Below are 144,179 nucleotides of genomic sequence, written 5' to 3' on the forward strand. Positions count from 1 at the left end.
AGAGTAGCCCATGCCTGTCTTGTTCATTACTGTATTCTTGATTCAGAAAAACCTAGGTTCAAAAAGAGACTCTTCGAACTATATTCAATATCTTGTAATAACCTTTAATGAAAAAGAATGTGAAAACATATATATGTATGTATATACATGACTGGGACGTTGTGCTGTACAGCCCCAGACATTCCCAGAATGAGAAGCACTGGTAGGATAGTAATAGTGCTTCCAGTATGACCTATACTCTATAGGAAATCCGAATGGACTGAACTCCACAGCTGCCCTGGAAAAGAATGGATAGAGAAAATGGGCATAAGAGTGACTGTAAGGAGGAGTATAATACACTGCAGATAGAATGCTCTGATGAGGGGGCCAACTGCCTTAGCTACCCATTAGTTTCCTCGCACAAAACACTAGATTTTCTGAAGAATTCCTAGTACCTAAACCATTGAAAACGTCATATATTCCTGCATATTTGTGACCTATCCATGATTTTAAATTAAAAACTGTTCTTTTTAACTTTGTCTATAACCAACTGTACAGGACAAAATTTTGCCTGGGTGGGTTCAGCTCTCTTCAAAAACTCTTCTCTGTACCTATATATTTCTGTTGTCAGTTGTTATTTTGAAGTTCATTTAAGTTTGATTAATTATATTCTAGCATAGCCTGGCACTGACTAGAAATAAGATAAGGGGATCAAATTGTTATAACTTTGAACCAATAGTTTAAATAAATAAACATTATTGTCTTTCAGTAAAATCACGGTATGGAAAACCTCACTCTGGAAAACTGTCATGACACAGGTTGAAATTTACCTTTGTACTACCTATGTGAAAAAAAAAAAGTCTAGTGTTACTGTCATTTCAATGGTAATGCTTATCTGCTTGAGAAAAGTGTTTTCCATCATCTCAGAAGTGGCCATGTGCCTAAGATAATCATAACATAGACAATTCCATTCAAAATGTAAGTGGCCCCTTGGCTTCAGAGCCTAGTTATACTTTAAACCCTAACCTCTATACTATACAAACCATTAGCTCTGCTAAATTCCAGGACTCTTCAGTTTCTGCATACTTTCTAAGATCTGTACTTCATCTTGCTTAACATGCTGATTCTTGCTTAGATCAGAGAAAAGAAAATGATAAGTATGCAATTAAAGAATAACTAGACCTTTCCTCCAGCACCTTTCCTTAAGCAGTCTTGTGAGTAAGCTGTGTGACCAAGAAAGCATCAGAAAAGAACAATGGAGCCAGCTAGTCTGCACACAGTGGAAAAGGATGAAGACTCTGACCTCTTCCCTAAATGATTAACTGTTAGTAACATCCCCCTTTACTCTTTAGAAACTGTCATGGTCAAGCAGAATCTTCAGAGTTGGTTCTTGGACATGAGTCCGACTTCTCCTCAGGTTGCCAGCCTCCTGAATAAAGCAACCTTTCCTTTTCAACCAACGCTTGCCTCTTTAGTATTAGCTTTCAAACAGCAAGCAGCCAAACCTGAGTTCGGTAACAAAAAATCATTAATTAAATCACATTAGTCCTTTGCTTTAAACTTTCCAGTGGTTTATCCCACTCAGAGTAAAAGCCAAAGCCCTTAAAAGGTCTACCAGGCCCAACAACCTCTCCCACCACCACCTTTACCTTTTTGCTATCATCTCCTAATACACTCCACATACTCCCCCTTAATCCTCCACTGTGGCTACAGTGGCCTCCTTGCTATTCTTTGACTGATGGGCTCCTGCCTCAGAGTCATTCCATCTACTCTTCCCTCTGCTGGAATGCTCCTGCCCCTGACAACCACATGACTTAGCTCTCCTCACCTTCTTCGGATATAAATCCAATGGCCCTTTCTCAGTGAAAAGCCTTCCCTGGAGATTCTATCTAAAAGACAAACCCTCATATTGACCACTCCTCTTGCTGGCTTTATTTACTCTTCTGGGCTTATCACCCACTAACAGCATATGCATTGCTTATCAATGTGTTTACTGTCTGCTTTCCTCCGTTAGAAAAGTAAGCTCCAGGAGAGAAAGGATCTTTGTTTTGTCACTGTTGTATCCCCAGCATCTAACGTAAATGAGTGTTCTGGCACAGAGTGGTTGCTCAAAAATCTCGATTTAATTACTTAAATCAGTAAGTACTGGTTAGTTGCTATGTAGGACACACAGTAGAAACAGAATCTATTATTTGAAAATGACCATTATATGATATTGTAGGGGAGTAAAATTTGTTACCCCAAAATATCTTTTTAGCATGTAGATTATTTCCAACTGAAAATAATCAAGACCCAAAAGACTAGGGAGAAACTCTGACCTTCTCGCTAATCGCCGAAAAAAATCTAGCGGGCAAGTACCTGGAATAGTGCTGTCACCAGAGCTATCTGCAAAAAATATGGGCTAGGTATTGGGGGAGGGAAATAGGGCCTAGAGATCAGATTTCACTCTGTGCCCCATTGTCTCTGCATGGCCCAGTAAACATTTATTTATGGAACATTTGCTTTTCCATCTCCAGGCAAACTGCCTTCCTCCCCTTTGAAGTCCCAAATGACTACACCCCCCCAACAAGATTCTCTTTTGTCTTTAGCTGAAGATGATATTTAAGGTGAGAGTTTCAAACATCTTGGTGAATTAATCAGTTTTCTGGATCTCTTCCATGTATACATATTAACTTTTGTTTGATTTTCTCCTATTAATCTGTCTCATGTCAATTTTAATTCTTAGACTAGCCATAAGAACCTAGAAGGTACAGAAAATGTCTTTCTCCTTAATAATATTTTTACATATTCTTTAAATTAAAGCTTCTACTAGACAATCTTGGTTACTCTACTTGAAGTTCATGTACAACATTTAAAATAATAGTGCTTTTCTTGTAACATATTTTAAAATTCAAATAATTCACAAAATCCTATATCCCTTCCCTACTTTCTGAATTACACAGATTATCAAGTTTTAAGTTATATTCCAGGTCTGTTTCTGAGGTGTCTAGAACCTTAAGCTCTTATTATCTCTCATATAAACTGTCTCCTGATCAGTTTCCCAGTAACCAGTTTCTCAGTATCTAGTCTAACAACACAACACACTTTCATCATCCTCTTACCCAATAAATACACTCAAGCTGCCCCAATCATCTTTATCACTAAGTGGTTTAAGATCTCTTAATGATTCTCCACTACCATCATTAGAAAATTTAAAGCCCTTAGTATAACCCCCAAGATTTTCCATGGCTTGTTTGGTCCACTGTACCAGAGATCTTTAGACAATCCATCAGAGATAGGCTGCAAGCTTTCTTGACATTATTATACCGCTTGTGTATTATTATGTTATTATATACCACACATGTGGTATAATTGGACTGCATTTGTGAACACAGAGAATTATTAAACTATCACCAGGTGGACATGGTATAGCAAGGCTTAAGCCATTCCATTCCTATGAGATAATTCATGTAGGTTTTAACAAGTGAATAGACAAGAGTATGTTATGTTCTCCTGTCTTATATTATTTCATATTGTCTAATACTATCTTACATTATCTTTATATTCTTTCAAGGATTTCTGTTGGTTACTTCAGACTGTTCTGGAGAGGACAGAAGCTCCTTTTAGTGATGCAATTACGAAAGAGAAAACTTTAGTTGTCTGTTGTCACTGTCAATCATTTTGGTATAAAATTGTTCAACAAAGAGAAAGCCTTGAGCCTTGTACTTGACAGGAGGCAACCCTCTTATTCTTTACTCCTCCTGAAGATGGCAGTGTGGTCTTGAATCTCTGCTTGAAATTTTGAAATACAATTGCCCTTTGGTATCCATAGGGGTTTGGTTCCAGGAGCCCCAGCAAATGCCTGAATCTGTAGATGCTCAACTCCTTTATGTAAAATGGTGTAGTACAATGAATACAGTCAGCCCTGTGTATCTCCAGGTTTCACATCTGTATAGTCAACCAACCATGGATGGAAATTTTGATCTGTGGTTTGTTGGATCTATGGATGCAAAACCTGGGAATATGGAAGGCCTACCAAGGGACAACTATATATTTACTGAAAAAGAAATCCACATATAAATGGACCTGTGCAGTTCAAACCTGCGTTGTTCAAAGGTCAACTGAAGTTTGTGATGGCTAGTTTTATGTGTTAACTTGGCTAGGCCAGAGTACTCAGATATTTGTTCAAAAACCATTCTAAATATTGGGTGACGGTATTTTTTAGATAAATCTGACATTAAAGTAAGTAGACTTTTGAGTAAAGTAGATTATCCTGCAAAATGTGGGTGGGCTTCACCCAATCAGTTCAAGGCCTTAAGAGAAAAAGACTGATGTCCCTGAAGAAGCAAGAAATTCTGCCTCCAGACTGCCTCAACTCTTGCCACATCAACATGTCCCTGTGTCACCAGCTTGTAGGCCTGCTCTGCAAAATCTAGACTTGCCAGTCCCACAATCACATGTGCCAAATTCCTTAAAATAAATCTCTGTCTCTCTCACTGTGTACCCAAGTCCTGTCTCTATACATAACATACACATCCTATTAATAGCTTCTGTTTCTCTGGAAAACCCTGACTAATATAAAGTTCAACAGTTAGAGATATTTTACTATTGAAGGGCCAAGAAACCCATTCAGGTTATATCTGACCATTTCTGCATCTTGCCTTTAGTAGAAAGTAGAGAGAATCTATAGAAATATTTCTCTGACTGGTTGCAAACATTTCACTCACTGGCTCCTCAAAGAGAGGAGTCTCCCAATTTCGTCCTAAAATGCAGAATAAAAAGTTAACATTTAATAACATAAATATCAACTTGCTGACAATTTTGAAAAAAAGTTTGAGAAATTTGCAATTCATAATAATATGAATATAAAAATCTGAAGTGGGGATTTCATGTTATGTGAGTATATTAATCTTAATAACCTATCTTGCTTTCTCAAACCATCTTCGGGGAAAAAAAAGAGAGAGCTACAGTACCACCTATAAAGTAACATAAAGTTGTGTTGCCAGTTGTCTCCTTTTAGCCACAGGAAACTTGACAGTACCTCAGTGTTCTCAAACATTCTAATAACTTCCTTACTGTAGGCACAAAGTTAGAAGAGAACCAGGAAATTACATCTCTGGCTTCTAGCCCAGTAGACCTGACTACCTCTCTGGAACAATCTTACCTAATTCCGGGGTGCTCTTTCACATTCTGAGCTTAAAAGAATCCTTATAGCCCTTTAAAAAAAAAAAAAAAAAAGAGTACATTAAATTGTATAGCTTTAGCTAAAATTGTGAACTAAAAATGTATAAATGTATGTTAATAATTACTTTTTTTTCTAATTAAAACTATGAACTAGCCCTTCTCAGTATAAAGATTTGAGAGCTTGTTATTCAATTATTTTCCTCATTTTGGAACTTATCACTTGTCAGGCCTGGAATGCCATTAATTTTAATCCTTTTATAGAAATTTGTCTGCAACATGTAAAAATTGATGGCCATGGCATAGAGCAGTCCAGAAGGAAATTATTAAAAAATAAAACAAACCAAAAATCCAAAGAAGGGGTTTTTCTCATTAGGCCATGATATTACAAAAACACACAGGTAAAAAACTTGACACCTTTTAAAAAATCTTCTTGAAATTTGTCTTTAAGAAACATATTTAAAAGAGAGGAGGAGGAACTAACTCAAGTGTATATAAATCTCAACCATTATAAAAATAATTTTACTAACCTGGAACTATTGTCTTGTGCTTTTAACTTTAAAGGTACACTGCCATTTTCCAATAAGAAAAGTCTGAAAACATTCCATCTTTCTAAGCCATGATGAATGAGCATCAATTAAAAGTAGCTAAAAGAAGAAAAGCCATTAATGTATTTTATACAGTCACTGATCAGTTACTGACATGCAATATTTCATTTTTTTAAGACATTATAAGAGATGTTGTGTACCTAAAAACAACAGCTTGTGTGATAGTACATCTATCATTACATGCATCATAAAAGCAAGAAGAACATAAATTAGTTTCTGCCTATTAAAGTCTAATTATTTGTAAAATCATTACTTGGCACTTTAACAAATTGACACAATGAAGTTAATGATCCTTAACATATTAAAATTTGCAATGTGTTTTTGCCAACCTCATTCCTAAACCTCAGTCAATGTTTAGAGGTGTGCGTGACATCATATGGAGGAATATAGCTTAAATTTCTCTGCCAAGTGATAGTAATATCACTACTATTATTCATGCATGTGTTTATACAGCTCTTAATAAAAATTAAAACAATGCTGCTAGGTCAGAGTTCAGTTTTCATTACATTGCTAAACCTTATTGATAATATAGCTTCATGGACAATCATAGTATTAACTACTGTAAACAAGGGTATTTTCTTGGCATAGAAAATGACCAAGAATGAGAGTTTATTGTGAAATATTCCAAAGCAGGTTTTTTTTAATTTTAAGTTCATTTGGGACACTATTAATTTTAAAAAGACAACAGGGCTAAATCTAATATTAAGATATACAAAGTATCTGTACACATTTAGCTTAAATACAGAAGGTATAGCATCTTGCCACATGTATTCAGTGGGTTTGGGAGTTTGAAAAACTCTTTCAAAACTCAGCAGCTGTATAGCTGATGAAAAAACATCTGATCTTAACAAATGTGATAGAATTTAAGTGTGAATAATCTGCCCTACTGTATAATAGATATAGCTGAAAACAGTTTCAAAGTTTTAGACACTGCCAAGTACATTAGAAGCTAATGAACTCTAGATTATTTTAGAACCTTAGATTTCCTTCAGTATCTGTGGTACTATTGTTTCAACTCCCACAGAAGTTTAAATAATTTGAAATCTATAGTGACAGGTCATAAAGAGAAAAGCAAAACTTACAGGAAGGCAAGGTGGTGTAGAAACAAAGTATGGAGTGCCAGACTCCCTGGGTTCAAAGCCTAGTTTCAACACGTACTAGCTGGACAATCTGTTCAAGTTACTTAACATTCCTGTATCTCAGTTTCTTTATATATAAAATGGCAATGAAAATACCAACTTCATAAGTTTATTGTGTAGATTAAACAAATTAATACAATTAAGTCACTCAATGTTTGCTTTAGTTTACTGCTTTGCCCTACAGATAATCTGTAAAGACTCTTTTACATGAATCTTTTAGAATAAGACAAAATAAAACACAAGAACAGCTGTATACTGAGAGAAAAATCTCTACTTTGTCATATGGAGGTTATTTCGGAAGCATCCAGAAGAAAATATAATTCCTTTTTCGAGTTTGGGGAATTACTAGGGAATTATGGAGTTACTGCTAATTTCCTAAATTTGGGTCCAAGATTCATTCTCCCTTCACACATATGGTGCAGGAATTCCCCAAACAGGGATGGTCAATAAGTAGTCTGGAGAACTCATCTCAATTCTCCATAGTGTCCCCTAATTCTTTCTTACTAATTTTATGTGTAAAAAAGTATTAATACATCAGCAAATTTCTATCAGTCAATTCGAGAGAGACCAACAATAGGATGTTCTTCCACTTTGCTCTAAATGTGGTATTTTCCTACTGATATTTCAATTCTTGAAAATGTAATTAGCATCGAAAACTATCCTATTAAGCGGCTGGCATTTATTCCAAAGTAAAATTTTAATACCGAAGACAAGTAGTAACATGCCTAAAGAAATGTGATGCTATCAGGAAATAGTGAACTATGCATTTTCTTTAATTACAGTTAAACACACATATTGTACAATTTTTTTCCTTAAAAAAACCTTAAAACCTAAGCTGTTGTAGTCTACACTGAGAATTTTTTTTAACATCGCCCCTCCCTTCTTGACACGCCCCCCAAAAAGACTTAAAGAAAACACACATGGAGGGGAGAGGGGAGGGGGAAGGGGAGAGGAACGGAGAGAGGGGGAGGGGATGGAGAGAGGGGGAGGGGAGAAGCGGAGAAAGCTAAGGGGGAAGTTAGGAATGAGAAAAAGCAAGGAAGTCGGGAAGGGGGGAAAAAAAAGGACCCCTGAAGCCCGCGCTTTTCTACCTGCCTGGAGACTTACTTTCTTGCCTCTGAGCAGCCCGCGGAGCGGTCGGGGCCGCTGCCCTGTGCGCCTAAGGCGGCCGAGCCAAGGAACTTCCGGCTGTAGCGTCCGGGGTAGCCACGCCTTCAAAGGCCGCGCGCTCGCCTCTCCCCCCCCCCCCCCCCCCCCCGGCGCAAGGCGCTTGCGCACATGAAGTCAGACAAGCACAGGCTATGTCACAATTGGACAGGCTGAGAGTCTATGGGCGAGGTTAGCCGCTCACCAGAACCCTGGTCTTCAGTTTCCGCCCGCTGTGGGCTGGCCCCGGTCTGGCTGTGCCTCCTCTGCGACAGCGGTGGCGGCCCAGCCGAGCACTCCTGGCCTCCATTCCTCTTTTGATTGACTCTGCCTCCCACTGATAGAGGCCAAGTCCTTGAGCCTCGCTGAGATCTCACTCAAGATCTGATTTAAGATGAGTGCTTCGGTTCCACACTTTGAGATGTCCTCACTGTATGTCGGAGGCCTACATCCCGAAGTGAACGAGGCAATGCTGTATGAGAAGTTCCGCACTGCCGGGCGGATCCTGTCCATTAGGGTCTGCCGTGATCTGGTCACTCGCCGCTCCCTGGGCTACGCATATGTGAACTTCTTGCTGCACGCGGATACTGAGAGGGCTCTGAACACTATGAACTTTGATATTATCAATGGCAAGCCGCTGCGTATTATGTGGTCCCAGCGTGACCCATCACTTCGAAAGAGCGGAGTGGGCAATATATTCATCAAAAACCTTGCCAAGTCTATTGATAATAAGTCCCTTTACGATACATTTTCTGCCTTTGGAAACATTCTTTCTTGTAAAGTGGTATCCGATGAAAATGGATCAAGAGGTTTCGGATTTGTGCATTTTGAGAAATCAGAAGCCGCTAGTAGAGCCATTGCAAAGATGAATGGGATTGTGCTGAAAGGTAGCCGAGTTTTTGTTGGGCAGTTTAAACCTCGCAAAGAAAGGGAAACTGAACTCAGAGCTAAAGCAAACATATTTGCAAATGTCTACATCAAGAATTTTGGAGATGATGTAGATGATAAATGTCTTAAAGAGATTTTTGGTGAATTTGGTTCTGTATTAAACATGAGAGTTATGACTGATGAAAGTGGAAAATCCAAAGGCTTTGGATTTGTGAGTTTTGAGAATTTTGAAGATGCCCAGAAAGCCATTGAAGGAGTGAATGGAAAAGTCCTTAATGGAAATCAACTTTATGTTGGTAGAGCACAGAACAAAGCAGAGAGACAATCTGAATTAAAACACAAATTTGAGCAAATGAAACAGGGTAAACTTACCAGGTGCAAGGGTGCTACCCTTTATGTGAAAAATCTTGAAGATGGTATTGACAGTAAATGGCTGAGAAAAGAATTCTCCCTCTTTGGCACAATCACGAATTCCAGGGTCATGATGGAGGCAAGCCGCAGCAAAGGCCTTGGCTTTGTTTGTTACACATCTCATGAGGAAGCTAATAAAGCTATCAGGGCAATGAATGGAAAAACTGTGATCACCAAACCCCTGTACGTGGCTAATGCACAAAGTAAGGAGGAACGTCAGGCTCGCCTCACCAAGAACTATATGAAGAGAATGGTGGCTCTAAAAGATAGAGGTTATCCTACATTCAACACTGACAAGATGGTAGCATCATCATCATCAGGTAACAGCATGCCAGCAGTTCCTCAGCCTCAACGTGGAAGTGCACATCTTTGCAAGCCTGTGGTCAACAAGACCAAATGTCATTCATCTCAAAACATGCGTTATTCTATCCACTCAGCAGCAGCACCTAAGCCATCAGTCAGCACCTCCAACCCATCACAAGTGCAGGGAGTCAAGTCAGCCTTTCAGGTCACTAATACAACAACCCAGACCCTGGCTGTTCACCCTCAAACTTCTGCCTTGGGACCACGTGCAAGTCAGAGATTCGAAAAAGTTGCAGGTGCTGCAGGTGTTCACAGTCCTCTAAAATTTAAAGTAGGAAGGCCAGCATCCACCCAAAAGCCTGTCCCTGTTTGTACACAAGGTTATGATATGTTGAATGTGTCTATATTGGCATCAGCTGCTACTCAGAAGAAGCTCTTGGATGAAAAGCTGGTTCCTCTGATTCAGTCCATTCACCTAACTCCAACTGGAGAAATCTCTGGCATACTCTTGGAGATGGATGATGCTGAAATGCTTTACATGCTCAAATATCCTGAGTTTCTCCGTGCCAAAATTGATGAATTCATCTGTATTCTGCAATCTAGCCAAGCTCAAGATACTGCCCTGAGAGCTAACAGCACTCCCAGTATTTGACTGGTATAAGATGAAATTCCCACTTGCAGAAAGTTCCAAACAGTGAAAAACATAGCATGGGAGAAAATGAGAATAAAAAATGTTTAAAAGAAAAATAAATTTATACTTTACCATGCAAATTACTGGTGTGTGCTTATTTACATTTTAAATACAGAATATAGAACAGGAAAATTTTAAATGAGGGTAAAGAAAAAGAATTAAAACATAGTATTTTCATAGGATGTAGTCAGAGTAAGGCAAAATTACACTGAAAATAATTTAAATCAGTTTTAACTTTCATATTTTTATCTTCATATTTTTTTCTTTACTGTAAACAGTGCAAAATGACACCAGTATATTACATTTCAGAACTATAATATTTGGATTTTAATCATCAATTACCCAGTAATTTCACAAGGAAATGTAATTTGGATTTTAAAATTCTTATTTAGCAAAAAATGAACATAAGGTAAAAATATGAACTATCCCAATAGCTACAAATACCAGATTATTTCATGAATAGCTTCACAGAATACCACAGTATAAAATGGAAAATAACAAAGGGAAATTTTAAAAATATATTTTGCATTGACCTAAAATGAGGCAGATTGTTTTAGGAAGGGAGTTGGAGAGAAAGGGAATAAGAACAGAGACTATGACATGTAAACGTTTTTAAAAAGAGTAAAATCTCCTTTTTTATTGTTAGTATCTTATATTAAATCCATGCTGTTGCTCAAAAACAAAAGTAGGTCAGAAAAAAAAATCTGTAAAGGTTTTTTTTCTTTTTAAAATGTTAAAGACGTCACTTTTGGCGATACAGAACAGTTTCAGATTTCATAATAACAAATAATAGTAAAAATTGCTGTTAAGTATGAAAGATAGTTTTGGTTTTTTTCATAATGAAGTTATTTAGCTAAAAAGATTTTTAAAGAAATAAGGTATTTGCTATCTCAAACTTATGATCTAATTTTAAAAAGGCCAGTTAATGGATGGCACTCAGTAAATGCTATTCTTAACAAATGATTTTTTAAAGTAAGGAAGTTGTGTTTTGAACTATATTTCCTTGGTATGCTTCATTCAAAAATCTGTTACTAGGATTTCATATATATTTTGTAATTAAGTTTAGGTAACTTAAACAACATAGCTTAGGCCAGAAGAAGTGACAGTTAAACTCTTATCTAAATGGGAAGAAGAACATGCTTACCTCACAAATGAAAGGAAAAAATAGTAAATTCAATTTTTAAAATATATAGTTTCTTGTATTAAGCTTGGACTATTCCAGTGTCTTAGCTGTTCTCTGGGCATGTGTGTATAATTCATATTTCTTAATTGGGTATTATGTTAAACTTCTCCAGTAGTCAATAGGGTTGCTCCTTCAGGAAGAGCTCCAGCATAAAACCCATCCGTGGCAGCAACAAATCTATCTGGACTGATTCCAGGTCTTTTTGTTTCTTCCAGCAGGTCTCTCTACTACCTGGTAAGAATGGGTGCTTTATAGAGGAGTGTGTTTATCCCCACAGATTGCCCCTCTGGTTGAGAAGCAGGGATTTGACCTCTGATCTAAAGAGGCAATAATTGTTCAAACTCAGTGCAGCAGTACAGTTAGAACAAGGAAAAGTGATGAGTGAGATGACAACCTGCCACTGGCTGGCATAAAAAAAAAAAAAGCATTGGACCCACCAGTAAAATTTGAATCATGAATCACTCCGGGGCTGGGGGAAAAAACTCAGTTTTATAGTTGTTGCTTGCCTAAATGAAGCTAATATTGGGGCTGGCCCAACGATATCCACTTTCAGCTAGACCAGTAATAACCTGGCAGATTTCATTGTAGTCATTTAGGCCCATGGATTGAAGATTAAAAAAAAAAAGTTTTTCATAAATAAATAAATAAATAAATAACAGGGTCTCCCTCTTCAAGGGTATACTGGGTAGGATGTGTAAACTTCAGAGATTTATTGAAGACTCAGTTTGGATGAGGCCATGTGCCAAAAGGCAGTGGAAAAGGCAGAGAGATCTCCTTGGATAGGGAACTGTAAAGGAGTGATGGAGCTGATGGGAAAAAGTAAGCAGAAGCAACAGTGACAGGTGATATTAGCTTCATAACAATGTCAGCCAGGAAAAAAAAAAAAAAGCCAAAGACTTTGAAATTGAGGAATGGAGAAAGGGAGAAGTGGCAGGACAGAGTAGAAATAGCAGAGTAAGAATAGGGAGCATTTCTATGATCAGCACTTGGAACTAATTTTAGAGATGTACAAATTCAAGATTAGGATAAAATGGGAGAGACTAGTGTTACAGCTGTTTTAGAATTTGTTTGGCAGGTTTTCGGGTCCACACCGGAAAAAAACCCACGCAAGTCGCTCTCAGCAACAGGGTAACTCTGGTTGGTGCGAGATGGTCTCCAGCTACCAGGCTGGTTAGGTGTTGGAAGTCTAACTCGCTCCTGGGAGTTTAAGGGGGGGGAGGACTCCACCGGGGGACTTCCGGCTTCCCGCTTCAGCCTGAGGCGGCTTCCCCTCAGCCCCTACCCGCCTGGAGATCCTCTGTAGGAGGCGGTTCGCTTCCCCTGAGCGTTTCCCTGGCACTGCGGCACTTACATCTTATGTCCCATGGCGTCCACCTCTGCCCAAGCCGCGGCCCTGAGCACCGAACAGGCCAAGGTAGTCCTGGCCTAGGTGGTCCAGGCGTTCTCCGCTCCGAAGGACGCTATACGCATGGACGAGGCTCGGGACAGCGTCTGCAACGACATGGGCAAGATGCTGCAATTTCGTGCTGCCCGTGGCCACGCAGATTCAGCTGGAGGTTATCAAAGTCTATGGCTTCAGCTGCGACGGGGAAGGTGTCCTTAAGCTTGCCCGCTTGGGCAAGTCTTATGAAGCCCAGGATCCCGAGATTACCAGCCTGTCGGGTAAGTTGAAGGCGCTGCTCCTGCCTCTCAGGACCCAGCCGCCCCAAAAGCCTGCTTCGGGTGGCAGCGTGGCCGCCTTCTGAGTTGGCCCTCCCATGACACTGCAGGGGAAGGGAAGACCTCGGTGTTCCAGAGGATAATATACGTGCCTGTAACTTTAAAAAAAAAAAAGAAAGAAAGAAAGAAAGGCGACGGGGTAGAGACTAAATTTGAGGCAGAGCTTTTGTTTCATTGTTCTGGGCAGAAGCTGCTCACGATCTGACTTCATCTGCTTTTTCCAGTTTTTATGGGAAAGCTGTCTCTGTGCCATTTATGCGCTTCAGAAAAATTTTGAGAAACCTCATTTTAGGGACTCTGGTTAAAGTACAAGTTGAGTTACTCAGAGGTGGATGTCTCTTCAGCTGGGACATGAGGATCAGAAGATCTGTATATACGTTGTAGCTTGTCTGCCCTGTTAGTGCTAAGGACCTGGTAGGTGTCCTTCTAGTGGGGCTCCAGGGCAGTATTTTTGTTCGTGTCTATTCCAGTAGACTAAATCACCTGGTTTTAAGTTAAGAAGGTGGCTTCTTTAGAAAGGCAACTTGACCCTGTTGACGATAATTCTGAGTATATCCCATTAGTCCTTTACATTATGGGGCCATATTGCTGGCAACAAAAATAGAGTTACAAATAGGGATGTAGTGCCCAGTTTCCTTGGTCTGCCTATGACAAATCCGTAAGGTTAGACTCTGTTTGCTGTTAAGGTCTATGGGGAGTAGTTTAGGCCAACGTAGTTTTATGTCTTCAGAGAGTTTAGCAAATTTTAATTTTAAAGGATTATTAGCTCTTTTGATTTTTTCCTGAAGATTGAAGATGGGACAGTATAATTTTTGGCCAACAGGCAACACTTTACAAAATTCCTTAATTACAGTCCCAGTAAAATGAGTAGCTCTTCACTACAAAGTTAAGTAGGGATTCCCTAAGTAGGAGCAAAAAAATCTAATCATTTTAAGCCACAATAACAGCAATTTCCAAGTTTGGAAAGCCTTTCACCATCTAGAGAAGAGGTAAACAAAAATAAATTCATTTTCAAAGCTTTGTGATGCAGGGTGTTATATAAAGTCTATTTGAAAGTGTTCAAAGGCTCCCTTGTGGTTCCTACCTATGTACCACTTTTACAATTTTTCCAGAGTTATGAGTTTGGTAGGTGGGACGTACACTGGAGGCTCTGCTCTGCTGCCTAATTAAATTAATTAAAATGTCCCCATTAATGTTGTTCCAGAATAGTTTTTAAGTTTTCTTCACTGTGATGGGTCATTGGGTGCACATTTTTCACCAAGTTGCATTTCAGAGGGTCCAAAGAGGTCAAGTGGTCATCTTGCTAATCTCTTTATACAGAAGTGAAGACCACATCCAGATTGCTCCAAATATCTTTTCAGATGCTGATTGTTGTGATTTTACTTAGCTCAAAACTTCATAAAATGATCTGGATGAACCAGATCATCTTTAATTTGTTCACCTAGGTGAATTTGGTTAAGAGTACCTTGGTTAACATAGTGGTCAGCTGAAACATTTCCTTTTCCCATATGGGTTTGTTCTCTAATATGAGCTTCAGTGTTAAGTATAGTCAATTTGGGGGGCAGAAGCAAGGCATTTATTAAAAGTCAAACTTGCTCGCTGTAATTAATGAGAACAGCAGCAGCAGTTAAGAAACCACATTCCTTCCATAGTATCACGAGACACACCAGAAGCACAGCTGCTGTCTCTGCGTGTTAGCCCTTTTATCCTTTGCTATCTGAGGGGCTCTAGTCAAATTAGTTTAGCTAGTTGTGCTGATTTGATTTAAGGAAAGGAATTAGATTCAGTAAACTCTTGGAAAGTGGTAAAAGCCTATCCAGCTTGAAAATCTCCTTGTTCACCCTTAAGAGTTTACCCATTTACAAAGAATTCTAAGTTTGTGTCTTATAGAGGATATCCAAGTGAAGTAGGAAACGTTCTTGTGATAATGTTAAATGTTAAACAGTTCCCTCCTCTGGAAACTGAATTAAGGTTATGATAACTATAAATGTGTTACCCTTGCTCCTTGCTGGATCTTCTGTTCTCTTTCATTACATGATATCAGATGTCAAAACACTCCACACAGAAGCCACTGGTTGTAAGTCATTCAAAGGTTTATTCCTTTTTCAGGAATTTGCAAAGGAAGGGAAGTCCCTGAGTGAGATGGCCTACTGGCAAGAGGGTCCTCTGATGTCCAGAAAAGAAAGAAAAAATGAGCCTAATCCTAAGGACTTCTATAGGACAGGCGCCTATGGCTGGAATTTTGTTGAATAATGTTAAGGGTGGTCTAATTTCAGATCAGCCATCCTGTGTAGGGAGTGAGGAATCAAAGGGATAGTTCTCCTAATGTTTCAGATTTTAGGGTTCCTAAAGGAATATAAGGAGAGGAAGCATGGGTTTTATATTGACTCATTAAAGTTCTATATTTATTTTTCCCAAATCTGTAGATGAGGTAGCCCAGAGGAAATTAGGTATTAAAGAAAGTAAATTAGAAAATTTAGGTAATTCTAAGGTGGAAGACACAAGAGCCTAGAGTAGTTAACTGGAACTACGTAATATGGTCAATTTGACTGTCAGAGTCTAGGATATCAAGAAAAAGTCTTTTGGATGTGCACCTAATAATAGTTACCAATTGAGCAAAAAAATCTCATCCTAATAAATTATTGAAGGTGAAAATAGGAGGAAGTCTCATTGAGAAGTTAATATTCCCAAGGAAATAGGCAAAGTGGGAAAGGAAGAGAAAGATGAGGAAGAGATAATGTGTTTGGTAAGTCTCAACACCAAGACCTTTTTGCTTTAATTGAAGTGTAGTCAGTTTACAACGTTGTGTCAATTTCTGGTGTACAGCATAGTGTTTCAGTCATCCATATACATATATATATTCCTTTTCATATTCTTTTTCGTTATAGGTTATCACAAGATACTGAATATAGTTCCCTGTGGTATACAGTAGAAACTTGTTATCTATTTTATATTTTTATTGCTCTGCAGAAGGGTGGTGGGAAATTGGGAGAGATGATCAGTGGGGAGTGTGACTCCAATGTCTACTAAAAACAAGATTGGATAGCCATTTACTAATATACTTATTTCTCCTTGTCAATCCAAAGACAATTCGGTCACTGGAAGAGGCCTTCCTCAGAGAGGAGTTATTTTCTTTCTGATTGAGCAGCCTATTGTGTGGCTTGTTTCCTGGCTGAAAAAAAGACAATTGTGGACACAGTAGCCTTTTTCTTTACAATATATTCAAGTATCCTTGCTTACCTGTATTTTGTCTGTCAAGCTGTTTTAAATTGCAGTGCCATAATTTTGAAGTATGTGGTTTTCTTTCTTTCTTTCTTTCTTTTTTTTTTTTTAAGGTTTCACTTCTTTAAATTTTAAAAATTTTGTTGGGGGAATGATTAGGTCTATTTATTTATTTTAATGGAGGTACTGGGGATCGGACCCAGGACCTCATACGTGCTAAGCAACCACTCTACCACTGAGCCGTACCGTCCCCTTCTTTTTGTTTATTATGGTTTGCTCAAAATGCTGGGCTAGATGGTCTGCCAGCCTACATTATGCTTCAGAATAACATCTGTTTAGGTCAGGATTGCCTCTGGTTGTGTTAATGGAAAGGCCAAACCCTGAGTATTTCCTAAAAGTGGTTTCTAATTGATGCCTAAAGTTGAAAAACAGATTAACTTGTTGACAGGGTTGGATTATTTGCCAGTAAATCTTAGGGGGAATCTTTCAGGAATTGCCTTTAAAAGACTTTCTTCTACCTCCAATTATTTCATTATTTGGAAGGGAGGGAGTGAATGTCTTACCCTAAAGGTGAAAAGAAGCTGGGAAAAAAAAGGAGAAAAAGTCAGGATGGAGGCTGGGGGCAAAATGGAGGGGAGGCCAGAAGGGAGTGGCACTTTAAGGGGCAAAAACACAAAGTTAGAAAGGAACAGGTCTTTGGGGAGGGAGAAGGCTGAAGTTGTTTTAAGAGAGGCCTCCATAGAGTGGAATCTCTTGAATTGTTCCTTTTCTAAGCTTCTTTATACCAGTTAAAGGAAGCTTCCTACTTTAAGTTAGGTATCTTATTTCCTGTTTGCTTTAAGGCTCCATGACAGGGGCCACTAAATTCAAGATTGTCTTCCCTGAAGTTCACACTACTGTCTGTAAAAGGTTACAGATAGAAGAAGGGAGAAGGGCTTTTTCCTACTGCAGGGCAACCATCTAATTCTCCACTTGGCCAGTCATCCCAGAAAGATGAAAGGGAAACAGACATAATGAGTCAAGAAAATGGGTTAACCCTTTCAAAAATTCAAAATCGCAAACTTTGTGTTGCTGGAAAAACTGGAGCACAAGAGGAGGAGGAAAGACTACTCAGCCCAACTGTGATCCCAGAGAAGGGAGGAAACCTGAGCTCCTGGGTGTTCTCTGTCCTAGTGTGGAATCTCAGCAGGGGAAGGGTTCATCCAAACCGGATCTGTGTCACAGAACAAAATCATCAGGGAAAAAAAAATAGTCAAAGTGGCTCAAAGAGAAGTTAAAGCCTCTATTCAGGTGATGCACATGAGAAAACACCTTAAGACCTGGTGAATCCCTGAACCAAAGTAGAACTGGAGTTTACAGGCTGAGGAGAAGAGAGAAGTATGTGACTGTCAATGAAAATAATCAATAAAAAAATCTGTAATGGGAATAGGGAAGAGTTTTATTTGTGCTAAACTGAGAACAATAGCCTGGGAGGCACAGATTCAAGAAGCACTTGAGTTGTGTTTCGCCAGACCTGTATAATCACTGTGATTCTCCTTGGGGTATGTCTGCCACAGTGACCATGGTCTTGCCCAAGATTTTAGATTTCTTTATCTGTAACTGCTGCAAAACTTGGAGTTGGAATGGTTGGACATGTTTGGATTTTCATGCTGCCTACTAAGTATTATTGGTGCAACCTCATTATTTTTGCAGCTGTCAGAACAGTGCTTTCAAGAGCCATTTTTTATTAGCCTTGCAGGCTGTCTGTTAGCTGTCTAATGCCACTTAAAGTTTAGAGGAAGGTGAGATCAAAAGTTAAAAAAAGGAAAAAGAAAAGGAATGGGGAATAAGATAGGAAAAAAAGAAGGCAAGGGTAGAAGCAAGGAAATGTGGGGCCTTTTAAAATTCTTTTGCAGTATATTTCAAGTAAATGTTAGTTTTCTTTCCTTCCTTTTAGTAACAGACTTAATGTACTCTTCTAGGGAAAGTTATTGCAATTTCTGCCATGCCCGATACAATACCAGGCATATGTTAGATGCTCAGTAAATTGTTGCTTACTTACATAAATGGGGTGAATTTCAGTTTCATCCATTATGAATTATTCCTGATACTAAAACAAGCCAAATAAATTCAGTTTTAGCAAACATTTCTCTTGCTCGAGACCATATCTTATTCTGAAAGTGATGTAAAGGGTGACCATCTTAATGACTGAGTTAGGACAACTGTAAATCAATAGCAAAGACTCAGGAATTAAGACATAAAATTATTCCACTGAAAATTGGATTTTCTTGTCTATGTAAAGCCCTGGACCCTTTCTAAGTAGTGCATATTCATACTTTAGGTTGTATACTCATAGCACAACCAGCATGGGAAACGGCTACTGTCAACATCATAGTATTTTCTGGTGCTCTACTATGCTTCCAATTTTAAGAAATCCTAATAGACTCTGCCACCAATTTCTATTATTTTAGTATCTTTTAAAATACCCCCATGTTTTCAAAATAAGGAAGGGCGTATATACTTTAATATTGCAAATATTCCTAACAGGATTTCTGATATGCTGGAAATAGACACTGTAATTATTTAGGTAAGAATTAAAACAGTTTATAAATGCTAAAACAAAGTGAGAAGGGATTTATTTCTATTGAAAAATAGTACTGCTAACTAAATGAAATGCGTATTATAGTATTGACCTCCAAATTGTAATCATAACAAAATATATTTTTAGAAAGACAAAGACTTGGTGAATGAATAGGGCTTGCATTCAACATATTAGAATGAAGTTTTGGATATTGCTATCATATAGAAGTAAACAAAGTCTTGACATTGGATGAAATGACCTTTGTAGAATGTTATCTTTTCTTCATATAATTTGGTAATTTGTAATTTTTCTGTCTTCCTCTATAAAAATTGTTTTGTAAATTGTTCTGTAGAATCACATTAAGATATAAAATATCCCACTGAATACTGAAAAAATACACTTTGTTATTCTTATATGTAAACATGCAGATAGTCATAAATAGCTGGATGGTTCACGTATACCCACAAAATAAAAGGACAGTTCAGTTTTTTATTTATCATCTGAATGTTTAGCATTTTGTAGAGATATTTGTGATTGAAATATATGATGGGGGAAGGGTGTGATTCAAGTGGTGGAGCACATGCTCGGCACCCAAGAGATCAGGGGTTCAATCCCCAGTACCTCCTCCAAGCGGAAATCAGTGAAGAAACCTAATTACCTCCCCTTCATAAAACAAACAATACAATATATATATAAAATGAAGTATCACCATTATTTTACATCTTAGTCTATGTCTACATATGCAGAATTTGTTGATTGAGAAGAAAAAAAATCCATTTAAATTCTTTGGGAAATCACTACTCCCTGTTATCTCTTCTCCTACTAGGGTTGCTTCCAATCAATTAGTCACCTAACAAATACTTGATGAGTCCCTACTCCAGCTGATTCATGTTTTTCTGAAACCAGCTATGAAATGAGATATCAGGATTCTCTCTTGTTTACCACTCTGATTCCTTGGTGATGCTACCATGCTGTTGATTTTGCTTAGTGTTTTGGCTACGTAAGATCACGTTAAGGTAATATAGTGTCTTCACTCTGTTATAAGAAACTCACTCCCTGCTATTGTGCTGCTCCAGAAACCTTGCCCTATTTGATTACCTCTCCTCTTCCTCAGCAACTGTATCAGTTTTATAGGTGCATGCTTCCTCTGAACATCTCTTACATGATGGGTAGTGTTACTGAAAAATAATGCACAACCTGGAAGTTGACAATTATATTTTATTCGGCAGCCTTACTGAGAACTATAGCCTGGGATGGCAGCCTCTCAGGTAGATCTGAGGGACTGTTCCTAAGAGATAAGGGAGGAGCCAGGATATATAGAGATTTTTGCTGAAAAAAAAAATGTAGTGAAACATCAGAAGATTACAGCTAATTACAAAAAACAAACAAATCAATCATTTTAGTGCTTCTCTATGTATGGGAAGATGCAAGAGCCTGGTCTTATTAAAATCATTTCTTTGATATGCATATTAACTATCTAGGGACAGTATCCTGTTTTTCTCCATCCTGAATCACCGCAGGGTGCACAGTCGTGGTGGCTGCGGTGGCTAATGACTTGATGGCAGCAACATCCTTTGTTTACTGAAATGGTAGACGATATTCTTTGTCCACAGTACTATGTAAGAGACAGAGTAAGATACTAGAAAGAGCTCTGGATTTAAGAGTTACTAACTGTGTAGCTTCAGGCAAATTATTATTATTATTATTTTTTTAAATAGAAGTACTGGGGATTGAACCCAGGACCTTGTACATGCTAGGCATGCACTCTACTACTAAGCTGTACCTAGTCCCCAGATTACACTCTTGTGTGCTACCCCATCTTAGGAGTTTGTTATATATCAGGTGAGATAATAATGTACATTAAGGTGCTTTTGTAAAGTGTAAGAAATACCTCATAAAAATAATAGCTGGGATTTACATAGTGCTTATCAAGGTCCAGATATTGTTTTAAGCACTTGGGATATATTATTAACTCATTTATTCCCCTCAAAAACCTTATGAGATGTCTGTTGCTATTAACTCACTTTTGCAAATGTGAAACTCAAAGCCCTGAGATGTCATATCATTTTCCAAAAGTCATACAGCTGATTAGTTGCAATCAGGATTAAAAACACAAGTAATCTGGGTCTGGAGTCAGCAATCACTACCTTACACTCCCTCTCATAATACACTGCATTAAAATATTATGTAATATTTATTTAATGTCCATTATTTACCTAAAATTGCTGCAAATGCTTTACAAAGATTATTTAATCTTCACAGCAACATTATGAAGTGATAATATTATCATCACCATTTTACAGGTGAGAAAATCGAAACACACAGGGATTAGACAGTTTACTTAAGGTCACACAACACCTAAGTGGTAATGTTAAAATTCAAATTAACCACTCTAGGTCTGGAGTCTATGAGAATAAGCACCATGCTGTGCTGTGAAAACAGCTGGAAAGAATGTTTTAGGCACTATACAAATATGAGGCAGCATTATTATTATTAAAATAATTCTACTAGCAATGGTTTGAAGATTAGGAATATTGAAATACTTTTCTGATCCTTAGGAGGCAACATGGTATAATGGAAAAGGGAGGGTCTTTATAATTAGAACTGGAATTTGACTTCCATCTCTACCACTGTACTAGCTTTCAAACCACGTTATTAAACTTTCTCTCTGATCCTCTGTTTTCTTATTTTTGAAATAACATCTAACAGAATAGTGAGGACACAGTAATGTGTGATTAAATGTAAAATCCTGCTGTAGTTGGCCCTCGATAATTATTAGTCTTCCCATGCCTCAAGTACCTCTCCACTACTAATAACCAGATTCTTCTTCTCTTGATCTTTCAAATTTTTCTCTAAACTAACACTTCTGTGGAGGTGTAACCCTGCATCAGGTGGAGGGACAATCACAAACTAGCAGATACATAGACAAGCTAATTTCACATGCTCCAACTGGTAAATTCAAAGCAGAGCCATTCAACTCTTTGAAAAGAAGATAACACAGTCATCGCAGCAGCTCCCCCTGAAATCCTAAGGTATATTACTCTTCCTCCTCAGCTATTCTATTTAACTTAATTTACTGCCAAACATCTATTCGTTGGGTACACATTTTGTGTAAAATCCTGTGCTATGTGATGTGTGCTAAGTATGCAAGAAAAGGGAGAAGCATGACCCTTGTTCTCAAGGAACTTCCAAGCTAACTGGGACAATAATACACAATGAAACAATAAAAGAATAAATGGTGTTGCTTGTAAATTTAATTGGAGTTCAGAGAAGTGAGCTCAACATACAGTTGGAAAACAATCTGGAGGAGGTGGAACTTGGCTGGGGTTGGAAAGAATGGGCAGAATTTGGAGAGACACAGAGGAGGGGCAAAGCGTTTTTAAGATTTGGGAAAAAAGCTTGAGCAAGGCAAACAGCTAGAATGCATATAGTGTATATAGTGTAGGATAATGGGATAATGAGGTAGACTACCTCTAAAATATTCCCCAACTTTTCCCACTTCCTGGTATTCATGTCCATGCACTTGCACTTTGAGCATGGACTGTACCTATTGACTTGCTTCTAACAAATAGAATATCGGAAAAATTGATGGGATATCACTTCTGAGATTAGATTGCATAAACACTGCAGCCTATTTTGCTTGCAATCTCTGGCTCTTCTCATTTGTTTATTCTATTGAAGCAAACTGCCATGTTGTAAGCTGCCTTATGGAGAGACCCATATAACAACCAAATGAGGGAGGCCTCTGGCTAACATCCAGTAAGAAACTGAGGCCTGTAGTTCAGTAGCCCAGAAGGAATCAAATCCTGGCCTCAACCACATGAGTTGGCTTGGAAATTGATCCTCTCTCAGCCTAACTTTCAGATAAGACTACAGCCCCAGCCAACATCTTAATTCAAACCTGAGGCAGCAGCATTCAGCTAAATTGCATCCAGGGTGTTCTGACCCACAAAAACCATGAGATAATAAATATTTGCCATCTTAAACCACCAAGTTTTAGGATAATTGTTACAGAAAGTGGATAACTAATATGAATATGATGGAGAAACACACCTAACTGAAGCAAAGACTGTGTGCTTTTCAATACCCAGTGTTGGGGCTCAGGGTAGATCTTCCCCAAATATGCCACAATGGCATATTGACTATTTTGAATTAAAGTTACTTAAGAAATGGCAAATCCAAGAGGGACATCCTGATCCTCCTTTCTGTCTCCATGAAAGCAGGTAATGTCTCTTATGTGAAAAGTGTACTCCCTGCATCTGGAGATAGAAGGAACCGTTGTTAGAGCAGGCAGATAGCTAGATATGAGCAGAGAAAGGGGGACACAGGCCATATGGCAGGAATTGGGCAAAAAGGGAGAGGCACAGGCCAATAAAGGAAATCATACATCATGTAAACAGCAGGGGTCCTTGGGCAGAGAAAAGCAGAACCTGTGGGCTGATAAGCGGTCAGACATTTTGGGGTGACAAGTGTCCTGGAGGCCAACAAAGAAAGATGAGAAATGGTGGGAAACTCTAATGTCTGAATGTAACCTTTTGCTCATTATGCCCTCATTTTAATAAAATTAGCCTTTCAGATTAGAAGTGCCCATCATGCACTGACGCCATGATGCTTCCAATGCAGACTAAATAAGGACAAAAGTCCCTCCCCACCTTAGGAAGGTGGAGCTAGGATGGAAATCAGAGTATACAACTCCCCAGTGAATAAATACTCCTACTCATTTTTACACCCCATATAACCAGCTTGCCGAAGAAACTCATGGCAGCTGCTCACCTGAGCCTGCCCACTCTCCCCTTGATAGTGTACTGTCTATCTCTTAATAAATCCCCACTTTATTTTCTTAACCTCTGTATCTTGTCTCTGAAATCGTTCTGCAAGGAGACAATAACCTAATTGTTGACAACACTGTTATCCTCAGAGATAGGGAATTCAGGCTAAGAAGCCTATGTAAACAAACCTTGTTACCTCTTTAATTTACCACTGCAAGCCCAAACTCTGTTTAGATTCTCCCTTAATTGAGCACCCCAAACCTAAATTTCTTTGTCCTGTCAATTCCTTACAATTGTATTGTTTTGTTGTCTGAAAAGTATAAAAGCTACTTGCTTTGGCTGCCTTTTAAGTCTTATTTCTATGAGACCTCCATGTGCACGAATTAAAATTTCTTTTTCTCTTGTTAGTTTCTACTGTATTAATTTTATTAGTCCAGCCACAAGAAGTCAAGAGGGGTAGAGGGGGGAATTTCTACCTCTCCAGCACCAGATACAAAAATAAACTCTTAGACAACTTCAAATATATCTATACCCAACATTAAATTATGCCTGATTTCAAGACGAGCATTATTACTACAGTTAGCTGCCTGTGAAGGCAGCAGGTGACAAAATCAGAGTCAGTGATTGTGGACTTAGGTATGAGTCAGAAGTGGGCCAAATCAGGCAGCATCCAAAGGAGTAAGGAAGATTGACAAGACTTATTCTTGTGAAAATAAATCAGAATAAATTTGCAGAATGGAAATTAAAAATAAACTACTCTTGGTGGAATAGTGCATTTTTGACTAAAGGATGAAATCCAGCTATGAACTCAGCATATACAGTTGAACCCTTGAACCATGCCGAAGGTTTAGGGGTGCTGACCCTCCGCACATTCAAAAATCTTCATATTAACTTAGAATCCACCCTCTGTGTAAGCATTTCCTCTGTGTGCATGATCTGCGTTCACACTTTCAACCAACCTCAGATCACGTAGTACTGTAGTATTTACTATTGAAAAAAGTTTATGTATAAGTGGACCTGCACAGTTCAAACCTCTGTTCAAGGTTCAACTGTACTATTCAATCAACTTAACTCTATAGAGATAGCTATATCTTAGTACTGTATATTTTCATTGTGATGGCTCTAATAATCTACTAAAGAGCAAGGCATGCTTGTAGTCAATGTATTAATGACTCGTTAAAAATAATACTGGATTACCAGAGAATGAATGGAATTAGTTATAAGGTTAAACAGGCTTAAATTCATGTTTCTTTGATTCTGTCATCTCTTCCAGCATTTCTTACTTTGTGGCAAAATATAACAGCCTAATAAGGAGAAAAGTGAGCTATTTCATGAAGGAAAAAAGATACAGGCATGCATGCATCTTTGGCATCCTTATTGTTAAATTATCCATGGCGATTCAGGGCCAGAGGTATTTTCAAAAATCTTATTTACATATTAGAAAGATCAGTATATGTATCTAGTTTCCTCTTTTTTTATAGAGATACAATGAACTATTTTAAAGTGTACAATTCAGTGGGTTTTAGTACATTCACAGAATTGTGCACCCCTCACCACTGTCTAATTCCAGAACACTGTTATCACCCTGAAATGAAACCCATTACTCTCTAGCTTTCCCTTTCTCATCACCTTTCAAGTTTGCATTTTGGTCTTCTCAAAATTGTGACTTTTAAACTTTTGTGCTCAGCATTTAGGAAAAGATTTTTCATCAAGAACAAAATGCTTAAAGCAAGAACTTTGCTGGCATCTTCCAATATTTCAAGCAAGTGCTATTGCCTAGCGTTAAGAGACCCTGAGAACTCTTAGCAACGCCGGGACATCTGTCTAGTACAAATTAGCAAAAAAGATGAATGAGAGCATCTGTTACTTTCAAAGTGGCCAACATTTACAACTGGGAGGAAATATGAAGCATTTGAGGTTTGAAACAAGGCACATTGCCTCCCTCACTAGTAATGATAATGTGTAACTGCCTCACAAATATTAAGAAGCAAAACACAACATAAACAAATCTACAATATTTTCTGTCTCATTCTTATTATTCATTCCATTATTATTACAGATTTTGTATGTATTTCCCAATGTTCAAGGCCAAACACAAAGTAATCTGTTCGTTTTTCTGCTCTGCCTTAATCCTTATTACTTATTACCCAAGAAGTGTAATTCCTTTGAATAGATATTGGGTAATAGTTATAATCTCTTCTCAGCAATGAGTGCTTTCTATTGTCATTAGTCAAAATTAAATGTATGTATTCTGTGGTAGGCATTTTATGGCTAATGACCAAACCATATCAATAGAGGCAAAGCTATCCACTCATGTCCAAGACATATTTGATAAATTGGCAATCTCATGTTTATGATATGGATGTCAACCATTTGTGTTTATACACCTTGTAGGTGGGGGAGGTGGACAAGAAATAAGCAAGAAAATAAAAACACAGACTGTGAAGAGTGGTGAAATCAAACAGGATGCTGAAATGGAATGACAAAGCTTACTCTAGTGTAGTTATGGGAAGATCTTCCAAAGATGTGCAGTAGTGTTGAGCTTTAAAGGTTGAGAAGAACAGAAAAAAAATCCAAGAGGAAACATGACTAAGATTCCAGAAGGGTTGATGTTATATAGCCAAGCTCTCACACTTTATGTGTATATTCAAATTTAGTTCCTTCATCTGTAAAATGGGAATAATAATATGAAATACGTTCTTGCAGGCAAAATGTCCAAAGAAATTCTGGGCATTTCAAATAATGGTACTGTGGATCAAAGGAAATTATTTTACTCATAATTTATTAAGCACCTATAGGAATATAAGAATTAGTACAACAATATTAACTAAACTACAGGCTTTATTAAGATGTCATCGCGTTTATACACTAATGCTCCAGGAGCCCACATTGCATTTAGTTTTCACATCTCCTTAGTCTCCTCTTATCTATGACAATTTTTCAGTTTTCCCTTTTTTTTTTCTTTCACGACCTTGACACTTTTGAAGAATACTAGTCACATATTTTATAGAAAATTCCTTAATTTTGATTTGTCTGACATTTTCTCATGATTAGATTGAGGTTATTTTTTGTGAAGAATACCACAGAAATGAGTAGTCTTCTCAGTGCACACGTCAGAAATAAGCCAGGCACAGAAGGACATACTGCAAAAGTGCACTTCTCTGAGGTATCTAAGATAGCTGTGGACAAGGAATGTCTCCTCCCATTTTAGAAAATAAAGGATGTTGCACCTATCAAGCCATCAGCCACTGCAGCCACCTCTGACAGTGAGCTCTGAGGGGAATTTCGGATGGAGAAAAACAGAATACTGGCCCTAGATAGTTAAGTTTCCTATCAAAAGGATGATTTCAATAGTCCAGACTCTTGCATAGTCCCATACATAGAAAAATGCTACATTCATTAACTCCAGATGTCTGTTTCTTTAATTAGCAGTAATCTTTTCATGTTTACTACCTTTCTCCACCCCCTCCCCCCAAAAACCTTATATATCCAGACTCCTCCCTTACCTCTTTGAAACAGTCCCTCAGACCTATCTCAGAGGCTGCCATCCTTGGCTATAAATTTTAGTAAGGCCGCTGAATAAAACAATTCTCAACTTACAGATTGTGCTTTTTTTTTTTTTTTTCCAGTTTTGGTGACCAACAACTTTACCCAGAGCAAATTTCTCTCCTTTGCCTGAACTCTACGAGGAACCGGAGCCTTGGTACCAGCAGAGGCTTCTCGTGCCTGTCCACCTCCTCAGAGAATCCAGACCTTTGGGTGAGTCCTGGTTTTTGGATCTCCCAATTGCTGGTTGATAATCCTGAGTTTTATTTGGCAGTGTATAACAGGTACCTGGCTCCCCAGATGAAAGATAGTAGAGGAACCCAGTTGAAAGACACTGGAGTTGCTAAGTTGCGAGACATTGAGTGGTCTGTACTGGCTGATTACTTGAGAAGCTAGAGTCAATAAAAATTCAGCTATTAAGAAGAAAAAAAAGGGAATTTTATTCAAGTCAAAATGAGGATTATAACCTGGGAAGCAGATTCTCAGAAAGCTGAGAACTGTTTCACCTGTTAGAATTCAAAGGCACAAGTCGTATACATTTTTGAGACAAAGGATCATATGTCAAAATGACATACTTTTTTTACAAGGTCACCAAGGATATATAATCCAGGTGTTGCAGGTGACTAGGTTCTTTTCTTGTTGAAGAAAGACTTCAGAGATGGGATGCTGAGGTTAAGAAAGTAAAATGGGGATTTATTAAGGGATAGACAGTACACTCTCAAGGGAAGAGCTGGCAGGCTCAAGTGAGTGGCTGCCCTGAGTTTCTGTGGCAAGTTTGTTACATTGGGTGTAAAAATGAATGGGCAGAATATTCATTGGGAAGGGAAGGGTTTGGGGTCATATTCCCTGATTATCACCCCAGCTACCCCTTCCCAAAGGGAGGAGAGATTTTTATCCTTATTTAGTCTGGATCGGAAGTGTCATGGCATCAGTGCATGATGGGTACTTCTAATCTGCAAGGCTAATTTTTATTGAAATGAGGACATAATGAGCAAAAGATTACATTTGGACACTAGAGATTCCTGCCTTCTCCCACCTTTCTTTGCCTGCCTCCAGGATTTGTCACCCCAAAATGTATGACCACTTACCAGCTCTGAGGTTCCTGCTTTTCTTTCTCTGCCCAGAGACCCCTGTTGCTTACATGATATGTGGTTTCCTGCATTTGGCCTGTGCCCCTCCTTTCTGCCCAATTCCTGCCATTTGGCCTGCATCCCCCTTTATCTGCTCATACCTGGGCTATCTGCTTGCTCTGACAAAGGTAAGCATGTACAAAGCGAGCAGCAAGTTACCATGACCCTCTACAGAGCTAGAAAAAAAAAGCACTATTTCTTTATGAAGTTACATTGCTAGCATCAGAAGAAAGGAAAAAATGATCTTTACAGTTGAGCGGGCACTCCCATCTTTGAGGCTATATGTAGTGCAGATGCACACTGCACATTAGGGAGGGAGGGGGCCCAAACAGAATTTTGTTTAATTTTTTTCTTGTCTTGAATTAAAATATAAATTTTATTTCGTCACTGGCTTATTATCTTTTCTAAATGAGCGGCTTCAGAAAGCCATTCTCCAACCAACACCCTAGCCAGGTTTACGTACATATAAAACTTACACTTACAAATACTTCCTTGATTGGGGAAACTAAACTGTCGACTGAAATAAATGTACAGCCTGAAAGTTGAGAGTTATGTTTTATTCGGTGAACGATTCTGAGGACTCAGCCTGGGATGACAGTCTCTCAGATTGTGAAGGAAAAGCTGGGCTGGTCTAACAAAATAACTCACAAGTCTAGGAATGTGAAGGAGAGGCTGGGCTGGTCTAACAAGATAACTCACAAATCTAAGTATTGGAATACTGATCTGAGTTCTGCTAGACTAACTTGTAAATCTAGGTTAATTAGTGTTGGTTTGCTGTTTATGTGTTTTTGCTAGACAGCTGGATTTTCAAATATACTTATCTGGCTTTGGAATGTTGGTTTGCTGCCTCCCCGCCTCCACTTTTGTGATGATACTGATACTAAAGCTGTTCCATGCCTATAGGCCGAATACCCCAAGCTTGTACTTTACCCTATAAAACCTCCTGCACATCTTGAAGGTGCTCAGAGCTTCGGAGCAGAAGCCCCTCTGAGCCCACCTGAGTACTCCAACCCTCCGAGTGGTGCTTGTTTCTTGACTGGCCTGTCGTTTCCGTAACAAGATTGCTCTGAGGGACTGCTCCAAAGAGGTACGGGAGGATCTAGGATATATAGGAGTTTTACCACAAAGACCAGGTAGTTGGAAAAATAAAAGCTTGCTTGTTTACTCAAGAAAACCAGACATCTCAAGTTAAAGAATTTAGTGCTTTCCTATGTATGGGAGGAAGCAAACATTTGGGCTCATTGAATTCATTCCTTTGACAAGCACCTAGCCATCTAGGGCCATTATCCTGTCCTTTCTTATTCTGAGTCCCCTCAGGGTGCACCATTGTGAGTGGCTGCACAGGCTGGGCTGCAGGCTTGTCTTCACTGGAGGGTGGTGGCAGCCACTGATGACTTGATGGCTTCAGAATTCTTTGTTTAGTGATATGGTTTGCAGTATTTTTCGTTCACAGTACTAAAAAAGATGTCAACCTAAATTGGCTAAACTGGGGGCTCTTTTGACATTCCAAAGCCAATTTGTGTGAGAGTGTGTGTGTGTGTGTGTGTGTGTGTGCGCTCGCAGATAGAAAAAGCCAGTTAAAAGGTTGGTAAAACATCTTTTCAGAATTCTGACCTTGAGAGAACAAAAGCTCTTTTAGGGGTAACTTGCCTTTCTCTCTGTGTCTTTGAGATGCAAGTATTCTACCTGATCGTAGGCTTTTTTTTTTTTTTCCTGTGTTTTGAGAGCTTAGTCTCTGCCATTCAGAAGGTACACGTATGGTGTACATTTGGCAACCATTTGACTAGACTGGAATTCTGAGCAGTTTTGTTTTTGTTTTTGTTCTTGTTTTCGTATTTTGGTCTGGCTGTACCAATTCTCATGGAAATTTGACATAGGGAATCCCAGTCCATAAAGGATCCTTGTCTTAACTTTCACAGTGTCCACCTGTACAACAAAGGCCTTTACTTTTTTGGATTATATTTAAGAGCCAACTTTCTAGATCTTGTGAAGGCTGCATCCTCTATACTCTCTTGAGTTTATTGGTTTGATTCATTATTGAGATATAGCTCATCAATGGCCAGACAATGGATCCTTTAAATTGGAAAAACTTATAAATTGGTTATTTTTTAGAGCTCTCATTATAAACAGCTGTTTTATTATTACCTATGAAATAACAAAATTTGAAAGTAGAAAAAAATATATAATGGTTAATCTGAGAACTCCTTTAGTTTAAAACAAACAAAAAGTGGTTTGGGAAGCTTATTTGTGGTCTCTGCTTCCCCTTAATGGGTCTTACAGATGCTAATAAAAACATTAGGATAATTAATGCTAATTAGGTTGATTAACAGGGAAATAAGAAAACTGAAGGTAACTTCTAGAGGCTTCTTCATAAATAAAAGTGAAAAATTTAAAGGAACTCATCCCAAAGGGATAAAAATCTTTGAAACCCAGCAGGACCCTGTGGGGCCCTCCTGGGTGCAAATCCTTTCTGTATCCCCATTTCTTTTTTGCAGGACATAGGTTTCATTCAACCTCTTTGACCTTCCCTGAGTTCCAAAGGGCAGATTCAGTTTATAGCTGCACTATTGTTTCTTGATTATTCCTTTATTTCTGCATTCCCTCCCTTACCTGATTAGCAACTTTTTGAATCTTCCCTTTGGAACTCAGGGAAGATCCGGAAGGCTGAATGAAGCCTATTTCCTACAAACAAGAAACAGGGAGAAAGGATTTGTATATAGGAGGGCCCCACAGGGTCCTGCTTGGTTTCAGTACAACACTACCTAAGGTTGGATGGGCCAAAGTGACCCCCTATTGGTCCCCAACATTAAAGGACACCAAACTCCACTCTACCCCAGTTTGAAAAATGCATGTATTTAAAAAAGAGGGAAGAAGATTACAGTGAGATACCTGACAAACAACTGTCTGGGGCAACAGTTAGGCCAATTAATCAAATTAAAAGATAGACAGAAGGGCTTGAGTCCCTTGGCTCTACCCCTCACTGGGGACCCCAGAGCCTTTTATACAAAAATAGATAAAATAAATGGGCAGGAGATAGAAAAGAAAGCTTCTAGGATTCCTTGTAAGACCAAGGCTTGTTGATGGGGTCCTAATGGAAACTAAAGTTAAATGTATAATGTATAAAAGTTGATAGAATTGAGATAAAAGTTTATTTAAAATTTTTAGTATATTTAAATGGGCTTTATATAAGATGGTTACATCTCTTTTGTTTAATTATATTGTGGAATAGACATTATGACTCACTGGGAGTGCTTCCCCTGGCTGGTATTATAAGATAGGGCAAATAAATCTGCCCTTCAGGAAATATTAATTAAACATACTAAAGGAAACCAATAGGATTACCTGAGCCCACACATTATAAAGTAAAAGTAAAAACTGGGAGCTAACATTCAGGGGCTAACAAAGCATTTATATATGTATATAGCTTAGAGTTTAACCTGTGCACCCAGAAAGAGGGCCTTTTTTGAATGCCTTGTGGAAACTTTTGAAGGCATGATAAACTGAACCCTAATGTTCTAGAACATAGAACTCTTGCTGAATTTTCAGTTTAGTTGGGAATATTCTCACTGATACGAAAGAGTAAATTTAAAGAATACAGTTGGGCAAATCCATCTTTCAGTATCGTTTAGGCAGCAGAGCAATTCTTTGGGGGAATTAAAAGAAACTGTGTTTGTCTTGCAAATCTCTACAAATCAGAAATGTAAATACAGCCCACAGTGACCTCAGCCTGAGCCTAATTAGCTCAATCAGAATCTGAAACCAAAGAAAAAAGGGCCTTTTTAAACTCAAAACACTGGAAAAACTCCTTCACCCAAAATCTAATTCACAGCTTCCTTAAGGCTTTATCAAGGACAAATAAAATCTTAAAAGTCTTTTCCAAAAATAATACTTAGTCATCTGGGTAAACAAATATACTTATTCCAACTGTTATTTATAAACTAATAAGTTTACATTGCAATACCTGATTCATAGCTAAGTTTTTAAAGTAAAGCTATGCAATCCCTCGTTTATATGTCTCTGTGTACATTTTACATGATATATCTCTACCTCTGCATAATATTGTTATGGGGCACAACAGGGCAGCCGGTTGGTGAGCCAGTGATACGTGGGTTGGTAAAAGAATTTACTAGAGATTGAATACAGGAACAGAAATGAGTTTATTAGGGTACACTATCATAGACAACAGCAGGCCACAGGGGAGAGGTGTCTGTGTGAGTGCCAAGGCCAAGAACAAGGGAAAAGTTTAGTAGTTTGGCTGCTATAGGCAAGAGCAAGTCACAGAGGTGAGGGGTGCCTGCATGAGCACTGAGGACCAGTTGTTCGAATCTTTTTATAAGGTTGGGTCACAAGGTGCCTGATGGGTTTGTGCACAAGTTTCTGATTGGCTGTAGGTGAGGTAATGTCAGAGCAGGCAGATAGCTAGATATGAGCAGAGAAAGGGGACACAGACCAAATGGCAGGAATTGGGCAGAAAGGAGGGGCACAGGCCAAATGCAGGAAACCACACATCATGTAAGCACCAGGGGTCCCTGGGTAGAGAAAGAATAGCAGGAAACTTTGGGCTGATAAGGGATCACACCTTTTGGAGTGATGAGTGGCCTGAAGAGGAACAAAGAAAGGTGAGAAAACGCAGGAATTTCCAGTGTCCGAATGTAACCTTTTGCTCCTTATGCCCTCATTTCAATAAAATTAACCTTGCAGATGAGAAGTACCCATCATGCACTGACGCCATGACACTTTCAATACAGACTAAACAGGGACAAAAATCCCTCCTCCCTTTGGGAAGGTGGAGTTGGGATGATAATCAGGGAATATGACCCCAAACCCTTCCCTCCCCGATGAATATTCTGCGCATTCATTTTTACACCCTATGTAACTAACTTGCCAAAGAAACTCAGGGCAGCTGCTCACCTGAGCCTGCCTAATCTCCCCTTGAGAGTATACTATTCATCCTTTAATAAATCCTGACTTTACTTTTTTTAGCCACTACATCTTGTCTCTGAATTCTTTCTGGGACGGGGCAAGAACCTGAAACACTGGTTACGTCTACCAGCAACAGTAAGAGGTTTAGGGTTAGAGTTAGGGTTGTGAAAGCAATGGGGTTTGACCCTGATAAGGTAGACATTATCTGGGGCTGTTAGTTTTTTAGGGGAAACATGCCCATTAAAGAATGTACTTTATATGAGAGCCCAGAAATGCAGGTCGTTGGACTTTGAAGGACATCAGTTTGCCCAACAATTATCAAAATTGAATTTATAAAAGAGCTCTATTTAATTGACTTAAAAGTGTCAACTGAAATAAATGTGCAGCCTTAAAGTTGAGAGTTATGTTCTATTTGCTGGGATGACAGCCTCTCAGATCGCTCTGAGGGACTGCTCCAAAGAGGTAGAGGAGGAACTAGGATATAGAGGAGCTTTACCACAAAGACCAGGTAGTTGGAAAAATAAAAGCTTGCTTGTTTGCTGAAGAAAACCAGACATCTCAAGTTAAAGAATTTAGTGCTTTCCTATGTATGGGAGGAAGCAAACATTTGGGCTCATTGAATTCATTCCTTTGACAAGCACCTAGCTATCTAGGACCAGTATCCTGTCCTTTCTTATTCTGAGTCCCCTCAGGGTGCACCATGTGAGTGGCTGCAGAGGCTTGGCTGCAGGCTTGGCTTCACTAGGGGGTGGTGGCAGCCACTGATGACTTGATGGCTTCAGCATTCTTTGTTTAGTGATATGGTTTGCAGTATTTTTTGTTCACAAAAGTAAGGGCCTACAAATTAAATATTTCTAAATATGAAGGAAAAAGGTCACAATGAATTTCAGTTCACATGACCTAAGAAATTTTCGACATCAAATTAATATCTGGTACAAAGATAGCTTAAGTTTGTCGGTTTAATCAATAAATATATGTATTACTTTTATTGTACTTAGGTTTACTGAAGGTCAATAGGTTCATGTAATTCCTGTTGCAGTTTATCAGCAAAAAAATAAATAAGCTTGGTATAATGATACTGTCATTAATTATAAAACAAAGGTAAATGAGATAAAAGTTTTCAGGTGAACTCTAGAAATAATTATGTTTTAGGTATTTTTATCTTAGTTTCTCCAGATTTTTGGTAATGTGAGTTTTGCTGAGTAAAGTTAAATGATGGAAATTCATGGAATATCCATGTCATTTCAAATAATATAAAATATTGGAACATTAATTGCTAAGCAGTTCTAAATTTACCTAGTTTTGTCTCCTTACAAGAGGGAAACTAAAGAGTTTGAGTTTATTAGACACATCTTGCACCACATTCAGAAAAGAAATTGTGCTATGAGAATGTGTATATTTCATGAAGTTATGGAATATTCCTAAATTTGACAATCAGGAAATGCTAATATGACAGACCGTTCACAATTACTTGCTTGTTGGTTTTCACTAGAGATTAAGGTTTTTAGGAGTTAAAATTGCACTATGTGTAATTAAAGTTGTTGGGATAAAAAGGGAAATATGGCAGTATGCAAAAAAAGTAGGATGTGTATTTTCAACAAAAGACAGTATGTGGAATGGAAAAGCATTTTGTTAAAGGGAAAGAAAGTGATTTTTTTTTTGTCCTAAGGCTGGTTATTTCTAAATGAAAAGTAAAGAGACAAATTATTATAGATACAGAAAGTTGTGTGAAGTTTGTGCAGAGGGAGCCCTGAGGAAAGAGTTTTGTGTATGGTCAGACTGAGATTGGATTGAATTTAATTAGGTAAATGAATTTTGTTACTAAGAGTAGACTGGTGCAGGACTAGAGTTTAGTTCTCTCTCTCTCTCTCTCTCTCTGTCTCTTAAGAGAACAAAGTTTTCTTGGATTGTTGACACTCTAGCAAACTAATTGAACCCAAGGAGGAGGTCATGGGAACGTTTGACCTGTAGCCAGTTGGTCAGTAGCAAACCTGGACTTTTGACTGGCCTCTGAAGTGAGTAGGGGGGTGGTCTTGTAAGACTGAGTCCTTTACCCACAGATCTATGTGTGGAATCTGATGCTATCCCCAGGGAGATTATCAGAGTTGAACTGAATTGTAGGATATCCAGCTGGTGTCTAAGAATTGCTTGGTGTTGTGTGGGAAGTCCTTGGTATACACATGCGTGCGCGCTTGCAGGCGCGCGCACACACACACACACACACACAGAGTAGAATTGGGTCCAGGAACCCAAAATACTATCTTATCTCTCTCTCTCTCTCTCTATTTTTCTCTTTTCCTATCTACCTATCTATCCAACTGTAGGCAGATAGCATAGTGGGTCACTGAAGAAAGAGAACCAGGCCTAGCTTTCTTGACATAAGATAAGCCATTTTAAGCCTAGGCCAGGAACAAGCGGTTATTGCCAGACCAGGGAAATAACCATATCAGAGACAATAAATCAGTAACTAAGACTCCAAGTTCTGTTTCAAAGTTAAAGAATAGTCTGACACATTTTTGAGCTGTTTTACAGGGTCCAGACCCTCAGCCACCATACTAACGAGCCATAGAATTGATGATGCTGACCTCTGCTGGCCCTAGTGACTTCTATCGACTAAGACTTGAGCTCTAACCTAGGGTGACTCTTGCCCCAAGACTGTGCTGAATTCTTTTCTATGCAAGTCCCCTCATGAATATGCATAAAATTAAACGCTTCTCCAATTTTGCTTCTCAGGGAGACATTGCTTTGGGAAGTATCCCTGGTGTTCTCCTTACTTGTTGCAAGTAATAAAATTCTTCCTTCTCTTTCTTCTTTGGCTTGGTTGTGTCTTTTGGCTCCACATGCACCAAGAGGCAAACCCAGGTGTTGGTTTATTGATTCTTGCTCTTATCTTAATTATTTCCTCCTTTGTGCTTAGGGTTGAATTTGCTCTTCTTGTTTTAGTTTAGATTATTACTGATTTGAGACTTCCTTTTTTCTAATATAGCCATTTAACACTATAAAGCTCCCTCTAAACATCCCACAATTTTGATATGCTGTATTTCATTTTTATTCAGAACTTTTATTTTTTAAACTTTTCCTTTTGGCTTTCTCTCTGACCTACAGCTTATGTAAAATATGCTTTTATACACTTCCAAAAACCTGGAGATTTTACAAATATCCTTGTTACTGAATTCTAGTTAAATTCCACTATGATCTGAGAATCTATTTTTATGATTTTATTCTTTTAAATTTGTAGACATTTCTTTTATTACCCCAAATATTACTTATTTTGCTGAATGCTCTAGGTTCACTTTGTTGACCTAAGTTGAAATAAGTAGTCTGCCAGATATTTTTTAAGCAAAGGTGGGTTTCTCAGAGAATTGCAATTTAGGGTGTACAACCATGGCAAGCAACACACAAGTTCCTGCACAGCAAGGAAAAGAGAACAGTTTTTTACAGAGGAAAAGGGAGTTGGGAGGACCACAGTAAACAGAATCCATAGTTTTACTTGGGCTAAGTCTTTGCCAGGAAAGAAGAGGAGTCTTCTTCCTGTGGAGTTCTGCTGTCATCCCAGGGCATGAGAGCTCCCCGATCTGGTCTCCTGACTCTATTTAATTGAAGTTACTTTTTATAAATCAATTTTTTAACATTTCCCCCTCTTGATCAAAATCTTTCTCTGAACATACACTGATCAAGAATCAGGTTTTCTAGTTTCAGTGACTTTCTCTCGCTCAGTATCAGGAAGGACTTTTCCTGGGTGTAACGTCTCATAAAGAAAGGAAAGTACACAGACTGTAACCTATTAAGGTCACATTCAAGTAACAAGGTGGGGTAGGAGGGAGACCTCTTGGGCACTTTTTATCTAAAGTCCATATGTTATCAAGATGATAGACATTGGAGATCATCTTAAGCATTATGTCATCATCAAAGATTTAACAACAGACTCCCAACAGGTGTCATCTACTTCAATTCCTAGAAATGTTTAATTTCAGCTCACCAGATGAAGTGCAGATCCAGTCAGGGCTTGGCACTTTCTTTAGGTGTGTTATATAAATCCAAGAGTTTATTCCTTCAAGTTTGGTGGCACAAGAGTAGGTTAGCAGTACCTGATAGGGAATTTTCCAGTGAAGTTGAAGAGAGTTCTTCTGGAGGTATTTTTTCCAATAGATGAAATTTCCAGGTTGCAAGGTGTGATGCTTAAAGTCATCATCTCCTGAGAGCACACTGTGAAAAGATTGCTCTACCAAAGCACAGTTATTTTTAGTAGAAGCAGTTAGACCTTTGCTATATTGGAGTACCTCTCCTTTTCTCAGGTGTAGGTCAAAGGAAGCAAAAGCCAAGTGCATTGGGTGTCCTGTGATTATCTCAAGGGGTGAGTTCTGAAAGGAGTCGATCTGAGATTGAGAAGGACGGTGGCAATGCTTTTGGCCACGGTGTTAGGAGGGCCTTTACAAATTTTGCCATTTGAGTCTTAATGCCATTAATGCATTCAACTAAACCTGAAGATTGAGGATAGTAAGCACAGTGAAAGTATTATAAAACTGGCCAAATAGCTTAGACTTGTCAAAGTACCTGGCTGGCTAAATGGGTTCCTCAATCACTACAAAGTTCAAGAAGTGTTTCCTGGGTAGAGATAATCTTTTCCAAAAGGACTTTATGCACAGAAGAGGCAGTAGCCTGTCTGTAATGGAAGGCTTCAGTCCAATGTGAAAACGTATGGACCATGACCAAAACATATTTATATCCATAAGACGGAGGCAGTTGTATGAAATCAATTTGCTAGACCTTGAATGGTCCATTAGGCAGTTTAAAATGTCTGGGAGAAGTACAAACAAATTTTCCTTGGTTGTACTTTAGGCAAGTGGGACAAGTGAAGTAGGTAGTTTTTTTGCGGCCTTGTTAATGTTTCACCACCAGTGTTGATTCATAAGGCTATCTTTTCATCAATAGACCAATGGTCTAATGCATGTCCAGGGGTATGGAGTACAAATTTTGGAGTTTCTGGTAGGACTAGGTTATTTGGTCTAAGCTAGACCTTTCTCTTTTTATCAAACCTACAATTGTTGAATTTCCAATCTTGTTTATTCCCTTTTCTGAGGCCAATTGTGAGGCTTCTCTAGCTAGTTTTTCTAAATTATCTTTTGGGGAAATATTCCTTTGGACCATGACAGAGATTTGGCTGCTGTTGGTTTCTTTAAAGGCAGCAGCATTCTTTGTGGAAATGTCAGCAAATTGACTTCCTTGAACTTCCAAGGAGTCAGGTTTAGAATGCCCTAGGATTTTAATAATAGCAAAAGTGACAGGTTAAAGTATTGTATCCAATAATTCCTGAACATTAAATTTTATTTCCTCTGGAAATGAGGAAGCCATGTTGATTCCACAACATTCTGAAATCTTGAGCTACTCCAAAAACATATCTATTATCTGTATAAACACTGGTAGTTTTGCCCTTGGCTAAAGTACAAGCCCAAGTAAGAGAGTATAATTCAGGCTGTTGGACTAAAGTAGCCATAGGTAAAGATGCTGCCTCAATCAAAAGGACTTGTAATAGCATTCCCAGAACAGTATTTGCCATTGTCACCTTTTAAATAAGAACCATCAGTTAACCATTAAGAGGTCATCATTACCTAAAGGAATTTGCTGCATATCATCACTAGGAGTCAGGAGGTGGTCCATCAGTGTTAAGCAGTGAGTAGTGACTTCCATCAGTGACAAGAAAGGATAAGAGTAGCAGGGTTAAAGTAATTATGATGTAAAAGAGTTATATGAGGAGCAGTTAACAAAAGGACTTCATAGGAGTTTAGGCATCTGCTGAGAAATGTTGAGCATAATGTGAATTCATGAGCATTTCTACTCTGTGAGGTACAAAAATGGTTAAAGAGGATCCCACAGTGATTTTCTCAGTGGCCTTAACCAAATGGGCAGTGCTCATAATGGCTGTAAGGCAGAGAGGGTATCCCCATGCCACAGGGTCCAGTCACTGGCTATCACACCCTCTGAGTGGATAGCAGTCCTCGTGTTTTGGGCTGAGTAACCCAAGGGCATTCCTTTCCCTTTCATATTCAAAAAGGAAGAGGGAAATCTTGTCATTGGGATTCCTAACAGCAGTGCGTTCCTCAAACTCTCCTTTAAGGCCTTGAAGGCTATGTCATCTGGTTCTCCCCATAAAAATGGGTCAGGCTGGTTATTGTTGAGTAAAACATAGGGATGTTTGGCCATAAGAGAGGAATTTGGAATCCAACTTCAACAATAACCAACTAGTCCAAGAAAACCTTGCATTTGGCACTTAGTGTTTGGTTTGGGGGAACTTAGAACACCATGAAGTCTATCTGGTGTAGCCCTTGTTCTAATATCAGATGCCCTAAATACCAAACCTGGGTTTGGACAACTGCAATTAATTTTTCTTTAGTGACCTTTTTGTGCCTTTAAGGCTAAACAATCTGCAAGTGGATGCTGTCTTTCTGTGAGGAGAATTGGGAAGAAGAGCAGAAAAGCAAATCATTCACATATCGCAACAGAGTAGAGCCTCTAGAGAACATCATATTATCCAGGTCAGCCTACCAGATTTGTGAGAAATAAGGAGGATTCTTAGTAAAACCATGAGGCATTACTGTCCAGGTGAATTATTATTATTCTCAAGTGAAGGCAAAAATGTACTGACTAACTTCATGAACTGAAACAATAAAGAATGTACTGCATAGATTCATTATAGTAAAGAATTTCTTTCCAATTGGAATGGATGTTAGTAACATATGAGGGTTAGGAACCACAGGGTGTTAAGGGGTAACAGTGTTATTTATTGCTCAGGGGTCCTGGACAAATCTCCTCCCTTGGTCCTTAGATATTTTCACCAGTAAAATGGGAATATGACAGAGGCTAGCGCAAGGGATTATAGGATCTTGAGCCTTGTAATCTTCTATTATTCGCTTTATGCCTTGAAAGTCTTCTTTACATAAAGGCTATTGATTAAGTCTGGAAAGAGGTTTTGGGGGATCTGTTTGAATCTCGATAGGGGTGTGCTGTGAATTTTGCCAACATCAGTTGGAGATTTTGCCCATAAGGAAGGTGGTAGCTGATTCAACAGGGACAAATAATCATTGTTTCCAGAATCAGCTCTAATACTGTCAGAAAAAGAACAAATGAAATATGTCAAAGGATTATTTAATTCACCTAGTTGGTTACTTTGACTACAGTCAAATTCTAGAACGGTTTCTCCACTTTGACAGAAAGAAATTCTAGCGAGATACTTCTTTAAGAAATCTCAGCTTAATAAATGGGTAGGAGTGGCAAAACTAACAAGAAAAGTGTGTGTATCTCTCAAAGGGCCTAAACAAAGGGGAGTAGGTTTAGAGACAGGAGTTTCATTAGAGATCCCCACAAGTGAAGTGTTTTAGTACTTCGAGGCAGGGCCTATTTTATAGCAGTGGGGTTGAGCACCAAGAGTGTGGCTCCAATGTCAATTAGGACTGAAAGAGATTCCTTCCCAGTCTGGAGAAATGTTTCTTCAAGCTGATTAAGTGGGAGGATTGGGAAGAGCCCCATCATTAAGAATTGGGAGGGCATAGGAAAGGCTGGTTAGAAGGCTGAAGGTACCTGAAGCTCTTCAGTTTGTAAAAATCTCTGTTCCATTACCCTGCCTCTTTGCAATAATAACAGAAACTAGGAAGGTTTTGGTTTTAAGACCCTTCATTTGCTGGAGTTGAAGATCAAGAATTTGTTGTCTTCCTTGAAGATGATTCATCCAGAGTGTGGGAAAGCTGGTTTGCTAGATTAACTGAATATGGAGTGAACATAGTTTCCCATTCCATCCTGGTGCTTTTTACAAGAAGAGAAAGGTCTCAGTTCAGCCTATTAATAAACACAGAGTTAAAAGCTAGTTAGGTGGAATCAACATTTGAAGGAAGACCAGAATTTTCTTTAAAAACAATCTGAAGTCAGTTGTAATAAGCATGAACATATTCATCAGATTTTTATGTTGCAAGCCTGAGTTTTGTTCCAATCATCAGGCTTTGGAAAACACTAGGAATTGCTCAGTGAAGTCACCTAGCCATTGCTCGAGCCCGATCATATAAATTAGTGGGCTGGTCTCACAGTTGTAATTCTAGAGACCATTCAGGATTTTCCCAGTTAGCAGTTTTGATCCAGTGCTGGGCCTGGCCTTCACTGACAAGCATATGAGCTAGCGGATGTATTTAAGTTGGAGAAATCAGGCTGATAAATTTGAATGACTATATTAAATTCCTCAGCAAGTATGTGAGGATCTTGGGTTACTTTGGGAACATCTTTGATTATGGCTCAATTTTTAAGAAAATTAAATTTGAGGATTTCAGAAATTCTTCATAAGGTCTATTGGTTTTCTAAATTGCCTTTGGTCAGGTTGGTTCTTGTAGTTAGAAATGCACATAAGAAAGGATGAGGGTTTTTAAACATAATATTGGCCAGAGTCCCTGGTAGTGGGGCACCCTCAAAATACTTAGATAACTGGGATTCCATTTCTCAGAGGTTTTTTCTCTAGAGTATAGAACATTTTTCAAACAGCTTAAACAGCTTATAGTACAAACAGCTCAATTCTGATAGCTAACAAGCCAATATCGGCCAGTACTAAAAAGACAGCTTGGTCCTGAGAAGGAGCCAGGCTGAAGGAATGTTTTCTGCTCGGGGAGCTGGCCTTTTTTTTTTTCCCCCGCCTTTTCCTTTTGTCACAGGCTACCTCTTTTAATAAACAGCTTTTCTTGCCTAAGAGTCTTATGAAAGCGATATTCATTTCTAAGGTATTGATGTCCAAGAATCTGGAAAGGGCCCAATAACAACTGCACGATGTACATCTACTGCATTTTGCTTAACCATCATGCAAACACTACTTGTATGTGTGAACTTACAGACTTGTTTGAGAATTTCTTTGCATATAAATCCAGTTTTTCCAAACTTTGAAAAGAACCTATATAGAAACATAACTTAAAATAAACAAGATAAAAGGATTAGAAAGAGCAAAGCTTTTGACTGTCATTATTCTTCTTTATCCAAACTCTTCCTTTGCCATTACTACAATTATTGGCCCGATTGCCTGAAACTAATAGCAATATCTGTGTATGCATTTGTATATGAAAGAACTTTGTCACCAAACAGCTGGGGAAATCCTAGAGAAACGTTTTTTAAAATGTGGGTTCTGATCCATGTCACGTGAAGAGATTTTACCCTGTTTGCAAGCTAACAGTTGCAACAGTTTTGTAGATGTTGGAAGGATGGCACAAAGCTTCCAGGTCAGAGAGAAAGAGTTTTATTACTTAGGACACAATAGGCAGCATGAGCTTCAAGTTTTTTTTGTTTGTTTTGTTTGTTTATTTTTTAATGGTGGTACTGGGTATTGAACCCAGGACTCGAGCATGCGCTCTACCACTGAGCTATACCCACACCCACCATGAGCTACATGTTTTTTTATCAGTTCATGTCACCAAATCCCACAGGAGAGATGCAGAGCAGTTGCAGGTGAATGCTACACACACAATGGGTTTGTGTCACAGCTGAGAAACGAAGAATTTAGGAAACTCCTTGATCTTACAAAGGGGCTGCTCAAAAACTTGTCCAATGTTTGCCCCAGAGGATGACATTATCTTTATTATACTGGTCAAGAAATAAACCAGCCCTCTGCCCAGGAGAGAGATTCTACATCTTACAAGACTTCTTTCCATACAATCATACTTGAAAAGTTAGTTTAGAACAAAGGCCATTAGTACCTGCTATGGTCTGAATGTTTCCCTCCACCCCCAATTCATACACTGAAGTACTACCCCTCAAGGTGTTGATATTAGGAGGTGGAGCCTTTGGGAGGTAATTATATCATGAAATTGGAGAGTCCTCATGAATGGGATTAATGCCCTTATAAAAGAGGCCTGAGAAGTCTCCCTTGTCCCTTCATATGAAGTTACAGTGAGAAGATCATGTAAAAGGAAGCAGGATCTCACCAGACACCAAGTCTGCTGGCACCTCAATCTTCAACTTCCCAGCCTCCAGAACTGTGAGAAATAAATTTCTGTTTATAAGCCACCCAGTTTATGGTATTTTGTTATAGCAACCAAGACTAAGACAATGCCTATGCTTATGGAAGCATGAGATAACATGGAGAATTGTTTCTAGATGATCTATTGGTGTGTCATGATATCTCTTTAATAGGTCACAGTCAGCACAGTAAAACAGTAGAATGGAATACATGAGTGCATAGCAGGTAGCATGTTTACATATTGTTTAATGATACTTGTACCTCTCATTAATACATATATACATGTATATGTAATTGGTCATGATGAACAATGTATTTCTTTATTTTAATTTTTTTTTTTTTTTTTTTTTTAGTGGAGGTGCTGGGGATTGAACCCAGGACTTCATGCGTGCTAAGCATGCACTCTACCACTGAGCTGTACCCATCCCCCAAAAATGTATTTCTCACTGTGGGCTACAGTCACAGAAATTTGAATGCCACTGCCCTAGAACAGTTTACATTGCAGAAAGTTTTATTGAGCTAAAAATTCATGAAAAAATTAGGGATCTGAATTGTATCTTACCATGCCATTTTACTGAGATGTTGAGAAAATCTTTATGAATATCCTATAGTGCCATGAATGCTATGAGTTGGAAAATTATTTATTTTATTTGCTTGTTGATAGAATTTATAGTGGGTCTATTAGAATTGCTCATCTTCAGTTTCTACTTTTGGGAAGAAAACCTCATTTACCAACTAGATAAAAGTAATTCAGCTATTGAAAGATTCAACTATTACTTAATCCAACTTAAAATAGCACTGATGCTCATGGCCCCTATTTTGTTCATCTTGAGGGCAAAACTGATAGCTCAAGTAATTGAACTTAGAAATCCTTAAGAAAGCTCAAAGAGCACAGTTGGAGAGATATAGCTATTGTATTTTTATTTGTTTTGTTCTCATGGTGAATAATTCCATTTTGCTTTGTTACAAGGAGTCTTTCATTTCTTAATGATGTTAGTTGTTATTCTTTTATCCAAGCAATATGCCTTAGCAGACCAATGCTTTCTTCAGTTGTTAATTGAAAACAAAACCAGAGCTGTTGACTTGACTTCCGGCAGTCACTTATTAGTGTTCTATGATTATAAGGAAATTAATGCTAATTCCTTTTTTAAGGGCAGCACATTTTCCCCTTCATTTTTGCTGTTAGGAAAATCTCTAAGAGATGAGACAGGCTTAGCTTTCCTAGTGTTATCAGGACCATTGTATAAATGCATTTAATAACTTCACTTTGAACCAATATACCAGTGACTCAAAACTATATGCCCAGCTCCAGAAGATCTAAACAAACAACTCTCCAATGAAGACATACAAATGGCCAATAGGCACATGAAAAAATGCTCAGTATCACTAATTATAGAGAAATGAAATCAAAACAACAATTAGGTGTCACCTTACACCACTTAGAATGGCCATCATTAAAATGTCTACAAACTATAAATCCTGGAGAGGATGTGGAGAAAAGGGAACCCTCCTACACTGTTGATGGGAATGTAGTTTTGTGCAGCCATTATGGAAAATAGTATTAAGAGTCCTTAGAAAACTAAAAATAGATTTACTATATGATCCAGCAATCTCACTTCTGGGCATATACCTAGAGGGAACTCTAATTCCAAAAGATACATGTACCCCAGTGTATACAGCACTATTTTCAATAGTCAAGACATGGAAGTAACCTAAATATCCACTGACAGATGACTAGATAAAGAAGTTGTGGTGTATATGGATATGTAGTGGGATACTATTCAGCCATAAAAAAGAATAAAATAATGCCATTTGCAGCAACATGGATGGACCTGGAGAGCATCATTCTAAGTGAAGTAAGCCAAAAAGAGAAAGAAAAATACCATATGATATCAGACTTACATAGTAAACAAACTTATGGTTATCAGGGAGGAAAGTGGGTGGGAAGGGATAAATTGGGAGTTGGAGATTTGCAGATAACTAACTACTGTATATAAAATAGATAAACAAGTTTCTTCTGTATAGCACGGGGAACTATTTTCAATATCATGTAGTAACCTATAATGAAAAAGAATATGGAAAGGAATATATGTATGTGCATGTATGACTGAAACATTATGCTATACACCAGAAACTGACACAACATTGTAAACTGACTATATGCTTCAATTGAAAAAAAAATAAACTATAAGCCCAGCTCAAGCTTACTTCTTAGGCCCCATACTCAATAATTGATTGATAGAGGAATCATCTAAATGTCTCACATAGAGATCAACTCATTTAATATATCCAACTCAACTGAACTCCTTATCTACCCTCCACAAATCTACTACCCTTTTGTGTCACTTCTTTAGGAAAAGGCAACATTCTCCTGGTTGACTAGTTCAGAAACTTGGGATTCATTCGAGATCAGCGCATCTCAAACTTTTGGTCTCAGGATCCTTTTACACTCATAAAGATTATTGATGACCTTGTGGGCAGCGAGGAATAATTTTTCCTCTACCCTTATAGGTTCTTGGCTGATACCCACTCTGTAAAAAAAAAAAAAAAAAAAGATTAACTGGAGAAAACTTTTTAATAAATATTTTTTGGAAAAGTGATTTATTTATTTAGGTGGTTTGTTTGTTTTTTGGTTTGTGTTTTGTTTTTGTGGGGAGGAGGTAATTCAGTTTATTTATTTCTTTGGTTGTAGAGGAGGTACTGAGGATTGAACCCAGAACCTTGTGCATGTTAAGCATGTGCTCTACCACTTGAGCTATACCCTCTCTCTGAAAAACAAATTTAAAATCATACTCATGGGGTTCCTACAGAGCTATGAGATCCAAAGGCAACCAGGCAACTGAGGCTTATATACCATCCTGAGATAAGAAGGGGATTGTGGTCTGGGAATTCAAAGGGAAAGAAGGCAATTTATAGGAAAGTGAGAAGAGCAAATGTTTGGTAAACAACTGTTTGCCCTGCCATGCATATAACTTCCTCAAGGTATAAAATTATATCTCTTGTAATACCTCTTTTCCTGGTACAGGCCCTCTTTTAAAATTTCTTTTAGGCAGTTAAGGAGGGGGTAAAAAACTTCTCTTAAGTCTGCTGGGTCTTGATTGCCTTTAGGAGCACGTGCTAAATAAAGTGGCATCTTTGGAATGGCACATTCTGCTACAATTCAACCCCAAACAGCCCCAAACAGATTTTATTTATATGGGTCATATGTATTGATATTTACATGTTAAAAATTAAAACAGAAATTTCCAAACTTATTCCAAAATTAACAATAAACACTCTACATATTAAAAGAATCTATTTTTAAAGACTTCATCATAATTTTATTCTTTTTTTAAAAATTTAAGTGTAATTGATTTACAGTGTATTAGTTTCAGGTGTACAACATAGCGATTTAATATTTTTATAGATTATATCCCATTTAAACCTATTACAAAATAATGGCTATATTTCCCTGTGCTGCACAATATATCCTTGTTGCTTATTTATTTTATACCTAGTAGTTTGAATCTCTTAATCTCCTACCCCTATCGAGGCCCTTTCCCCTTCCCTTACCACACTGGTGACCACTAGTTTGTTCTCTGTATCTGTGCATCTGTTTTTTTGTTATATACATTCATCTGTTTTATTTTTTAGATTTCACATATAAGTGATAACATAGAGTATTTGTGTTTCTCTGTTTGACTTACTTCACTAAGCATAATACCCTTTACATTTGAGAGAAGTGGCTTTGTTTTACATTTTTACAGATTTCTTACAGTGAAGACTATGGAATTTTCATATCTGCTTCTGCATGCAAGCTGTCAGAAAATATTGTTTGGGTTGAAGTATGGTAAGAAAATGTGCCCTCACACAGACATGTAGTTAGAAAGAGGAGGACCATGCAGATTGTCTGAGAACTCAAAGACACGAGGGTCCTGGGACCTCACTTTGAGAAATGTGGCTTTATGTAACTCTCTCATGCTACCCTCCACCCTGCCATGCAACCAATATCCTAACCTTGTCAATTCTATATTTAAAAAAATATTTCCTGTCTGTCCTGTCTTCTGCATCCTTATGAACACTACTTTCATTCAGACCCTAATCATCTTTCATTTATCCACAAACACCTTCCAATCTGGCCTCTGTATTTCACGTGTTCTCAGAATGATTTTCTAACAGACAAATCTGAACTTATCACTCCACAGTTCAAATTATTGTTCTTTAGGAACAATAGGACCAAGTCTAATCATCTTTAGCATGGCTAATAAAACCACCCACATTCAGGTCTCTATCTGTCTCTCCAGTAATTTGTGTAGTCATACTGAATGTGAAGAACAAGCTGTTTCTTATTTACAATATATTTTGTGATGCTTTTGTACCTTTGTGTTATGTTCCTTGTCTGTCTTTCTTTCTATCTCCCTCTCTCTCTCTATTTATTTTGGGGGGAAGTAATTAGATCTATTTATTTATGTTTTTAGAAGGAGTACTGGGGATTGAACCTAGGACCTCATGCATGCTAAGCATGCGCTCTACCACTTGAGCTATAACCTCCCCTGTTCCTTCTTTCTATAATGCCCTTTCTGTCCCTTCTTTCTATAATGCCCTTTCTGTCCCTTATCCACTTATGAAATCCTACTCATCTGTCGAAGTTCAACGTAGGTATAATTACCTAACAACACACTCCCTTCCCATCTCCATGCCAGAACTGGGAGGCTTTTTTGTATCTCCAGCTGAATAGGACTAGAGAAGACATGTATTAACACTTCACAAAATGCTCATCAAATAAGGCACATTTGGGGGGAGGGTATAGCTTAAGTGGTAGAGTGCCTGCTTAGCACACACGAGGTCCTGGGTTCAATCCTCAGTACCTCTTCTATAAACAAACAAACAAACAAACAAACAAACAAACTTAATTACTTCTCCTCACAAAAAAAAAAATAGGCAAACTCAATGAATGTTTCATTTTCTTACTGTCGTGTGGAAACCCCTACTTCTTTTTGGTCCCTTACTATAAATACTATATGCTTTATTTGCACAGTTATCCAAGGTAAATTTTAGGGGGAGGAGGGAAAAGTTAAGAGTAATATAATATTTCATAAATGCTTTCTTGATACAGTTTTGAAATAATGTGTAAAATCTCTCAGTTCCCCTATGCAGGCAATTTGCTAAGCTCCCACACTCTGGGGCTAGGTACCAGACCACCAAGGATGGCCCTTATGCCCAGGAACCTGGGAAATGATTCAGTTTACACAATCCACAGGGAGCTTGGGAAACCTAGCTAACTCCACCCCCACTTGCAGTGTATATGCTGTCATTGTTCTGTGTCCCCTTGTCCCTGAGCGCAACTCCCTGTATAGCAGCCTTGTCTAGTTTGTAACTGTAGGTAACAAAGAGCCTTTTGTCTAAGATTAGTTTGTTCTATCCCACCATCAAAAGAATCTTTAAATTTTATAAAACAGTAGTCTATAGTCTAAATTTTTAGAATAATCTTGTTGAAGAACTTCCAAACATAATTGAGTTACATGTTCACAGATTTAGTAAAGAAATGCTGCTTCCTATAGTTAAGTGTGATGGATAAAGGGAACTCAGAATAATAGCTTCAGTGGAAAGCAACATTCTTTTCAAGAGCTCACTCAGAAGTCTTCTAAATAATTTAAACATTTATTGCATTCATCATTTGATGAATCCAAGGGCACACTTAATTCCTACCTTTTATGCAGTCTGTAATGAGGCTGAATACCTCAAATTCTCTTATTTGCAAAGCTCTTAAGTATTTAAGCTATGTCTATAATGAGAGATAGGTTTGAATATTGCCAGTAAAGTTAACCAAAACATTTAAATTTAAAAAATAAATTCACTTGGGTAAGAGGTATGCTGGTAACAAAGTCAAAATATTTGGCAATCTGCATTAGTACAGATTCTCACCCTCTTTTGTTAACAAATAATAACTCAAGTAGTGCAATGAAATACACTATCTGTCAAAGAGTGCTCATATTCCACCTGCTTAAAAAGCATTTTTGATGACTGTTAATACAGATTACTGGGCCCTTCTAGAGGTAGGATTCAGGAGTTTGCATTTTTAATTAATTTAATTTGCATTTCAAATTGATTTCTGTGTACTTTAAAGTTTGTGTGTATTATTTTAGGGGGAGACATGATGTTATATGAAGGTGTGGTTCAGTATGTGAACTGTCTGTTACTGGTTTACGATGAGACAAATACAGAAATCAAGAATATGCATTTAGAATCATTTACAGCAATTTTCTGAGCCATCCCAGCATATGATTGGTGGGTTTATTATCTTGCATGCCTTTGTTGTTTTCTTTATTTCATTTTCCTAATATTCATTTTTATTATTTTATAAAAGGTATCAATCTGTGATGGTTAGAAATAAAAATTTAACCCCTCTCAAATAAAGTTTGTGTATATTTCTAAAAAAAAAGGTGAGAAAGGATACTTCTCAACTTTGTGTGAAATCCTTGTGAACACCCCTTGTCATGAATTCCCAAGTCAATTTAACTTACAGATTCTCTTAGTCCCTGCCTTCTCCCCTAGCCATCCTAGGAATATTGCACATCTATAGATTTGCCCAGTGAAATCATCTTGCTGGCAGCCCAGCATAAGCTTATCTGAAAAGAATAAATATAATGAAGAGAAATAATAAATACAACTCCACTATTGAATGTGTATTCAGTGATAGAGGTGAAGTATTTTTCATACATCATCTTATTTTTAAAACCAGGAAGTGTTATAGACAATATTCTGGTTTAGTATTTGAAGAAACTAAGGTTCATAGGGGTTAAATAACTCATTTAGGGTCACACAACTAGTTGTTGGTGGAACCTGGATTAGAACACAAGTTTTTGCTTCAAACTCTCATGCTTTTTCCACACTACCTCTGATCATAAAAAAGTTAAATTAATAATTAGGAAACAAGATAAAAGAAAAAATTGTCCCCAAGTCACCAAATCCTCAATTTCTTTCATGATACAGTAGCCACTGGCAATTCATGGCTATTCCAATGTAATTAATTTAATATTTTAATTTAAAATTAATTAAAATTGAATAAAAAATTCAGTTGCCTGGTCACACTCACTAAATTTCCAGTGATCAATAGCTTCCTTGGCTCGTGGCTGCTGTATTGAATGGTACAGATGTAGAACACACCTATTTGACAGCACTGCCTGAATGTATAGGTAAAAGGAAATTTCATATTTGAGGTGTTAGTACCTTTGGTGCAGAAACAAAAAAAAATTCTCTGTATTTACAGACTTATTCTGATAAATATTTTTTTGTCCTGTTTGCAGTATCATACTTGATCATCAAACTGCTGCTAGAATGTTCACACCTATTACTGCAAATGCAAAACCCAGGGAAAAAACTCTCCTGGGAATTTACTTCAGGTCAGGGTCAGCCTGCCTGGTACAAAGGATAAATATTTTTTAAAAATCTTAAGCCATTAATGTTTTCATGTTTTTACTTAGAATTATAATCCCCCTCCACCCTTGAAAGAGTAGATTGTAAAGCTTTTTTTTAAAGGTTCTGATGGCAGTAATCTGCTTGTTGCACTGATCAGACATTCTTGAATGTACAAGTTCTAAAGGGAAAATTGGATCTTTTTCAGCACACACAAATATTTTCATAAAATTAATTTTTCCCTTTACAACCAGATAAGATCCAAGCAGTTAAAACTGTCGGGGTGCAGTTCTCCATGGTGTTTCTACACATCTTGTGACAGCATTTGTCCTGGAATGTCCTTTCAAGGACGTCTGTATAGCAAACAGTCTTGAAAGATAGAGGGCCCTCCAGGGCAAAGGATGGATTGTTTCCTGAGCAGATTAAATAAAGATTACATTTCCCTCTGGGGCAAAAGTTGGTTAGGTTTGGTAAATTTCCTCTTTAAAAGATTAGGGAGTTCCTAAGCTTGGGGTCGCTCAGCTGTGACACACACATCCTGCTCTGCTCTACATCTCCCCCTTGGGTCTTGGGGGACCAGAGGAACTGATGTCAGTGAAGCTCAGGCTGCCCGCTGGGCCATGACTAATGAAGTCTTGTCCCTAATGCAGGAGTCTGTGTCATTCTGCTGGCCTCCATGGGCTCACGTGTAGGCTTACAAGCTGGGTAAAATCTTAGCACTTAACACAGTTCTTGAGAAAACAAGCAAATGAGTGCTACTAGCTATGTCCTGAGAAGCAGCCTACCATCCAGAGTGTAGGAGAGAGGCAGAGTGACAACAAGGATGGGGACTGAAGGAGTGGGAAGTGGAGAAGGCTGGGAACAAAACGTATCATTTTATTTTGTAACAACAACTAATCCATTTAATTTAGCATGTTATACCTGGACCTCAAAATAGAAGATGTTACCGGACCAAACTTGGGTCCACTCACCTGTGCTTTAAAGCCAATCTACTGACACGGGGTTGTGGTGAAGAAGAGTGCAGCATCAGACAAGAAGTCTGGGGCAGCTAATGGTCAAAAAACCCCAGCTCCCCATAGGCTTTAAGAAAAAGGCAAGGTGGGGGGGGGGGGTCCCAGGGTATATGATCAGCTCGTGCATAATCTCTGATTGGTTGATGGTGAGGCAGCAGGATGCTGTCACAGGGGTTAGCATCATCAATCCTCAGGCTCCAGCTGGTCTAGGGGCTACATGCTCATGGTCATTGTGTAGTTAACTTCTTCCTTTTGATGGGTGTTTTAGCATCTGTAAAACAACTCAGGAAATGTGCATTGGATACTGTCATCTCTGTATTTCGGGGAGGAACTAGAGATTCTGTGACTGCCATTGAGCTGATATACTGTTTAAATTGTTATCAGTTCTCCTGGCTCAACTGCTACTTTTGTCACTACCTGTTCACATCCTTTCAATCATTAATTCTTGAGCCAGGTTTTTGTGGCTTAGGGGAAGCCTTGGGAGACTACAGCTTTTCTACAAACAAAAGGCAGGCAGAGGACACAGTGGGGAGGGGTCTGTCATGGGGAGGACCCATAGGGTCCTGCTCAGTTACAAAGATATAGGTTAATATTTATTTACATATTTATATATTTATTTATCTTAGTGGAAGTACTGGGGGATTTAATCAGGACCTCCTGCATGTTAACCACTGAGCTATACCCACTCCTAAAAACTTCCAGCATTTTCTGTTAGAGGGATACTAGATTGTTGAAGAGTTTTCTTGTTTGTTTTTTCCTCTCTTAGTGGAGGCACTGGGGATTGAACCCAAGACCTTGTACATGCCAAGCACAGGGGCTCTACCATAGAGCTATACTCCCCACCCCAAAATAGGTTAATATTAACCTTGGTCAAAAACAGAACAAAACCCTGAAGTTGCTTTAGAATAAAATGGATGCCTAACTAGTTTTGTAATCTTCACTGGGTTTTTCCTCTCCACTGTCAACTCTAAAGGATTCCACATTAAAAATTACCCCACTAGTTGGTGGAACTGCTCCCCTTATCCTAAAGCCACTACCCCCTTGTTCTTGCTTTCCCAATGCTCAATCAATAGAGCTTTTAGTCAATATTAGATTGAAACCGGTTTCACACTCACCCAAACCCCCAACCTTACCCTCATGCACTATACCACCTTCACCACCACGCCCGGACTCCCTTGACACCCTTCTACACACATCCTGATATGGAAGGTGTACCACATGTGCCCAGGAGGGAGTGATGGTTGGTTCATTGAAAGCAGACAAAAAAATAACTAACCATGCACAACTAAGATTGTAAATCAACTACACTTCAATAAAAAATGGCAAAAAATAACCAATTCAACTGACAACTTTATTAAAGCAATGGGATTATCATGTCATTTTAGATTACATGGCATATTTCTGAGTCCATTCGCGAGCAATTTGGTCATACTTCTTCCTGTCCTTCATGTAGATCTTAGCAATTTCTGGAACCAAAGGGTCATCAGGGTTGGGGTCACATAGCATGGAGCAAATGGATAACAATACTTTGGAAATGGTCAGTGCTGGCGACCACTCAGATCTAAGGATGTCTAGGCAGATGCTTCCGTTTTTGTTAATATTCGGGTGGTAAATTCGAGTGATGAAGGCAATCTTGGGTGGTTTGAAGGGGTAATCGGATGGAAGTTGGATCGTTAGGAAGAAGACACCCCCTTGGTAGGGGCTGTCGTTGGGCCCCATAATGGTCGCCTGCCAACGGAACATATCGTCACCCACTGGCCCTGCTGAGCACTGGTCGGGGGGGTCGCGGGACATGTCGAGGAGCTCCCTGTGGATGCGCTTTAGGGCCATCATCTGCGACACGTGGCCTGTCCTTGGTGTTGGGCCTGGGGACAGATAGAAGGCGACAGTGGTGATTACGTGGTGGGAGGAGCAGCGGCGACAGACACCGCGTAGGCAGATGGGTGGGTTGAGGGCCTGCTGAAGGGTCAAGGGGGGCGTCGTTGGAGAGGGACGGTGGCGGGGAGGAGGACTGAGGAGGGAGGGAGTTGGGCGCTGGATCAGACCTGATGGGATACTGGACACCAGAGGCTCTTGGCCACCGCCACCACCTCTTCCTCCGCGCTGTCCTGAGCCGGAGACTCCGCCTTCTGGAGGCCCCGCAGCCTCCAGGCCGCGCTGCCCGGAGACACTGCCACCTAGAGATACCGCTGCTCCAGTCCCTGACCGTCTGCCTCTGCTGCTGACCCCAACTGCCTACGCTAGGCCCCCGGGCGACAGGCACGTACGCTTTCAGTGAGGTCACAGAGGCCACGCTGATGACGTGGCGCAGCGTCGCCCAGGCCGGGGCCCGTGGGGGTGGGGGTGGGGTTGTGGCGGAGTGGGGAGAGGGCGGGAGAGGGCAGAGAGAGCGGGAGGGGGCCGAGGGGGCGGGAGAGGGCAGAGGGGGCGGGAGGGGGCCGGAGGGGGCCGAGGGGGCGGGAGAGGGCAGAGGGGGCCTGAGGGGGCAGGAGAGGTGAAGGGGGGAGGGGCCGGGGTTGGAGATTGGAGGAGGCTGGAGGTGTGGAGGGGGGTTAGCAGGAAGAGGAAGAAAGGGTGGGGAGGGGCTGGGGGCTGCCTGATTCACCGAGTGCTCCTGCTCTGGGCTGGCAAGTTAGGAAACATGCACCACCTGCGTCTGAGAGTTATATGAATAAAAAATAGCAGTTCAATGAATTCTCCAGTCTTCCCTCACCCCGATTCACCTCCCCTTAACATTTGGCCCCATTGGACTTACACTGATTTATTCTCTTTGCCTCTCTTTTTAGAGAGTGTGTGTGTGTGTGTGTATGCCTACACACACATACACATACACATGCACACACACATACGTATACACACACATACTTGCAAGTGAGCTACAAACATCCTAGTCCTTTACTTCCAGATACTTCTGTGTATATTTCCTAAGGGAGATATTATATAATTAATTTCAGTCAATTTAACATCATTACAATACTTTTATAACTTTATTTTATTTTTTAATTAAAGAATAGTTGATTTACAACATCGTATCAGTTGCAGGTGTACAACAGAGCTACTCAAGATTTTTTATAGATTCTGCTCCATTAACTTTCTTTTTAACCTTTTTTATTGATTTATAATCATTTTACAATGTTGTGTCAAATTCCAGTGTTCAGCACAATTTTTCAGTCATTCATGGACATATACACACTCATTGTCACATTTTTTTCTCTGTGATTTATCATAACATTTTGTGTATATTTCCCTGTGCTATACAGTGTAATCTTGTTTATCTATTCTACAATTTTGAAATCCCAGTCTATCCCTTCCCACCCTCTACCCCCCCCCCCCCCCCCGGTAACCACAAGTCTGTATTCTCTGTCCATGAGTCTATTTCTGTCCTGTATTTATGCTTTGTTTTTGTTTGTTTGTTTGTTTTTGTTTTTTAGATTCCACATATGAGCGATCTCATATGGTATTTTTCTTTCTCTTTCTGGCTTACTTCACTTAGAATGACATTCTCTAGCAGCATCCATGTTGCTGCAAATGGCATTATGTTGTCGGTTTTTATGGCTGAGTAGTATTCCATTGTATAAATATACCACCTCTTCTTTATCCAGTCACCTGTTGATGGACATTTAGGCTGTTTCCATGTTTTGGCTATTGTAAATAGTGCTGCTATGAACATTGGGGTGCAGGTGTCATCCTGAAGTAGATTTCCTTCTGGGTACAAGCCCAGGAGTGGGATTCCTGGGTCATATGGTAAGTCTATTCTTAGTCTTTTGAGGAATCTCCACACTGTTTTCCATAGTGGCTGCACCAAACTGCATTCCCACCAGCAGTGTAGGAGGGTTCCCCTTTCTCCACAGCCTCTCCAGCATTTGTCATTTTTGGATTTTTGAATGACAGCCATTCTGACTGGTGTGAGGTGATACCTCATTGTAGTTTTGGTTTGCATTTCTCTGATAATTAGTGATATTGAACATTTTTTCATGTGCCTATTGATCATTTGTATGTCTTCCTTGGAGAGTTGCTTGTTTAGGTCTTCTGCCCATTTTTGGATTGGGTTGTTTATGTTTTTCTTATTAAGTTGTATGAGCTGCTTATACATTTTGGAGATCAAGCCTTTGTCGGTTTCACTTGCAAAAATTTTCTCCCATTCCCTAGCTTGTCTTCTTGTTTTACTTCTGGTTTCCTTTGCTCTGCAGAAGCTTGTAAGTTTCATTAGGTCCCATTTGTTTGTTCTTGCTTTTATTTCTTCTAGGAGAAAATTTTTGAAATGTATGTCAGATAATGTTTTGCCTATGTTTTCCTCTAGGAGGTTTATTGTATCTTGTCTTATGTTTAAGTCTTTAATCCATTTTGAGTTGATTTTTGTATATGGTGTGAGGGTGTGTTCTAGCTTCATTGTTTTACATGCTGCTGTCCAGTTTTCCCAACACCATTTGCTGAAGAGACTGTCTTTATTCCATTGTATATTCTTGCCTCCTTTGTCGAAGATGAGTTGACCAAAAGTTTGTGGGTTCATTTCTGGGCTCTCTATTCTGTTCCATTGGTCTATATGTCTGTTTTGGTACCAATACCATGCTGTCTTGATGACTGTAGCTCTATAGTATTGTCTGAAGTCTGGGAGAGTTATTCCTCCAGCCTCTTTCTTTCTCTTCAGTAATGCTTTAGCAATTCTAGGTCTTTGATGGTTCCATATAAATTTTATTATGATTTGTTCTAGTTCTGTGAAATATGTCCTGGGTAATTGGATAGGGATTGCATTAAATCTGTAGATTGCCTTGGGCAGTGTGACCATTTTAACAATATTGATTCTTCCAATCCAAGAGCATGGAATATCTTTCCATTTTTTAAAGTCTTCTTTAATTTCCTTCATCAATGGTTTATAGTTTTCTGTGTATAATTCTTTCGCCTCCTTGGTTAGATTTATTCCCAGATATTTTATTACTTTGGGTGCTATTTTAAAGGGGATTGTTTCTTTACTTTCTTTTTCTGTTGACTTATCGTTAGTGTAAAGAAATGCAACTGATTTTTGAACATTAATTTTGTAACCTGCTACCTTGCTGAATTCTTCAATCAGCTCTAGTAGCTTTTGTGTGGACCTTTTAAGGTTTTCTATATATAGTAACATGTCATCAGCATATAATGACACTTTTACCTCTTCTTTTCCAATTTGGATCCCTTTTATTTCTTTCTCTTGACTGATTGCTGTGGCTAGGACTTCCAGGACTATGTTGAATAGGAGTGGTGATAGTGGGCATCCTTGTCTTGTCGCAGATATTAGTGGGAAGCTTTTGAGTTTTTCACCGTTGAGAACTATGCTGGCTGTAGGTTTGTCATATATAGCTTTTATTATGTTGAGATATGTTCCCTCTATACCCACTTTGGTGAGAGTTTTTTATCATAAATGGGTGTTGAATTTTATCAAATGCTTTTTCTGCATCGATTGAGATGATCATGTGGTTTTTGTCCTTTCTCTTATTGATGTGATGTATTACATTGATTGATTTGCTTATGTTGAACCAGCCTTGTGTCCCTGGGATGAACCCCACTTAGTCATGATGTATAATCTTTTTTATGTGTTGTTGGATTCTATTTGCTAAAGTTTTGGTGAGGATTTTGGCGTCTATGTTCATCAGTGATATTGGCCTATAATTCTCTTTTTTTGTAGTGTCTTTGCCTGGTTTTGGTATCAGGGTGATGGTGGCTTCATAGAATGAGTTTGGGAGTATTCCCTCCTTTTCAATCGTCTGGAAGAGTTTGAGAAGGACTGGTATGAGTTCTTCTTTGTATGTTTGGTAGAATTCCCCGGTGAAGCCATCCGGTCCTGGACTTTATTTGTAGGGAGGTTTTTAATTGCTATTTCTATTTCCTTTCTAGTGATTGGATTGTTCAAGTGTTCAGTTTCTTCTTGATTCAGTTTTGGTGGACAGTATGTTTCCAGAAACTTGTCCATCTCCTCTAGGTTATCCAGTTTGGTTCCATATAGTTTTTCATAATATTCTCGTATGATATTCTGTATTTCTATTTTGTTTGTTGTAATTTCTCCATTTTCCTTTCTTATTTTGCTAATTTGTGCTCTCTCTTTTTTCTTCTTTGTGAGTTTGGCCAGAGGTTTGTCGATTTTATTTACTTTTTCAAAAAACCAGCTTTTGGTTTGGTTGATTTTTTCTATGGTCTTGTTAATCTCTATTGTATTTAATTCCTCTCTGATCTTTATTATTTCCTTCCTTCTGCTGCTTTTTGGGGCTTTTTGTTGTTCTTTTTCTAATTGACTCAGGTGGTGGGTTAACTTGTTTATTTGAGATTGTTCTTCTTTTTTGAGGAAGGCCTGCATCGCTGTAAACTTCCCTCTTAGCACTGCCTTTGCTGTGTCCCATAGGTTTTGAGTGGTTGTGCTTTCATTATCATTTGTCTGAAGGTATTTTTTAATTTCAGCTTTGATTTCCTCATTGATCCATTGTTTTTTCAATAACATATTGTTTAATCTCCATGCTTTCCTTTTTTTCTCCTTTGTTTCTCTGTTGTTGATTTCCAGTTTCATGGCATTGTGGTCAGTAAAGAAGCTTGAGATAATTTCTATCTTCTTAAATTTGTTGAGGTTTCTTTTGTGCCCAAGTACATAATAGATCCTGGAAAATGTTCCATGTGCACTTGAAAAGAATGTATATCCTATTTTTTGGGGGTGTAATGCTCTGAAAATATCCACCAAATCTAGTTTTTCTATTGTAGTATTTAATTTCTCTGTTGCCTTGTTTATTTTCTGTCTGGAAGATCTGTCTAGTGATGTTAATGCAGTGTTAAAATCTCCAAGTATGATTGTATTCCCATCAATATCCCCCTTTATCTCTGTTAGTAATTCTTGTATGTACTTAGGTGCTCCTATATTGGGTGCATATATATTAATGAGTGTAAAATCTTCATCTTGTATCACTCCTTTAATCAGTATAAAATGTCCTTCTTTATCTTTCTTTATGGCCTTTGTTTTAAAGTCTATTTTGTCTGAAATTAGTACTGCAACATCTGCTTTTTTGGCTTTTCCATTTGCATGGAATATCCTTTTCCATCCTTTCATTCTCAATCTATATGTGTTCTTCTCCCTAATGTGGGTCTCTTGTATGCAACATATTGAAGGTTCTTGCTTTATTATCCAGTCTGCCACTCTAGGTCTTTTGACTGGAGCATTTAGTCCATTAACATTTACAGTAATTAACGATAGATGTGTGTTTATTGCCATTTTGAACTTATCTTTGCAGTTGAATTGGTATATCCTCTTTGTTCCTTTCTTCTTCCTTTTGTGGTTTGGTAATTTTCCTTTGTATTATCATGGATTTTATTTAATTTTTGTGACTCCCTTGTAAATTTTTGACTTGTGGTTACCCTTTTTTGTAAATCTATTAACCCATTACTATAACTGTTTTTATTAAACTGATAGTAACATGATCTCAAAACCATCCTACTGTTAAAAAAATTTAAAAAAGAAAGAAAAAAAATATTCTATATTTCCCTGCCTCCCTCTTCCACTCTCAGTGATTTGTATGTTTTCTTTATTTGTAATTCATGAGTTATCACCTTTCCAGTTGTGAGTTTCTCATTTCTGTAGCATCCTGCTACTTTTCTATTTAGAATAGCCCTTTCAATATTTCTTTTAGCATGGGTTTAGTGTTGCTAAACTCCTGCAGCTTTTTTTTGTCTGTGAAACTCTTTATTTCTCCTTCTATCCTAAAGGATAGCCTTGCTGGATAAAGTATCCTAGGCTACATCTTTTTTTCATTCAGGGCTTTGAATATATCTTGCCACTCCCTTCTGGCCTATAGTGTTTGTGTAGAGAAATCAGCTGAGAGCCTTATGGGGGTTCCCTTGTAATTCACTCTTTGCTTTTCTCTTGCTGCCTTTAGAATCATTTCTTTATCCTTGACTCTGGCCATCTTGATTATGATATGTCTTGGTGTGGGTCTACTTGGATTCTTCCTGTTTAGGACCCTCTGAGCTTCCTGTACTTGAATATTTGATTCCTTCTTTAAGTTTGGGAAGTTTTCAGTCATGATTTCTTCAAAAACCTTTTTAATCCCCTTTAATCTTTCTTCCCCTTCTGGGACCCCTATTATGCGAAGATTGGGACGCTTTATATTATCCCATAGGTCCCTTATGCTATTATCATTATTTTTTATTTGCTTATCTTGTAGTTCTTCTGAATGGGTGTTTTCTATTGCCCTGTCTTCTAGATCACTAATTCGTTCCTCTGCATTAACTAGTCAGCTTTGCACAGCTATTAGATCATTCCTCATCTCTGTCAATGAGTTTACCCATTCTACTTGGCTCTTCTTTATAGCTTCAATTTCATTTTTGACATATTTTATATCTCTAAACACTATCTCTTTTAATTCCTTCAGCAATTTGATCACTCCTTTTTTGAAATCTTGATCTAATAGGCTATCGATGTCTATTTCATTGATCTTTCTTTCAGGGGATTCCTCTTGTTCTTTTAATTGGGAAAGGTTCCTCTGCTTCTTCATCTTGCTCATACCTCTCTGGCACTGTGGTTTATGGAGTATCAGTTGTCTATTTTGGATTTTAAGGATTTTATCTATCTAATGCCTATTTAGGAATAGAACTTAGGAAATAAAAAGAAAAAAATAGAGAGAGAGAAGGATTTTTAAAAGAAGGGAGAAAGAGGGTTTGAAAACAGTGTATAATGAATAATAGAAGAGCGAGTTGAAGCAGAGTGTTAATCGGGTTGAGACGTCCTTTTAAAACCTTTAAAAAAAAGGGGGGGTGGGGAGATGAATAGATGTATTTGAAGCCTGTGTCTAATCAATAACAGGACATTAAAACCCAAGAGAAATAGAAATGAATTAAGAAGTAAAAATTAAGAGAGTAATTGAAAATAGAACAGGTAAAAACAGATATAAAAAAAAAAAAAAACGGGGGTTTGTCGGTGTTCTCCTGGAGTCTGTGTGCCTTTAATGTGAAGTCTTTCTGTCTTCGTCCTGTTTTGGAAGCTCAGCTTGTTTTCAGAGGCCCTCCGTTGGCGCCCTCTTCTGTGCTGCTCCTAGCACCTGTGGGCAAGCAGATCGCGCCTCCTCCTAACACGGGGTCAGGTGCAGCTCTCCTCTGCTGCGGGCGGGTGGGTCACTGCCCCTCCGGATGCCGCAGTCAGATGTTGCAGACTGGCCAGGCAGGAGGGCGGGTCGTGCCCCCTCTCAGCACCTCTGTCAGGGGCTGTGTTCCTGCCCGAAAGGCGGGGGGCCGCTCTTCCTCTACCTGCGCCGCCGGTAGCTCCGCTGCTCTGCACGGCTGCGCCCTGGTTGGCGCTCCGCCCTGGTCAGCTCGCCGCCCTGGTTGGCGCTCCATAGGCGGGCTCAGGGAAGACTGAGGGACAGCCTTGTCCCTGCTCTGAGCCAAAACCCAGCTCCTTGTTTGTCTTTGTGGAGCAATTTCTCTGGGGGACCAGAATGGAAGGATCCTATCTGCCCAGGGCTGTAGGCCCGTCTCAGTCTGGCCCTTGAGGCTGCTAAGCCCTTCGGGGTGGATGCAGGTTTCGCCCCCGCCCCCGCCCCCGCCTGGGTGCTCAGCGCCGGAGAATATGGCGGCTGTGCCTGGGCCCCGCCTCTCTTCCCCTGAAAAGTTTCCGCCGGTTTTCAGAGATGGGGGTATGCACCCTTCCCCCGAGAGCACATCCACCTTGCTGTTTTATGGAGGGCCCAGGTTGTTCTGTCCTGTACACCCACAGCCACGGCGCCCAGCCCCTTGCGTTCCCCCGGGGCTGCCTCCGTGCAGCCGCCCCCATCCTCCGCCCGGCTTGTGCAGCCTGGCCCTGCCCGCCGCTGCCGGCCCGCGTCTCAGGCTGGGTGTCGGGGGGACGCTCTGTGCCCGTTTAACTTAGTTCTGTCAGACAAGGGCTGCTCTGTACAGATCCGAGCCTCGGAGGCTCCCCCTCCGTCCCGCTGGCCTCTCAGTTGGAGAGGGGAGACCCAGCGAGCGAGCGCCAGTCCTCCTTTGCCACTCCCTCCCCGCAGGACCCGTCCCGCACTGCTTTGCCTTTTGTTCTTTCTTTATCCCTTTTCTCCTACCAGATTTTTGGCGTCTGTATCTTTTGAAGAGGGCGATGTTCTGTCGGAGTTCCGCAGGTGCTCTGGTTGGCTGAGTGGGTGTGTAGATGTGGGTCTTGGTGTATTTGTGGGAGAGGGTGACTTACGAGCATCCTTCTACTCCGCCATCTTGCCTCTTCTCTCCATTAAGTTTTTAAGGTAAATTTATTTTTTATGAAGAAATAAAGCTTTCAGAAATTCAACAAGGGGCTAAAATCACTTTAATTTTTGAAAAACGGAAAAGGAGGAAGGAAGGAAAAGAAACTGATAATCTATCTGGTATATATTAAGCAGTAAATTTAGCATTGATATAATACTTTAATATCTGTATTCCAGTTATGTCAGTTGACATATAGTGTCCTTAAAACTTACTTTTAAACCTCTCCAGTACAGGATCCAACCTAGGATCAGGTATATTGGCTTTAGTTGTTGTGTCTATTTAGTCTCCTTGAGTCTGGAACATTGCTGCAGTATTTGTATTCTAATAAATAACATGGACACATCTGAAGAATGGGGGAGTTGGGGTGGGACACCATTCCCCATTCACACCTCCGTCTTAAAACTGTAACTTCAGTAATAAACCCAGCTCATATGTGGGAGAGGAAGAGGAAAAGGGGAAAAGAAAGATTGCTCAGGCTTATATTTTGAATGCTATAGTAAAATTACAAATACTTTATGATATGTTATGTTAGGACATGTTCTCTATTGCTTTTTGTAAAATGAATGGACTTATTTTGCTCACAGGAAGTTTGTATTCTCTAAGCCTCTCTGAAAAGGTGAGAAGCTAACAGACCTTTTATTGGCAATGATTACATTTCCCAAGAAGCTAAGTAAGAAATAGAAGGTCATGTTCTATAGATTAATTGACTCTGATTTTAGATTAAGATATATTTATTTTTATATTTATATGTAAATGTATATGTAGATACATCTTAATCTGAAATCAGAATAATACTTCTAGATTTATAGCTAGACTCAAATTCCAGCAGACCCCTAAAGGTGAGGTACAGAGTGTGACCCATGAAGAGGTGCACTAGACTCCAAAAGAACTACTTAAGTCCTCTAATTTTTACAGATAGAAATTTAGGAAACATGTGGGAATGGATACTAAGGTTGTGGGATAATTTAAGACAAAGACATAAAGTTGGATCAGGCGAAATTTATTGGCAGGAGCTCACTAAGCAGAGATTCTGCACTTAATGTTGCAGCCCAGGGAGTTAGAAAGGGCTGTTAACAGTTTGTATGGTTGGTTGGCTGAAACATGAACCAAAAGTGTGCCCACTGTCGGTGAGTTACTACTAATGCTGGACTTGCCATGGTTTAATGTAGAGGAAGGGATTAAAATGTTTAGGGAAACGGGAATGTTAGAGTGTACTTGACATTTAAGACCAACTCATCCACCCTGGGAGGGTCCAGAAGACATATCTTTCACCAACACTATGAGAAATAAATTTATGAGGAGAGCCTCAGCATCCTTAGAGAGCTCTATGATTGCTTTTCTGTGTAGGCTGGACCTTGTAGAGGGAACTGTGGTCACTGAATTGGAAAACCTAGGTGCGATGAGAGTAGTTGGATCCCAGGATTCCAAGGACCAAGTGGTGGCACTCAACCACCAAAAGCAAGGCAGCACTCAACCACCAAAGGTAATGGACAGTAGAGTCAAAGCAGCAATCAAAATTGTTTGACTCACACAGACCTATGGTGTTGGCTAATTGATCATTGTGGTGTCCCTAGAAGTGAAATAGATAGGAAACCTACTAAATTCTCACTTGATGTGTATAAGCAAAAAGTTCTAGATCAAGTGAACAAAAGTCTAACCTGAATCATCACATCATCACTTGCCAGACTTAAGCCAGTTTGTATATTCAGAATCACTTGAATGAAGGGAAGTACAGTTCTCCATGAGAAAAGACCACAGCCTAAAATTTATACTGTTAATCTTCCCACCAGGCTTCCCCAAAGGGACTTGCAGCCTTTTACCTGGGTAAATATGCATTGGAGAAAAGGAAATAATCAGAGCTTTTAAGGACTCCTGGACACTAGCTCTGTGTTGACACTAATTCCGGGATAGCAAAAATATCACTGTGGTCTACCAATCAGAGTAGGGGCTTATGAAGGTCGTGTGATCAATACAGTTTTAGTTCGGGTCTGCCTCACAGTTGACCCAGTGGGTGAAGGGACCAATCCCATGGTTATTTATCTTTATCCAAAGTGCGTTATTGGAATTGGTGTGCTCAGCAGCTAGCAGAATCCCTACATTGGTGTCCTGACCTGTGAAGTGAGGGCTGTTAGGGTGGGAAAGGCCAAATAGAAGCCATTAGAACTGCCTCTACTTAGGGAAATAGTAAAGCAAAAGCAATACCAATTCTTTGAGGGTTTGCAGAGATTAGTGCCACCATCAAGGTCTTGAAAGATGTGGGGCAAGAGGGGTGGTGATTCCCACCACATCCTCATTCAATTCTCATATTTGGCCTTTGCAGAAAACAGATGGACCTCGGAGAATGATAGTGGATTATCATAAGGACAACCAGGTGGGGATTCCAATTTCAGCTGCTGTACCAGATGTGGTTTCATTGCTTGAGCAAACTAAAATATCCACTGGTACCTGCTATGCAGCTATTGACCTGGTAAATGATTTTCTCTATAGCTGTCAATAAGGACCACTCAAATCAACTTTCTTCCAGATGGCAAGGTTAACAATACACCTTCATTATCCTACCTCAGGAGTTTATCAACTCCCCAGCTCCATGTCATAATTTATTTCACAGGGATCTTGATTGTCATTCCCTTCCCCAAAATATCACAGTGGTTTATTAGATTGATGATATTATGTATATTGAAACTATCAATCCAGAAATACAACTACCCTAGACTTATTGCTAAGACATTTACATGTCAGAGGGAGGGAAATAAATCCAACTAAAATTCTGGAACTTTCTACCTCAGTGAAATTTCTAGAGATCCAGTGGTGTGCAGCATGTTGAGATAATCCCTTCTAATGTGATAGATAAATTGTATCTGACCCCCTGCTTCAAAGTAAAAGGAGATACAGTATCTAGTGGGCCTCTTTGGAGTTTGGAAGCAACATATTCCTCATTCAAGTGTGTTACTCCAGTACATTTACTAAGTGACCTAAACACCCAAAGAGTATGTCTGAGATATAGGAGATCCTTTAGGGTACCTGTTAGTATTACCATGCCCTGTGATTAAGGTCAATGGAAAACTACAACAACCCAATCCAGAAAGGACTACTAATTGCCCCAATCCTTCAGGATGAAGGTTTGTGTCACTCCATCAGGTAAAGAACCAGGACCAGTTAAAGTCCTTGGAGAAGGCCAAGGGAATACAGAGTGGATAGTAGATGAAGGTAGTTATACTTATCATGTGACCAGTTACATAATCTAAGAGACTAATTATCAGGAGCATTTCTCCTTATTTTGTCATGCATGTGTATGTGGGGGGGGGGGCATATATCCAACTCTACAAAATACTTTCACAGCAACACCTAGATTAGTGTCTAATTATATAACTCAGTACTATAGCCAAGCCAAGTTAACACATAAAACTATCACAACTTCAAGTGCAATGTTTTCCACTTTTAACTAGTTAAATTTGTAGAGAGATAGATATTTTACTCTTTACAAAGTCAAAAATTTATTTTCCAGCTTTACAAACACTAAACATAAATCATAACGGAAACTTTTATGGAAGTGACCCATATACATTTCACACATTGTCATTGAGGCTAATCTCCTGATGTGTGTGTGTGTGTGTGTGACAGAGACTGAGAGAAAATGATTAATGATGGTAATAGTTAAAATGTAATGAAAGCAAAGGTATATGTATTTCTTCCATTTGTACCAGTACAGTTCATTTTTAGAATTTTATTTCTGTTTCATTCTCACTTAGGTGAGAAGAAAGATTAATTTTATAAAGAAAGCAACAAGCAAGCAAACAAAAACCTAGCTGAGTTGAGATATTATTGGGTCTTACCTAATAAGCTCTGATACTAAAGAAGCTAAAATAACTTAAGGTTTTCTTTATTAACTTTAAGATGAATAATTATACATTGTGAGAGGTTCTCATATTGAAAGAAAATGCTATGTAGGCCAATTTTACCATACTCATGCTTCCAGTGGAAATAAAATTAGGAATACTTACTTGAAGGCAGAATTGATCCATGTGAAATATACTCATTAGTCATCGCACATTTCTGTTTTGGAATTTACAAGGAAGTCATATCCATATTCAATTGATTGACTCTGAGCTTTTAAAATGCCTGTAAGCTCATTTCATGCAATCACAAAATTTAATTGTCCCAAGCTTTGCATTTCAATCATGCACCAAAGGTGTTGTATATATCAGTATATACTATTAGGCTTAAGTAGGTTAAGATATATAGGCCCAAAACTGAAGAAAAAAGGTCTTATATAAGCATGCCTTTACTATTTAATTTTTTTGTTTTTTCAAGTTCTTCTTAATCATTTTCATTAAGTATAATGCCTTGTAATCTGTGAAATGGCTAATGGTTCACATTCTCCAGCTTGATAGACTTTTCTTATGGTATTGAGATTGAAAATAGATGTATGTATCTAGCAGAATCTAAGAATGTAGCATGTCATGGAATTAACAAAGAGAATAAGGATATAACTACTAATGAATCTCTAGCTTAATCATTCAAGCTTGCACTCAGGTAGTGTCAACAATGTATGTTTAGCTGATTCTCTACTGGGTACTATGTTAGTTAAATATTGGATGAAAGAAAGTTTCAGAGAACTTTTCCTTGAAATCTAGTTTACAGTGTGGGTATCACATGTGTTAGTTCCTCATTTCCTTCAGATGTTTGCTGAAACTTGTGGAGGTCAGGCACTGTGCTCCATACTAGGGTTACAAAGAATAGTAAGTGCTGGGTGATCACCAAAGAGGGACAGTTAAGCCTTTTTCTATAAATATTTCTCAAGTGAATAAATAAGTGAGTAGGTGAATAGATGAATGAAAAGAATAAATCCTTAATCATTGATCTTAAGGGATATCAAAATACTTTTTGTAGAACTACGACTTGCCACAAAATAGTTTCTTTTCTGACAGTTCTTTAACTGCCTCTCCATACCACTCCTGTAAGTTCCTGGAGAGCTTTCCTCTGTAGGGTTTAACAGTTTTCCCTCTTCCACTTAAATGTTAGAGTTAGCCCTATTCTTTTTCTATTAGATAATAGTGTCAGATATTGTACTCCATAGCAGATATTTGTTGCCTTATCTTGTTCCCTGTTCTATTCAAATAAAGATACCAAGTCAAAATTAATCCAGTCATTTTGGGGATGGCATTTGCATTATCTGTTCTGTCAGGTCATGTTTCGATAGCTTAGTGTCTTGTCTTAGGTTTCCTAATCATTTAGCTTAGTGGAGCTAATGTTAGTTTTCCTTTGAGTTTCAGATGAAGCAAGAGATGATATCATCAGAAGTTTGTTGCCTTTCTTGTTGTCTGTCATTTCTGAAGTTTGATACCAATGTGCTCTTAGCATACATTTCAAGGTAACAATGATAATGAGAAAATCAAACCCTCTCTGTGTCACATAGTTCAATAGTGTTTACCTATCTGTCTTTCTTCACTTGGAGGATAGCAAAGATAGATATGGTGGAATAAATATCATGGGTTGTAGTTTTATTATGAATAATAGAGACATTGTAGGAATCCAGTTATAAAATTCTGATGTATGAGTGAAAAAAATTGGAAAATTGAGGAACATTCTGGAATATAGTACATATATTTTCACAGCTCCCTCACTTCACCTTGGTCCTTCTGAAGAAGTAAGTCTAGGATTTCTGGGTTCTGGTCCACATGAAAGGAGCTTAGAAGTTACCACTCTGTACTAACAAGTAGAGAGCTGAACAGACTGAAGAATCAAGAACTCTTCTTGGATTTGTAAGAGAGTGGAGGATGCAGGACAAACTGCTGGTCCAAGATTATACAGACAGGCAAATAAAGGGAGTCATTTTGTACTGGAGCAGAGACTCACCAGCAGAAACTGCCTTGAGAACCAGGGTCAGGGTAGAAAACCCTAAAGTGTAATTGATGAGTTGCTAGAAGCTCAGCATGGACAATCCTGAGGATGAAAAACTCCACGGGGATCCAATCATAAGTGGGCTCCCATGGTATTGTGAGATTTAACTCCAGGAGCTTGACTAGTTTTCCATAGTAAATATTAGAAAAAAACTCTCCCTGATTCTTCAGGGAGTGGGGAAAATGAACCATTTTCAAAAATGTCAGAGCACTCTGTTCTTAACAAAACCTCCCCTCAAGGGGAAACTAGTTAACCAGAGCTAGCCTGCTTGGGTATTATCAGAACCTAACTGATCTAGAGGAAAGGAAATACCCAACCCCAGTCACTCTAGCCATCTTGTCCCACCTAACAGGGGAGGAAAAAAAAACTGAGAAAAGCTTGTATATTTCACAGTCCAGAGGCATAGGTCCCAACTCATAGGATTATAGAATACCTCCCTCCACACCTTACCACCATATTGCTAAAGACTTATTTATATCAGTTTCTTTTACCTGGTACATCATGTCTGGCTATCAAAAAAAAAATTACACAGCATACCAAAAGGCAAAAAACACAATTTTTAGAGACATAAGAAGCATCAGAACCAAAGATGACAGAGATATTAGAATGATCAGAACAGAATTTTAAAGCAATGATGATTATCATGCTAAGCATTCTAATGGTTAAAATACACTGCATGCAAAATGAGATGGACAGTGTCAACAGAGAAATGGAAATCTCAAGAACCAAAAAAGACATGCAAGAGATATTAAAAAAAACACTGTAATTGAAATGAAGACTGCCTTTGATGAGCTCATTAGAAGATGGAACAAAACTGAGGAAATACTCTGAGCTACAAGATACATCAATACAATTCCAAAAGCAATGATTATAAAAATTGAAACCAGCATGACAGAATATCCAAGGACTGTGGAACAAATACAAAATATGTTACATATGTAAATATGTAATATGTGTAATGGGAATGCTAAAAGGAGAAGAAAGAGAGAAAGGGACAGAAGAAACATTTGAAACAGTATCTGAGAATTCCCCCAAGCTAATGTCAGACACCAAGCCACAGATCCAGGAAACTCAGAAAACATCAAGCAGGATTAATGTGAAAAAACCTACTTCTAGGTGTAACATTTAAAAACTACAGGATATCAAAGATAAAGAAAAAAATACTGGAAGAAGTCAGAGAAAAAAAAACACTTACCTATCAAGGAACAAAGATAAGAATTACATCTGACTTCTCAGTAACGATGTAAACAAGAATAAAGTGAAATGAAATATTTAAACTGTTGAGAGAAAAAAAAATCACCAACCTAGAATTTTGTACCCTACCAAATTATCCATCAAAAGTGAAATAAAAATACTTTCTCAAGCAAAAATTGAGGGAATACATTGCCATTAGATTTGTCTTGCAAGAAATCTTAAAAATTCTTTAGGGAAAAGAAAAATAACATAGGTCAGAAACTCAGATCTACATAATATAAGGGAGAACATCAGAAAAGGAAATAATGACAGTAAAATAAAAACTTTTATTTTTTTCAATTATTAATTAATCTGACCAAAATTAACAGATAACACTTTGTTCAAAAAATAACAATGCATTTGATTATGTATGGCTTTGTATATGCTTATGTATAAATGAATTATATATACACATACACACATACCTTGGAGATATTATGGGTTTGGTTCCAGACCACTTCAATAAAGTGAATATCACAATGAAGAGAGTCACATGAATTCTGTAAATACTGTAAACATACAATAGTCTATTAGTATTATGTCTAAAAAGACAGTGTACATACCTTAATTAAAAATACTTTATTGCTAATAAATACTCATCAACATCTGAGCCTTTGGTGAGTCATAATTTGTTTTTGCTGGTGAATGGTTTTGCCTCAGTGTTGATGGCTGCTGATTGATCAGGGTGGTGGTTGCTGAAGGTTGAGGTGGCTGTGTCAATTTCTTAAGATAATAAAGTTTGCTGCTTTGATTGACTCTTCCTTTCATGAATGATTTCTCTGTAGCAAACAATGCTCTTTGATAGCATTTTACTCATATTTTACCACAGTAGAACTTCTTTCAAATTTGAAGTAAATCACCTTAAAACCTGCTGTTTTATCAACTAAGTTTATGTAATATTCTAAATTTGTTGTTGTCATTTCCAAAATTTTGACAGCATTTTCACCAGGAGTCAAAGGAGAGATATTCTATGTTGATGGTTGGGAAGACTCAATATTGTCAAGATGTCAGTTCTTTCCAACATGATCTATAGTTTCAACGCAATATCAATCAAAATTTCAGCAAGTTATTTTGTGGATGTCGTTACAGTTCTTCAAAAGTTTTTGTGGAGATGAAAACCTAAAAATCAAAAAACAAAACAAAATTTAAAAAAATAGAATAGTCAACACAATATTGAAGGAGAAGAACAAAGTTGGAGGACTAACACTACTCACCTTCAAGACTAAATTATAACTACAGGAATAAAGACAGTGTGGTACTGGGGAAAGAACAGACAAAGATTTCAAGGCAACAGAATATGGAGTGCAATAATAGACCCAAATAAATATAGTCAATTTTCTTTGGCAAAGGAGCCAAGGCAGTACAACGCAGCAAAGATAGTCTTTTCAACCCAAAGTGCTGGAATATTAGACCTCCATATGCAAAACAGTGAATCTAGACACAGATCTTATATCCTTCACAAAAATTAACTCAAAATGGATTACAGACTTAAATGTAAAACACAAAAATATAAAACTCCTAGAAGATAACATAGGAGAAAATCGAGATGTCCTTGGATATAGTGATGCCTTTTTAGATACAATACCAAAGAGATGATCCATGGAAGAAATAATTGATAAGCTGGACTTCATTAAAATTAAAGACTTTCATTCTGAAAAAGGCAATGTCAAAATAATGAGAAGACAGGCTGCGGACTAGGATAACTATTTGCAAAAGACACATCTGATAAAGGACTGTTATACAAAAATATAGAAAGAACTCTTAAAACTCAACAATAAAAAATAAACAACTCGATAATAAAATGAACCAAAGACCTTAACAGTCACTTCACAAAAGAAGCTATACAGATTGAAAGTAAGCATATGAAAAGATGTTCCACACCATATGTCAGTAGGGAACTGCAAATTAGAACAATGAGATACAGCTACATATCTATTAGAATGGCCAAAATCCAGAATAGTGCAGTGCTGAATGTTGGTGAGGACTTGTCGCAACAGGAACTTTCATTCATTGCTGGTGGGAATGCAAAATGTTATGGCTACTTTGAAAAATATTTTGGCTCTTTCTTACACAACTAAGTATACTCTTACCATGGGATCCACAGTCACACTCCTTGGTATTTACCCAAAGGAGTTGAAAACCTATGTCCACATAAAAACCTACACACAGTAGTTTATAGCAGCTTTATTCATAGTTGCCAAAACTTGGAAGTAACCAAGATGTTCTTCAGTAGGTGAACAGATAAACTATGGTAAATCCAGACAATGTAATATTATTCAGAACTTAAAAAAATGAATCATCAAGTCATGAAAATATATGGACGAACATTAAATGCTTACTACTAAGTGAAAGAAGCCAATGTGACAAGGCTATATACTCCATGACTCCAACTCTATGACATTATGGAAAAGGCAAAACTAAGGTGACACTGAAAACATCAGTGGTTTCTAGAGGTTGATGGGGAAGAAAAGAATTAGTCCATCACAAAGAATTTTTAGGGCAGTGAAAAATACTCTATATGATAACATAATGATGGATAAGGTGTCATTATACATTTGTCCAAACCCATAAAATGTACACCACCAAGGGTGAACCATGATTTAAATTATGGACTTTGGGTGATTATGATGTATCAATGTAGGTTTGTTTATCAATTTTTAGAAATGCATAACTCTGGAGGGTTGTTAATATTGAGGGGAGCTATGCATGTGTGGGGGCAAGGAGGTATATGGTAAATCTCTGTAACATCGCCTCGATTTTGCTGTGAACATAAAACTACTCTAAAAATGTAAAATCTTAATTTTAAAATAAGCTCATTACTTAATTCTCCTAGAATTCAGTGCTGTCAAGGATGTTAATTTAAAAAAATAACTGTAGGTTTAATAATCAGGTAATTAAAATGGAAATTACAAAATAGTATCCAGATTATGTACTATATATAATTTATTCAATTCCTATTATTCTGAGTAATGTGAGCCATGAAACAAATTTTCCTTCTGCTGTTGTATCAGATAATTGTTTATTTGTTTATTTGTTTCTTTGCTTACTATGGAGATCTGACCACATTTCTTGGAGGTAGATTTCATTAGAGATAAGCCAGATTAGGCTATTGTTGCTTGAAAATAGTATTAAGCATATGATACTAGTTTAATGTATTCTTACTGAAAAAATTGAAACTACCAGCATTCACACGGCCAGCACAGAAGAAATATTGTTACATTAGTCAGAACTTTGCGACTGTAAAATAGAGTTATACCAGTCATTTAGGTAAATGCAGACTATTATGCTCAAATAGCTTTTTGATAGAGAAAGGAATTGATTATTTAAAGACCCAGCCTTTCATTGTAAGGTCATTGAGTTCAATCTCTCCAGCATAAATTTTGACTAAAGAACGTTGCATGTTTGTCCTGTATCAGATTTGTTTAAAAATAATTACTAGTCAGTGCTTCCATTGACTAGTCATTCAGCAATAACTAAGAACTAATGGACAGTGTCCTTTATATCCCAGCTACTCCTTTCTACACTTACTATGGTTTAAACATCCCATACTCCTTTCTACGCTTACCCCTTGCTACAACAAAGAAAACACAGATTTTGGAATCAGATGTAACACAGTAAGCTGGGTTATCTGTGTTATGTCCGAGGCACAGTTCCTGTATCTGGAAACTGGGGACAAAAGAAACAACCCCAGAGGACTGTAATAAGGTTTAAATGAGATAGTGTGTTTCAAGTACCTGATACATAGTAGGTATATTCAACAAATATTCATTGAATGCTTAATATGTATCAGGCATTGTTTCAGGCTTTAAGGTCTCACAATGAATAAGAGATAACGCCACTGTCCTCATTGAATTTCTATTATTATGGGGAGATAGACCCCAAGTTAAGTAAGTTTCCAAACAACCTAATTATTGCACTTTGGAATAAGTGCTGTGAAGGAAACAAACAAGAACCTGAGGTGGAGAAAAATAGAAGGAAACCTATTTTAGATAGGCTGATCAGAACAGACCTCTCTGAGGAGGTGACATTTAAGTTGAGAACTAAAGAGAAGTTGGATTTGGGAAGTGAGGGGGAAAATCATTTTTGACAGAGGGCAGAGTGTATGCAAAACATATAAAATAGGTGTTTGGTGTATTAAGAACTAAGAGATCTGTGACTGGTGTGTAGAGATCAACAGAGTATCCAGGATTAAAATGTTACCAGAGAATATAGATTCTTGTCTCGGCAGAAAAGAATTCAAGAGCGAGGCATAGGAAACTGAAAGTAGATTTATTCAGGGAGATACACACTCCACAGACAGAGCGTGGGCCATCTCAGAAGGCGAGAGAGGCGGCCCAGCGTATGGGGTTGTTAGTTTTTATGGGCTGGATAATTTCATATGCTAATGAGTGGGAAGATTATTTTCCAATTATTTTGCAGAAGGGGTGGGAATTTCCAGGAATTGGGCACCCTACTTTTTGGCCTTTATGGTCAGCCTGGGAACAGTCTTGGCACCTGTGGGTGTGTCATTTAGCAGCTAATATATTACAATGAGCCTATGATGAGGCTCAAGGTCTACTGGAAGTCAAATCTTCTGCTATCTTGGTTCTAACCAGTTTATGTCCTGTCCTCAGTCACTGTGTTATCCCTTCTGTGGTTGTGCCCTGCCCCATCCCCTCCTGTCTCAGAAATGTACCTGGCACTTGTTTTAATCAGGCATGATAAGGATGGCAGATCAGGAGACTTGACTGCCATTAAGAAGATAGTTATGCTATGCATAGTTCCCAAGGTGGGGTGGTGGGGAAGCACGCCATACCTCACCAGGTTGTTCAGGAAGCATAAGAAGATGAAGAGAAGGTATGGCCGGAGCTTTTATTGTTTTTATTGTGGAAAGGAGTAGGCGAGGCAAGGTAGGTATACTGAATTAGCTTATGATTGGATAGTTTAAGTACTTTCTGTGGGCTCTGGGCTATATATGTTTTCTTTAATTGTCCAGTACCTGACCCTTGGGTGACTTAGGTCAAGGTGAACATTCACCTATAGTGTGAGTGTTTGCTATAGGAAGTGATTGGTGATATTGGCTCTGAATTGATATGTGCAGCAAAGGCATACTCACAGGCAAGTTGTTTTCTATCCCCAAGAATTAGCTAACTCTGGGAAGGTCAGTATCTATTTGTTAAAAATTGAGATTCCAGGACCATGCTACAGGCCTAGTAAATCAGGCCCTGGAATTTTATTTTTAACTAACTCCTGGATGATTCTTATCCATTTAAGCATGGCAAAGGACTAAGGACCAGCACCTGGGAATTACTATACTGGACTTACATTGCAATGCTATTTCCATCACTCACCTAACACTTTCGTGAGATGTGTAATCTAATGGTCAGTCTTGTTACCATCACCTTGTATATTCCAATGAAAATTCGTGCAAGTGTCATGGGAGACATGAAATACTATAACCTACAATAATTAATTCATTATTATATGGTGGGTTTAATTTACCCCTCTCTCATACATCCACCCAAATTCTATAGGTGCCAGTAAGACAGGAGCATAGGGGGCAGGGCACAACCTCTGAAGGAATGACATAGCCGTTGAGGACAGGACAAATTGTTTAGAAGCAAGATGGCAGAAGGTTTGACTTCCAGTGGACCTTGAGCCTCATGGAGCACCCACAGGTGCTAAGACAGTTCTCTAGCTGACTATAAAAGGTCAGAAAGTGAGCAGGGCCCAATTCTTGGAAATCTCCACCCCTTCCCCAACATAGTTGGAATAATTCTCCTACTTCTTAGCATATGAAACTAACAGCAGGCTCATAAAACTAACAACCCTGCACCTTGCTTTCTGAGAAGGCCTGCCCTCTGTCTATAGAGTGTGTGTATCTAGTTTTACTTTAAACTAAACACCCCCACACCTCATGGGCTCTCTGTCTCATTCTCTCTCTCTCCTTTTGAGATGGCCTGCATTCTGTCTCTGGAATATGTATCTCCTAGGGCCTCTCTTGCCTTCTGAGATGGCACTCTGTCTATGGAGGGTGTATCTCCCTGAACAAACTTACTTTCACTTTACTATGGCTTGCTTTTGAATTCTTTCCTGCCAAGACAAGAACCTATGAACCTATTCTCTGGCAACACCAGTGCCAGGACAACTCCAATTCATATAAAAAAGAATGATTCACAATTAATTATTGAGTAGGTCAAATACTCAAAATACAATGAGAACTTTCTTTTCTCATAACAGTGGTTAAAATTAGAATTTCCAAATAGTAGACTACCTTGTTATCTATAGTGTTGAACTTTTATAGGCTTCATTATCACTTTTTTTAAGGACTGATTGTGGAGTTCTTTTTTCTTTTGGTGTAGGTGAGTACTTCATGAATATTTATGACGACCAGATTTAATTACATTATTTATGAATGAGTTGGGAAAATGGCTAGAGATGTACTAAAATAAATCTTTTCTTGTTTTGTTTTAATTTCATGTGGGAGCTAATTCCCAAATGCCCCGTGTTCAGTAATAACTTACTGGCAGAAAAAGGAATTTCTACATTTATATCTGTCTGGATGTTTCAGCTTCACCTGATAGAAACACTGAATTATCTGTGCAAGAAAATCAGCTGTGTAGTTTCTCTCTATTTACTCTTTAGTCTAAAATAAATGTTCACTATGGGTCAAGTTCCAATTAAGAAAGGACTATAGTTGTTAATGATACATTGTAAAAACTTTGTCAGAATCTTTGGTAAATAGTGTGAAATTTCAGAAACTAAATTGATCATAGAAAGCCTGACATTTCTATTCTCTCTAATCATGCTGCATATATTTTGGGGTGAAAATGCTGTAAAATAACTTAGAATGGAAATGGACTTTTAAAACTCTAGAAATACCTGTTTTTTTGTGTGTGTGTGTTCCTGTATCGTCCATCTCAAGGTTGCTTTCTTTGCTTATAATAACACACTTATAATAACACCCTTCACAAGCTATTGATTCATGCAACATCTTATTGATTCACAAATCATTCTGAACATTTCTGCAATATACCTCTACTGCTGAGCAATCCAGGATAAAAGTCATTTTTCATTTCTAAGGGGTATAAAGATTTTTTTAAATTAATATATAGATGTGCACAATGAATTTACGAGCGAAGAAGAGGGTTATTTTCTAAATGAAACAAATGACCATAATTTAAAGGTCAGATGGAATCAAAGAGTTTTCTCCTCTCCTCCCTGATTGGGGTTAGAAATATATTTTCTATGACCTTCAAAAAGACACAACAAATGAATCTCTAGTATATCTATTCAGTGTTTTGAGTAAGGAGCTAGCTAGTGAGGAGCTTTGCTTCAAAAGAAGGTAAGAAGATACTAACCCTATCAGTCTTCCCTTTTATGAGCAAGTAAACCCCACCATCTTACCCATGTAAATAACTCACCTTTTAGCCACCACTGTAATAACCTGATAAATCCATCTTCTTTTGGAGGGTGACACTACTGTTTACACAGAATGGGGAGATTAAGACCAGAAGGCAGAGTGAAAAAAGCCAGAATGTTGGACACATGCTCCAACTCCTTCCATATCCAGGTAGAAGTTGGGAATTGGTCTTGTTTTCTGCTCATTCCACACTGAACCAGGGGAAGAGACTCTTGAGAGTGAGTGTATGTGAGTAAAAATCATTGCTTTTTTCTTAGCAGACGCCATCCAGGTGTCCTTTCCCGTCAGGATTTAGATTTAGGTAAGACAGAAGCCACCCCCTTAGGTAGCTCCCTTACACCAAAGTCAGAAGGTTGGAGATATGGTCCAGTCTTCTCTTTTCCTCCTCAGGGAGAAGGCAGGAGCTGGGAGTTTTCTCCCAATTGCACCATGCTGTGCTACGGAGGGGGACTGTGGGAAGTGAGTGCCATGAATTTTCCTTTTGGCTGCAATGTGTCTGATTTTACTCACCTGATATGCAGGAGCCTCTTAACTTGTTTCCGTATTTCTACCAAAGGAAATTGATTCATGTATTGTCACTGAGTTGGTGTCTTTGTCAGATAAAGGGGATTCTGGGGCTTTCCATTCCACTGTCTTGCTGATGTCACCATTCTCAGCAATCTGTCTTTTAACCAGATGATTCTGGTGCACGTGGAAGCTTGAGAAACACTGATCTCAGTTTTCTTCTAGCTTAAGTACTCCCTGTCTTCCAATTCTAGATATGCCACCTGTAAGCTGTATGACTTTGTGCAAGTTCTTTAACCTCTCTGAGCCTCACTTGCCCCATATACAGAGTGGGCGTGATAGTTGTACTTTATTCACAAGGTGGTTATAACATTAAAGGGGTTAACAGATGTGTTAGTTATTCTTATTTTTATTATTATCAATGTATTCATGCTAAGTCTCAACTCTTTATGCTTCAAGGCAATGTGGCAGTCCTTGGGGAAAGCAGGAGTTTACTTCATACCCTTGGACATTATTAAAAATCAGTTAGACAAGGAAATAAGATATACTTCTGTATAAAATAATAGGAAACAAGAATCATAAAATATAAAAAGTGAATTTTGAATAAAAAGACTAATAAAGGCATAGAATAAAAGAAGTGTAAGAGATCTTAGAGTTCTTAATCAAAGAAGAAATAATAGAGGGAGTTAGAGATTATTAAGTCTATATCAAATAATTGCTTCATATTTCTAGGTTGGCATGCAGTTGGTCATTTTTGATCACTGAACTTGTAATACTGTATTTTGGAGAAACTTTTGCAGTATATTATTGACAACAGTAAAACTATTTTAAGACTAGCTCTTTAGTGGTAAGTTTAATGTCTCCTTACTTGCACATTCAGTGAACAGTCCTTTTTTTTTTAATCCCTGCCCTCACTCGCTTCGAATACCAGTAAGAGCTGGGCTTGAGAGAATGAGAAGGTGACAGAATGCAAAGTTGATATTATCTTCAAAAGACATAAGTGCTTTGGTTTGTGATTGGGAAATACAAAGCGATAATTTATTAATTGAGAAGATCTGATTTTCCTTGTGCAGGAAATTTTAGAGTAGGGTAGAAGTAGAAAACCAATGGTACTACTTGAGTGGCAATGCTAGGGCATGGATAAATCTAGAAGACGTATTTCAGTCCAGAAAACTGGCACCTGACAAAATTTTACAGGAATCTGAAGCCTGACTTTAATGTTTCACTGCAAAAATATGACTTAAACTTAAAATTAATTTTTGGCTGATTTATAGTTTGAAGAGACATCTCGAAATAGTAAATAAGAGCAAAATATTTTTAAAGAGCTTAAGCTAATTTTTCTGTTTAGTCAAATATAATGCTGATGTACCACCAACTCATCTAATTAAAACAAGTCTTGATTGATGATTCATCATAGTCAGATATGTCAATACATATGATTCTTTCTTAATATGACTGGGGCTATGACCTAAGTCTGTAATTCTTCCAACACTAAAATGATATTAATATATTCTGTGATTATAGAGGAATACGTTAATATCATTTTTTGTCTCAATATAAACTGTAAATGCTTTAAGGTAATAGGTCCATATTTATTTATGGTCTATAGAATCCATCCTTTATAAAAATAAATTCTTAAATTTGCATAGTGTTTCATCCTCACAACAATTTTGTAATGCTGGTAGGAGAGGTATTATTATTATCATTTTTTATGTGCAGAATATTCAAGCAAGTGATAGAGCCAGAACAAAAATACTGCAAGTCTTCATTCTTGTCACCTACTTACTAAGACTGTTAGGAAATTCAAATAAAATATTGCATGTAAAGTGCTTATCACTGTGCCTGAGACATAGTAAGCACTTAATAAATGCTATTACTGCCACCACCACTACTGCTACTGCTACTACTACTAATGCTGCACAAAACAAGCTCAAAACTAGAAAGAATAGAGTAAATGGTAAAACTGAGGAATTTTTTTGATTGAAGAATAGTCAGTGTACAATGTTGTGTCAATTTCTGGTGTATAGCATAATATTTCAGACATACATCTAGTCCTTTTCATATTCTTTTTCATTATAGGTTACTACAAGATATTGAATATAGTTCCCTGTGCTATACGGTAGAAACTTGTTGTTTATCTATTTTATATATATTAGTTAGTATCTGCAAATCTTGAATGCCCAATTTATCCCTCCCCACCTGCTTTAAAACTGTTTGGTATCAACTTGTAATTTGATTGCTGATAAAAGGCTTTTCTGAAATACATGCAGTATATTATTTATTTTCTGATGATATCAGAAATTCTTTCAAAAAATTTTAGGGGAGTGGGGGAGGGTCTCTTCCATGGGAGCCATCAATCCTCAGCACCCTTGTCTATGATGGAGACTTTCACAGTAATGAGAAAAGGGACATATGTGAAGATACCAAGGGCAGACAAAGATAGCACCAAAAAGGGCTCTGGAGGATTTAGAACTAGAACTAGTGAGTAATTTAGTGTCTATCTCATACTCTGACCATGTTGAATACCTTGAATTTTAAACAGGATTAAATTAAAAGGTAACCAATTCACTCAACTGTATTTTGATAAAAATGGACATTTTAAGGATTTAAAGATGAACTATATGTGAAGTAGCATGGTTGTTAGAAAGTTTAATGAATATGTAGATTCAAACTAAAGGCAAGATATACTGGATTCATAATGTTGGGGGGTGGGTATAGCTCAGTGGTAAAGCACATGGTTAGCATGCACAAGGTCCTGGGTTCAATCCCCAGTACCTCCATTAAAAAAAAAAAAAGCAGTGTTTATATACATAAAAAAGTGGTGATTGTGTTTCTTGTCTTCTGATAATCCCAAGCAAACCATTTAAATTTTTTGGCAGCAGTGTGATGACCTATAATTTGTTATGTAAATTTGCTGTCACAAATATGTATGCTCTTTAATGTATCCTTTTCAGCATCAAAATCTAACAATCATGTTATTATTAATACTGGCATACACATAATCAGTAATAAGGAAAATGGTGAAATTTCCAGTGTTGGGAAGTAGAAAACTAGTAGTTATTGCCCTTGACCTTAGTTTCTGACTCTCTCTTGTTTTTTATTCTAAGCTTTCTGTTCACTAACTGGATGCAATAATATAATATGATAATGCTGTCTGTAAACAGTCATTATTCCTTGTAAGCTCCACAGAGGAACTTAATTTGGATGGATCCAATAGGGAAGACCTTCAGGAGGCCAAGTGTTTCTGGGTCTGAGCTGGTGTTTCAGGTCTGTGCTACAACTTGGATCTAAGGGTTCATTGTGGACTTTCTTTTATTATGAGCCTAATACTCTGGTAAGCAGGAAGCCACTTAAATGACTGACAGAAGTAAACAAGACTGAGGGTGCTGAGATGCAGAAAGAGTGAGTACAGCATCTCACATCTCCAGAGTAATACTATTTAGGGAGCTCTTTCTTGCTTTCCTTGAGCAAATAGAAAAAGACTGGAGGTTGCTCTTCAGTGGGACAATAATCTTATGGAATTTAATAATTGATCAAAAACATTTTCTATATAGTAGAGAGAGCAGGGTAAGAAGCATTTGTTGGCAATGCCATCTAGTAATATAACAAGAGTGCTACTGAACATAGTTCTAAAAACATGCAATGCAAGTTGGTTTTTTTCCTCATACAAGGATAGGTTATACTAGTTTAAATATCATCTTACATAGACTCTATTGTAAGCAAAAAAAAAACATAGTTAAATATCTAGGCAGGGGTTAAGTTCTAGCCATGTCTCCAGAACTGGTTTTTCATCAGAATTAGTTGGGGAGATTTGCAATAATACTCATTCTGAGTCCCTTCCCCTACCCAACACCAGCAATTCTGATTCACGAAGCCTAAGCTAGGGGCTCAACATTTTTTTCTCTCTATTTTTAAGCTCCTCAATGATTCTGAAACAATGCTAGAGTTTCAAACCACAGGTGAGTCTCTGGTCACAGTATTAGTTCTTGCCTGGGGTGTGGAAAAGGAACTGAAGGATTCCTCTTTTCTTCATTCTGTATGTTAATTACCTGCTTGGGTGTGGGTCTAGGGCATTCAATTTGTTGAGTTAGAATTTTTAGTAGAAGAAATAAAGACTTTTCAGCTCTCTCTATAACTAGTTTTCTGCAACTTCTCCCACCTCCTTATCCTACAATTAATGTGGTAAAATTAGCCTTGGATTCTTCTCTCTCCCAGCTAAACCTAGTAGGCCCAAGTTAAGACTCAGGTGAAAGCCAGGGTAAGAGGGACAGAACTTCCTTAACTGCAGAATGAGACTCTCTGTAAATCCACTCCTGTATAAAAGCAATAAAAACACTGGAAATTTTATAAAAATAAATCCATTCAAAACTCTAGAAATTAACCAAAATCTTGCAAAAAAGAAATCTAAGGAGAGTTTATCCAATAAATACTGCAGAACATTACTATAAGGATAGCGGGGTTTGTGACATTTTAACTTGGCCTACTCCAATTGTTCACTTCCCAGCTCTGTGTTATACTTGAGCATGAGAAACCTCACAACCACTGTACTTGTGAAAATCATCAACGCACCTTTGGAGCTCATAAAAAGTCCTATCCTCAGATAGTCATCATTATTTGACCTGGGTTGCAGCCCCTGGGAGAAGACCCATTCACTGGGCATGTTGTTTGTCTTGACTCAGAACTCACTCAGTGGAAAGCTCTATCTCTAGTGTATTTGTCAAACACATGTAGCAGCAACTGTGTAATATCTCAGCTGTCTGAGTCTACAAATAACAGTTGAGGTCAACAAGATCTTGGCCAAAACCTTAAGAGGAAAAGATGGGAAATGAGATGTTCATAGGAATCTCTGGAAGACTCCAGCACATCCTGAAAGTCTAGAAGATCATGCACAGTTGTAGGGCTATGCTAAGCTCCAGAAAAATATCAACAGTTATCTGTGCTAACTTACAGTGTACAAGCAGCAAATGAAGGCTAAGGCAGAGTTTTAAGCTTCCAAAGTGTTGAATGCATGTGAACAAGCACACATAGAGACCCTGGGCAGAGGGTGGGAGACATGTTGATTCCAGGCATTTAAGGAAATCTCTGTCTAATAATAAGCTGTGCCTTTGAGAATAAGATGCATTATACTTTTGTTGAGTGGAGTGTTCCTTATAGATCCCTGCTATTATGGACTGAATTATGTCGCTCTAAAATTCATATGTTGAAACCCTAACCCTCAATGTGACTGTATTTGGAGATAGGGCCTTTAAGGAGTTAATTAAGGTTAAATGAGGTCATAAAAGTGTGGCCCTAATCTGATAGGACTAGTGTCCAGATAAGAAAAGGAAGAGACAGCAGAGATCTCTCTCTTTTTACACGCTCACAGAGAAAGGGTCATGCAAAGATACATTGAGAAGGCAGCCATTTGTAAGCTTGGGAGAGGGGCCTCACCGGATACCGATCCTGCTGGCACTTGGATCTTGGACTTCTAGCCTCCAAAACTGCAAGGGAATGAATTTCTGTTATTGAAGCCATGTAACCTCTGATGTTTTGTTATGGCAGCTCCAGCTGACTCATGCACTTCCTAAAACCTTAAAATTCTTAAAAGAAAACATAAGGGTAAAGCATTCATGATTCTCGGACTTGGCAGTGGAATCTTAGATGTGACACTGCATTAGTTTCATAGGGTTACAATAACATTGTACCACAGACTGGGTGGCTTAAGCAACAGAAATTGATTTTCTTATAATTCTGGACACTAAAAGTCCCAGACAGAGGTGTCAGTAGGGTTAGTTTCTTTTTCCTTGGCTTGTTGATAGCTATCTTCTCCTCGTGTTTTCACATGGTTTTCCTGTTGTCTGCATCCTAATCTCTTCTTATGAGGACATCACTCATATTGGATTAGAGCCTGTCCTAATGATGTTATTTTAATTTAATTACTTCTTTAAAGACCCTGTCTCCAAATTCAGTCACATTCTGAGGTACTAGGGTTGGAACGTCAACATGTGAATTTTAGACAGACACAATTCAGCCTGTAGCAGACTTCAAAAGTGAGCAACAAAAGAAAAAAATAGATAAATTGGAGTCCATCAAAAGTAAGAACTTTTGTTTGTCAAAGGACATTATCCAAAAAGTAAGAAGGCAGCCTACATAATGAGAAAATATTTGCAAATCATATATCTGATAATGGCTTAATATCCAGAATATATAAAGTACTTTACATTTCAACAAGAAAAAGATGAAGAACCAAATTTAAAAATGGGCACAAGATCTGAATAGACAGTTCTTTAAAGAAGATACTAATACAAATGGCCAATAAGCACATAAAAAGATCCTCAATATCATTAGTCATTAGAAAAATGCAAATCAAAACTATGAGATGCCATTTCACACCCAACAGGATAGCTGTAATTTTTTTTTTTACAAAACACATAAAATAATAAGTGCTGGCAAGAATATGGGGAAAGTACAACCCTCATATATTGTTGATGGGAATATAAAACGGTTCAGCTGCTGTGGAAAACACTTTGGTGGTTCTCAAGATGTAAAATATGGAGTTACCTTATATTCAGCCATTCCACTCCTAGGTACATACCTCCCAAAATTAAAACATATACCACAAAAAACTTATACATGAAAATTCATAACAGCATTATTTGTAATAGCCAAAGAGTGGAAACAAACCAAATGTCTGTACACTAACAACCGGATAAGTAAATTGCAATAGTCATACAATGGAGTATCATTCAGCCATAAAAATTAGTGAGGTCCTGTTACAATTGAAAACATGGATGTACCTTGAAAACATGCCAAGTGAAAGAAGACAGAAACGAAAGGTCATATACTGTAGGATTTTGTTTATATGAAAGCTCCAAAATAAGCAAATCTTAATGAAAAATTTTTAAAATTTTAATGCAATTTTTAACAATTACTTTCCATTAACAAGTATTGTAAAAGATTGGCTATATTTACTGTGTTTTATAACACATCCTTGAGCCTATCTGACACCCAGTAGTTTGTACCTCCCACTGCTCCTTCACCCATGTATTACCACCCCTCCCCCAGCCTCAAATAAGCAAATCTTTAAAGGCAGAGAGAAGGTTGATAGTTCCCTAGGACTGAAGTTGGGGTGAAGGAAAGATTGAGACTGACTGCTAACAGAGACGGGGGTTTCTATTTGCTGTGATGAACATGTTCTAAATTATGGGAATGGTTGCAGAACTCTGTGACTATACTAAAACTATTGATGCACGTTTTAAAATGGTGACTTTCATGGTATGTGAATTATATCTCAATAAAAGTTTTAGAATACAAGTTCATGTTTTAAAAGATTCCTTATGTTGGCTACCTGATTCATAGAACAAAACTACTCTGGTAGGAAAAGCCAAGTGAAATCCCTTGGAACTTACCTGCCTACCAAAAAAAAAAAAAAAAAAAAAGATTCAAAACAACACTATATTGCTGAGTTGTAGAGATTAGTATCACCATGGGAGACTTGCAGAATGCAAGGGATGGTGATTCCCATTGTACTAAATTATTTCACACTTGTGGAAGTTATATTAGCCTATTGTTACTGGACTCTTAAAGAAACTAAATGCCTGACCATAGATGTCATATGACCTCAAGAATCGAGCTTTCTCTAATAAACTGGATGTCATTTGATGCACTAAGCCATAAGGCTGGGTGTCTTTAGTAGCACTCCATTATTATCAAAATAAAGCATAAGAAAGGCACTTTCATAATAAACTTCATGAGCAGGTGGCTCAAACTCCCAGTATACCTACACATATTTTCCTCCACAGTGACAGCCTCATGGGGAGTTCCTTGTGGACAGTTAACAAAGGATGACAACACGAGCTTGATTTAAAGATGATTCTGCAGGATACATCAACAACAGGTGGGAGTTGATTACTACAGTATCATCCAAATAGTATATACAATATGGTACCATCCTCTAAAGACAAGAAATTTGCATGGTAAATTGTTTACTTTTATGAGAAAGAGACATGGAGAGAATGAAAAAGCTATGCTACTTCATCAGCATCATTCAGTAGCTTGGCTGGTTGGCAGGAAGGCTTGGAGGATGCAAGATTGAAGAACTGGCGAGAAGGAGTTTTCAGAAAAAGGTGTGATGTATGTGGATGGACCTCTTGGATTGAGCCAGAGGGTAAGACTATTTGTGTTCTATTTGAATACTTCCCAAAGGGAAGCCACTGCAGGGGAGGCTCTCGTTGCTAAAGTGAACATTTTGTCTTGTTCTTTGGAGGTCTTTGACTGTCTTTCTCCATCTATCCTTGTGTTTAGTCAGTGGGCTTATGCAGAATGTAAACATAGCACCAAGGATTGAGGCTTTACTTGTTCTAAAAACCAGGGTCTAATCCTTATTAAGGCTGATGTAGATTCTGCCACTGATGAGTACTTTGTCAGCAGCAGAGGTCAATGTTGAGCCCTACTGTGAACCATGACCCAAGGTAATCATCCATCCATTTAGTGGTGAGTTTATTACTTTGCGGCTCTTCCATTATAGAGAGGGCAGCAGTTTTTTGTTTTTCTCAGTTGAGCAGACATGTTGGATAAAAATTTGCCTGTCCTGACCATCAGGCTTCTGCCAGCATTACCATCTGTAGATTACTTTTTAAAAATTTGTTTTAATTTTAAAATTTTTTATTGAAGTATAGTTAGTTACAGTGTGTCAATTTCTGGTGACAGCATAATGTCCCAGTCATACATTTACATACATGTATTTATTTTCATATTCTTTTCATTAAAGGTTATTATGAGATATTGAATATAGTTCCCTGTGCTATACAGAAGAAATCTGTTTTTTGTCTGTTTTTATATATAGTACTTAATATTTGCAAATCTCAAACACCTCCTTATAGATTACTTAATCACCATCAAAGGATTCCATGAAACTTTGCTTCTCACATAGGAATTAATTTCCAGCAAAATAATGAGGCAATTCACAGGTTTTCTTAGGACTGAATGTTCTTACCATGTATCCCATAATCCAGAAGCAGCATCTTGCGTCTCTCCAGCTCCAGACTTTAGATTGAATCAACATGTTTCCCTGTGTCTGTTTCTGTGCCCATCATTCTTTGTTTTTCCATCTCTGTTTGCTTACATCTTACCTCTTACCTCCTTACTCTTACCTTTATCCTCTGTTTTCTTTCTGCACTTTCTCTACACCTATCCCTTCCCTCATGTTCTTCTTGAGATGCATGTTCCACTTTCTTCTCACTAAAATTTGCAATGGTAGGAATCTGAAGGAAAGGATTGGAATGTGGACCCAGAGGAATGAAAAGGGCCAAGAAGCTGGCAGGGCTGAGTCATATCTTAAGTTTGAGGGGCAAAAGTAGTTTCTTTTTGGACAAAATAAAAACAAACAGACAATGATACCAACACCTAGATACCTGGAGGATAGGAGATACCTATCCTCTACCTAATAAGTACCTCACTCTAACCGAGCTTATGAAGGCTACTGCTGCTAATTAGCACTGAAATTCAAATAACTTTTACTTCAACATTGTTATAACTGCATAGGAATGACAATTACACAAACAGTACTTAAACCAGAATGGGAGAATTTCAGATTTGGAAAGCATCATATTGACCACTTGCATTTTAATAAAAAGGAAGCTAAGTTCACAGAGGTTAAATTGACTTGCCCACGTGTACATAGTTTGCTGGTGGCTGAGGTAGGAGTGGAATCCAGTTCTTCTGGCCATCAGTGCACCTCCCTTTTTGCTGTACTACACTGCTTTGGGCTTAAACATTGATTATCTTAAACCATTTCCAATTTCTGTCTTCTTTACTACCTTCAGATGCCCACACTGCTGGTAACGATCTCCCTGACAATTGCTATTGGAATAGAAAAACTATATGCAAACTAGTAGGAAGTATGAGTGAGGTAACATGGACAACTCAAGTTATTTGTCTTAGTTAAGTACGGTAGTTGTAAGACCAAAATTTAACCAAAGTTTATTAAGTTCAGTCTTTTATTTACAATTTTAAATTATCAGGGACTCACAGTCTTCAAATCAAATGGCAAATTTGCACCCACAATTCACCACAGATTGCAGAAAGCCTGCACATCACAGAGCAGTTCTGACTGAGCATCTACACAAGATCCAGAAGCCAATTTACACTTTTTTCCCCTGCCAAAATTGGACTTCGGGCTCAAGTTATAGATCTGCACATGATCTTACATGCAATAAAACACTGAATCACAAAGGCTGGATTGGATATCAGAGAAACGTGGAGTGATTTATTCTTGCTACTTATTCTTTCAGCTTTTCTTTTGCTTTCTGTTCAGAAGCTTTAGTATGGATAAATGACTTTTGTAGATAGGATCACAAAATTAATTTCACAATGGGTATATAACTCTTGATGCTGAAAACCACCATGCTCTAGCCTCCTTCCAGGAAAGGAATGGTAGCAGTCCTTAGTAGAAGCAACTTATTCTCACAAAAAGCATTGGATAGCAGCAGCTGGGTCCTAGTGTCATCTCTGCTTCTAGAGTTGTCAAGGAAAGGCATCTTCTCTCTCTGACCTGTAGTATCATCATGTACAAAATAAGAAGTTTGACTCTATAGGGGATGCAAACAAATTGACTACAGGGCCAAGCAGATAACCTACTACCAGGTGAGGACGGTGGCAGGCAGAGTGCCAGCCTGACCTAAATGGGCAGTTGCTCTTGAATCCCAGCTCATGACTGCCTTGGAGGATATAGGCTTATTGTTGCTAGATACTTGGATTTTTTTTTTAAAGATGGAAATCCTGAGTTAAAAATCAAATTGCCTGATTATTAGTGTTAGGCTATGAGTTCAAATAAATTAACATTATGCAAGTTAAACACATACATGGCTTATATTTGTCTGCAGTTTGTGCTCACACCAGATGTTATATTATCAGTTAGACCTTCAGATTCTAACATTCTAAAAATCTGGTTATCCAAAGCCACATAAATTCTTTTTTCTGTGTGTCTGTGAACACACACGCTTGTGCCATAGTTCTTTAAAATGAAATAACATTTAGCAATGAGTCTGAATTAGAAGTAGTTTTGCATCAGTAATGCATCATTGTAGATCACTCACCAAGCACAAAGTCATACAGGGAGGAATGAATAGATGGAGCACAAGGGATTTGTAGGGCAATGAAATTCTTCTGTATGATGCTATAGTGGTGGCTACATGTCATTATGCTTTTGTCAAAACCCATACAACGTACATCAAGTGTGAACTCTAATGTAAACTATGGACTTTGGTTGATAATACTGCGCCCATGTTGGTTCATCGATTGTACCAAATATGCCACACTGATGAGGGATGTTGAGGGTAGTGGAGTATATATGTGTGAGTGGGGAGGGCTCTGTGCAAACTCTATCTTCTGCTCAATTCTGTTGTGAACCTGAAACTGCTCTAAAAAATAAAGTCTATTAAAAATTAAAAAAAATTACTATGGACTTCCTGCATAAAGACAATACAAGACAGTATATGTATTATTAAACAATAAACTTTGGGAATCAATTTCCTGATAAGCATGTACAGAACTATAAAATACTCTGTGAATTGATACTAGCTTCTTGCTTCTTGGTACATAGCTATTAACTCTAGAAATCTGCAGCAAACCGAATGCCCGACCAAGTAAAAGCCACATTCAATATGGTAGTACATTTTGTGCTGTTTTTATGCACTTTTATCCCACTCCCTCTCCAATGCAGTCTGGCACAGTCTGGAGGAAGCCACTCAATCCACAGTTCCTCCTTCAGATGGAAAGAAGAAAAGTAGAAATTGTTTATAGTCCCCTGGCTTGTCTGGGGCCTGCTTGAGGGGCTCATCTCTGTCTCACCTGAGTCAGAGTGCTGATGGGAATGGTAGCATAGTTTGATTATCATATTGAAGGAAGCTGAAAGCAGAAGCCTGTGCCACAGCACATGAAATTTACAGAGGGACCACAGACACAGGTGCCTGGAGGCAAGAGATTACAGATAGAGGGATATAATTAAACATCTAAGGACCTGAGAAGAAGCAGAAGTGATGCAGAAGTGATGCTCTTAGGGATATTAATACATTTACAAGCATCCATGTATAAGACGAAATCTGGGAAAAATACAAACACATGCCCAAGGAAGCGTCATGTCCAGAAAAGTCCTGAAAGGATGTTAAGCCTTAAAGCTAGACTGATTAGCGTAGGTCTTCTTCTGCACTATGCCAGTCTGCAAATACTGGGGGGTGATTGTTTTTCAAATGTTTGACTTTCAACAGAAGACAATGAGATATAAAGAAATAGGGAAACATGGCCCATTGAAAGGGACAAAGTAATAGTCAGAAACAGAGCATAAAGAAACAGAGGCTTCTGAATTACTTGGGAGAATTGGCAAAACAAATGTTTTATTATTAAAAAATTTTTTTAATGGAGATACTGGGATTGAACCCAGGACCTCAAATAGGCTAAGCATGTGCTCTACCACTGAGCAATTTTCCTCCCCACAAAATGACTGTTTTAAATATGCTGAATTACCTAAAGGAGGACATAGGTAGAGAACTAAAGGAAATCAGGAAAATGATATATGAACAAAATGAGAATATGAAAAGAGATGGAAATTATAAAAAAGAACCAAGCAATCATGCTACAGCTAAAAAACACACTAACAGTATTGAAAAATTCATGAGAGGAGTTAAACAGCAGACTTAAACAGGCAGGAAGAAGAAACAGCAAAGTTGAATATAGGTCATTTGAAATGATAAAATCAGAGGGAAAAAAAGAAAAAAGAAGAATAAAGAAAAGTGAACAGAGCCTGAGGGACCTATGAGACAACTTCAAGTTGACCAATATATGCATTTTTGGAAGTCCCAGAGGGAAATAGGAAAAGAAAGGGGGAGAGAGCTCATTTGAAAAAATAATGGCATAATTTTTTTCCAAAATTGAGGAAAGACGTAGATATACAAAGAGGCTCAACAAACACAAAGTAGGTTAAATCCCAAAGACCCTCACTGAGACACAATCAATCCAGTGACAGAAAGAGAATCTTGAAAGCAGCAAGAGAAAATCAACTTGTCACATACAGGAAATAATCAATAAAATTATCACTGGTTTACTCAGCAGTAACATTGCAGATCAGAAGGCAGTGGGATGACATATTTAAAGAGCTGAAAGAAAAAAAAAACTGTCAACTGAAGATTTTATATCTGGCAAACTGTCCTTCAAAAACGAGGCAGAAATTAGACACTGCCAGATAAACAAAAGCTGAGGTAGTCATTATCCCTAGACCTTTCCTATAAGGAATGCTAAAGAAAGTCCTTCAAGTTGAAATGAAAGGGTACTAGACAGTGACTGAAAGTTGTGAGAAAATATTAAGTCCTTCAGTAAAGTTACATACATGAAAAATATAAAAAGTAATATTATAATTTGGTTTATAACTGCACTTTTTATTCTTTTATGGATTTTAAAAGACAAAATAACAAAAATAATTAGAAATCTATGTTAATGGGTACACAATAGATAAAGACATTTTGCGACATCAGTAGCATAAAGTAGGATGGGCAGAGCTGTATAGAGTAGGGTTTTATATGCAACTGATGTTAAGTTGTTGTCACTTTAAAATAGATTGTTATAACCTCAAGATGCTATATGTAATCCCCACGGTAACCACAAAGAAAATAGCCATAGGATATGCATAAAAGTAAATGAGAAGAGAATCAAAACATTTCATGATGAAAAATCAACTAAACAAAAACAAAAGCAGGAAGGGAGGAACTAAGGGACAGAAATATATAAGACATAAAGAGAACAAATAACAAAATGGCAATACTGATCCTTATCTATCAGTAATTACTTTAAATACAAATGGATTAAACTCTCCAATCAAAAGGCATGCCTTGGCAGAATGGATAAGAAACACAGGTGCAATGATATACTGTTTACAAGAGACTCACTTTAGATTTATGGACATGCATAAACTGAAGGTGAAAGAATGGGAGAAGATTTTCCATGCAAATAGTAACAAAAGGAGAGTGGGGTGGTTATACTAGTATCAGATGAAATAGAATTTAAGCTTAAAGCTGTCACAAGAAAAAAAAACTGTCACAAGAGATAAAGGACATTATATATAATGATGAGTCAACTGATCAAGAATGTTTAACAGTTAAAATATGTAAAAAATAAGAGCTCCTAAATATATGAAGTAAACATTGACAGAATTGAAGGGAAAAATACACAATAGTAAAATCATATTAGGATCCTATATTATCCCACTTTCAATAATTTATAAATCACCTAGGCATGTGATCAGTAAGTAAAGAGAGGACTTGAACAACATTATAGAACCACTGGATCTATATACATAACAAAACACTCCACCCCACAGGAGTAAAATATGCATTTTTCTCTGATGTACATGGAACATTTTCTAGGATAGACCAAGAATTAACCACAAAACAAGTCTTAAAAATATTAAGAGATTGATATTACTCCAAGTGCCTTTTCTGATCTCAATGGAATAAAAGTAGAAATCAATAGTTGAAGGAAAACAAAATCCACAGGTATGTTGAAATTAAACAGCACACTCTAAAAACCCAAATGAGTCATAGAAGAAACCATAAGGAACATTTAAAAAATATCTCAAGACAAATGAAAGTTAAAACATAATATATCAATAATTATAGGACTCACTGAAAGCAGTGCCAAGAAAGAAATGTATAGCTGTAAATGCTTACATTAAAAAAGAAGACCTTAACACCATAAATTTACACTTAAAGAACTAGAAAAAGAACAAACTAAACCCAAAGCTGGTAAATGGAAGTAAATATTACAGGTTAGAATAGAGATTAAAAAAATAGAAAATAGAAAAATAATAGAGAAAATCAATAAAACCAATAGTTGGTTCTTTGAAAAAGATTGACCAAAATAGGCAAATCTTTACCTAGACTGACTAAGGGAAAAAAAAAAAGAGAGAAGACTCAAATAACTAAAATTAGAAAGAAAATAAAAAGGATTAAAAGTGTCAGTTGTCTGCCACAAATTGGGTAACCTATGTAGAATGGACAAATTCCTAGAAATGTACACCTGTCAGCACTGAATCATGAAGAAATAGAAAATCTAAATAGATCTATAACTGTCAAAGAGATTGAATCAGTAATCAGAAACTTTCCAACAAAGGAAAGACCAGAACCAGAATTTTACCAAAAACTTAAAGAAGAATTAACATCAATTCTCTTCAAGTTCTTTCAGAAAATTGAAGAAGAGGGGACATTTCCAAGCTTATTTTATAAGGCAAGTGTTAGTCTGATGCCAAAATTAGACAAAAATATTACCAGAAAAGATAACAGGAAAAAAGAAACCCCCCCAAAACATCCTGAATAAGTGAGATTTATTTATGGACTGCAAGAATGGTTTCATCATGTAAAAGTCAATCAGAGTAATATATCATATTAACAAAATGAAGGAAAAAAACCAAAATAATCATCTCTTTTGATGAAGAAAAAAGCATTTGACAGACTTCAACTTCCTTTCATGAATAAAACACTCAATAAATAGGAATAGAAAGAAACTACTTCAACATAACCAGTGTCATATATGAAAATTCCAGAGCTAACAGTGTACTCAATTTTGAAAGAATGATTTTTTTTTCCCTCTAAGATTGGGAAAAAGACAAGGGTGCCCAATTATGTTGTGTCTATTCAACGTAATATTGAAAGTCTTAGCTGGAGCAATTTGACAAGGAAAAGAAAGAAATGACCTCTAAATTGGAAAGGAAAAAGCAGCATCATCTCTGTTTACAGTTGACATAATCTTATATGTAAAAAACCTTCAAGTTTCCACAAGAACCTGTTAGAATTAGTAAACAAATTCAGTAAACTGGCAGGATGCAAAATCAGCATAGAAAAGTTATTTGCTTTTTGATACAACTTCACATTCATGAGGATGGCTACTATCAAAAAACTGAGAATAACAAATATTGGCTAAGATGTGGAGACATTGGGACACTTGTGCACTATTGCTGTAAATGTAAAATGGTGTAGTTGCTATGCTATGTAAAACAGGATGGGGACTCCTCAAAAAATGAAAAATAAAATTACCATATGATCCTGCAATTCCGCTTCTGGGTATATACTATAAAAAAGAAATGAAAGCCAGGTCTCAAAGAGATGTTTGTACACTTATGTTCATAGCAGTGTTAGTGGATGTAGGGACTCCTAAATTAGGAAGCCCTCCAAAATGTGAGTTCTTGCTGCCAGCTGTGACAGAATTTGCACAGCAGAGGCAGAGGGACAAAGTGAACAGCCACTTTATTGCTCAGAAGGGAAAATGGAAGGAAACTGCTCAAGCAGAGAGAAGGGAAGAAAAGCACTTGAGCAAGGAAGAGGTGCTCCAGTGGGGAGCTGTCAACCAAGATGGGCAGTAGAGATGGCTCCAGCTCAAGTCAGTCCACGCGGACTTTTGGGAGAGGCTTCTGCCATCATGTCCTCCTTCTGGGTGTGATGGCGCTAATCAGTCCTTGTATGAGTTTTTCAGTCCTTGTATGGGCTTTTCTGGTTGTTGTCTTGGCAACTGTCAACTGTCATGGCACTGGTGGTTGTGTCACTTAGCATGCTAATACATTACAGTGAGCATATAATGAGGATCAAGGTCTGCTGGAAGTTAAATCCTTCACCATCTTACTGGGTGGCTTCTAACCAGTTCTTGTTTCTTCTCTGCAGCTGCCTCCTGAGACTTAGATAAGAGTAATTGATTTCTGTTTGAAAGAGGGGCAAGGGTATGATCCTGGGGGCAACAGCCTTGGTAACAAAAAGGAAAGTTGCTTTTAATCAGAATGCCTGCAATCTAGTGGACCTAGCACCCCCCACAAAAATCATCTCCAAAGATTCTGTTCAGCTATGAAAATTTCATAGTGAACTGAAGGAATAATTTCAATCATTGAGATAGGTGGTCAGAGTTGTTGCCATCTCCCAATACTTTCAGACTTGTCCTAATCAACTGCTTGAGCCTGCTCTTCTATGACTCAGGGAGGCCTGGGAGACTTTGGCTTTTCTATAAACAAGAGGGCACAGGGTCCTGCTCCCTTTCAGCAGCAGCATTCACAATTTTATATTTCACATTCACATTTTATACATTTTACAGAATGTGGAAGCAACCCAAGTATCCACCAACAGATGAATAGATAAAAGAAGGAAATCCTACAATATAAAGATGTTGCTGGTAGATGTAGCCAGTGTCCAGGTTCTTGTCTTGTCCCAGGAAGAATTCAGAGACAAGAAGTGGAGGTTAAGAAAGTAAAGTGAGGATTTATTTAGGGATACATGGTACACTGTCAAGGGGAGAGTGGGCAGACTCAGGTGAGCAGCTGTCCTGAGTTTCTTTGGCAAGCTGGTTACATAAGGTGTAAAAATGAATGGGCTGAATAGTCACTGGGGAGGGAAGGGTTTGGGGTCATATTCCCTGATTTTCATCCCAACTCCCCCTTCCCAAAGGGAGGAGGGATTTTTGTCCCTGTTTAGTCTGGATTGGAAGTGCCATGGCGTTGGTGCGTGATGGGTACTTCTAATCTGCAAGGCTAATTTTATTGTAATGAGGGCATAATGAGCAAAAGGTTATATTCTGACACTGGAGATTCCTGCCTTCTCCCACCTTTCTTTGTCAGCCTCCAGGCCACTCACCACCCCAAAATGTGTGAGTACATATCAGCCCAGAGGTTCCTGCTTTTCTCTCTCTGCCCAGGGGCCCCTGGTGTTTACATGATGTGTGGTTTCCTGCATTTGGCCTGTGCCCCTCCCTCCTGCCCAATTCCTGCCATTTGGCCTGCGTCCACCTTTCTCTGCTCATATCTAGCTAGCTGCCTGCTCTAACATAACATGTTTTAACCTTGAGACCATTATGCTAAGTGAAATAAACCAGTCACAAAAATATATATATGATTCCACATATATGGGATGTACTTGGTTGAAGTACCTTAGAAGAGTCAAATTCATAGAGACAGAAAGTAGAATGGTGGTTACTAGGGACTGGGGGAGGAGGAAATGGAGAGTTTTTCTTTAATGGTAGAGTTTTAGTTTTGCAAAACAAAAGGACTTCTGGTGATGGTTGCATAACAATGTGAATGTATAGTATTCCTGAACTATCTACTTAAAAATGGTTAAGATGGTAAATTCTATTTATATTTTAGCACAACTGGAAAAAGAAGACAGGGATATTTCACTGGTGCCTGTTTGATGTGTTCATTTAGTCTTTTGCCAATACTATATTTTACTTAAAGCCGTCTCTGAGTGAAGCTCTTTAGGAGGTTCATTGAAGATATTGACAATGCAGATTTTCTTTGTGCCAGGAAAAAAAAAGAACTGGGATTTGATTTAATATACAAGCTGTCAAAGCTGCACAGCTTGGTGTCAGGGCTTTCTATTGAAAGGCATGCTCTTGGAATGCTATGAAGACTACACAGATAGCCTTTCAGAGCTGTTGGCTCTAAGACCTTCTCAAACAGGTGTTTGATATGTAAGTAAAACACAAAGTAAAGATCATATAAAAATCTGGGGGACATTTCTGAAGAGCTTCTGAAATGTGCTTTTCCTAATCAATAACATTAGAAGAGCTATTATTATATTAGAGAAAGTTAAGATAGAAGTGGAACAAAATGGAAATTTGGCTCTTTGTTGAATTGCTTTTAAAGTGGTGAAGGCATTTATTCCTCATGTTCTTTACTTATTTTCCAAAGTAAAAGAAAAAAATCTTCTCTCAAACAGTTTTTGTCTTTTTAAAATTTCAGGGAGTAAATTTCACTGCAGTCACTCACTACTTCAAAGCCTCTAACAGAGAAGGGGCATGTGGGAAGATACCTTGTCTACTCGGTGGCAAGGGTTGGGGGCAGAATGACACCACCCCCAGAGACAATGCCATCTGCTATCAAAACAACAATGAGAATGTATTAATCTGTTATCATTATCAAAGGACCAAACAAGTTGTACCTGAATAATGCCAACATGAATTAAAATAAGGCTTGAAATGAAAATTAAAGTCCAATTAGAACTCATAATTCAATAATTGAAAAAAAGTAACCATGTGGTACAAAGAGTTAATTACTTATTCAATTGATAACTAATAGCATTTTGCTGATAAGGCATATCTATATTTCTTTTGTTTTTGGATCATTTAATTTCACTTCTCAAATATTTTCTGGACCAGTTTCTTCAATAAGTGGTGCTGGGAAAACTGGACAGCTGCATGTAAAAGAATGATATTAGAACATTCCCTAACATCATATACAAAAATAAACTCAGAATGGATTAAATACCTAATTTAAGACTGGAACCCATAAAACTCCTAGAAGAAAACATAGGCAGGATATCCTTTGGCATAAGTTGTAGCAATATTTGGTGGCTCTGTCTCCTAAAACAAAGGAAATAAAAGCCAAAATAAATAGATGAGACCCAATTAAACTTAAGAGCTTTTGCACAGCAAAGGAAACCACTGACAAAACAAAAAGACAACCAACTAAATGGGAGAAAATAATTGCAAATGATATGACAATTAAGGGGTTAACATCCAAAATATAGAAACAGCTCATACAACTCAACATTAAAAAACAAACAACCAGATTAGAAAATGAGCAAAATATTGAATAGATATTTTTCCAAAGAAGACATACAGATGGGCAACAGGTACATGAAAAGATGCTCAACATCATAAATCATCAGAGAAATATAAATCAAAACTACAATGAGATACAACCTCACACCTGTTAGAATGGCTATCATCAAAAAGACTGCAAATAACAAATGTTGGAGAGGATGTGGATAAAAGGGAACCCTTGTACACTGCTAGTGGGAATGTGAATCAGTGTAGCCACTATGGAAAACAGTTTGGAGATTCCTTAAGAAACTAAAAATATGAGCCAGCTATTTCACCTCTGGGTATTTATCTGAAAAAAAATGAAAATACTAATTTGAAAAGATACATGCACCCCAGTGTTCATAGCAGCACTATCTACAATAGCCAAGATACGGAAGCAAGCTAAGTGTCCATCAACAAATGACTATAAAGAAGACGTGATACTACACGCACAAACACACACACACACACACACACACACACACATACTACAACTCAGCAGTAAAAAAGAATGAAATTTTGACATTTTTGACAACATAAATGGACTTGGAGGGTAGTATGCAAAGTGGAATAAGTCAGAGAAAGACATACTGTATGATATCACTTATATACAGGATCTAAAAAATAAAACTAAATAGCGAATATGACAAAAAAGAAACAGACTCAGAGATACAGAGAACAAACTAGTGGTTACCAGTGGGGAAAGGGAAGGGGAGGAGAAAATTAAGAGGTACAAACTACTAAGCTACAAAGATATACAGTACAACACAGGGAATATAGCCAATATTTTCTAACAACTGTAAGTGGAATCTAACCTTTAAAAATTGTTAATCACTATACTATAATATTTTACATCAACTGTGTCTCAATAAAAAAAGAATTAGCTATTTCACTGTTTTTACATATTTGCACATTTTATGCTATATTTAATTGAAGGATTATAACTTTTTAAATAATGGGTTTTTTGGTTTGGTTTTACCTCACCTATCCCAGAAACACATTGCTTTCTCTTTTTATATGTCAGGTTCGTTAAGCACTGATTAATTAAGAATCCTAAAGTAGTCCTTTGCTATTCACTAAGAAAACCTTTGGTCAAATATGTCTTTTTTTTTTTTTTCACTAGTGACTTAGCAAAATCTTTTAAGCAGTACGTTTAAAGAAAAATCTCACTCAGAAGCAACACTCATTTACTAGTCCCGGGAGAATATTAGGGTCTGAATTAGACTTACTCCCCTGAGTACCCTGCTCAGTAGATGATGGATTCTGCTTTACAATCATTTTCAATTTCTGTATTATTTCACAGCCAAGAATGTTCTCTGAATGTCTTCCTAATATAAAATGCTTAACATGCTGTTGCCGCAATAGATATGTATTTAAAAGTCCAAGGTAAAGCTTTGATTTTACATGAAGTGTTATAAGCTGAATTCTTCCCCTTTTCATTTGGGGAGAGAATCTTTCTCAGAAAGAGTGTCTAAAAGCAACATTTTAAATTTATAAAACAGAGCCAGATCTTTGCTCTTTATAGCTTGCCTTTTTATTTAGAGATCTCACAAGAAAGGAAAATGGAACGTTTAAAATGCTCTTCTGACATTTGTTACAGATCTCCAACCCATTAGCTTGCATATTAGAGAACACTCTTCTGGAGTATCTATTATTTTGATCATATTTCTACATCTTTAGGAAGCTTGTGTCAATTCAGCATCTATAACTCCTATTTAGCTACATGAAATCAAACATTCCTACTTTCCCGGTCGTCATTCTGCTAGTGATTACAATTTATATGGATATTAGCTAAAAGTTGAGGAAATATTGTAGGAATATTTTTTTTAACATATAACATTTGTTTTGTTTTCACCTTTCCTTCTGATTTTCCCCATCCTTTTGAATATATACTAAAATGTTATCTCTATAGAGTAGCTGAGCAGGCTTAAATCTTTGTTTTTCCAGTGCCAATTCACACAGTGTACCACTGCTAGATGGTGCTTCTCTAAATAGCATATTCACCGTCAGTGAGTGGATGTGATACCTTTGGTCAGTAACCTTCGTTGGTCCTCATTATGTGCGGCAGATTCTAAACTCATGACTTTAATGTACAAATCCATGAGTAGTCTTGTTCAAACTTAGATAAACAACCTTAATCACTAATATAATTTTCTCCTCTGCACATACCATCCTCATTTCCAGGTTAATGCCTTCTGTTTAGAGGAGAGGGGAAGCAGGAAAACTTAAATAAAAACCACAAATCAGAAAATGTTAAGGCAAAGAGTAAGCAATTTCTGTAAGATACTAACTAATAACTGACTCTTTTTGAGTTTTTACCATGTTCCAGTTACTGCTCTGAGCAAGTGCTATGTGTTATCTCATTTTATAATAGGTGCCATTGTTAGTCCCACTTTAAATTGAGAAAATCAAAGCCCAGAGATATAAAATAATTTCCCAAGCTTATGCAACTCAGCAAGTGCTAACCTGGGTTAATGTGATAATGAAAAAATTACTGTATAATGCCATAAAATAACTCTAAAAGGATCAACACATTAACATTTATGAGTACCACTCCTTATCATATATAATACCTACCCCTTTCTCTAAAGCTAACAAAATCTTGTAAACAACAAAGGCAAATTTACAAGGTCTCTTTGAATTACATTATTGAATTTATATACATAGGATACGCCACTGGTGGCTGTGATCTGAGAAAATGTTGAGTATTTTCACTAGATGGAGTTAGGTAGAAAAAGGATGGGCTTAGAGGAAATCAGAAAATCCTGGGTCCAAATCCTGACTAGATAATTTATGAACTGTTTTATTTTGGGAAATAACATAGTCTTTTTAAGCCTCACTCTCCTAAGTTTGTCAAATAACAGTAAAACGTTTATTGCATAACTTTTGTGAGAATTAAATGATGAACATATGGAAAGTGCTATGCACAACGAATGTGACATAATAGACATAATTTATAACAAAATAGCTTACACTAACAATACCCTGGTGTATGCTATGAATATGGAAAGTCAGTCAAATAACAATAGAAGTTTTAAATGATTTTGCTTTCATCACTGACCAGCATGGTACTATTATATCCTGCTTCTGATATGACACATCTTCTCATGGCCTTAATTATAGCTTTTTACCGTATGCATACAACATTCATAGTTCCTAACAAAAGCTTTCTCATTTAAAAACAAAAAGAAGAGACACATATAGTTGCAATCAGAACGTTTCATGATTAGTTTGTCAGTTATTTATGGAGACAGGCAAGGTGAACGATGTTTCACTCAGCTCTAAAATTTTATGAAGTCTAAATCTTGAATTACACTTCCATTCATAAGTCAGCCAAGTTGACTCCTGTAATTGATGTTGAAATAACACCTTGGGCAATGAGAAGCTTGGTAAGTCTTATTAGCTGATTTCCTTTAACAGTCAATGTCAGGATAGCTTTAACTGTGGGCATCATTCCTTTAGCCTAGTCATTTGCTTGAGGGTGCTGGGAAATAATAGTGACAGCTTGGGAAAGTTTTTGTCAACAAATCACGTAAGTGCAATTGAAATAAATGTAGATCTGTCAATAAGATAGCACCACTAGAATGGCATCACCAGTATAGTGTATAGGTCATTCACAGCTTCAGTCTCCCCAGAGAAAAGACACCACTGTGAAAATCCCAGCACCTAGGGGTGAGGCTGAAGCACCCTCCTGGATCACAGAGACTGTGAAAGACTGTGTTAGAAGGAAAGAAGAGAGGCTACGTTCTGGCTGTATTGCCCTTCTTCCAGGCCTGCACAGCACCACTCTGAGAGGGCCTCTTGGACCTATGGTTCCTCCAGAGGGTAAAAAGAGGGTCAAAAGTGAACATCCAGCTGATTCAGTATTGCAGAATGCTTCCCAGGAATCCAACTTAGGTCTTGCCTTATGACGACTGAGGACTCTACAGGGCTTGTCCACTGAGAATCAGGTAGAGACGGAGAAGGCGGTGGGCTTACAGACAATGGTGCTAAGCACTCGGCAGACCACATTCCTTCTTTCAGCAGTGCCAGATTTATCCTGTCCAGTGGCTCTGCTCATCAACAGAGCTGAACTGGTAACCCAGTCTTGCTAGAGAGCTCGGTCGGCAGTTCTGCCCAATATGGGTGACTGGCCAATGAGCTGTAACATCGGTGGAGCCCATGTTACAGCCCTAACCATGCAGGAAAGCAAATTCAAAGCCCCACACAACTATTGAGTACAGCCTTCAGTCCTGCCTGACCAGGAAGCCTGGCTAGAAGTCTCAGGCAGCCGTGGAGCCCATACTACAACCATGCTTGGGCAAGAAACCAAGCTAGCATCCCCACACAACAGTTAAATATAGCCTGTGGCCCTGAAAACCGGGGAGCCTGAATAGTGAACCTGGGCTGCCTTGGCACCCAAACTACATTAGAACCCAACTGCAGAGCTCAACCCATAGCCCCACCCCAGAACTCAGCTTATAGCCTTATCTTCTTGCTGAAAAGAGCCTATGGCCTCATGCAGGCAGGGAGTCCATCCAGTGATCCTGCCCAATCATGGAGCATGACCTCTAGGCCCACCCAACTGCAGGATAGAGCTAGAGGCCCCTCCCAAGCAGAGAGAGCCTGGCTAGTGACCTTGACTAACAGCAGAGCACAGCCAGCAGCTTGCCTGATCACAAAGCCCAGCCTACAGCCCTGTTTCACATTGTGACATAGCCTGCAGCCTACCTGATTGCAGAGCACAACCTGATAACTGTGTAACTGTGAAGCCCTATGTGTAGCCCCACCTCAACCAGGATTTCCGCCAGCAGCACCATCCAGTCAGGGAGCACAACCCGAGGCCCCACCTGATGAGGAGTGATTCTAGAGCCCAGCAGGTAGCCCAGCCCAATTGTGGAGTCCAACCTGTGGCACCACCTATCTAGGGAACGTAGCCAGCAAGCTCGCCTGACCAAAGGTGATTGCAGGGCTCAACTACTGGCCTCACCTGACTTTGACACACAGCCAGCAACCCTGCACAATCAGAGAGCCTACTGAGCAGCCCCACTTGAATTCAGAGCCCAGCTAACAAGCCCACCCAACTATGAAGCCCAGCCAAGAGCACACCCTCTGACCTCAGAGTATGGACAGTGTCCCCTTACAACTAGAGACCTTGATAACAAACTCCCTCTGCCCATTGATGCTATCAGCTGACCCATCCAGTATCCCAAGCTGAGCAGACTGATAAAGGACTTTACTCATCAAAGTGAACCTGTAAGTCTGGAAGAGGAAATCATTTACTCAAATATGCAGATACCAATGCAAGGAAGCAAGGATCATTAAGAATCAGATAAACATGATACCAACAAAGAAACTAGTAAAGCTCAAATAAAGGAACTGAAGAATAAAAACTATATGGCCATCTCAATAGATGCAGAGAAAATTTTTGACATAATTCAACATCCAATTATGCTTAAAACTCTCCAGAAAGTGGGTATAGAGGAAACATACCCTAACATAATAAAGGCCTATATGGCAAGCACACAGCTAACAACATACTCAACAATGAAAAATCTCAAAGTATTTCCCCTATGATCAAGAACAAGACAAGGATTCACTCTCACTCCTTCTGTTTAACATAGTATTAGAAGTCCTAGCCACAGCAGTCAGACAAGAAAAAGAAAGAAAAGGAATCCAAATTGGAAAGGAAGAAGTGAAACTCCTTGATAAAAAGTCATTGTTTGCAGATGACATGATCAACATGACATGCAGGTATCCTGCACCATGACTTCAGACTATACTACAAAGCTGCAGTAATCAAAACAATCAAAACAGTATGTTACTACTACCAAAACAGACATATTGCTCCATGGAACAGAATAGAGATCCCAAACATAAACCCACATACCTATTGTGAATAATCTATGACAAAGGGGGCAAGAATATACAATGGAGAAAAGATAGTCTCTTTAATAAGTGATGCTAGGAAAACTGGACCACTACATGTAAAAGAATGAAATTAGAACATTTTCTCACACCATATACAAAAGTAAATTCAAAATGGATTAAAGACCTAATTGTAAGACGGGAACCCATAAAACTCCTAGAATAAAACATAGAACACTCTATATAAATCATAGCAATAGATTTTTGGATCTGTCTCCTAAGGCAAAGGAAACAAAACAGATATACACATGGTACTCAAACTTTAAAGCTTTTGCACAACAAAGGAAACTACCAACAAAACAAAAAGACAACCTACAGAATGGGAGAAAATATCTGCAAATGATATGACTATTAAGGAGTTAATATCCAAAATATATAAATAGCTCATACAGCTCAATATAAAAAAAAATTAAAATTGGAAAAAGACCTGAATAGACATTTTTTTCCAAAGAAGACATCCAGATGGCCTCCAGGCACATGAAAAGATGCTCAACATCACTAATCATCAGAGAAATGCAAATCAAAACCACAATAAGATATCACCTCGCACCTGTCAGAATGGCTATAATTAAAAGGACCACAAATAACAAATATTGTTGAGGGAAATATTGGAGAAGAGGGAACCCTTGTGTACTGCTGGTGGGAATGTAAATTGGTACAGCCGCTATGGAAAACAGTTTGGAGATTCCTTAAAAGACTGGAAATAGAACTACCATATGATCCAGCATTTCCACTCCTGGGTATATAACTTAAAGGAAACATTAAAACACTAATTTGAGAATATAATGAATGCTAATGTCTATAGCAACATTATTTACAATAGCCAAAATATCAACAGATGAATGGATAAAGAGGATGTGTTATATGTACACAATGGAATATTACTCAGAAGTAAAAAAAGAATGAAATTCTGCCATTTGCAGCAGTGTGGATTGACAGAGGGTAGAATGCTGAGTAAAGAAAGTCAGACACAGAAAGACAAATACTCTATGCTATCACTTAAGTGTGGAGTCTGAAAAGTAAAACAAATTAATGTATGTAACAAAACAGTAACAGACCACAGATACAGGGAATAAACTAGTGTATACCGGTGGGGAGAGGGAAAAGGGAGGGGTTAAGAAGTACAAACTTTATTGTATAAAATAAATAAACTACCAGGATATACTATACAGCACAGGGAATATATCTAATAATTTATAATATTAAATGGAATATTACCTATAAAATTTTTGAATCACTTTGTTGTACACTTGAAACTTATATAATATTGTAAATCAACTATACCTGAATAAAAAAAATACCTCATTGATAATGGTGAATATATTATCAAGTTAGAGTCTATTATTTGATAATGGTAGTGCATAATTCAACTACAACTGTAGTTTTAAAGTTAAAAAACAAATCTTGTAAAAATAACCATATTATAATAATCTGTTATTGGACATACAATATTAAAAAATCTATAAACAGTAACATTAATAAAATAAAATACGAGTTGGAGGAGAGGTAAAAGTGTGAAGTTTTGAAATGCTGTTGAAGTTGCCATCAGCCTAAAATAGGGTGTTATAATTTTAAGATGTTTTATGTAATCCTCATGGTAACCACAATGGAAAAACACGTATGAATTATACATGATGAAGTCAAAACTTACTGATCCCAAAGGACAGCAAATCGTTAAAAGACAGCAGGATAAGAGACAAGAAACAATGGATAAGAAAAAAAATTCCTATGGGGCCTAGCAGCACACTCCCCTCTGCTCGTCAGAGCTCTGTGATCGAGGGGTGCCCCTTATGTGGGCTAAACGGGCCCTTTTATTGTGGCACAGCTGATACTATGGACACGCTTGTCCCTGGCCTGGTTGGCTGCCAGACCTGCCCTATATGGTCATTGCTGGTTGCTGATTGGCAAGGCTGGGCCTGGTTTAACTGGCTGTGAGGCCTGTAGGTCTGGGGCTGGTGCCAGCCTACTGGTGGGTGAGACTGGTTCCTGAGTAGCTGACTGCTAATTGCAGGGACCCCAGTGTTAGTGTTGGCCACCTAGTGGGCAAAGTGGGGGCCTTGAAAGTCTCAAGGCTGGTGCTGGCCTGCGGGTGGGCAGGCCTGGGTCCCAGCACAGATGACTATAGACTTGGGGGTCTTGGAGCAGCTGGCTTTGGGGCCTGGGATATCCCGGGGCTGGTACTGGCCTGCTGCTGCATGGTGCCAGGTGCTGGGGCACCTGGCTGTGTGGTTTGGGGATTCCTGGTGATGGTCCCAGGTGCTGATGAGTGGGATCAGGTCCTGGCACAGCTGGCTCCAGGGTCTTGGTGGTCCTAGGCTGGTTGGGTGGGGCTGTATCCTGCATCAGTTGGCTCTGTGTCTCAGTGGTTCCTGGGGCTGGTCCTGATTTGCTTATGAAGGGAGGGGTGCCTGGTCCTGGAGCAGCTGGCTGTGGGGCCTGGGGTAGCCAGGGGCTAGTGCCTGAACACTGGTGGGCAGGGCTGACGTCCCACATGACTGGCTGCTTAGACTGGGTGATCCTGATACTGTGCCTACCAGTTGTTTATTAGTTTATTTTTAAAGGAGGTGCTGGGGATTGAACCCAGGACCTTGTGCATGCTAAGCACGCACTGTGCCACTGAGCTATACCCTCCGCTGTGCCTACCAGTTGTAAGCAGAGTTGGGTCCAGGTGCTGATAGTCTAGAGGACTCCAAAATGGCACTTGCCAGCACTATTGTCCTCATAGTAGAACAAGCTCCCCAAAATGGCTTCCTCTAGTGTCTGTTTCCCCCTGAGGAGTCCCAGTGGCCTCCTGCCTTTATAAGAATCTTCTCCAAGATCAGCAAGTGGGTCTGACCCAGGTTCCTCAAATTACTACCTTTGAGATGGTCTTGGTGCATGTGAGATTTTACATGTGCCCTTAAAATATATATATATTTAACTTAATTTATTTATTATTTTATTATTTAATTATTTTACTGTGGGGGGTGGTTAGGTTTATGTATTTTTGGAGGAGGTACTGGGGACTGAACCAGGACCTCATGCATGCTAAGCATACGCTCTACCACTTGAGCTATACCCTCCCCCGATTTTACATGTGCCCTTTAAGAGTGGGTCTGTTTTCTACGATCCTCCAGCTGTCCCATACACAAGTCTCATTGCCTTTGAAGCCAGATGTTCTGGGGACTCATCTTCCTGGTACAGGATCCCCCAGTTGGGGAGCCAAATGTGGGGTTCAGACCCCTCACTCCTTGCTCCTTGGGGAGAACCCCTACAATTGTGATTATCTTGCCATTTGTGGGTCACCTGCCTGGGGCTGTAGGTCTTGACTATACTCTGTTTCTGCCCCTCTTACCTGTCTCATTTTGGTTCTTTCCTTATATCTTTTGTTGTGGAAAATCTTTTCTGCTAGCCTTCAGGTCATTCTCAGGGATAATTGCTCTGTGAATATTTATAATTTTGGTGTGCCCATGGGAGAAGGTGAGCTCAGGTCTTCCTACTCTGCCATCTTGGCCACTCTCTTGGTGTTTCTTTTTGGAATAACAAAAATGTTTAAACTTATACTGGGGTGATGGAAGTTCAAGTCTGAATATACTAAAACCCAGTTAATTGAATACTAAATGGGTGAATTGAATGGTGTATGAATTATGTGTCAGTAAAGCTATTGAAATATATACCATTTACAACATAAATTCTAAGTTACATAAGAATAAAACTAACAAAAACTGGCAATCCTGGTGTTGTAATCACTGACTTAGAACTTTGCTTATGGGAAAAAGAGTTGAAATGCCACTTTGAGCACTTTGAGGAGTTTTGTAAAGGGGCAAAGCACAGTATGTAAGTTCTCCTAGAACAACCTTGCAAAATCAATACAGGACACATGTTCTTGGTTACTTAAAGAAAGTGTCTTTTGCATGTATTTTAAGAGTCTTGAAATCCTTTTATATTGCTACAGATGTTGGACTTCATTCTGAGCTACTACATCAGAGGGATGTAAGCTGAGTCCATGGAGAAGCTTCATGAACTTTGTGACCCTCCTGAAATAATATGGAAAAAATTGGATATATATGCACATAATGTATTTTTTTTCCAGAGAGATTCTTTACCTCGCTTCTGATTCTTGACAGAGTATACAATTTGGATATTTAAGCAGCACTCCTCTAATTAATTCTCTCAGTTGGTTTTAAGCCTGTGGCACTCAAACCTAATGACTCACCAAAGTCATATGGGAAGTTGAAAAAAATTATACAATCCCAGTGTCTACCACCTATAGTTATTGATAGAGGTAGATCTGAAGTGGACTCTAGGAATCTGTATATTTGGGGATAAATTCACTGTGGAATCACTGCAACATACATCTATTGAGCCTCTAGTTATGTGCCAGGGACTATTCTAAGGGCTATAAAACTCATTTTCTTACTTGATGAAGTTCAAATTCAAATAGGAATAAAGGCGTTACATGTAATAGTATAATAATAGAGTTATACACAGAGTTTTACAGAATCAGAGAGAAGAGAGAAAAGAAAGAATTATCTTTCTTTTTATTGAGATAACATTGGTTTATAACATTATATATGTTTCATGTTGTACAGCATGATATTTTGACTTCTGTATACACTACAACATGCTCTCTACTGTAAGTTTAGTTTCCATCCATCACCAAACATACAGTTGATCCCTTTTATCCATTTTACTTTACCCCCATTCCCATCCTTTCTGGTAACTGCTACTCTGTTCTCTGGATCTACGTGTTTGGTTTGGTTGGCTCACTTTTTAAAAATTCCACAAATGAGTGAAATCATATGGTATTTGTCTTTCTCTGACTTACATATTACTGACTTGATAGATAGATAGATAGGTAGGTAGATAGAGAGAAAGAAAGAAAGAAAGGGAAAGAAAGAAAGAAAAATAGATAGATAGATAGATGACTTAGCATAATACCTTCAAGGTCCATCCATATATGTCTTGACCGGGGATGAGAGTGGGGAAATTAGGGGACTGGGGTTGGGGAGGAGAATTGGGGGTTATAGGAACTGATCCATCAATCCTATGTTTACTCTTTTGGCCAAAACTTGAACTGATTGCCCCATTTAATTTTATGGAGACTGGAAAATGTAGTCTATCTGTGTGCCCAGGAGGAATAGGGTAGAGATTCCTGAATAGCTACCTAGTATCTATTATGGCATACCATCCAGTATACAGTTGGCTATTCATATCTCTATTCCACTGAACAATTTCAGAGCTTATTATGTGTCAGGCACTGTTCTGGGTATTATTGGTACAGTTGGGAGCAAGACAGATATAAATCTCTGCCTGTATGTATCTGAAGTTTGCAAAAGTAATCTGGGCTAATTATTTCTATTTAGGAGAGGTCAATAAACCACAGAACTTACTGTTTTAAGCATGTAAAGGATTAAAACCTGTTAAAGAATAAATTTTAAAAGGACATAATTATGACTCCAATACAAATATAAAATGAGCAGGTGTTGAAGATTTTATTTAATTCAGTAATTAATGAGAGAACCAGTAGTCAGGTACCAGGCAGTTTTCCTAGAAAGCTTTGTAGTCAACCTTAGTTCCTTAAAAGTAGATTGTTATGCCTCATAAAATGAACATCATTCTCAAATATGATATTCTAGGCAAGGGCTTAGTTGCATGCTTTATTTCTCCAATATATCCTAGAGAAAAAGAGAAGGGACTTCTTATATACTGCGAATATAGAACAGAGGCTGGGTCAAATCTAGCCTGTGGCCTGGTTTTGTAAGGCCCCTGAGCTAAGAATGGTTTTTACGTATTTAAATGGTTGATAAAAAAGAAAGAAAAGAAAAATATGTGACAGAGAGGGTATATAGCCTAAAAAGCCAGAAGTATTTTTTTTTTAATATTAGCCCTTTAGGAAGAAAGTTTGTGAACCCTGATACAGAATAGTGAAATAACATTAACTATATTCCAAATAAATAATCATAGTAAGGTTTTTCTCATCGGTTCATTCAGTCCTATGTAATAATCAAAACTGCTAGGGGGCAGTAGAACTCAGTGGTGGAGCATATGCTTAGCATGCACAAGGTCCTAGGTTCAAACCCCAGTGACTCCATTAAAAAAAAGTAATAATAAAATAAATTTAAAAAAATAAAGCACAGCTCTCCACTACTACACAGTAGAGTACTGTCAGTACACATGTGAGTAAGTTACCTGAGGTTAGCAGAGAAGCACCAAATAGGTTTAGAGGGAAAGGTACCCAGTGCTCCAACAAAGCGAAGAATAATGCCTGTTCTCATCAGCCAGACTGGAAAGTCTCACAGGGCATTAAATAGCGTTATCAGAAGTGTCTTAATAAAAGGGATCCGAATTGGAAAAGAAGAGGTAAAAGTGTCATTATGTGCTGATGACATGTTACTATATATAGAAAACCCTAAAAGGTCCACACAAAAGCTACCAGAGCTGATTGAAGAATTCAGCAAGGTAGCAGGTTATAAAATTAATGTTCAAAAATCAGTTGCATTTCTTTACACTAATGATAAATCAACAGAAAAAGAAAGTAAAGAAACAATCCCCTTTAAAATAGCACCCAAAGTATAAAATATCTGGGAATCACATAAAGAAGACTTTAAAAAATGGAAAGATATTCCATGCTCTTGGATTGGAAGAATCAATATTGTTAAAATGGTCACACTGCCCAAGGCAATCTACAGATTTAATGCAATCCCTATCCAATTACCCAGGACATATTTCACAGAACTAGAACAAATCATAATAAAATTTATATGGAACCATCAAAGACCTAGAATTGCCAAAGCATTACTGAAGAGAAAGAAAGAGGCTGGAGGAATGAATAACTCTCCCAGACTTCAGACAATACTATAGAGCTACAGTCATCAAGACAGCATGGTATTGGTACCAAAACAGACATATGGACCAATGGAACAGAATAGAGAGCCCAGAAATGAACCCACAAACTTTTGGTCAACTCATCTTTGACAAAGGAGGCAAGAATATACAATGGAATAAAGACAGTCTCTTCAGCAAATGGTGTTGGGAAAACTGGACAGCAGCATGTAAAACAATGAAGCTAGAACACTCCCTTACACCATATACAAAAATCAACTCAAAATGGATTAAAGACTTAAACATAAGACAAGATACAGTAAACCTCCTAGAGGAAAACATAGGCAAAACATTATCTGACATACATTTCAAAAATTTTCTCCTAGAAGCAATAAAAGCAAGAATAAACAAATGGGACCTAATGAAACTTACAAGCTTCTGCACAGCAAAGGAAACCAGAGATAAAACAAGAAGAAAACCTACGGAATGGGAGAAAATTTTTGCAAGTGAAACCGACAAAGGCTTGATCTCCAAAATATATAAGCAGCTCATACGACTCAATAAGAAAAAAATAAACAACCCAATCCAAAAATGGGCAGAAGACCTAAACAAGCAATTCTCCAAGGAAGACATACAAATGATCAAAAAGCACATGAAAAAATGCTCAATATCACTAATTATCAGAGAAATGCAAATCAAAACTACAATGAGGTATCACCTCACACCAGTCAGAATGGCCGTCATTCAAAAACCCCAAAATGACAAATGCTGGAGAGGCTGTGGAGAAAGGGGAACCCTCCTACACTGCTGGTGGGAATGCAGTTTGGTGCAGCCACTATGGAAAAGAGTGTGGAGATTCCTCAAAAGACTAGGAATAGACTTACCATATGACCCAGGAATCCCACTCCTGGGCTTGTATCCAGAAGGAAATCTACTTCAGGATGACACCTGCACCCCAATGTTCATAGCAGCACTATTTACAATAGCCAAAACATGGAAACAGCCTAAATGTCCATCAACAGGTGACTGGATAAAGAAGAGGTGGTATATTTATACAATGGAATACTACTCAGCCATAAAAACCAACAACATAATGCCATTGGCAGCAACATGGATGCTCCTGGAGAATGTCATTCTAAGTGAAGTAAGCCAGAAAGAGAAAGAAAAATACCATATGAGATCGCTCATATGTGGAATCTAAAAAACAAAAACAAACAAAAACAAAGCATAAATACAGGACAGAAATAGACTCATGGACAGAGAATACAGACTTGTGGTTACCGGGGGGGTGGGTAGAGGGTGGGAAGGGATAGACTGGGATTTCAAAATTGTAGAATAGATAAACAAGATTACACTGTATAGCACAGGGAAATATACACAAAATGTTATGATAACTCACAGAGAAAAAAAAGTGACAATGAGTGTGTATATGTCCATGAATGACTGAAAAATTGTGCTGAACACTGGAATTTGACACAACATTGTAAAATGATTATAAATCAATAAAAAATGTTAAAAACAAAAGAGAAGTGTCTTGTCTCAGTAGTGTGGAATAATTAGCCTTAGATTAACACTATGGTGTTTCAGCCTAATAAATCTTAAAAACAGAGTCTAAATCTCCCACGAGGTACAGTCTGGTAGCAATGCAACATACCTGGTTCGGTCAGGTGAATCTGTTAGGTTCCTCTGTGGAACCTCCAAAACAATAAAAGGATAAATTATTAAAGATCATAATCATGACCCTCATAGAAATATAAAATGGATGCATGTGGAAGATTTTACTTTAATCATTAATTAATAATGAAATCAGTAAAGAATACATATATGCACACACATGTAATTAGCCACAGGGCAGTAAACAACTGTATGAACCAGGATAAAATTTGCATTTTCAAGGAAAAGAAATACTTGTATTATTGTGGTTGTTCTATAACTTAAGATTTATAACATAGCTCAAAGAAAAGAAAAAGCACAGAATCCCCATAAAATAAGATAAGCCAGAGGGGTGTACTAGGAAAAAAAAGACACAAATGAACTTATTTACAAAACAGAGAGGGACTCACAGACATGGAAAACAAACTATGGTTACAAGGGGGAAAGCAGGTGGGGAGGGATAAATTGGGAGTTCAGGATTTGTAGATACCAACTGCTATATATAAACAGATAAACAACAAGGTCCTACTGTATACAAAAGGAACTATATTCAATACCTTGTAATGACCTATAATGAAAAATAATATGAAAAGGAATATGTATAACTGAATCACTGTGCTATACACCAGAAATTAACACAACATTGTAAATCAACTATACTTCAATAAAAAATTAATTAATTTAAAAAAATGAATTCAAAATAAAAATATCAAATATGCTTTTCTATAGGGCATTCTTACAGCGTGAAGACTTGGAAAGAGTTTTTGTGTGATTCCCAATAGAAAAGTAATGATCTTTGAAGTCCACTTTTATGAAAGAATGCAAAGTATATGGAATTCAGGTATTTAATATTTGAAAATGTCCAAAACATTGGGGATTATTTACTGAATTTTCTTAATTGTAAAAAATAATAAAATTTAGTAAAAAAAAAAACACAGTTATTTTTATAAGCAAAAATTGATTCATGTTTGGTACTTTGGAGGATATACACTTAATAAATACTTATTGGATTAATTCAACATATTTGTTTAATATTTGCTATTTAACAAGTATTTACTTTGTGATGGAGTGAACAAGATAATCTCAACTGAATGAAAACAATTGGTTAGTAAATAGTTTTGTGAACTGCACACACACATATACTAGTTTATAAATATCAGTAGTCTAAGTTCTAGAGTATATTGGTTATGCTAATAAAAATTTTTGGTAGTTTTTACATTTTAAAGTTTTACTTTGGATGGAATCACTTTTGGAGATAATTAGACATACAAAATTGTGTCTCATGTTCTATTTAAAACGTGGCTATGGAATGGTTCAGATTCCTGGTAGAATTCTGAATTTAAAGATACCTATGCCAAGGTGTCAAGCAGTGAAGATCCAGACTCTTGCACCCCGCAGATGATGGAGCTGCATCCATTTGTATATCACTGGTGGCTTCATGATTGTCATTCACTCGTTGGATGAACATCTTGAAAATTTGTCAGTTGCACTCTGTAGCCATTGATGCAAAGGCACTTTCCATCTTTAATCACATTCAGCTTCATTTGGGTTGCAACAGGAGGAGATAATTTTCTTTCTTTTTGTTGAAGCTTTACGACATAAGCATTGTTTTTATTCTATGGAATCTTAGTGCTCATTACAAAGAATATTCTAGAAAGCTCTCAAAACAAATTATTTTCTCTCTGCTTCAAAGAGTGGACTCTCTTTGTGTTGTGCTTGTTACTCATAAAAGTACATGTCATCCAACATAAGACTTGTGAGTTTAAGTTTTATTCAGGGAAACTACTGAGGACTGTAGTCTGGGAAAGTCACTCCATAGCTCTGAGGAAGCTGTTCCGAAGAGGTAGGGAGAGAGGCCAGCTTACATGTGATTTTTGGCTAAGGAACATGTACATTCAATTATACATCTTGGTAAAAGATTACTGCTAGTCCCAAGAAACAGGTATCTCAAGTTAATGATTATAGTGCTTTTCTATGTATGGAAAGATGCTCGAATCTGGGTTTTTTGAAATTCTTCCTGAAATATACATCTGCCTATCTAAGGGGCCTGCTTGTCCAAAGCACAGAACATCCTGTTATTGTCTTAATTTCCTCTCAGAGTGCACTATCAGTCAGTGGCTACAGCAGCTTACTACTTAATCCTTGCAGAGTTGGATGGTGAGCAAAAATGCTCTGTCCTTCTTTGTTTATATATTTATAGGCCCATCTATTTCCCCTTCAATATTCATTTAGCATTCTTGGGAGATCTGGAGTAGCCCTGCTTGAGAAAGGGAGAGAATGGAAGTTAGTGGAAAAATTGGAGCTCTTCCCAAGGTGTAAGGAGTAGATAAAAGCAGAGAGTGTTTCTTGCTTATCATTTTAAAATTGAGAGGTTAGCTTTCTAGCAAATTAAGGAGATGATATATGTTTGAATTATTTTGCTGATTCATTACCTTTGAAAGTATTCTTTATCCCATTTGTCTACATGTTTTCTTATCTAATGCAAAATGACTAGTTTATTTTCATTGGTGGAAAACTGTTTTTTCTTTCTTTTTTCTTTTTTTCTTTTAGAAATTCATAGTAACTAATGTATTCATTGCTGTGAGGTTGGTCTCATTAAGGATTATCTATCTATCTATCTATCTATCTATCTATCTATCTATCCATCTACCAACCTACCTATCTACCTACGTACCTACCTATATACCTATCCATTCTTATCTTCAAATGGTGAAGTAAAATAGCAGAGCAGTTGGGTATATGCCAGTATAGGCAAGATTTTCCCTTAAATTCAGGTAGAATTTACCCTGAGCCAACAGTCTTTTTCCTAGACTACACATCTAAGTTCTTGGACCAAGATGAAGGAAACATTTTTTTCTATTTTCTGTACTATCAAATTACTGTTCCCATTATTAGAGATTGATTAACAGTTTACTTCAATTTCTCCATTTAATTAAATGAGAAACAGCAGGCACACTGTGACCCACAATATTATAAGGAAACTAAGCAGCTGCCACTATAATGCTCTTTTGTATGCTGAAATGGAACTTCCCTACCCCCTTAAACATTTCCAGAAACAAGGACTCTCTTAAATTACCAGATAATAGCAGACGTCATCTAATAAAGGCATGGGTTATCTGGATGAGCCAAACAGATGAGAAGAAAATAGCCTTGAAACTCTTCCATTGATTATATGCTTTAAATTCTTTTAAAAATGACACTGTATTTCTAAGATGTTTTCCTTGTAGTTCATAACCTTGAAATTTATGATAATGTCTTGGAATAGGCTGATTTGAAGCTCACTTTGTTGGCATGGAGAGAAACAAGCATCTTGGTTCTTCCCTGCTGCTTGAGTAATTGAAGGTCTGAACCCGGCAGGGTCAGTTAGCCTCAACTGAGGCAATTATGACGCATGACTTATCTCAAAGTACTTATTTTCCCTGAAATGTCAAAATATCTCAAGCGCATGCAAGTTTTCCAACCTTAAGGTGAAACCTGTCTATCATCACAACTTTTCTTTTCCCTCGAGTGAAAAGTATATGTGCAAGTACCAATGATTAGTTTACTAGCTTGCAGCAGGATGATAAAGTGGGAAAGATATACTGTCATCCATTCCAAAGCTTGAATTCAGTTTTACAAGATTACCTCCTGTTTAGCTCTGGATAATTATTGATAAATATTTTTTAAAAAGAAAGTCTCAATTTAAAAGTACTTATTTATATAAGAAAACTATATAAATTTTTGATCATGACTCTTTTATTACTTTCCCAAGTTGTCCTTTTTGATTTTACTGATCTTATTACTTGATAAAGCTCTAAGGACTCAGAAAATTACCCTGTTGAGCTCTGTACAGGTATTATTTATTTACTAGAATGTGTTTCTCAAACTGCAAGTCATAAGAAGCATCCTTTACTTTTCACACTGAAACCCATGACATTTAATACACAGATTGGGACTGTTAGAGAATGTTGACATATCCATCTAGTAGGAAATGAGAATTACATATTAGAGCCTAAGCCCATCTTTATGGAGTTGAGTTTCTGAAGTGGCTGAAGAACTCGGTTATAATAGGTCTTACTTATCAGGCATTATGGTAATATACACTCTGGGATAAGGGTTAAATGCAAAATGCTAGTGCTATAAATAAAAATCTCTTTAATTTCACTATTTGTAAAAAAGTAAAATCCCCTTTCACTATTGAAAAGCTTTCTACTAGTTATGGTGGAGTTTTTAGCAGAAGCAACTAATTGGATTTGAACATTTTTTGCCATAAGTTTTCTTTTTCATATTTAAAAAATTCCCATAACAGTAAATTTACCATTTTAAAGTGAGAATTCAGTGGTTTTTGGTGTATTCACCAATTTGTGTAGCCCTTTACCATAACCCTCTCCCCTAATTCTTGGTCACCACTAAACTATTTTGTCTCTATGGATTTACCTATTCTGCACATTTCATGTATATAGAATGAGATAATAAGTGATCTTTTGTGTTTGCTTTTTTCACTTAGCATGATGTTTTCACGGTTCATTCCTGTTGTAGCGTGAATCAGTTCTTCCTTCCTTTTACTTAACATTGTATGGATACATTGTATTTCATTTACCTATTTGGCAAGTGATAGACATTTGGGTTGTTTCCACAGTTTGGCTATTATGAATAATGCTGCCATGAACACTGAGTACAAGTTTTTATGTGAACATATGTTTTTGGTTACCTTGGATATATATATTCAGGAGTGAAACTACTGTGTCATGGTAACTCTATGTGTAACTTCTTGAGGAAGTACCAACTTATTTTCCACAGCAGCTGAAACATTTTATATTCTCATCAGCAATATATGAGGGTTCTACTTTCTCCACATTTTTGCCAACATGTTGAATTTCTTTTTGATTCTAGCTATTCTAGTGGATGTGAGGTGCTACCTCATTGTGATTTGATTTGCTTTTCCCAAATGACTAAAGTTGATAATCTTTTCAAGTATTTGTTGGCCATCTGTATGTATTCTTTAGAGAAATATCAATTCCAATAGTTTGCCTGTTTTCTAATTGGATTATTTGTCTTTTTATTGTTGATATGTAACCGTTCTTCTGAATACTAGACCCTTATCAGATGTATGATTTTCAAACCTTTTCCCCCTTTCTTGTGGATTGTCTTTTCATTTCCTGATAGTGTTCTTTGAAGCAAAAAAGTATTTAATATTGAGGAATCCAATTAATGTTTTTCTTTGGTTGCTTATGTTTTTGATATTATCTAAGAAGGCTTTGACTAATCCATGGTCATGAAGATTTACAACTATGTTTTCTTCAGAGTTTTATAATGACTCTTACGTTCAGATCTCTGAGCGTTTGAGTTCATTTTTGTATATGGTGTGTGGAAGTGGTCCAGCGTCACTCTTTTGCATGTGGAAATTCACTTGTCCCAGAATCACTTGTTGAAAGACTAATGTTTCTCCACTGGGGAGCCTTAGCACTCCTCCAAAAATCAGTGAACCATAAATGTGAAGGTTCATTTCTGGACTCTGAATTTAGTTTTGTTGGTCTATATGTCTCTGTCCTTATAACTGTACCACACAGTCTTCATTACTGTAGCCTTGTTGTAGCTATTGAAATGGGAATTTAGTCCTCCAATTATATTTTTCTTTGTCAATATTGTTTTGGCTATTTTGGGTCTCTTGAAATTCTTTGTGAAATTTAGGATAAGCTTGTTAAATTTAGGTATCAGCAAAAGTTTATGTGGAATTATGATAGAGACATTGAATCTGTAGATCAATTTGAAAGTATTGCCACCTTAATGATGTTAACTCTTCCAACCTATGAACATAGGATGTTTTTCCATATGTTTATTTTAAATTTATTTTAATGATATTTTGTAGTTTGCAGTGTACAAGTCTTGCACTTCTTTGACTAAATGTGTTACTAAGTATTTTATTTTTTGATGCTCTTGTAAATGGATTTTTTTTAAATTTAGTTTTATTATTCATTGCTAGTATATAGATATGCAATGGATTTTTTGTTGAAGTGTAGTTGATTTTCAATGTTGTGTTAGTTTCTGGTGTACAGCATATTGATGCAGTTATATATATACATATATATATGTATATATATATATATATTCTTTTACATTATATGTTATTACAAGATATTGAATGCAGTTCCCTGTGCTTACATTAGGACCTTGTTGTTTATCTATTTTATATAGTAGTTTGTATCTGCTAATCCCAAACTCCTAATTTATCCCTCCTCTTTTCCCCTTTGGTAAACATAAGTTTGTTTTCTATGTGTGTGAGTCTCTTTCTGTCTTGTAAATATGTTTATTTGTATCTTTTTTTTTTGGTTTTACATACAGAATTTGTCTTTCTCTATCTGACTTATTTCACTTAGCATAACGTCCTCCAAATCTATCCATGTTGGTGCAAATAGCATAATTTTATTCTTTTTTATGGCTGAGTAGTATTCCATTTTGTATATATACCACAACTTCTTTATCCAGTCTTTTGTCAGTGGATATTTAGTTTTCTTCCATGTCTTGGATATTGTAAATAGTGCTGCTGTGAACACTGGGGTGCATGTCTTTTCCAATTAGAGTTTTCATCTTTTCTGGATATATGCCCAGGAGTGGGATTTCTGGATCATATGGTAGTTCTATTTTTAGTTTTTTAAGGAACCTCTATACTGTTTTCCATAGTACCTGCACCAATTTACATTCCCATTGACAGTGTACAAGGCATTTAGCACTATAAACTTCATTGTTAAAACTGCTTTTACTACATTTCATAAGTTTTGATATGTTTTGTTTCTGTTTGTGTTTCAAGATATTTTTAAATTTCCCTTTTGATTTCTTATTTGACCCATTAGTTCAGGGTGTGTCATTTAATTTCCACATATTTTGTGAAATTTTCAGTTTTCCTCTTATTTTTGATTTCTAGTTTTGTACCATTGGAATTGGAAAAGATACTTGATATAATTTCAATGTTCTTACATTTTTTAAAGCTTGTTTTGTGACTTACTGTATGCTCTACCCTGGGAATGTTTCATTTTCACTTAAGAAGAATGTGTATTCTGCTGCTCTTTGGTGGAACATTCTGTATAGGTCTGTCACAATCATTTGGTCTAAAGTATGGTTCATGTCCAGTGTTTCCTGATTGATTTTCTTTTTGGATTACCTTTCCCTTGTTGAACATGTGGTACTGATTGAATTCTACTACTTTATTCAGGGATTTATTCACTCTCTGTTATATCCTCCTGGTAAATTAACTCCATCATTTTATAATGACTTTGTCTCTTGTTACAGTTTTTGATGTAAAATCTGTTTTGCCCAATATAAGCACAGCTATCCATGCTCTCTTTCTTTTTTCTGTTTGCATGGAGTATTTTTTTTCTATCTCTTCACTGAGCCTATGTGTGTCCTTGAAGGTGAATTAAATCTTCTATTGGCAGCATATAGTTGGGTCTTGTTTTCAATCTGTTCAGCCACTCCATGCCTTGTGATCGTAGAATTAATCCGTTTACATTAAAAGTAATTAGTGATAAGTAAAAACTTACTAATGCTATCTTATTAATTGTGTTTTGGCTGTTTTGCAGTTGCCTGTTCCTTTCTTTGTCTTTTGCTGTCTTTCTTTATGGATTGATGATTTTCTGTAGTGGCATTCTTTGATTTCCTTTTCTTTATCTTTTGTGAATCTACTGTAGGTTTTTGCTTCGTGGTTACCATAAGGTTTATGTAAACCATCTCATAGATATAACAATCTATTTTATGCTTTATACAGTTTAACTTCAATTACATAACTTCAATTACATACAAAACCTCTACCTTTTACTTCTCTCCCAACAATTTGTTTTTAATGTCATAATTTGCCTTTTTATATTGTGTATCCCTTAACAAACTATTGTAATTATACTTACTTTTTAACTTATGTCCTTTGAATTGTCATACTTGAGCTATGTGATTAACAACCACCATATTACAGTGTTAGTATATTCTGAATTTAACTATATACTTACCTTACCAGTATGTTTGATATTTTGACATGTTTTCTTGCTCCTAATTAATATCCTTTCATTTCAGCTTGAGAACTTTCTTCTTGAAAAGCAAGTCTAGTGGTGGTGAACTCCCTCAGCTTTTGTCTGTTTGTGAAAATCTTTACCTTTCCTTAATTCCTGAAAGGTAGCTTTGCTGGCTAAACTATTCTTGGTTGGAAGTTTTTCTCTTTTTCTGTCAGCACTTTAAATATATCATCCCATTCTCTCCTGGCCCACAAGGTTTCTGCTGGGTAAGCTGCTGATAGCCTTATGGGAGTTCTCTTATATGTGAGGACAATTTTTTTTTCTTGCTCCTTTTAAAATTCTCTCTTTGCCTTTGATTTTAGACAGTTTTATTATCATGTGTCCTTGAGAAAATTGTTTTTGGGTTAAAATTTTGGGGTGACTTTTAGCTTCATGGTCTTGGGTATCTTAATCTCTCTATAGATTTGGGTAGTTCTCATACATTATTTTTTAAATAAGCTTTCTCTTCCTTTTCCCCTCTTCTCCTTCTGGAACTCTAATAATGTGTAGATACTTATTTTAATGGCTTTCCATACTTCACGTAGGCTTTCTTCACTCTTTTTCATTCTTTTTTCTCTTTTCTACTCTGACTGTATGATTTCATATGTCCTGTCTTCTATTTCACTAATTTTTCCTGCTTGCCCAAGACTGCTGTTGAAACTTTCTGTTGAATTTTCAGAGCAGTCATTGTAGTGTTCAGCTCTACAATTTCTGCTTGATTTTTTTTTTAATGGTTTCTATTTCTTTGTTGAACTTCTCATTTTGTTTGTGTATTATTTTCCTAATTTCATTTTGTTGTCTGTCTGTGCTTTCTTGTAGTTCATTGAATTTCTTTAAAAGGATTATTCTGGATTCTTTGACAGATAGTTCAGAGATCTTCATTTATTTAGGACCAGTTATTGGAATTTTATTAGTTTTTTTTTGCTGATGTCATGTTTCCTTGATTAGTCATTATCTTTGTGGCCCTGCATTAGTGTCCACACATTTGAGGATGTAGGTACCTCTTCCAGTATTTTCAGCAGGCAAAGCTTTTCACCAGTCAGTCCATCTAGAGGTTCTGGGTGGGCAATCTAGTCATGTCTGCAGGCAGATTTGCTGTTGGAATCCTTGGGCAGCCTGGTGCTAAGGAGGGTTGAAAGCCTGGAACAGCAATACTCAACTTGGCACCGAACCCTACTGAAACTCTGGGGTTACAAGTGCCTCCATGGAGCCTGAAATTGTGGGTGTTGAAAGAGAGCCTGAGGCCTCAGGAGTCCCCAGGACTCTGAGGGCCAGCCAGTATTGGGATGTATTGGGAATCAGGGTTTGATGGATCCCTCTGGGAGCCTTTCAGGGACACAGGAGCCAGCTGGTGCTGGAGTGAACTGGTAATAGGGTTCATGAGAACCCACTGGGAGCCTGTGCTATGATGGGCCTGAAGTATGGGGCCACCCTAGCTGCCTGGGGCTGTAGAACCTGGCAGGAACTAGAATGAATTTGGGCTTGGGATCATGGGAGCCCTCCAAGAGCCTGGAGCTGAGGAAAGTTTCTGGAGCCATGGAGGCCACCTGTAGCTGTTGTGCCACCCTGGGTTGTAGGAGTTGACTGACACCTGGGTGACCTGAGAGCCTGAGTTTGCAGGGGACTTCTGTGAGCCTGGATCTGATAAAGCTGCCTGGAGCCATGGGAGCTGGCTGAGGACACCATAGCTGGTGGGCATCTGGATGAACCAGATACTTGGGTTCCCAGGAGCTCTCCAGGACCCTGGAGCCACAGGAGCTGCCCAAGGACATGGAAGATGGCAGGCACTGAGGTGAGATGGAGGCTTGGGAACATGGGAACCCTCTGGAAGCCTGATGCTGTGGAAGCCATTTGGGTCAACAGGAGCAGCCTGGGGCTGATGTAGCTGGCAGGTACCAGGATAAGCCAGGAGCATGGATTCACAGGGCCTCTTTTGAAGCCTGGCACTGTGGAAGCTGTCTGGGGCTGCTGTAGCCAGTGGGCACTTGGATGAGCCAGGTGCTAAGGTTTGTGGGAGCCCACCAAGAGGCTGATGTCATAGGAATCACCTGGGACTGCTGGAGCTGCCAGGTGCCTGCTTGTAATGGGGGGCTTGTGTTCCTAGGAGACTTCAAGGAGCCCTGCTATAGAAGAATCTTGGAGCTATGGAGATTCCTGGGACCACTGGGGTAGGCATGTGCAGGAGTGACCTGGTGTTTTGATTCATGGGAGCCTACCAGAGGTCTGACATCATGGGAGTTGCCTAGGGCCAGCAGGCACATGGGTGAAATAAAAGCCTGGTTTCCTGAGAGTCCAGGTATGGAAGCTTCATGGGGCCAAGCTGTCTGGGTTGCTGAAGCTGGCAGATGCTGGTTGAACCTGGGTTAGCAGGAACCTGCAGGAGCCACCTAAGGCTATAGGACTTGGCCTTGTGCTGGAGTGGGCTAACTCTGGGGTCCACACCAAAGTTGGGCACTCTACTCTCTTTCTCCCATGGGGAAAGTGTCTCTCCCCATGCTGGATTGCCCAGGCTTGGGAGAGAGGTAATGGGAGTCTGGGTTCCTGGGAGCCTGCTGGGAGCCTGGTGTCATGGGAGATACCTGGAGCTGCTGGAGTTGGCAGGCACAGGGTTGTTATAGGGCCCTGGTTACAGAAGACTGCGGGGAACTCTGCTGTGGAAGTTCTCTGGAGCTGTGGGATGTGCCTGGGGCTGCTGGAGTAGGCATGCACTGGAATGCACCAATTTCTTGATTTACAGGACCCCACTGGAAACTTGGTGCCAAGGATGCCACCTGGGGTCACAGATCTGCCTGGGGTGACTGCAGTAGGCAAGTGCCAGGCTGAGGAGTCAGGAGGAAGGCCTAGAGTAGGGAGGTACTAGATTAGCTGGTTTCTTGATTCATGGGAACTTACTGGGGGCCTGGTGTCATGGAAGCCTGCAGGGAACACTGCTATGGAAACTGCCTGGGCCCATGAGAGATGCCTGGGTTGCTGGAGTAAGCTCAGGGTGAGCTGGGGTCAGGGTTTGCAGATCCCCACAGCGAATTTGGTGCCAGGGATGCCATTTGGAACTGCTGGAGCTGCCTGGAGTCACTGGAGCCAGCAGGTACTAGGGTGAGGAATGAAGAAGCAGTCTGTGTTTGTATAATCCCGCAGTAAGCCACCTAGAGTTGTATGAGTCACCCTGGTGCTGGGGCAGGCTGGTTCTAGTGTCCATGGTAAAGCAGAGTAAATGCTCACTGTACTCTCCTCCCACAGGATGTGTCGCTTTCCACACTGGGCTGCCTGGGTTTGGAGGAGTAATGACAGTAGTTTGAATCTATCTTTTCTACTCTCCCCAATGAGTCCTTTCTTATTTCTGTGCTTCACATAGGTGCTGTAATCTTTACCTGAAATTCTTGGCTCATGTGAAGGCATTTTCACGCACAGATAGTTCAAATTGATGTTTCTGAGGGGGATGAGTGGTAGAAGTTCCTATGCCACCATTTTTCTCTTTTCCTTCATTTTTGAGGAATAGTTTTGCTGGATGTAGAATACTTCATTGACAGCTTTTTTTTTTTTTTTTTTTTTAATTTCAGCACTGTTAATATGCCATCCCAGTGCCTTCTGGGCTCCATAGTTTCTGATGAAAAATCAGTCTTTCAGTCTTACAGAATATCCTGTGTACATGAGTCCCTTGCTGCTTTCAGGATTTTCTCTTTGTCTTTCAGCCGTTTTTTTTTTTTCCTTGTGATGAGAACTTTTTTTCTTTTTTTTTTTATCATTTTTTATTGATTTATAATCATTTTACAATGTCTTTCAGCATTTTGATTATGGTGTATCTGAGTTTGAATTTCTTTGAATTTATTCTACTGGAGTTCATTGAGCATCTGGATGTATATACTAATGTTTTCCTTCCAAATTAGGAAGTTCCTGGTTATTACTTCAAATATTTTTTCTTCCCTTTTCTCTCTTTCCTCTTTGTGAATTCTCATTATGTGCACTTCGGTATGCTTTATGGTAAACCACAGGAGTCCTAGGCTCTGTTTATTTTTCTGTAATTTTATTTCTTTTCCTCAGATAAGACATCTAAACTGACTTATCTTTGAGTTCACTGATTCGTTCTTCCTCTTGCTCACATATGCTGTTTAGCCTTTAAGTAAATTTTTGATTTCGATAATTGTCTGTTTGAACTCCAGAATTTCTATTTGGTTCCTTTTAAAAAATCTCTCTCTTTATTACTATTCTCTGTATGTTGACATATTGTTCTTTCACTTACTTTTATTTCTTCAGACATGGTTTCTTTTAGTTTTTTGAACATTTTTAAAATAGCTGATTAAAATATTTGTTTAGTAAATATTTGTTTAGTAAGTCCAATGTTTATGCTTCCTCAGGGACAGTTTCTATTGGTTGCTTTTTTCTTGTGTATGTGCTATACTTTTTAATTTGTTTGCATGTCTAGTATTGTTTTTGTTGAAAACTAGACATTTTAAATAATGTAATATGCAGCTCTGAAAATCACCCAGGATTGATTTTGTTAATTTTGTTGTTGTTGTTTGCTTTTGTTTATTGAATTTTCTCAACTAAGTCTATAAAGTCTAAATTCTTTGTTGTGTGTGATCACTTACGTCTCTCTTCAATTATTTTATTGGTCACTTAATGATTTCACAGAGATTTTCTTAAATACCTATAACTAATACATCTCCCAGTCTTTGCTAAGAGACCTGTGTTCACATTGGACCACACTTTGAATACTCAGCTAGGTATTTTACCTCTCTGCTTTAGCATTTACTTCCTGCTAGCTCAAAGTTTCAAGGTTAGCCACCAATGAGGCTTAGTGCCTGCTCAGGTCTTTGCTGAACACTCTGCACACCAGTAAGCAAGTACATGACTATTTAGATTTCTAGGGATATGTTTGAGCTTTTCAGAACCCTGTGCGTGTCTCTCATTTCTCAGCTTTTCATTTTAAGGAGTTTGGTTAGCCAATTATTTGCCTCAACTTTTAATCAGCATCTTAGTTACTCACAATGTTCAACAATTGCTTCTGATTGTTTTTGACGTGCTCCCAGAGAAAAGACTGTTCACACTGAGTTAGTTCTGAATCAGGTCAAATAAAGACAACCTTATATCTGAGGTCTTCCAGGGTCTTCCAGCCATTTCAAATAATAATCTCTCGAGATGGAGCTCTGCAGGAGTTGCAATCTCATTCTCTCCACTTCAATACCAGGCTGATGGTTTTCACTGTAACTGTGGGCTGTTGATATTCAAGGATATCTTGTAGCTAGCAAGGGAGTGATGGGGTTAGGGCAAGTTGACCTGCCACAAAGCCCATTGTTCTTATCAAGATTCAGCTGTTTTTCCTGAACATATGCTTCCCAGATTGCTGTAAGCCTTTACTTAATTACTAGAGTAGTGAGTAAATTTATTCCGACAATTTTTTCTAGTATTCACATTGTCTTTATAGAGGAGTGGATTTTCAGAGGTCATCACTCTGCCATTTTTCTGATGTTTTTTGTTACCTAAAATTTGTACTTTCAGTTTTTCTATTTTAAATCAAAACATTAAGACCTCACAATTGTGATGCAAAAAATGGTAATTCTTAAAAGTGCCTTTTATTAAAAACTTTGCTATAAAAATCAGCCTTTTCTTTGAGAATGTAACTTTCTTCAAGGAGCAACAAAGATACAGGGCTAAAAATATCCTGGTCAAATGGAAATGTATGCATATTTTTATAGATATCAGGAGAGCCCTATTACTTTTAGGTTCTTTTGAGTTTATACTTATATACTGCCAGGATGTAAAGTTAAACTGAACAAAATTAGATTTTTCATCAATAAAAAATTATTTTGTTATGATTTGATTACTTCTTGCCTGTATTAATTTACATTACACAAAAGACCCTTATTTATTAGATTCAAGGATAAAGAAGAAATATGATGCCTACATAAAATTTTATATAAAAAGAATGTATCATTTATTTTTCATCAACATTTAAATAACTGACTTCACATACAAAAAAAGGAAAGATGATTTGGTGGACATGACAGTTACAAAGTAGTATCTCTCTTGTAAGTGGAACTAAAAGGAACTGAAATGCAATGTACAATATTAAAAGTGTGAATAATGATGGTTTTATAAATTTTGGAAAGAGACAGATATCAAGATACTGCTAGTTTTCTGGCATTAGTGACTTCTACTATTTCAAATTCTCAGAATATTTATCATAGCAATTAGCTACTATGTGCCAGATATGCAGACTCTGTGTTTGGATGACTCATCTCCTGTTCTAATTGTTCTAGTTAATTTCCTACTTATTATCCAGCTTTCTTTGCTGATTATTCTCAGTGTGACCCATTTCTTCTCATCACACATGCCCAAGGTCCTAAAGCCCAGTTAGTATAATTTAACTTTGAGCTTATTTCCACATAGAATTTAACATAATGATCTTATTTAATATCCAGAGCAGGCAACACCATGTATTTATCATTTGTCCTTATAACACTGGAGTGAGAAGGAGTTTGTATGAAGCTTTCTTGTCTCACAGGGATTCTGTGTGTGGTAGGGATATATTGAAAAGACAGAAGTAGGTGAAGAATCTATGGTAACTGCTTTATCCAAATAGGTTCTCAGCTCTCAGTAGATAGGTTTATTCTCATCCTTCTTTAGAAGGTCCTGCACCTACTCTAATCTGCTTTCAGGTGGTAGATGACTTGGAATACCACACAAATTTTACCATGGCAAAGAGAAGTTAAATTGTATTCTTTAGGGACACATCTTCTATGGAGAAAGTTTTTGCACTTTTGATGGAAGTATTACTTAATCCATTCTTCAACCCAGGGAAAAATATTAAAAATACAATGAATACAGAAAATTTCTCTAATTTGGACCAGCATGAAAGTACAATCTAAATTATTTAAGCAATAGACTTGTTAATTTCAACTGCATATCATTCCTAGAACTGGGCTATCAGTGTTGCAAATTTTAGGTTCTCAAGATATTTACCTTAATGAAATGTTTATTATAATTATTGTATCAGGTATTTGTAGGTACATTAGTACTTCTAAATTGATAGACATTTAAAATAGTTAATGCTTGTCTTAAATGCATTCAGGAAACTACACCTGAATCTTACTAATCACATAGAATGTACTAGTTATCATGTTATTACTGGAAATGGAGTTAAATAAAAATAGTCCTTACTCCCTAAGCACTCTTAATCTACTGTGAAAGACTTAAAAAAAAAAACAAAACAGAAAGCAAGGGGAGCTACTAAAGCTCAGAAGAGAAGCATCTAACCAGGCATAGAGGATAGTTAACCAAGAGAAGTACTTACTCTGGATACTAAATAAGATTATTATATGAATTCTTATAAAGAGATAAGCCCAGAGTTAAGTTTTGTTCTAGGCAGAGGGAACAATATACAAAAGCCCAGGGACCTAAGAGAACATGGCACATTCAGGAAGTACAAATAGTTCAGTATGGTTGGAACATAGATGTATTAGAATAGGCAGACAGCTAGATATGAGCAGAGAAAGAGGCACAGGGGCCAAATAGCAGGAAACCATACATCTTGTAAATAACAGGGGTCCCTGGGCAGACAAAGAAAAGCAGGAACCTCCAGACTGAGAGAAAATTACACATTTTGGGGTGACAAGGATCCTAGAGGCAGACAAAGAAAAGTGAGGAAAAGCAGGAATCTCTTGAGTCCATATGTAACGTTTTGCTCATGATGCCCTCATTACAATAAAATTAGTCTTGCAAGTAAGAAATACCCATCATACACTGATTCCACGATACTTCCAATCAAGACTCAATAAGGACAAAAATCCTTCCTCCCCTCAGGAAGGTGGAGCTAGGATAAAAATCAGGAAATAGGACCCCAAACCCTTCCCTCCCCAATGAATATTCCACCCATTCATTTTTACACCCCCTTTATCCAGCTTGCCAAAGATGCTCAGGGCAGTTGCTCACCTGAGTCTGTCCTCTCTCCCCTTGAGAGTGTCCTATTGCTTAATAAACCTTGCTTTACTTTCTTGATTTCTGTGTCTCATCTCTGAATTCTTTCTGCAATGAGACAAGACCCTACTTTCTGGTAACAGATGCAGGGCGGGGTGATGGCAAAATATGGACACAGAGAGTATGTGGGGCAGTGGTAGAGAATGAGTCTGGACAGGTAGGTAGGATGTAGGATATAATGAAGGACTTTGTATACCATATTAAGGAGTAATAATATACCAAAATTGATGCAGAGGTATTGAAGATTCTTAAGCTAGGGAGTATCATAATCAGACCTCAGTTTTCAAATGAGTGTAATACTGTTATTCCAGAGTAATTTGTTATAGTAGCCCAAGCTAAGACAGAAATTGGTACTAAGAAGTGAGGTGCAGTAACAAATATCTAAAAATTTGAAAATGGCTTTGGAGCTATGAACAAATAGTGGCTGGAAGAATTTTGAGGTACATGCTAGAAAAAGCTGATATTGCTGTAAAGTGACAGCTAAAGGTAGTTGTGGTGAGGACTTAGAAAGAAAAGAGGAGAGCTGGAGAGAAAGATCCATTTTCTTAGAAAATACATAAATTGTCAGGAAAAGAATGCTGATTAAAAAGTATGGATAGTAAAGGCCATTCTGATGAAGTCTCAGCTAGAAATCAGGAACCTGGGGGAAGGTGGAGGAAATGTGGTCCTTGTTATAAAGTAGCAAAGAACTTGGTTGAATTGTATTTGTGTTCTAATGTCTTGTGGAAGATAGAACTTGTGAGTGATGAAATTGTTAGAGCAGGCAGATAGCTAGATATGAACAGAGAAAGGGGGACGCAGGCCAAATGGCAGGAATTGGGCAGGAAGGAGGGGCATGGGGCCAAATGCAAGAAACCATATGTCATGTAAGCACCAGGGGTCCCTGGGCAGAGAAAGAAAAGCAGGAACCTCTAGGCTGATAAGTGGTCACATATTTTGGGGTGACAAGCATCCTGGAGGCCGACAAAGAAAGGTGGGAGAAGGCAGGAATCTCCAGTGTCCGAATGTAATCTTTTACTTTTTATGCCCTCATTTCAATAAAATTAGCCTTGCAGATTAGAAGTACCCATCATGCACTGACATCATTACACTTCTGATCCAGACTGAATAAGGACAAAAATACCTCCTCCCTTCAGGAAGCTGGAGTTGAGATCAAAATCAGAGAATACAACCCCAATGAATATTCCACCGATTCATTTTTACACTCTGTGTAACCAACATGCCAAAGGAACTCAGGGCAGCTGTTCACCTGAGCCTGCCCGCTCTCCCCTTGAGAGTGTACTATCCATCCCTTAATGAATCCTCACCTTACTTTCTTATCCTACATGTCTTGTCTCTGAATTCTTTCTGGGATGGGACAAGAACCTGGACACCAGTTACATTTACTGGCAACAAAATTGGATATTTAACTGAAGATATTTCTAAGCAAAGTGTTGAAGGAGTGGCTTCTGTCCTCTTGGCTGCATAGTAAAATGCAAGAAGAAAGAAATGAATTGAAAAGAGAATTATTAAGCAAAAAGGAAGCCGAACTCAAAGATTTGGAAAATCTGAGCCTGTCCGTATTACAAAAAATAAAAAAAAAAATGTTTGGAAGAGACCCCTAATGGTGTCTGATCAACTGATAAAAATTTTAGTGTGAGTGTGAACCATAGAACTAATTAGCCATCCCAGTAGGAAGCTGATAATTTGAGCTAAAGGGGACAGAGAAAGCAGGATGAAATGAAGGAAGGCTGTCAGCCTTATTTGATTTTACAGGATGAGACCATAGCACCATTTAGTTGTTTAAGTGAGCTATTATTTGAGACAAGGGAAGAATAAACCTGAAGGCAATTCAGAGATCATCTAAGCTGCTGCCTCTGTTTTCAAAAGGAGGAAGGGAATGTTGGTATCACTTTGTTTCAACAGGCCAAACAACCTCTGCCCAAAGCTTTGGGAGCAGGGTCACCCAGAGCCACGGGGATGGGGTTGCTCAAAACCTTGGAGGCATGAGCCCAGCCTAGCAGAGCTGTAAGGGCAGGACTGTCACCTCAGTGAGTCCAGAAGATGACATATCCACCCTGGTGGGTCTGGAAGTCAGAGCATAGGGCCAATGAGGATTATTTTTGAGTCTTAAGATCTCATGAAGTTTGCCTTGTTAGGTTTTGGACTTACTTGGGACCTGTCACCTCCTTTTTCTTTCCAATTTATCCCACTTGGAATGGGAAAATCTAGCCTATGCCTGTCCCACCATATATTTTGGAAGCACATAACTTGTTTGGTTTCACAGGTTCACAGCTAAAGAGGAATTTTGCCTCAGTATTAATTGGACCTCAAGTCTCTGCCATATCTGATTTAGATGCTCTTTAGGTGAGACTTTGGACTTTAGAGTTGAGAGTTGATGCTGAAATGAGTCAGTATTTGGGGGGGGGCAGTTGGGATAAAATGGATATATTTTGTATGTGAAAAGGACATACATTTTTAGAGTTTAGAGGGGGAATGCTATGGACCGAATGCTTGTATACCTCCAGTTCATATGTTGAAGCCCTAGTCCCCTATTTAATGGTATTAAGAGGTGCAGCCTTTGGGAGGTAATTAGTCCTGAAGGTAGAGCCTTCATGAATGGGATTAGTACATTTATAAGAAGAGACATGAGAGAAATGATCTCTCTCTCCACCATGTGAGAATCCAGCAAGCAAGTGGCTGTTAGGAAGCCAGCAACTGGGACCTTAATCTTGGACTTTCCAGACATAAGAACTGCAAGAAATAAACATTTATTGATTAAGCCACCAAGTTGTTATAGCAGCCCAAGCTGACTAAGACAAATACTGAACCCACCAATGCGCAGTTCATTTTGCTCATCTTTCTAAAATTCTCTGCTTCAGGTCTTTCATGGTTCCACATTGTCTTCAGGACAAAACACAATTCCTAACCTAGGTTATGGGTTGTAGGGTAATCAAGAAAGGCTTCTTAGAGAGATACTGCCTGAGGTGGGTCATGTAGAAAGCAAAGGCATTATTTGTGCTAAGAAGGATGTTTTGACATTAGAAGAAGCAGCACAGGCAAAGGTCCAGAGATATAAGCAAGCAAAGCACAGATAAATGTATGATAGGAGTATAGATTGGTGAAGAAGATGGCAAGAAGTGAACATGAGGTGCATGTGGGAGAGTTCTGGGGACTGGAGAAAAAGGTACACATTTCAGAGATTTTTAGAAGATAATATTGACAGAATTTGGTGTCTGACTTGATGGCTAGGACTTGCAGGGATGAAGAGGGAGAGGCTGAGATGATTTTGATGCTGTTTTTGGCCACTGGATGGATGGTGGTGGCATTCACATGCATGCCACAAGAGGGCAAATAAGCAGATTTTAGGGAGAAAATACTGAATTCAATTCGGAGTATATTGAGTTTGAGGTGCTCAAGTAGAGATGTCCTAGAGTGTCCTAGATGGCCTAGCATTCAAGGAACTATCCCAGGGCAAAATTGCTTATACTATTAAAGCACTTCAAACCACATCTTGATACTACAAAAATAAGTTTACAGAAATTTTAGGCTAGTGCTTACCTAGTCTATTAAATGTTTTAGCAGTAGCAGCTCATTTGGTAATTTTTTACTGTATTCTGTACAATATACATTAACTAGGAACTACTATTTAAACTGTGATTTCAGAGGTTCAGATTTTATCAACTAACATTTGGTATTTATATTTATACTAACTTATGCATACACCATTTGATTATAGAGGAGAATAAAGTGACAAAGAGAAAGTGAAAATGTTTGTTTTTATTAATTCAATTTGTTAGAAATGAATTTTTAATAACCACAGTGGAGCAGTAATAGAGTCTGGAAGCTGGAATTTATTAGGATAATTTCCAAATAGACTAGAAGTTTGAAGATGCATGTACTCTGTTTCACTTGCATTTTATTTATCATTTCCTTTAATGAGAAAAGAACTAAAATAAAAATTTATAGAGTTGTTATCCTAGTGAGATGGTACTATCATGATTGGGATCATATCAGTAATGATGTCTTTCTTCATATTTATATCTACTTCTAACCAAATAATTCTGTTAACATTGAAATTGCTAGAAATAGCTCATTCTAAAACTGTAGTCAGGCTCATAAATATAACACATTAGGGAGTCTTCCATTACAGAGACTTTTGCAAATAATACAGGTGGCTAAATAGCAAGGGTTAGTTAACTAGCCATTGCAAGAGGGGGAAGAGTGGACACAAGAGCATCCCAGTGACGCTCACAGCGAAAAAAAAAATGTGACAATGAATATATGTATGTTCATATATGACTGAAAAATGGTGCTCTACACTGGAACTTGACACAACATTGTAAAATGACTATAACTCAAAAAATGTTAAAAAAATTTTTTTAATTGAAGTATAGTCAGTTACAGTGTGTCGATTTCTGGTGTACAGCATCATGTTTCAGTCATACATATACATACATATATTTATTTTCATATTTTTCATTACAGTAACTATGTTTCTTTATTTTATTTTAAAAAATAAAATTGGGATGATTCCTTCCTGCCTCTTCAAAAAAAAAAAAGAGCATCCCAGTGACGAGTAAGTTTTTGAGCTTGATGGATACCAATGGATATCCTTAAGACTTTCTCCCTAACTTGCTTTTCATCATAATAAATACACTAGGGGAAAAAAATTGCTGCAATTGTGTGTCCCTTATTTCCTCTAAATCATGTCTTATAAAATGCATCAAAAATATATCCATCTTTTTATTGAATGGATGGTTGCTCTTTGAAATAAAATATGCTTTATTAGAGGCAGACTGGAAAGGGAAGCATTTCCTCAGAAATTTAAACTTATGAAGGCATGGATTTGTGATAACTATGCAGTCTGTGCTCCTGAAACAACAGCTTCCATCTATAATTGTCAGTATCAAAGGCAATAGAGTAAGAGATAATCTGAGAAAAGAGTGTCTTGAGAAAATCAAAAGAAAGTCTGCTGGTACCCACTTAGCAGATTTTTGTAGCTAAGGGAAACTCATGGGAGGCACTTTGACATGAAAGAAATCCCATTCTGTGGTTTCTTGTGTTTAGTTAATGAATATGCTCACTGGTATGGAACCCAATGAGCTTGTTAGCAGGCTAAAGTTGCTTCTTTATGCCCGGGGCCACAAATAATTCAAATTAAAATGAGTGGGAAGGACATGTGTATCAGACTTTCTCTCCTTTTAACTTTCACTTTGTTTAGTTTATTAATTCACTCTTAAAGTCCCTTATTTATTGATTGCTTACTATTGACTTCTGTGCTAAGTAGAGGCAGCCAGCAGGTACTGAGACCATCAGTTACATAAATGAACTGGACAGCTCTTGCCCTGGGAGGAGTTCAATCTAATATTGGAGAAGCTCATTTAAATAAATAAATGCACAGTGTAAAGAGTTCTAACAGATGTCTAAACTTAAATAAAAAGAAATATAGAAGACAGAGCAATTAGCTTCTTGGGAAAGCAGAAGAAGAGGGGCATAGAAAGAAAAAATTATCTCCAAATCAATGTAATGTGTTTGCAGCCTCTCTCGCATTACTTGCTGGCAGTCATACCAGAATTTTCAAAGATTAGCATTTCTGGTGCCCTTAGGGACTGGCAGCTGAAAACTGTGCTCCTGGCTTCATTCCCTTTACTTCACCCCTATGAAGGAAGTACGCATAGTGGATTTGACAGGATGTTTTTGCCAGGAGGAAAAGATATTTAATTATTATATTGGATGAGAAAAGTATATTTTCTTCCTGTAATTCTGAGATTATGAAAGATCCACCTCATTTTTAAGCATAGTATGTCTTTAGGCCTTATTTTCTGCCAGAGGTATGTATTCCACCTTTTGTGAACAGAAAAGTTGATGGTAAATGTATTCAATATAGAAATTTGCAGTTGGGTTATTTTTTTTCAGGATCAGAAATTTTCAGTTACGTGAATGCAGCCACGCAGGAAGCCACAGGCAGACAGGAATGATTCTTGTTCAGGTCCTATTGTGGTGTGTTTACCTGGTCTGCCGACTCTGGACTCTGGATGTTGTTTGAGTTTCTTTGCTTTCAATTTTTAACTTAACAACTTATAAAGAGGTTCTCTGAAATCACCAATTCGTTGAAAGGAACCAAATGCTTTGCACAAAACTGTTTAAAAGATGAATACCTCCATGATGGAATCTGCAATTTCAAAAATTACTGAAAAGTTAGAAGCTTTTTTTTCCTTTTTAAATTGCAGCAACATGGATGCTCCTAGAGAATGTCATTCTAAGTGAAGTAAGCCAGAAAGAGAAAGAAAAATACCATATGAGATCGCTCATATGTGGAATCTAAAGACTCATGGACAGAGAATACAGACTTGTGGTTACCAGGGGGGGAGAGGGTGGGAAGGGATAGACTGGGATTTCAAAATTGTAGAATAGATAAACAAGATTACACTGTATAGCACAGGGAAATATACACAAAATGTTATGATAACTCACAGAGAAAAAAAAGTGACAATGAGTGTGTATATGTCCATGAATGACTGAAAAATTGTGCTGAACACTGGAATTTGACACAACATTGTAAAATGATTATAAATCAATAAAAAATGTTAAAAAAAGATTCTTCCACATTAAATTGATACCAAAATTCATTTAGTGGCAGACATGATCTGAATCGATTTATGACTTTCTTATCTTCATTTATACACCTAGTGTAAATATTTATGTATTTTGTGACAGAACTATTAATCTATTTGATTATGAGTTGCTATTACAGATGGTCATGGGAGTGTTAATATATGCAATATACAGTCCATTACATTTTAAAAATATGAAGTCTCTTGAATTCTGAATACATCTAGACCTAAGGAATTAAAAAAATATAATAGCATTTGTATAGCAAGCGTGATTCCTAATTTTTAACTCAAAAATATACTTCTGTATAGAATCATTAAAAAATACTTCTCTTATGCATCTGGTAGACTTCTACTCAACCTTCAAAATTCACCTTAGATGTGACCTCTTCTGTGAAGCCTTTCCTTCCTTTTGTAATTAATAATTACTTCCTTAATATTTGATATATATCTAAAATACTTTTCATGTTGTATAGACATTATTTCTTTCAAGATGTCTCTACAGTTAGACTATGGGCTCTTCAAGGGCATGGCTTCTTTTTCTGTCACTGTCTAGTGTTTAATACAGTATTTGTCATTCACTGGACTATTGGTAAATTTTGAACAACCTTGTGGCAGATGCCATACAATTAAAAAATAAGTTTAAAATTTGGTATTTCCCTAGAGAATTCTCAATAGCAGCCAATCATCTTATTCATTCATTTATTACTCTGGGGTATGTGCTATATGTATAGAAAGCTGATATTTTCTATGAAAGAAAAAAAAGAAGAAGCCTACATTTATTTTTTATTCTTCAGGATCTGGCCATGTCATTGACTATCAATAAATCCATATGCAAATTTAATAATAGACCATTCTGTTTAAGGGCTAAAAAAATTCACAGACATTAATTGCTAAAGGAGATCAGAAAAGGTATAGAATTATAGGGTGGAGCTTACGTAACCCACATAGGTCAAATATATGCAAAGACCTCAATGAAAGAGGAAATCTACTGGAAATGAGCAAGGCTAAGGCAGCTAACTGGAAATGGGGTTAAGCCTCAAAAAAGAAGAATGGTGGCATCAGTCATAGTACCCAAAGTGTCATAGTAAACTCATAGTCCCTCTTTGTGAACACTCAAGAAATTCAATATGGTGGGTTCGCCATGGCCAAAGGAGTCTCTAGCCCATACTATTTTCACAAGATATGTCCAATTGACCCAAATTTATCAAAATCACTAGTTGAACATATTTAAAATGCAAATGCCTAGGCCCAATGTCAGACCTTTGAACTAGAATCCTAGAGAAATTAGAATTTGCTTATAGTGTTATTTCTTTGCTTGTGTGTTAGTTTTCTATTGTTATATGACAAGTGACCACAAATTTATCACCTTAAAACAACACTTACTTATTATCTCATGGTTTCCATGGGTCAGAATTCTGGACATGACATGGTTGGAAAATGTTAGATGAGGCTGCTATCTCATCTGTGGCTCTGGGTCCTCTTTTAAATTCACTCAAGTTGTGGACAAAATTCAGTTTCTTATGGTTGTAGGACTGAGATTCTCATTCTTTTGCTTGCTGTTGACCAGGGACCACTGTCAGCTGTCAGAGGCTGCTCCAAGTCCTTGCTGTGGGAATCCTTCCATCTTCAGGTTAGCGACAGCACATTAAATCCATCTTGTGCTTTGAATGTATGGTTTCCTCTTCTACAATCAGCTTCTTTTTTTTTTAATAAAGAAGAGAAAAACAATTTATTCATAAAAACAGAAGTAAGCCTGACCAGGGTCTTCTAGCTTTTCTTTTTCCTACTTATCTACTTGCATGTCATAAAAAAAAATACATATACAGATTTCTAACAGAATGTTAATGGGGTATAATTAATAGTTGATATTAACAGAGTTAATTAACAGCATTGTATTATAGACTTTAATTTATGATATACAAATATTGGTTAAAAAAACAAAACACCTATGTCAACAAAGTGAAGAAACCAGAACAAGTTGTGTCAACATATTAAAATCAACAGAAAGATACAGCATTTTTGTTTATTGACTTACTCCATTTCATAGAACTACCAAAATATCAGTGATTTCAAAATATACAAATGCAATTGAAAAATATCCATTATTTTATCCAGTAAAGATCAGAGTAAGAAAGTAAGTGAGGTTAGGATATTCATTTTCTCAGCTCTCTGCTTGCTGATTTGCAATGGGCTGACTGGGTCCCTCAATAAAAGTCATAGTTCCATTCACAGAACCCTCACACCCTCTATACCATTGTTATGTTTTGGAAACTGATCTTTTATAAATTTCTGCTTTTAAAGAGTTCATATGATGAAGAAGGACAGGCCCACCAGATGTTCTCTGCATTTTAAGGTCAACTGATTTGCAACTTTACATCTTCAAAGTCCTTTCACTGTACCATCGACAGGTGACTGGATAAAGAATGTGGTATATATAGACAATAGAATATTGCTCAGCCATAAGAAAAGAATTAAATAATGCCATTTGCAGCAACATGGATGGACCTAGTTATCATATTGAGTGAAGTAAGTTAGACAGAGAAAGACAAATATCATATGACATCACTTGTATGTGGAATCTGAAAAAAAAGATACAAATTCTATTTAAAAAACAAAAACAGACTCACAGACATAGAAAACAAACTATGGCTGCAAAGGGGAAAGGGTGGGGAGGGATAAATCAGGGTTTGGGGTTTAACAGACACATATTACTACGTATAAAACAGATCAACAACAAGGACCTACTGTGTAGCACAGGGAATGATGTTCAATTTCTTGTAATAACTTAGAATGGAAAAGAATCTGAAAGAAAATATATGTGTGTATATGTGTGTATGTGTATAACTGAATCATTCTGCTGTACACCTGAAACTAACACTATAAATCAACTACAGTTGAATAAAAATTAAAAAAAATCCCTTCACTGTAGTACCTATATTAGTGTTTATTTGAACAACCAAGGGCTAAGAAACTTGTGGAGAGCATCTTAGAATTCTGCTTCCCACAGTTTGTTTATAAAGTAATACGTGCATATGACAAAAACATTCAAAAAGTATTAAAGGGTATATATTGTGAAAAGTAAATCTCCCTCCCATTCCTGACCCTGAGTTTCCCAACTCTCTTCTCCACAGTCATCTGTTATATCAGTTCCAAATTATTCCAGACCTAGTCTTGTAAAAAATCAAGTGTTTTTCTTTTTTCTACACTCATCAAAGTGTACTATACATATTATTATGCATTTAGATATTTTTCCACTTGACAGTGTACCTTGAAGCTCTTTAAATATCAGTACATCTAGACCCACTTTATTCTTTATATTGGCCATGTATGCACCCTGTGCGAAATGTTCTTCTGCTCAGGCTCCCCCGACCCACCCGTGGCTCATTCTGTCACTTCATTCAGCTCACTGTTTAATTTCAACTCTTCTGAGAGCCTTTTTCTGATAACTCAGTATCAAGTAGTTACACTTTCATTGCAGCACCCTATTTAATTGTCCTCAACCCTTACCTATCTGAAATAATCTTGTAATTTACCTGTTTACTTGTTATTGTCTATTTTCCCACCATACAAATAGAAGGTAACCTTCATGAGAACAGAGATCACATCTATCTTTATCACTGCTTTATCATTAGCTCCTGAAATGCATTTGGTACATGGCAGATGTGCTATAATTATTTGTTAAGAGTATAATTCCATTATATGAATGCCATATTTTATTCAATTAATAATTTGGTTAGTTTGCTGGCTGCTATAAATAATGCTGCAATGAAAATCAGTGGTAATATTTCCTGTACGTATTTGTGAAAATAGCTGTAAGATACATTTGTAAAAGTGTAATTATTAGGTACAATGATATATGCTTTTAATATTTTGATAATTATTCCCATATTTCCCATCATAAAGGTGTTTTTAATCAATGTGCATTCTCAATAAAAATATAAGAGGAATACATATTTCCCGCAAACCTTGCACAACAAAGTTTATTGTCAGATTTTCAAAGGTTTATTTTCATATTTATTGTTAAAATTATGAGTGATACTTAACATTTTTATGTTTATAGCAATTTTTAGTTTATTGTTATTGCTGTTAACTACTTATTCATGTCTTTTTCTATTTTTCTATTGAGTTTTTTTTGGAATTTTTGGTCCCTATTTTATTGATTTTTAGAAACTTCGGTATATAAAAGAAATGAACTTTTTTGACTATCATAGGACTTGCAAATATTTTCCCCAGTTTGACTTTAATATTTTGACTTGGTTTGTGGTAAAATTTGCTGTGCATTATTTTTAAAAAATTTATGTAGTCAGCTACATGAATCATTTCATATATTCTGGGTTTCTATTATGTATTTTGCTAAGGAAGTCTTTTCTCATCTCCAGAATTTCTAAGAAAAATGATCCCATGCTTCTTCCTCCTTGTAATTTAACTAGTTATTTAAAAAAATATACCTTTGACCTATTTAAGGAATTATTTATTAAATAATCCATCTTTTTTTTCCCTCTGATTTGAAATGTCATCTCCTCAGATGCTTAAAGTCTATATGTATTTGTATCCATAGCTGGTCTCTCTTTTCTGTTCCATGTATTTAGCTATTCGTTTGTCTATACAGATATATTGAGAGTAATGTAGCTTTATATGTTTTGATATCTGGTAGTTCCAGTTGACCTCCATCTCCAATGCTTTTCTTTTCCAGAATATTTCTACCTATTCTTGTATATTTATTTTCTCCACATGAATGATCACATTGAATTTATGCAGAGAACTAACTTTTTTACATTACTGAATCTTCCTCCCAAGAGCAAGGTACAGCATATTTTTTCTATGTGTTAAGCCCTCTTTTATTTACTTTGGGTTTTTAAAAACTATTTGGTAAAAAATGAAATTTATTTCTTGAATTTTTCATGAAGCTGAGAAGTGACTATCACATGCTTCCTGATACTCCTGAAGCATTAATTATATATAAGATATGCTTCCTTCTACGCTTCTGTTCTTGCAAAACTAAGTGCTATCTCTTAGCAACCTATGCTTTGAGCTCTTAGGCTGATTGGCTGAGAAAGCATGTGACAGAGCTGAATCAAGCTAGTAGTCATTCAAATACCTCTGAATAGAGTCAGCCAGTAAATCATCCATAAATACTTTCCTTAATTGGAAAATCTCATTCTATTCTATCAAATTGTCTTATTGACAATAAAAGGTCATATTTACCATACTAGTATCTTTATAAATTTGGTGATTGACCCTGCTATACTCACCAGAAGCTCTCTCAAACAGAACTCTGCAGAGAGGGGGACATCTGCCTACTGGCTGTACATATCCTAATGATTTTCCTCCATGAATATCAATAGTAGAACATTTTAGGATCTTTGATTAACAAAGAAATGTGTATCATCCTCTACCATTTCTCCCATAAGGCATTGGTTGCATGCATGTCCATTGATTCTCTGCAGGTAGTAAGATGTCCATGGTGCTGTTGTTGGTAGTGGTGGTGATGGTGTTGGGGTGTGTGGGTGTGTATACATGCACATGATGACTGTTTCATTTCTCTGTTTTATAATGTTTGGTAGCCTCTTTCAACTATGCCTGACTCATTGGCCTGACCTTGGATTGCTGGCTTCAGTTCTTGTATAGCTAGATTGAAAATCCTCTGTAAATTCAAACAAGTTATCTTAATGGGTATGCTTTTGAATTCTCCATCTGTATATGTTCTTGAACGCAGAGAATCTTGAATCAGTTTCAGAGTTTAGCTGACAATTTTGGTAAAATTCTTTAGGAGTCCAGTGCTGGATCTTATTCAGCAGACCTTCCCCTGAGCAGATCTGTTCCATTCCTGAAGAGCCTGCCTGGTATTTCCAGTTAGTGTCTTAAAATTTGCTTTCATATGCAGGTTCTTTGCATTTTTAATATAGTTTATTATAGGTATTTAAAATTGCTGTTTTAAATAGTATTTTCCTTTTATTTATATTTGAATCATTATTTTCAGTAGACCATGTTCAATGTGCACTAAAGATTGAGAGCCAAGGCTTGGGAGTGGGGGATGCTTTTAGGAACAGAGTGCTGGTCCTGAGACGCTAAGAACTCAAGATCCAAATGAGTAAATTCTGGTTCAGGGCCAGGCTTGAATCTGGCGGGAATATTGGAGTGCAGGGATGAAAACCCAGATCTTAACTCATACCTGGCCTCATAGGAATTCATACATAACTGTATCTAAAGCACCTGTCACATTGTGATTACTTGTTTACCTATCATTCACTCCTACTAATTGTGAACTTCTTTAGGTTAAGGGTCACATCTAGTTTATCTCTGAGTCTCTATTGCAAAAATTCAGACATAGAGAGGCCATTGAATGAATTGTTTTCACTATGTATTTCTGCTGGGCTGTCTTGTGGCAACTACCTAATATTTCTTCCATGTGCTGTTCAATGTCAAGAGAACCTGACTAGGTAATTCCATTTCTTCCAAAATATCTCAAACTTCACTGCAAAAGAAGTTGATGAATCTTGATTTAGATGTATTGAGTTTGAGTTGATTGCAGGATTTAAGTATAAATGCCTTGGAGGAGAGAGATCAGGAACTGAAAATTTTTTCTTTATTAATCGTGATTGTCCCTGCAACAAGTTCCCTAGTATTGCCATGGCAAAAAGGGTGGTTTAAAATTTTGTTTTTTGTACTGTGGAGTGTTATAGAAAGTGGCAATACTGACTTACCTCTTTGGTGATTTCAAATTAATTGTTTGAATAGGACGTGTAAATGTCATCAGATAGGACATTTACAATGCTATTACTACAGGTATTACAGTTTTAAAACATGCCACAGGTCACAGCCAAGCAAAATTTTATCTTTAATTTTATCTGAGAGTCTGCCTTAGGTTGACTAAAAGTTATAACAAACTACATTAGGCATTGATAGTTCTCATTAAACATTGTAACCTGATGTTCCTGAAAAGATTTCCTCCTTAATAAACAAGCAAAAATGGCTTTCCTTATTCAAACATAATTGTATCCCTGACATGTTCTTTAATTTTATAGACTGATTTTTTTTCTGTGACCATTCTATAACTTGCATTTGGTGAATCTACAGAGATGCAGTTTATCTAAGTGTTCAACCAGTTCTTAAATGAAGGCCATCTGACATTTTTTGAATATAGTGACTTATAAAGTTGGAAAGTGCATGATGGACATGCTGTAAGTAAAAATTAATGCTTTACAGGTGTTTCCTAATCTTTAATTTAATTCCAACAAAAAATTTACATCATATATAACTAATGGAAGAAAGTTTTACTAAAACAGATGTTAATACTGGTATAGAGCAATAGAAAGTCCTTTCTACTCATGTGAATGGTCTTTCTTGGCAATTAAAATATTTTTTTTAATGATTAATACTATCTCCTGCTTTACTGAGGACCAACTCTGGCTTCAAAAATTATCTGATCTAAAACTGGATAGTGGAGTTAGCATAGCACAATGGTTAAAGGGAATGTGAGTGCTGAAGGAAATTGAATCTTGGTTTTGAATCCAGGTGTCATTGTTTACTAGCTGCGTGGCCTTCTGCAAGTCATTTAATCCGTCTGAGTTTCTATTTCTGCCATTGTAAAATGAGGACAATTATTGGACCTTTTGTTGTGAAGAGAAATGAAATAATCCAAGTAAAGTCTTTGTCATGGCGCTTGGCACATAGTAAATACTCTATAAATTGTATCTATTACAATGAAATCCCTGCAGATGTTTTCAGCTTGGTTTTTATTATTTTGATATTCTATAATTTGGTCACATCAAAACCTTAAAAACTCTTGAAAATACCCCATATTAAAATGAATCCCACTGGCATTGTAGAGCAGCACTAACACATTACTAAGGCTGGCTGTAGTGGGAGATAACACAAATTTTAAACTGTTTTTAAAAGCTAGGAATTACTTACATATGACAAATACGTTATTTGAACTTGCTGGAAGAATTCTAGCTTTAATTAGCTTTTGAGCAGCTTCTAAACTGACACACATTTCCCTTTTTATTAAAAATGAAAATGATTCATTCATCTTTTAATTTAAAGTAAGAGTTGAAACAGACATGGTAACAGTGAAAATGGTAATTCAATGGCAGCTGCTTTAATATTCAATGCTCTACAGCTTGGAAGGTGGGAGAAAGAAGCACCAAGGAACAGATCTCATTGAAAACATGCCAACATCCAAGGCCAGACTCTGCTATTTCACTTACAATAGCTTGCCAAACGCTGTAAGAGAAAGGAGAATGACTGGCAACATATTGGTAATGATAGCCAGTTATTCCTGGTGTGTGCAAAAAGTGATTATCACAAATGTAAAAAAAAATTTTTAAAGGATCCATGAATATATGTTTTTTCACTGTCAAAGAACAACATGGACTCAGTAGACAAAAAGTATACCATTTTCACATAAGAATTATCTGCAGCTGACTTAAAAATCTGAGGGGTGTAGGGTATAGTTAAAGTGATAGAGCACATGCTTAGCATGCTTGAGATCCTGGGTTCAATCCTAGTACCTCCTCTAAAAATAAATAAATAAATAAAAACCTAATTACCTCCCTCCCCTCCCCCTCAAAAACCTCAGGTAAATATGTTGATTTTGTTTTTTTAAAAATTTGATTATGAAAGAACTAAATGAAATCATGCACAAAAGAGATTATTTCTACTCTGTCATCATGAAACCTAGAGTTGCAAACATTCTATATTTAATTGTGCGTGTGGCTATTCGATGACATTCTCATTGTTGTATAGTATGCTAACCTCAGGGAGAAGTTAAGACACTCAATTTACTACTGCCTTTCCTAGGGTATGTTCATGTGAAGAATACCCAAAATATTTTCAAACAGGTCCTCTGCCTTGATTTTGAAAAGTATTCTTTCTAGTTATCCTATCATCTCTGTCCCACAGTAATCTGTTCCCAGGGCAAGAAATTTACCTGGAACTTGTCACTATCATATGTGCGTATCATTTTTCTTTATCCTTCTTTCCTTTCTGTGACCACAAGTCTTAGGCTACTCTTTTCCCCCTTCTATTTATCATGGAAACATGTAATATTAAAACTGGAAAGTTGTTTGAGACCATTAGATACAACCACATCCTTTTATAAATAAGAAAGAAGAAACGTAAAAGTATTTAACTCAAGGTTACAAGATACATTGAAGGCAAAGTCAGGCTTTGGACCCGTATCTCCCAATATCAGAGTTCTTTTAACATAGAGCTTTCATCTATAGCTGGAGCCTTCTAGAATCACTTGATGATAATGTAAAGGCTTCAAATGCTGTTGTTAGTTCTTTATTCATTCATTTGGGCATTCAGCAAAGATTCATTGAGTACTGTGTATTCATGTGCAGTAGGGAGGATACATAATGAAAAAAAACAGATTTATTAACCATGGTTCCTGCCTCTGGGAAGCCTACAATCTAGTGAGGGTGGCAAACATTTACCAAGTTATATATGCAGCAATATAAAATTGGATCTGCAGAGATTCTAAGAGGATCATTGTGCTATGAAAGTGCATAAAAAAATAGAACCTAACCTATAGGACATGTATATGGAGACAAGACAAGTATGGATTCCTTGAGGATGAACTGAGATTGAGATGAGAGCAAATACTTGAGTAGGGGGTCAAATAGGTAAAAAGGGAGGAGAAGGGGAAGGAAAGAATATCCCAGGTAGCAAGCAGCATATGTGATGGCCCTATGCCAGGAGAGAGTACAGAGGACTGAGAGATGTCCACTGTGGTCAAGACAGAGAGAGGAAGAGAAGAAATATTGTGCCCTCCTAGCTGCAGGACTGGGAAGGTCAGACCAGTCAGGGCCAGTGTACAGATGACAGCTTTTTGAAACCACAAGATAATTGCTATTGATCTCTGATAGACAATCCTTTTAAAATAAGTACCATCCAATTTGGAAGTTTGAGATTTACAAATGTTAACCACTATATATAAAAATAGATTTTAAAAAGTTTCTTCTGTATAGCACAAGAAACTATGTTCAATATCTTGTAATAACCTTTAGTGACAAAGAATATGAAAATGAATATATGAAAAAAAAAGTACCACCCAGGCCTAGAAATTATCATACTAAGTGAAGTAAATCAATCAGAGAAAGACAAATATTATATGACATCACTCTATGTGGAATCTAACAAATTGACACAAATAAACTTATTTACAAAACAGAAATAGACTCACAGACATAGAAAACAAACTTATGGTGACCGGGATTGGAGGAAAGAGGATGGGAAGGGATAAATTGGGAGTTTGGGATTTGCAGATACTAACTACTATATATAAAATAGATACAACTAGTTCATACTGTATAGTACGAGGAACTGTATTCAATGGCTTTTATAGTAACCTATAATGAAAAAGAATATATATATATGTATGTATAACTGAATCACTTTGCTGTACACGAGAAACTAATACAATATTGTAAATCAACTACACTTCAATTAAAAAAAAGGGAAAAAAATAAGTACCATCTGTTTAAATGGTGTGACAAAAATGTGGGAAGTAAAGACCGGAAGAAATATCAATAATGGAAAGGGGAATTAAGGAACAGAACACAAATTAAACAGCTTATGAGGAACTTACCCACTGAAA

At 37.6% G+C, this 144,179-nt stretch overlaps 1 protein-coding gene, 1 long non-coding RNA gene, 2 other non-coding genes and 1 pseudogene across 4 annotated transcripts; 3 read left to right on the top strand and 2 right to left on the bottom strand.

The window, feature by feature from the left end:
- The first annotated feature begins 8,297 nt into the window (after positions 1–8,297).
- LOC102542531 (polyadenylate-binding protein 4-like) lies at positions 8,298–10,405 on the top strand. Its single transcript, XM_072956279.1, has one exon. The coding sequence runs from the start codon at positions 8,427–8,429 to the stop codon at positions 10,284–10,286; it is 1,860 nt and encodes a 619-aa protein (XP_072812380.1). The 5' UTR covers positions 8,298–8,426; the 3' UTR covers positions 10,287–10,405.
- A 2,144-nt stretch (positions 10,406–12,549) lies between these two features.
- LOC116277412 (U7 small nuclear RNA) lies at positions 12,550–12,614 on the top strand. Its single transcript, XR_004186878.1, has one exon. It is a non-coding gene; the product is annotated as a U7 small nuclear RNA (small nuclear RNA).
- A 420-nt stretch (positions 12,615–13,034) lies between these two features.
- LOC140691773 (uncharacterized) lies at positions 13,035–84,919 on the top strand. Its single transcript, XR_012067443.1, has 3 exons — positions 13,035–13,170; positions 27,408–27,537; positions 84,825–84,919. It is a non-coding gene; the product is annotated as an uncharacterized lncRNA (long non-coding RNA).
- Positions 50,631–50,795, bottom strand: LOC116277414 (small Cajal body-specific RNA 16). Its single transcript, XR_004186880.1, has one exon.
- On the bottom strand, positions 53,095–53,995 carry LOC102542294 (ubiquitin-conjugating enzyme E2 D2 pseudogene; annotated as a pseudogene).
- Positions 84,920–144,179: the final 59,260 nt, after the last annotated feature.

The sequence above is a fragment of the Vicugna pacos genome, chromosome X (assembly GCF_048564905.1).
Source record: "Vicugna pacos chromosome X, VicPac4, whole genome shotgun sequence".
Classification (NCBI taxonomy): domain Eukaryota; kingdom Metazoa; phylum Chordata; class Mammalia; order Artiodactyla; family Camelidae; genus Vicugna; species Vicugna pacos.

Bases quoted from the DNA above. Each gene is read 5' to 3' on its own strand.
- LOC102542531 (XM_072956279.1), top strand. From the start codon at position 8,427: ATGAGTGCTTCGGTTCCACACTTTGAGATGTCCTCACTGTATGTCGGA.